Source organism: Corvus moneduloides, chromosome W (genome assembly GCF_009650955.1).
Source record: "Corvus moneduloides isolate bCorMon1 chromosome W, bCorMon1.pri, whole genome shotgun sequence".
Lineage (NCBI taxonomy): Eukaryota > Metazoa > Chordata > Aves > Passeriformes > Corvidae > Corvus > Corvus moneduloides.
In genome coordinates, this window is record NC_045510.1 from 15,305,073 (window position 1) to 15,449,251 (window position 144,179).

Below are 144,179 nucleotides of genomic sequence, written 5' to 3' on the forward strand. Positions count from 1 at the left end.
TGTGAAAGGTGTGAATGATAGATGGGGGTAAACGGGTGTCCCAAAATCACTGCCTTTTGCCCAACAGCTCCAAGCATAATTCCCTCACTACAGGGACCAAATGATTCTAAGAATCCTGCACACTACCCTGGACAACCTGTTTTGGTAGACCTTCCTACTGTAGGAGAAGTACCACTAGTGCTAAAAATCCCTCTGAATAAATATGCATGGGTAGCTTCTGATGCCCTAGGGAGAGAGCATTGGATACATACACGCTGGATAATTCCATCATTCTAATTTTCTGCCTCTTGGTGGCAGACTGTTGTGTTTACTTTTCACAGAAGAACTCCAAGGGACATGAAGACCACATAAACCATGATAAGACTAGTAATATTTTTCTGCATCCTCCCACAACACCATGGCCAAAAACCAGCTGAGTGGCCATGGTCTGAAGCTACCATTAGGTACACTGGTGCTCTAGGATCCTATCCCAGAGATCATCGCCCAAATCTAGACTGTAGTACTGCATGACTCTGAGGTATACCGTCCAAGGAATGGGGATGGGACTTGAAGGATTGGACTAGAATCCTAAATGGAACGATTGCTGAAAAAATTAAGGTAGGATGCAGAAAAGTAGAAGGATCTCTTTACAAGAAAGCTTCCACCATTGCAATCGCCGGAAATTTTCTAAAACCAGATAGGAAAAGCGATCTTCACCCCAACATTACAGCCAAACTCTGCCCTACAACAGAGTGGATATGCGACAAACAAACTCCCTTCGTCCTGTGTTGTCATCAGAAGAACGTCGGTAACTACACCTTAGACCCCAGTACCAACAATGTTGAAATCAAAAAGCTTTGTGAAAACGAACTAACTGACTGCTGGTATAACTTTACTTTAACCAAACCACCCTATGTAACATGCAATTGGCAAAATAACCCAGCAGATCAGCCAAGTCTGAAAGGTTTAACTTATAGATTCAAAATAAACACCATAGCAAAGCCCATACTGAGTGCAGTAGTCACATACCATGGTATAAGCAACCCCTTGTGTTAGATGACAAGAATAATGTTTTCCCTCCCTTTATGGTAGCACGAGGTGATGATGTTACAATACGATGTAGATTAATTGCTGAATTTCTTACCGAACCTATACACAGTTATAGCACTGGACCTCACAGCCGTGTTTTATTTTGTGAAATTCAAAATCAAGATTGTTGGCTAAACTTAACTGCTGTACAATTTTCCCATAAAGTCATGTGTGGTAAAAACAATACAGAATACTGGGGGGAACTCGAAGTCGATGTTGTAATACCTACCACCCAACCACCGGTTATGCTAAGCCCAAGAATTTTTGAAATTGGACCATATATAATCAGGAGAACAGGCCAACAACAAATATTGTTCAATCCGGCATGGTCCCTTAAACAAGTCAAGTTGCTGATGCAAAACAATGTCTCAGAAATTCAGCCAGCTTGTTCACCTTTTTTGCAAACTTCCTTCGAGGGGTGGACAACCTGGCTGCGAAAGCAGAACCCTTCTAACAAACGAACGCAAAGAGACATAACCGGTGTTATGGGAACAGGATTGGGAATCTTAAATAGTATTGATTCAGAAGTACTAATGAATAAATTGGCTGCCACAACTACAGATTTGACTAAAATACAACAATCACTGCAGTCGTCCCTATTAGCCTTGGGAATCCATCAGTGGTTGTTATCAAACATATTACCAAATTGGGAAAAGGTAAATGTGAATGACCACAAATTGATAATTGACGCACTCAGTGCTACACAAAACAATATTTCTTTGGCTCTCAGCTGCATCCAGGCTCAATTGTGGATGCAGTCAGTTGCTGCCTCAATTATAAGAGAAGGCAAAGAAGGCACTTTTCCTACTGAAATTCGGAAAATAATCTGGGACAGTGCCACTGATTTTGAAAGAGAATTCCAATCCTGGTGGAACTTAGTGAATTTTACCTACAATCCCATCACAAACACAGCCACAGCCTTTGTACTAACCATATGTAATGCTTCAGTGCATTCAATATTCCCTATCATTGCATTAGGGCTGAACCATGATGGAGCTATTCTCTATCCTTTCGAGCATAGAGAATGGGCCCATCAAATTGGTAAGAAGTGGCAAACTGTTAATTTGGAAACTTGTATTGTCCGAGAACAACAAGGGTTCATCTGTGAAAGTAATGCAATTAGAGCTCAAGACATTTGTTTAGATACAGAACAAAATATCTGTCATTTTGAAATTCATCCTAAGAAGATTCCTGAAACAGTGCTTGTGTATATAGGCAATGGATGTGCATGCTTAAGAACTGCTTGTGATAAGGTATTTATAGAAAATTTAGTAGTAGATACTAAAAATCATTAAAATTTTTGTGTTTGTAACTTTACTAAAATCATAGGATGTGATTTTTCTTATTTAGCCCCAGTTACTTCTTATCACCTTTTACAGTCCAATTACACACTGATCCACCAATTATTGCCTACCCCCATTGGGATGAACCTTACTTTGGTAAAGCAATTGTTGCTTCACCAAGATTTAATTGAAATTTTGGAAAAGATCAAGAAAGACAGAAAACCTTGGTAACCGTTCATCACAATGTGAAAGAAATACATCGTGTTCTAGAAAGAGTAAAGAAAGATGCTGAACACAGGTGGTGGGATACTCTTTTTCGGTGGTCACCTACTGCAACAGGTGTCCTGAACAAATTGTGTCATCCCATCATTGTTCTCTTGATTTTAGTTTTGATTGGTTTTGTTTTATCAGCAATCTTATACATCATGAATTGGAGAATAATGAAACGGTTAACACAATTGACATCTATGATAGATATACACAATTTGGTCAATATCCCATCCACTGTGGACACCCCTAAGGTTATTGACACAAGACGAACTACACGAGTATTAAAATAAGACGTGGTAAGAAATTAGATGTGAATTTTGATTAAAATTACTTATTCCTTCTTTTTTCTTCTTTTTTCTTTTCTTTTCTTTCCCTTTTCTTCTTTTTTCTTTTCTTTTCTTTCTCTTTTCTTCTTTTCTCTGTTTTCCGAGATATGCTACCAACACCGTCGAGTCCTGAAGACTTTGCAACAACACTACAAAATCGTGCTGATAGAGCTCTCCTGACGACAATCGTGAGTCACGGGATGGTGCAAAAGACGGTCCGAAGATCCCTCATCTGCCTCACGATCATCGCCAAGGACAGAAACTGAGCACAGGAGTCCCAGCCTGTCTGAGATGGGATGTCTGCCAAGTGTTGCCTGCAGGTGTGCCCGCTGGGAACTGGTACGCATTCCTGAGGAAATTAGTGCAGGTCACAGTGGACTGCACCGTTCTTGCTGCCAAGGCAGGAAGGACTGCGCTGAAGCAAAAAGGAATGACCTGTCCTGTACACCTGTCCTGTACACCTGTCCTGTACCCGTGTCCCAAAGCAACGGGCCTCATAACAATGGTTGTAGATTCCCCCACCTCTTGGCCAGTTGCCCCTCGCTTTTGAAAAAGACTATAAAGGGACTTTCTAAATTAACCAAGATCTCCCCATGGAAAGAAGGCGAATCTATTGGCAGAAGACCACGAGGACTTTGTCTCATCCGTTGGCAGCTATTCCCCCCCCCCCCCCCTTCTTCCTCTCTACCCTTTTACTTTGTTTTCTTTCTCTCTCTCTCTCTTTCTCTTCTATCACATTACCGTGTTGTGGGCACTTAATAAAGGTGCACTGTTCTGATTAAGACTGAAATCCCTTGTGTCCTTTTGCACTCTGAGATCAATAAATGAACCATCACAACCCTCGCTTGTATTAGCGGATCTTGACAACCACCAAGAAGAACAGCTGGAGAGGATCATCAGGACGCCGGTGGGATCCACGGAGCGGTGATATTTTCTTTATTCTGTCTCTATCACTCTCTTTCTGTCCCCCCCACCTCTTTTCTATTTCTCTCTCTTCCTTTTTCTCTCTCTTTCTCTCTCTCACATTTACTATCAAATAAAATCCATACTATTGACTTTGGCATATGGTCTTGTTTGCACCTTAATTCAGGCAGAGGCATTTCTAACAACTTTAAAAACTGGACCATAACAAGCCCCTCTCTACATCAGAGATGCACGTGGGCTCTGCACAATGTCTCACAAGAAATCCAGTGTTAATACAAGAAGAAGGCCACTTGTGGTACGAGGAGGAATACTCTTGTTCCTCCTGAAGACTTGCCATCAACAAAAAGGTTTAGTGCCCTTCAAGCTGAGAATGATCTGGGCAAAGCTTCAAGTGAAGCAATTGAGTTGCTAGACCCTGTGCCAGACAAGATCACCTGGCGGAAGCGGCAAGTGATTGTTGTGTTTGACTCCCTGCTGCAGGGGACAGAGGCACCCATATACTGACCTGACCAGTTGTCCTGAGAGGGTTGTTTTCTTCAAGGGGCTCAAATCAGAGATGTGGCAGAAAAACTGCCATGGCTTGTCAACATATCCAACTATTACCCCCTGCTGGTCTCTCACATGGGCACTAATGATACCAAGGGTAACTTGACAACCATCAAATACAATTTAAGAGCTCTGGGGACAGCAGTCATGGGTCTGGGAGCCCAGGTAGTCTTCTCCTTGATGCCGCCAGTTAGCAAAAATAGCAAGAGGAGAACTACATGGATTTAACAAGTAAATGACTGGCTACATCACTAGTGTTGGCAACAGGAGATTGGTTTCAATAGCCAGAGATCTGCCGGGATGAACCACGCTTCTCACAGAGATATGATGGAACTCCGTTTATTCTATTGTCAGTCCCATAGTTATACCCTAATTCTCCAAGCATGCATAAGCAAGCTCCATACTATTGGATTACAGCTACTGTTCACGTGGCCTTTAATAGCAAGTGATTGGTTACAGATTAATATGCACGCGACTAACTAACATAAGTCTTTCTCTTTCTATGGTCAGCATCCCCCTCCGCAACATCCTGTTGGCTTGCCACATCAGCATTGCTCCTCTTTTTTCCCTAGTTAAGGACAGTTCACTAATATAGCTTGGATTGTGCACGTATACATGTCCCTGTTCACTCAGCCATTTCTCTACAATTCCCCCTTTTTCTTCTTGCACAAGCCAAGCCCGATGAACAACTTTCTCTAAAGCGTTCCGTATGCACCCAAAACCACAACAAATTATTATTGCCACAATTACTAGTGTAGCTAGCAGACGTAATCCTTCTTGAACCAGGTTTCCTAACCACCCTGTCAGACCAAGCGAGGACAGCCACTCAGAGAAGCTGTCTGTATGGATCTGTATCTTTTGAAAAGCATCCTGCAGTTCTGAGAGCTGTCAATGGATACTCTGGGAATGGTCTGATAGGTTCATACAACACATACCTTCAAACTCTTCGCAACCATGGCCGTGAACTAGCAATAAAAAATCAATCGTGGCTCGATTTTGTAGTACAGCATGCCTAATGCTATCTACATCAGTTAAAAGCTCATTTAATATATGGGAAGTCCTATTAAATTCCTTTTCTGACCAGCAGGCCAACTTTTTCAGATTGTTATAGCCATGAGCTGCAGCACCCCCTGGGTTAAAAATAGCCAATGGTATAGTCGCACTCAAACTCATAATGTTTACCTTATCATTACAATCTTTATCAAATGTGGAAACACTATGCTGGTATGTATTCCGCATCAGCATTGCTCTTCTCTTTTTTCCCTAGTCAAGGACAGTTCACTAATATAGCTTGGATTGTGCACGTATACATGTCCCTGTTCACTCAGCCATTTCTCTACAGGTTTCTATAACCATGGGATGCTGTTTGCTGATCAGCAGCTGATTGGGAGAGATGGGATCCACCTCACAAAATGGGGCACGTGTCTTTGCAAATAAAATGGCCAACCTGGTAAGGAAAGCATTTAACTAGGAAAGGTGGGGGAAGGGGAGAGTTATAGTGACCATCCATGCAGCAAAATAAGGCTTAAGTGGGGATACTTTGAGCAAGCACAAGCAGCCAAAGAAGCATCTACAAAGCAGGACTATGGGACATCCCCTTGCACCTCCACTGGGATATTGACACACTCAAATACCTCTATAAAGTGCCTGTGAGGCAATATGGGGAACTAACAGGAGGAACTAGAGACCTGTGTGCAGTCCCAGGGCTTTGATCTCATTGCGATTATGGAGACATGGTGGGATAGCCTGCATGACTGGGATGTCATCATGCAGGGCTTGTTATGATCCACTGGAATCATGTTAGGATCCCACTCCTGAAATAATATTAGGGTCCTGTTATTAAAAGATGCCTCTGACCAAAGTAAGGTGCAAACAAGACCCTATGCCAAAATCAATAGTACAGATTTTAACAGTAAATGTGTGTGAGAGAGAGGTAGAAATAGGAAGGGGAGAGGGAGAAAGATTATAGTCACGTCACCACCACATGGGTTCCTGCAGTATCCTGCTGGCCCTTCTAGGTCTTCTAGGTGGTGGGGGTCCCTGGAGTGTTCTTCTGTTGTGGGAACCGACAGCTGGTCTGAAGGCCTCACAACATTTCCCCTTGATACAATCAGTTTGTACCCATGAGAATTGCAGAAGCAAGAAGATAAACAACAGAAAGCAGTTGTAACAGCTGCAAAAGGTAGGATATTGGCCAATGTTTAGCAAAAAATGTGTGTACACTATAGACAAACAATAGTATTGTACAGTCGCAAAATAATAGCCAATGAACATGTAGCTAAGAAAGTGTATAAAAGAAGTTGAGTAAATAATAAATGTGCTTTTTGCCATTGCTCGGGGCAGAGAGTGTATGTGTGTCGTGACCGTCTCAACAGCAACATTCTGGAGGTGCCATTTATATACAGTCCAAGTCCCGGGTATCCAGAGGCATACATGCTGTTCCCACAACTTGGGGTGGCATGTGTGTAAGCAGTAGCTTCCTTTCCCACAGTTTGCCATGATGGGAACTTTTGTCTGAATACGTTACCCAGATCTGCCTCACCAGGCCTGGCATCTTTCTGTTGTTGTATCTGAACTTTTCACACAGTCTGCAGAGTGGAATCTTGTCCAGTGTGCTAATTCCAAACCTTTCACCTCCATGTAGGCCTAAAATTAATGCCTTCCTGTTTGCCATCTGTGCTTACTGTGGTAGCTTATCTTGTGGGAACTTCTTCATTTGTCAGTGTTTGAGACAATTTATTGTATTCTCTGACAGGGCTACACGCTGTTTAGGAGAGACAGACCAGGAAGGCATGCTGGTGGAGCTGCCCTCTATGTGAGGCAACACTTGGAATGTATCTGTCTTGGGGTGACCTTATGATGTGTATCCCATATCGCTGCCTATGCCCAGAAATTAATTATTGGCCTTTCTATGCCTCTGAACTGAGCCTGAGAGGGGGAAGAAAAAACTGAGCAAAACTTTCTCAAAGCAGTTTGAAACTTGTTCAAGGTCACATAAAGATAGCAGGTTTTTTTTTCCCAGCTGGGGCAGGGGGGAGCGAGGAAGCACCCGGCTTGCAGCTTTTCCAGTCAGCTTTTGGCCAGTTTTTTCCAGTTTCTTGTTCTCCGGAGAGAGGCTGAGAGTTGAACTTTTCCTTCTCTGGAATTTCAGATTTTCTCCCTTTTCTACTGGACTGCTTGATTGCTGTAACATCAGAGCACATCGGGAGGACTTTCCACCGGGCACAGAGGGCCTGGCCCTGGGCCAAGCCCCAGCTCCGAGGAGACCAAAGGGAGGACTCGAACACTTTCCCAGGTTTTTCCTCTACAGCGAAAGATTTTACCATTTAACAGTATTTTCCTTTCCCGTGTGTTTGTTAAATAAATAGTTTTATCTTCTTCACTTTCCTTCGAGGAAAATTAATTTTTTTCCCAAACCTGGTGGGGGGGAGGGGTGGTTGTGCCTTCTCTCAGAGGATATATATTTCTAAATTTGGCCAAACCGGAACAGTATCGATCTCTGTCTTGGGGTAGATGACAAGCAATTCGAGAGCTTATGGTTTAGGATAAAAGGGCAGACTAGTAAGTGTGGCACTGTTGTGGGTGTTTGCTACAGGCCGCCTGAGAGGAGGAAGTGAATGAGGCCTTCTACAGGCAGCTAGAAGCAACCTTACAGTACAGGCCCTGGTTCTTGTGGGGGACTTTAACTACCCGGACATCTGCTGGAGAAGAAACACAGTGAAGCACAAACAGTCCAGGAGGTTCCTGGAACGCATTGATGACAACTTCACGTTACAGGTTCTGGAGAATCCCACAAGGAATGGTGTGCTGCTTGACCTCATACTAACAGGGCAGGCCTTGTTGGAGATGCGAAGGTTGGGGGCAGCCTTGGCTGCAGTGACCATGAGCTTGTGGAGTTCGGTATCTTGCATGGAAGAAGCAGGGCAGTTGTGGCAGTGCAGATGGCTCCAGCCACTCTGTTTCCTGAGAAGAACTCAGACAACTAGCTGTGGTGGCCAGCAACCCAAGTTTAGCATCTAACTTTACAGTCATGGTGAGAACCCATGATTCCCTGGTTCTGCCTTTTGCATGTTTTCCCCTGATTGGTTAATATTTTGTCCTCCCTGTTTTATGAAGCTATGTATATTCATTTCCCTTCTTTAATATGTATTAGTTCTAGAAAGTTCTTTGTTCCTCGACTCCCCATTGGATCCTTCCCTAAGTCCCTCCTAAGTGTTGTTCCCATTGGTTCCCTCCCTGTCAACCCCACCTGCTTGTCTCTATCCCATTGGCTGAGATCCCTTTCCCCACCTATCTTGTACCCAGTATAAGATCCCTGAACCCTCCCACCAATTTGCCTCTTCGTCCCTGTCTTTTCACCGGAATAAATCTGTGTGGAAGACATACGGACAGTCCCCTCTCTTTTCTTCTTTGCCTTCGCCTGAGTGCCTGCATAACAGCGACAGAAAGATACAGCCCCTTTTGGGTGAGGAGCTCTACCCCTTTTTCATTGTGTGTTGGGCACTGAGTGCCGCCTTCCAGAGGGGTTTCAGCATTGACCTCCGGGCTTGTTTGTTTTGGCACGCGAGGGGTAAATCCCCTTCTGCCAGCTCCCAGTGGCTGCAAAACCCCTCCAGGCAGTAAGTAATATTACAACCCTGGACTTCAGGACAGCTACCTTTAGTCTCTTCAGGAATCTTCTTGGAAGAATTCTGTGGGAACAGGTCCTGCAGGGAAGAGGGGTCCAAGAGAGCTGGTTGATATTCAAGGATCACTTCCTCCAGGCTCAAGAACAATTCATCCCAATGAGCAAGAAATTGGGCAAAGGGGGCAAGAGACCTGTGTGGATGAACAAGGAACTCCTGTGTTCCAGTTTGGCCAAATTTAGAAATATATCCTCTGAGAGAAGGCACAACCACCCCTCTCCCCCCCCACCAGGTTCGGGAAAAAATACATTTTCCTCGAAGGAAAGTGAAGGAGATAAAACTATTTATTTACCAAACACACGGGAAAAGGAAAATAAGGCTAAATAATAAAATGTTTCGCTGTGGAGGAAAAACCTGGGAAAGTGTTAGAGTCCTCCCTTTGGTCTCCTCGGAGCTGGGGCTTGGGCCAGGGCCAGGCCCTCTGTGCCCGATGGAAAGTCCTCCCGATGTGCTCTGATGTTACAGCAATCAAGCAGTCCAGTAGAAAAGGGAGAAAATCTGAAATTCCAGAGAAGGAAAAATTCAACTCTCAGCCTCTCTCCAGAGAACAAGAAACTGAAACAACTGGCCAAAAGCTGACTGGAAAGCAGCAAGCCGGGTGCTTCCTCGCTCCCCTGCCGCAGCTGGGGAAAAAAAACTCTGCTATCTTTGTGTGACCTTGAACAAGCTGCAAACTGCTTTGAAAAAGTTTTGCTCAGTTTTTTTCCTTCCCCCTCTCAGGCTCAGTTTAGAGGCATAGAAAGACACAGAAATTAATTTCTGGGCATAGGCAGCGATATGGGATACACATCATAAGGTCACCCCAAGACATCCTGTCATTACTGAAATGTAAGTAGGAAACACACAGGAGATGGAAGCAGGGTAAGGCTACTTGGAGTAAATATAGAGAGGTTGTCAGAGTAAGTAGAAATGAGACAAGGAAGGCCAAGGCCCATCTGCAATTAAATCTAGCCAAGGATGTCAAGGACAATAAGAAGGGCTTCTCCAATAACAAAATAATCAATAAATCAATAACAAAAGGAAAGCAAAAGATAATGTGGGCCCATTACTAAATCCAGAGGGGAACCTTGGTGACAAAAGACACAGAAGGCAGAGTTACTGAATGCCGTCCTTGCATCAGTCTTCACTGATAAGACCAGCCCTCAGAGATCTCTGGCCCAGGAGACCAGGGTAACGGAATCTTACAAGGAAGATTTTCCCTTGGTCAAGGAGGATTGGGTCAGAGAACACCTAAACCAACTTGACATCCACAAGATCATGGGCCCTGATGGGGTGCATCCATGAGTACTGAGAGAGCTGGCAGACACCATAGCCAGGCTGTTCATGATCATCTTTGAAAGGTCATGGTGATCAGGAGAGGTGCCTGAGGACTGGAAGGAAGCAAATGTTACCCCGGTCATCAAAAAGGGCAAGAAGGAGGACCCAGGGAGCTACCGGCCAGTCAACCTCACCTCAATCCCTGGAAAGGTGATGGAGCCCTCATTCTGGAGGCCATCTCTATCCATGTGGAAGACAAGAAGATGATTCAGAGTAGTCATCATGGATTCACTAGAGGGAAATCATGCTTGACCAGATGATTGCTTTCTATGATGAAACAACTACCTGGATGGATGAGGGGAGAGCAGCAGATATTGTCTACCTGAACTTCAGCAAGGCTTTTGAAACTCTCTCACAGCATCCTCATAGGCAAACTCAGGAAGTGTGGACTGGATGAGTGAACAGTGAGGTACATTGAGAACTGACTGAATGACAGATCCCAGAGGATCGTAATCAGTGACACAGAGTCTAGTTGGAAGCCTGTCACTAGTGGTGTCCCCCAAGGCTCAATACTGGGCCCAGTATTGTTTAACTTGTTCATCAATTACTTGGATGAAGGGGTAGGTGACTCTTCAGCAAGTTTGCTGATGATACAAAGCTGGGAGGAGTAACCAATACCCCAGAGAGCTGTGCAGTCATTCAGAAAGACCTTGACAGGTTGGAGAGATGGGCAGAGAAGAACTGTCTGAAATTCAACAAGGGCAAATGCAGGGTCCTGCACCTGGGGAGGAATAACCCCAGGCACCAGTACAAGCTGGGGGCTGACCTGCTGGAAAGCAACTCTGAGGAGACAGCCCTGGGGGTCCTGGTGGACAAGTTGTCCATGAGACAGCAGTGTGTCCTTGTGGCCAAGAAGGCCAATGGGATCCTGGGGTGCATTAGGAAGACCACTGCCAGCAGGTTGAGGGAGGTGATCATGCCCCTCTACTGGTGAGGTGCTTCTGGAGTGCTGTGTCCAGTTCTGGGCTCCTCAGTACAAGAGAGACATGGAGCTCCTGAAGTGGGTCCAGCAGAGGGTGACAAAGATGATTAGGGGACTGGAGCATGTCTCTTATGAGGACAAGATGAGGGAGTTGGGCCTGTTCAGCCTTGAGAAGAGACAACTAAGATGGGACTAAGTATCTGAAGGGAGAATGTCAGTGGATTGAGTCAGGCTCTTCTTAGAGGTGCCAAGGAATAGGACAAGAGGCAATGGGCAGAAATTGATGCACAGGAAGTTCCACCTGAAAATGAGGAAGAACTTCTTTCCTGTGCAGGTGACTGTGCACTGGAACAGATTGCCCATAGAGGGTGTGGAGTCTCCCTCACTAGAGAGACTCAAGAACCATCTGGACTCAATTCTGTGCCATGTGCTGTAGGATGACCCTGCTTGAGCAGGGAGGTTGGACCAGATGACCCACTGTGATCCCTTGCAACCTTAACCATTCTGTGATTCTGTGATTCTCTCTCCAGTGCCCAGCCTGTGCCCCATCTCTTATCACCCCATCCCTGTATGGCTTAGCACTGCAGCCTGTGTCTGCATTTCTAAAGTCTGCTGTTGTCATACTAGGCCTGCTTTTTTCTGCCCTACATCACTGTATCAGTCTTAAACATCTCATTCAACATAGTGTCACCACTTGCTACTGCTAGCTATATAAAAGTGTTTGTACCATGCAAGGAAAAAGAAAAGTACAACTTCCCTGTCCTCAGTGCCAGCCCAGTTCCCAGAAATTCACCAGCTCTGGGCCTGGACAACAGCATGGTGCATTTACAACACCCCCCTATCCTTCGCAGGAGTGCCCCTCCCCCCAAGCCCAAACTCTGCCTTCCAGTCCAACCCTCTGGGCCCTGGGAATGGCTGAGCCTGGTGGCCAGGCAAGAGGTCTGCACCCTGTGATGATGTCTTGGGGTGACTTTATGATGTGTATCCCCAATCGCTGCTCTATGCCCAGAAATTAACTTTGTGCCTTTCTGTGCCTTTAAACTGAGCCTGAGAGGGGGTGTGCTGGTTTGGACAAATTTGGAAATATATCCTCTGAGAGAAGGCAGGTTACAACCATCCCTCCCCCACCAGGTTCGGGAAAAGAAAAAGAATTTTTTTCCTCAGAGGAAAGTGAAAGAGATAAAAACTATTTATTTAACAAACACACCGGAAGAGGATAATAATGCTAAATAATAAAACCTCTCGCTGTAGAGAGAAAACCTGGGAAAATTTCAGAGTCCTTCTGTAGGTAGCCTCTCTCCTCCTCCTCAAAGCTGGGACAGGGTGGGCCCTCCTCCAGGGCCTCCACCTCAGTGGAAAAAGTCCCGATGTGTTCTGATGTTGAAACAGTCCAAAAAAGAAGGGAAAAAACGAAGTCCCAGGAAAACAAAAGTTCAACTCTCCATCTCCCTCTGGAGAAAAAAGGCCGAAAGCTGGCTGGAAAGCAAGTCATTCTTCCTCCCGCTCCTCTCTCTCACCGCAGCTAAACACAGAGGAGTCTGTGTATCTGCATCCTTGAAAACAAACTGTAAACTGCTTTGAAAGTTTTGCTGGGTTTTTTTTTTCTCTCCCCCCTCTCAGGCTCAGTTCAAAGGCACAGAAAAGGCAAAAAATTAATTTCTGGGCATAAAGGAGCAATAGGGGATAGAACATCATAAAGTCACCCCAAGACATTCCACCCCTTATCCCATATCTTCGACTCAATGCCCAAACTAATATATTCTAACTCTACATACACACATTAATACACACATAAATATATATACACAGCTATGTACAAACAGTGACAGTGACACTCAGCACACAGTGTGTTGGGGTTTCAGTTTAGTCTTAGTTTTTTTTCTGTTAAAGGAATTTTTTCCCATATGCATGTTGCTAGGGGACAAATAGCTGTACTTAAGAAAGACAAAAAGGGGGGTGGGGCGGGCCTGGCTACTCCTTTGTCTACACCTGGGTGTGGGGTCAGTTCGCTCTGAGCGTCCGGAGAGAGAAGCTGCAGAGAAAGGAGCTGCTGCTTTTTTCTTTTTGGCCGTTCTTTCTTCCTGCTGGAAACAACGCCGGGACCCCAAAAGCCGCTTTCCCTGCCCTGCTGGAGACCGGGCTGTGGCTGCCCTGCCCCGCTGCTACTTCGAGCTTTCGCTACGCTGTAGCCCTGCTCGCCCTGCCTGCCTGGGCCTCCGTGGGGTTCTCCCATCTGGATACATCTCGCCTGCCACCCGGGATTTGCGTTCGTCCCTGCCGCTCCAGCCTGCCGCTCTAGCCTGCTGTTCCAGCCTGCCGTTCCAGCCTGCTGTTCCTGAGAGCCCAGGATCGGCTGCCCAGGGGTTTGTGAAGCCTTTGTTCCATCCCTTCCCGGGATCCCAGGGCACCGGTGCCGCGTGTTTCCCGAGCTCGCTCCGGAGCGCCCCCTGCAGCCGCGGGGGAACCATCGCACCTGCCCTGCTCACCGGGAGCCGCCAGCGCCCCTGCCGGCTGCGAGCGGAACTGCACCCGAGGGGAAAGAGCCTGACAGCCAAGAAGGCTGGGACTGGGTTTGTGATTGCTGTTACTGCCATAGTTGTTGTTGTTTTGTTTGACTGGTTATATACATATATATATATATATATATAGTAAAGAACTGTTATTCCTATTTCCCACATCTTCGCCTAAAGGCCCTTGATTTCAAAATATAATAACTTAGAGGGAAAAGGGGTTATATCTGCCACTTCAAGGGGGGGCTTCTGCCTTCCTTAGCAGACACCTGTCTTTCAAAACCGAGACAGATCTTGGCGCCCAATGTGAGGCCTGAGGGCATTAAGAGATAGAGATGAAAAAGGAATAACAGTTCCTGGATAACTTTATTTTGTGTGCTGGATATTGGAACCTTGTTAGGCAGCACTATGTGGTCTAGTTTACCCTGGTTCGGGTGGCATGTGGCCGTGGCTATATTCTTCCCCTTTGCAGCTCCTTACTTGAATATGGGTCCTCTGACTGAGGCTACCATTGCTGTTATCCAGCTTGCGTTATGGGTCGAGAAGGTGAGGAATTCATGGGTTTTTAACTTCCTCCGGAATGTGGGCACATGGATAAACGGCTACCACACACTGAGCACATGTTTTTGGGGTTATGTTAACAATGGTACCTTCTGTGAGGAAATGACACCAGGGGAAGTTTTCCCCCAACCCCTCAACCAGTTCTTTGGGCCCACCCCATCAATTTTCGAAGGGTTTAAATTCCCTCTGAATACTAACCATCTGCTGCTGATAGGCCTACTCTATTTAGCACTCAAGGATAAGTTGAGATTGGCTTGGATATCTACCCGGACACCAGCCCCAGAGACTAGAGATCCTGCCCCAGAACCTGACATGGCCCCAGAGAGTAGAGTTCCTACCCCAGAGCCTGATCCTGCCCCAGAACCTGACACGGCCCCAGAGAGTAGAGTTCCTACCCCAGAGCCTGATCCTGCCCCAGAACCTGACACGGCCCCAGACACTAGAGATCCTACCCCAGAACCTGACACGGCCCCAGACACTAGAGATCCTACCCCAGAGCCAGAGCCTGCCGCAGCCCCAGACACTAGAGATCCCGCCCCACAGACTGATACCGCCCAACAGTCCACCTCAGAAATGGACTACCCAAACTGGGTGGGGGTACTGGCAAAAGGGATGCAGGAGATGTGCCAGGAGATGGGCCAGGTGCGCCAGGGGATATGCCAGGAGATGGGCCAGGTGCGCCAGGAGATATGCCAATTGCTAAAGGAATACACCTCCTCAGCTAGTGAAAAACCCTCTCCCTGCCCCAAAGAGGGTGAGTCTGATGGTGCAGCAGTGGAACCCATGGATGTTACAACCGTCCAGGCTTCAGCTGAACCACAAGGACAACCACAGCCAGCAGCAGTCGCCCCTGTGCAAAGGAGGAAGTGTAAGACCAAATCAGTACGACCAGTTAATGATGATGGGCAACCAGGGCCCTCACAACCAGCAGGAGAGCCAGAGCCAGAAATCATCACTGAGTCCCTGTCGCACGACAGTCTCCGTGGTATGCGAAATGACATTGTGCGAAGGGGGCGTGAGCCTTATACCACCTGGCTGCTTCGGGTTTGGGACCTTATGGGCACAAGTGTGCAACTGGATAGTGGTGAGGCAAGGTATCTGGGATCGTTGACCCAGGACCCAGGTGTGGACCAGATATTTGTGAGGGAGCCAGGACCTCTCTCTCTCTGGGAGCGGCTCTTAACGAGTGTGAGAGAAAGGTTCATTCACAAAGAAAGAATGCAGGAGTATCATCATAGAATGCAGTGGAAGACGCTCGAGCAAGGGATCCAACAGCTAAGAGAGGTGGCAGTATTAGAGGTACTCTTTGGGAAGGATGGACAGCATGATAATGACCCCGATAAGGTCAGGTGCACAGGACAGATGATGTGGAACCTGGCAAGGCTAGGGCCATCACAATACACCACCTTCATTGCAACGATTGATGCTGACAATACCCGAGAAACAGTGGGCTCTGTTGCCAACAAGCTCAGGCATTACGACAGCATGATCAATGGCCCGCTGAAAGCTCATGTCTCTGCTGTGGTCCAGGACCTCAAAGAGGAGATGAAGGAGATGAGGAAGGAAATGAGGGAGGAGATGAGGGAGGAGATGAGGGAGGAGATGAGGAGGGTCAGTGTGGCACCAGTGCGAGTCACAGGCCCCCAAGTCAGAGCCCGTCGTCCCCCTGCTAGAGAGAGAGGGTACACCCCACGAGCTGAGCTGTGGTTTTTCCTGTGTGAGCATGGGGAAGACATGAGAAGGTGGGATGGGAAACCCACCTCTGCCCTGGCAGCGCGGGTGCGTGAACTCAAGGAGGGAGGCACTAACCGAGGGGGTTCCGCTAAGGTGAAAGTAGCCTCAGCCTCCCGTGACCGAGCTGCCAGGTATTACAGAAGGGAGGATGATATGTCGGATCCCCTTGAAGGTACCTCGAGCATGTATGCCCAGGGAAAGAATGATAACCAGGGCTAGAGGGGCCCTGCCTCTAGCCAGGAAGAGGCACGGGAGAACCGGGTTTTCTGGACGGTGTGGATCTGATGGCCTGGCACATCAGAGCCACAAAAATATGATGCATTGGTTGATACTGGGGCACAGTGTACTTTAATGCCATCGGGACATGTGGGGGCAGAACCTGTATCCATCGCTGGGGTGACCGGGGGATCACAGCAGTTGACCCTTTTGGAAGCTGAGGTGAGCCTGACTGGGAAGGAGTGGCAAAAGCATCCGATTGTGACCGGCCCAGAGGCCCCGTGTATTCTGGGGATAGACTTCCTCCGGAATGGCTATTACAAAGACCCAAAAGGACTCAGGTGGGCATTTGGGATTGCTGCTGTGGAGGCAGAGGGCATTAGGCAATTGAACACCCTGCCTGGACTATCTGAGAATCCTTCTGCAGTTGGGCTCCTGAAAGTGGAAGAGCAACGAGTGCCAATTGCCACCTCGACAGTGCACCGCCGGCAGTATCGGACAAATCGAGATGCTGTGATCCCCATCCATAAGATGATCCGCGAGCTGGAGAGTCAAGGGGTGGTCAGCAAGACCCACTCACCCTTCAACAGCCCCATCTGGCCTGTGCGCTAGTCTGACGGGGAATGGAGATTGACTGTGGACTACCGTGCCCTGAATGAAGTGACTCCACCGTTGAGCGCTGCCGTGCCAGACATGTTGGAGCTCCAGTACGAGCTGGAGTCCAAAGCAGCGAAGTGGTACGCCACTATTGACATTGCCAATGCATTCTTCTCCATTCCTCTGGCAGTGGAGTGCAGGCCTCAGTTTGCCTTCACCTGGAGGGGCGTGCAGTACACCTGGAACCGACTGCCCCAGGGGCGGAAGCACAGTCCCACCATCTGCCATGGACTTATCCAGACTGCACTAGAAAAGGGTGAGGCTCCAGAACATCTGCAGTACATTGATGACATCATTGTGTGGGGGAACACTGCAACCGAAGTGTTTGAGAAAGGAGAGAGAATCATCCAAATTCTCCTGGAAGCTGGATTCGCCATCAAGAAGAGCAAGGTCAAGGGACCTGCCCGAGACATCCAGTTCCTGGGAGTAAAGTGGCAAGATGGACGACGTCAGATTCTGATTGAGGTCATCAATAAGATCACAGCAATGTCTCCGCCGACCAACAAGAAGGAAACACAAGCTTTCCTAGGTGCTATAGGTTTCTGGAGGATGCACATTCCCGAGTACAGCCAGATCGTGAGTCCTCTCTACCTGGTTACCTGCAAGAAGAATGATTTCCACTGGGGCCCTGAACAGCAGCAAGCCTTCGCCCAGATCAAACAGGAAATTGCTCACGCCGTAGCCCTTGGCCCAGTCAAGACAGGACCAGAGGTGAAGAACGTGCTCTACTCTGCAGCCGGGAACAATGGTCTGTCCTGGAGCCTTTGGCAGAAGGTGCCTGGTGAGACTCGGGGCCGACCACTGAGATTCTGGAGCCGAAGCTACAGAGGATCTAAAGCCAACTACACTCCCATAGAGAAGGAAATCCTGGCAGCTTATGAAGGAGTCCAGGCTGCCTCAGAAGTAATCGGCACAGAGGCACAACTCCTCCTGGCACCCCGACTACCGGTGCTGGGGTGGATGTTCAAGGGAAAGGTTCCCTCCACACATCACGCCACCGACGCTACTTGGAGCAAATGGATTGCCCTCATCACGCAGCGCGCCCGAATTGGAAACCCAAGTCGCCCTGGGATCTTGGAAATAATTACGAACTGGCCGGAAGGTGAGACTTTTGGGTTATCTTCTGAAGAAGAAGAGGAGCAGGTGACACGTGCTGAAGAAGCCCCACCATATAACGAGCTACCAGAGAGTGAAAGACAATACGCCCTCTTCACTGATGGTTCCTGCCGAATTGTAGGTGCTAGGCAGAAATGGAAAGCCGCTGTATGGAGCCCCACATGACAAGTTGCACAGGCTACTGAAGGAGAAGGTGGATCGAGCCAATTTGCTGAGCTCAAAGCTGTCCAATTAGCTCTGGACATAGCTGAAAGAGAGAAGTGGCCAAAGCTCTACCTCTACACTGATTCATAGATGGTAGCCAATGCTCTGTGGGGTTGGCTGGAAAGGTGGAATAAGGCAAACTGGCAGCGCAGAGGAAAACCAATCTGGGCTGCTGAAGAGTGGAAAGACATTGCCACTCGAGTAAAGAAGCTATCCGTGAAGGTCCGTCATGTAAATGCTCACATCCCCAAGAGCCGGGCTAATGAAGAACATCGTAACAACAAACAGGTAGATCAGGCTGCGAAAATAGAGGTGTCCCAGATAGACTTGGAATGGCAACATAAAGGAGAACTGTTCCTAGCTCGATGGGTCCATGATGCCTCAGGTCATCAGTGCAGAGATGCCACCTATAAGTGGGCACGAGACCGAGGGGTGGATCTAACCATGGACAGTATCTCCCAGGTTATCCATGATTGTGAGACATGCGCTGCGATCAAGCAGGCCAAGCGGATGAAGCCTCTGTGGTATGGTGGGCGGTGGTCCAAATACAAGTATGGGGAGGCCTGGCAGGTTGATTACATCACACTGCCTCAAACCTGCCAAGGCAAGCGCTATGTGCTCACAATGGTAGAAGCCACCACTGGATGGCTGGAGACCTATCCTGTGCCTCATGCTACTGCCCGGAACACCATCCTGGGCCTGGAAAAGCAAGTCCTTTGGAGGCATGGCACCCCTGAGAGAATCGAGTCTGACAATGGGACTCATTTCAAGAACAGCCTTATAAACACCTGAGCTAGAGAACATGGCATAGAGTGGGTGTACCACATCCCTTACCATGCACCAGCAGCTGGGAAGGTTGAGCGGTGTAATGGACTGCTTAAAACCACCTTGAAGGCACTGGGTGAGGGGACTTTCAAAAACTGGGAGGTGCATTTAGCAAGAGCCACCTGGTTAGTTAACACCCGAGGCTCCACTAGCCGAGCAGGCCCTGCCCAATCTGAACCCCTACAAACAACAGATGGAGATAAGGTTCCAGTGGTGCACATGAGAGGTATGCTTGGAAAAACTGTTTGGGTAAAGTCTGCCTTGAGCAAAGACAAACCCATCCGTGGGGTTGTTTTTGCTCAGGGACCAGGTTGCACCTGGTGGGTGATGCAAAAGGATGGAGAGACCCGATGCTTACCTCAAGGGGACCTTGTTTTAGGGTGAACTACCCATGGCTCTGTACTTGTATCAGTATCAACATGTATATTTGTATATAATCTGGGTGATGCATAGATTTATATGGTTAAAAAAAAAAAAAGTTAAGTTTCATGTAACATGTTAGTATGGGAAAAAATTCGGGGTGGATAATGTTGGGGTTTCAGTTTAGTCTTAGTTTTTTTTCTGTTAAAGGAATTTTTTCCCATATGCACGTTGCTAGGGGACAAATAGCTGTACTTAAGAAAGACAAAAAGGGGGGTGGGGCGGGCCTGGCTACTCCTTTGTCTACACCTGGGTGTGGGGTCAGTTCGCTCTGAGCGTCCGGAGAGAGAAGCTGCAGAGAAAGGAGCTGCTGCTTTTTTCTTTTTGGCCGTTCTTTCTTCCTGCTGGAAACAACGCCGGGACCCCAAAAGCCGCTTTCCCTGCCCTGCTGGAGACCGGGCTGTGGCTGCCCTGCCCCGCTGCTACTTCGAGCTTTCGCTACGCTGTAGCCCTGCTCGCCCTGCCTGCCTGGGCCTCCGTGGGGTTCTCCCATCTGGATACATCTCGCCTGCCACCCGGGATTTGCGTTCGTCCCTGCCGCTCCAGCCTGCCGCTCTAGCCTGCTGTTCCAGCCTGCCGTTCCAGCCTGCTGTTCCTGAGAGCCCAGGATCGGCTGCCCAGGGGTTTGTGAAGCCTTTGTTCCATCCCTTCCCGGGATCCCAGGGCACCGGTGCCGCGTGTTTCCCGAGCTCGCTCCGGAGCGCCCCCTGCAGCCGTGGGGGAACCATCGCACCTGCCCTGCTCACCGGGAGCCGCCAGCGCCCCTGCCGGCTGCGAGCGGAACTGCACCCGAGGGGAAAGAGCCTGACAGCCGAGAAGGCTGGGACTGGGTTTGTGATTGCTGTTACTGCCATAGTTGTTGTTGTTTTGTTTGACTGGTTATATACATATATATATATATATATAGTAAAGAACTGTTATTCCTATTTCCCACATCTTCGCCTAAAGGCCCTTGATTTCAAAATATAATAACTTAGAGAGAAAAGGGGTTATATCTGCCACTTCAAGGGGGGGCTTCTGCCTTCCTTAGCAGACACCTGTCTTTCAAAACCGAGACACAGTGGTATACAGTCATTGCACATTACAGATGGTTTTCACACAACAATCAGATCTCCCTGCGGTACACAACGTGTTGTTCCATCTCTCTGCATTACCCACCATGTGCAACCAGGTCCCTGAGCAAAAACAACCCCAGGGGTGGGTTTGTCTGTACTCGAGGCAGAATTAATCCAAACAGTCTTTCCTAACAGTCCTCTGACATGCACTACTGGGACCTTATCTCCATCTCCTGTATGCAGGGATTCAGATTGGGCTGGACCAGCTCTATTGGTGGAACCTCGGGTGTTAACTAAGCAGGTGGCCTTTGCTAGATGCTCTTCCCAATTTTTAAAAGTTCCCCCACCCAGTGCCTTCAAAGTGGTTTTCAACAATCCATTGCACCATTCCACTTTGCCTGCAGCTGGTGCATGGTAAGGGATGTGGTACACCCACTCAATGCCATGTTCCCTAGCCCAGGTGTTAATAAGGTGATTCTTAAAATGAGTCCCATTGTCAGATTCAATTCTCTCAGGGGTACCATGCCTCCAAAGGACTTGCTTTTCCAGACCCAAGATGGTGTTATGGGCAGTAGCATGAGGCACAGAGTAGGTCTCCAGCCATCCAGTGGTGGCTTCTACCATTGTGAGCACATAGCGCTTGCCTTGGTGTATTTGAGGCAGTGTGATGTAATCAATCTGCCAGGCCTCCCCATACTTGTATTTGGACCACCGCCCACCATACCACAGGGGCTTCACCCGCTTTGCCTGCTTGATCGCAGCGCATGTCTCACAGTCATGGATCACCTGGGAGATACTGTCCATGGTTAGATCCACCCCTCGGTCTCGTGCCCACCTATAGGTGGCATCTCTGCCTTGATGGCCTGAGGCATCATGGGCCCTTCGAGCTAGGAACAACTCTCCCTTGTGTTTCCAATCCAAGTCTATCTGTGACACTTCTATCTTTGCAGCCTGATCTACCTGCTTGTTGTTTGGGTGTTCCTCATTAGCCCTACTCTTGGGGACATGAGCATTTACATGGCGGACTTTCACAACCAGCTTTCTTACTCGGGCAGCGATGTCTTTCCACTCTTCAGCAGCCCAGATTGGTTTTCCCCTACGCTGCCAATTAGCCTTTTCCCACTTCTCCAGCACTCCCCATAGAGCATTGGCTATCATCCATGAATCAGTGTAGTGGTATAGCTTTGGCCACTTCTGTCTTTCAGCAATGTCCAGGGCTAGCTGAACAGCTTTGAGTTCAGCGAGTTGGCTTGATCCACCTTCTCCTTCAGTAGCTTCTACAACCCGTCGTGTGGGACTCCATACGGCTGCTTTCCACTTTTGTTTCATCCCTACGATGTGACAAGAACTGTCGGTGAAAAGAACGTAGCGTGTGTCTTCTGATGGCAGTTGGTTGTATGGTGGAGCTTCTTCCGCACGTGTCACTTGTTCTTGTTCTTCTTCATCACTGAGACCAAAGTTTTCACCTCCAGGCCAATTTGTAATTTTTTCCAAAATCCTAGAGCAATTCAGTTTTCCGATACGGGCTCGCTGTGTGATGAGAGCAATCCATTTGCTCCATGTGACTTTGGTGACGTGGTGGGTAGAGGAGGAGAGACACCACATCTACTCTGAGATTTTCCCAGGTTTCTCTCCACAGCAAGAGGTTTTTTTATTTAGCATTATTATCCTTTTCCTGTGTATTTGTTAGATAAATAGTTTTTATCTCTTTCACTTTCCTCCGAGGAAAATTTCTTTTTTCCCAAACTTGGTGGGGGAGGGCTGGTTGTAACCTGCCTTCTATCAGAGGATATTTTTCCTCCAAATTTGTCCAAACTGGCACAAATAATTAGTGGTACCCAAACGTGTGACTCAAAGGAAAGTGAAAAAACCCGTACACATTACATTTGGGTTTGAATTTACTTATTCTGTGTTGGGGTAAAGTAGTCACCACGCTGCTTGAGTTCATAATGTCTCTCTGGCTTGATGTACTCATGTCTTTCTGGTCCCTAGGCCCGTTTGAGGTATTAGTGCCTTTCTGGTCCCTAGGCCTATTTGCCTATCCACAACTTGCTCCAATCTTGTCCCTGATATGTAAATTTTGCCAAGCAGGGGCACGAATCCAGATTTCTATTTTGCTGTGCTCGGTGATAATGATTTATAAGAAGTTAACAGAGGTACAAGCAGTTGTACAAAGTGTATGATATGTGGTTTCTCCGTCCTAACCCCAATCCTAGTTTCAGTAGCCTGTTTTTGGAGTTTATTAGTAACAGCACCCAGTTAGTTAGAAGAGGAGGAGATGGGGTTTCCCAGCCTTTCATGTCCCTCCCCTTTAAATTTGATAGGTTATCTTTTGAGAATGTTCAGTTTCCCCTGGATGTTAAAGAGACCACCTTCCTGGTATTTTATCTGGTAAGCTTCCTCTATGTGGTTTGCAGCTTGTCTAGAATGAGAGCTCAGATTTCCAGGGTGACTGCTGAGACACCTGACCCAGAGGTGGAAAATCCTGAGTGGTGTGGGGAATGGGAGTATATGGGCCAAACCCTGAAGAAATTCTCTGACCCAATAGCTTGGAATTTCCCCCCTGAACAAATTCAGAACCCAGCTGAGGTGGGGAAATATCTGAAAGAGAAATGCAATGACAAGTCTAATGAGAAAGAGTTCATTGCAATATGCTGGGCTTTGGCATATGCCTATTGCACACTGCTAAGTACTGTAGGGCAGTAGTTAAAGGTAGAGGGGCAGGAAGATAAAGCAGCAGACACCCCAGTCACTCAAGCTGCAGCCAAACAAGATGGAGAGTCTAAGCCATTGACAGTGGCACCTGTCACAAGGAAAAAGCACACAACCAAAACTGATCGCCCAGTGAAAGATGATGATGGTGCAGGGGAAAGAACCTAAAAGCCATCAACTGATTCAGGCACAGAAACCATTACTGAGTCCATGTCCATAAAGGACCTTCATAGCCTAAGAAAGGATACACCTGACAGTCTGATGAATCCATAATAAGTTGGATGATCTGTATTTGGGATGCTGCAGGTGATGATATGATGCTGGACGGTGCTGAAGCGAGGCATTTGGGATCCCTGTCACATTATCCGGATATCAACCAAGCAATAACAAGGAGGGCTGACTCTGCCAGTCTCTAGAAACGGGTATTGACAGGCGTGAATGAAAGATATATGTGCACAGACGATTTCTATATGCATCAAACCCAGTGAAGACCATAGAACAAGGGATCCAACGCTTGAGAGAACTAGTGGTGTTAGAGATTGTCTACACGAATGACCCAGGATTGAGGAGTCAAGACAGGGTCAGAGTTGACCCAGTGATGTGGCGAAAACTCATACGACTTGGACCACAAGAATATGCTTCTGCTTTAGCAATAATGAAACCGGATGACGGTGGGAATGAGACCGTGCGGGATATGGCAGTGAAGCTCCGAGCATATGCAGATGCCGTGCATGGCCCAACACATGCAAGAATCACAGCTTTGGAAACACGTATGCAGAAAGTGGAAGATAAGATCGAGAACAATCACTAGGAACTCAAGAAGGAGATTAAACAGGACCTTCTCCAAATCTCGGTGGTATAGATCAGAGATTCTGCTACCAAACGTGGGTGTTCCCAGAGAGAGAGAGAAGCTACATCCCACGAAGTGAGCTATGGTATTTCCTGTAAGATAGTGGGGAAAAGATGAGGAGGTGGGAGAGACAACCCAATTCGGCTCGGGCAGCACGAGTGCGTGAATTGAAGGAGCGCAAGTCTGAGAAAGTTCCACCAAAAAAGAAGTAGCTCCAGTTGCCCATAGCTGAACCGCCAGAAATGATGGAAGAGAAGATGATGTGTCCGATCCCCTTGAAAGAACCTCTAAGATGTATGCCCAGTGAAAGAAGGATAACCAGGCATAGAGGGGCCCTGCTTCTAGCCAGGGAGAGGCCAGGGAAAAACGTGTTTTTTGGACTGTGTGGATTCGTTGGCCTGGTACATCAGAACCACAAAAATATGATGCCTTGGTTGACACCGGTGCACAGTGCACAATAATCCCATCGCAACATGTGGAGGTAGAATCTGTTTCTATTGCTGGTGTAACAGGTGGATCACAAGATTTGACCCTGGTGGAAGCTGAGGTGAGCCTGAGCGGAAATGAGTGGAAGAAACATCTCATTGTGACTGGTCCAGAGGCCCCGTGCCTTTTGGGCATAGATTTCCTCCGAAGCAGGTATTTCAGAGACCCAAAGGGACTCAGGTGGGCTTTTGGAATAGCTGCTGTGGAGACAGAGGGCATTAAGCAATTGAACACTTTGCCTGGACCATCAGAGAACCCATCTGCAGTAGGCCTTCTGAAGGTGGAAGAACAAAGAGTACCAATTGCCACCTCGACAGTGCATCGCCGACAGTACTGGACAACTCGAGATGCTGTGATTCCCATCCACAAGATCATACGTGAGTTGGAGAGCCAAGGGATGGTCAGCAAGACCCACTCAGCCTTCAATAGTCCCATTTGGCCTGTGCACAAATCTGAAGGAGAATGGAGATTGACTGTGGACTATCCTGCCTTGAATGTAGTGACTCCACCATTGAGTGCTGCTGTGCCGGACATGTTGGAGCTCCGGTATGAGCTGGAGTCCAAAGCAGCGAAGTGGTACGCCACTATTGACATTGCTAATGCATTTTTCTCCATTCCTTTGGCAGCAGAGTGCAGGCCTCAGTTTGCCTTCACCTGGAGGGGTGTGCGGCACACCTGGAACCGACTGCCCCAGGGGTGGAAGCACAGTTCCACCATCGGCCATGGACTGATCCAGACTGCACTAGAAAAGGGTGAGGCTCCAGAACATTTGCAGTACATTGATGACATCATCGTGTGGGGGAACACCACAACGGAAGTGTTTGAGAAAGGAGAGAAAATAATCGAGATTCTCCTGGAATCTGGTTTCACCATCAAGAAGAGCAAAGTCAAGGGACCTGCTCTAGAGATCCAGTTCCTCTGAGTGAAATGGCAAGATGGACAGTGTCAGATTCTGATTGAGGTCATCAATAAGATCACAGCAATGTCTCCACCAACCAACAAGAAGGAAACACAAGCTTTCCTAGGTGCCATAGGCTTTTGGAGGATGCATATTCCTGAGTACAGCCAGATTGTGAGTCCTCTCTACCTGGTTACCCGCAAGAAGAACAATTTCCACTGGGGCCCTGAAGAGCAACAAGCCTTTGCCCAAATCAAGCAGGAAATCGCTCATGCGGTAGCCCTTGGCCCAGTCAGGACAGGACCAGAAGTGAAGAACGTGCTCTACTCTGCAGCCAAGAGCCATGGCCTGTCCTGGAGCCTTTGGCAGAAGGTGCCTGGTGAGACTCGAGGCTGACCACTGCCATTCTGGAGTCAAAGCTACAGAGGGTCCAAAGCCAACTACACTCCCACAGAGAAGGAAATCTTGGCAGCCTATGAAGGAATCCAAGCTGCCTCAGAGGTAATCGGCACTGAAGAACAACTCCTCCTGGCACCCTGACTACCGGTGCCGGGGTGGATGTTCAAAGCAAAGGTTCCCTCTACCCACCATGCCACCAATGCCACATGGAGCAAATGGATTGCTCTCATCACACAGTGCGCCCGTATTGGAAAACTGAATCGCCCTGGGATCTTGGAAATAATTACAAATTGGCCTGGAGGTGAAAACTTTGGTCTCAGGGACGAGGAAGAACAAGAACAAGTGACACGTGCTGAAGAAGCTCCACCGTACAACCAACTACCATCAGAAGACACACGCTACTTTCTTTTCACCGACGGTTCTTGCCGCATCGTAGGGATGAAACAAAAGTGGAAAGCAGCCGTATGGAGCCCCACACGACGGGTTGCAGAAGCTACTGAAGGAGAAGGTGGATCAAGCCAACTTGCTGAATTCAAAGCTGTTCAACTAGCCCTGGACATTGCTGAAAGACAGAAGTGGCCAAAGCTATACCACTACACTGATTCATGGATGATAGCCAATGCTCTGTGGGGATGTCTGGAAAAGTGGGAAAAGGCTAATTGGCAGCGTAGGGGAAAACCAATCTGGGTTGCTGAAGAGTAGAAAGACATCGCTGCCCGAGTAAGAAAGCTGGTTGTGAAAGTCCGCCATGTAGATGCTCATGTCTCCAAGAGTAGGGCTAATGAGGAACACCCAAACAACAAGCAGGTAGATCAGGCTGCAAAGATAGAAGTGTCACAGATAGACTTGGATTGGAAACACAAGGGAGAGTTGTTCCTAGCTCGAAGGGCCCATGATGCCTCAGGCCATCAAGGCAGAGATGCCACCTATAAGTGGGCACGAGACCGAGGGGTGGATCTAACCATGGACAGTATCTCCCAGGTTATCCATGACTGTGAGACATGTGCTGCAATCAAGCAGGCCAAGTGGGTGAAGCCCCTGTGGTACGGTGGGCGATGGTCCAAATACAAGTATGGGGAGGCCTGGCAGATTGATTACATCACACTGCCTCAAATACACCAAGGCAAGCGCTATGTGCTCACAATGGTGGAAGCCACCACAGGATGGCTGGAGACCTACCCTGTGCCTCATGCTATCGCCCATAACACCATCTTGGGTCCGGAAAAGCAAGTCCTTTGGAGGCATGGTATCCCTGAGAGAATTGAATCTGACAATGGGACTCATTTTGATGCCGTGAAGATTTTTGCCTTTTCTTTTATACCCGTTATACCTTTTTACAGCTTCTGTATTCCTAGTGCTTTTTGCCTACATTCTTGGACTTGTTTGTTAAGCTAAGAGACTAAACATTTTAGAAGCTTCGTAGCTAGGGATCAGTGTGCCCTAGACCCCAAGGTCTTCTCCAGAACATATTCTGTAAACCAAGATAGAACCATCCAGGGGAAGGTTCCTTGGGGAGGGGGGCTCACTTGAACCTCTCATTGGGGAATCTTTGATAGCTATGCTAATTCGTAAAGCCTATAATGTTATACCCAATGTTGGGGGATACACGGGAGGAGAGAGACACAGAGACACAGGGAAAGACTCCGTGGGGTACATCTCGATGCATATGACCTGGACGTGTACACCTAAGGATCCTTAAGAATAAATACCAAGGTAAAATCCCTTTTCCCCTTCTAACCGTGTATGCCTCTTGATTTTAAGACCAGGAAAAGGCATCAATTTCAAGAATAGCCTTATCAACACCTGGGCTAGGGAACATGGCACTGAGTGGGTTTACCATATCCCTTACCATGCACCAGCTGCAGGCAAAGTGGAATGGTGCAATGGATTGTTGAAAACCACTTTGAAGGCACTGGGTGGGGGAACTTTTAAAAATTGGGAAGAGCATCTAGCAAAGGCCACCTGCTTAGTTAACACCTGAGGTTCCACCAATAGAGCTGGTCCAGCCCAATCTGAATCCCTGCATACAGGAGATGGAGATAAGGTCCCAGTAGTGCATGTCAGAGGACTGTTAGGAAAGACTGTTTGGATTAATTCTGCCTCGAGTACAGACAAACCCACCCCTGGGGTTGTTTTTGCTCAGGGACCTGGTTGCACATGGTGGGTAATGCAGAGAGATGGAACAACACGTTGTGTACCGCAGGGAGATCTGATTGTTGGGTGAAAACCATCTGTAATGTGCAATGACTGTATACCACTGCTTGTTGAGTCTCACTGTCACTGTTTGTACATAGCTGTATATATGTGTATATATGTATGTATTAATGTGTGTTTAGAGTTCGAATATATTAGTTTGGGCATTGAGCCGAAGATATGGGATAAGGGGTGGAATGTCTTGTGGTGCGTTTCTGATGTGTATCCCCTATTGCTGCTCTATGCTCAGAAATTAACTTTGTGCCTTTCTGTGCCTTTAAACTGAGCCTGAGAGGGGGGAGAGGAAAAAAAACAACTGAGGAAACTTTTCAAAGCAGTTTTTCAAGGACACGTATACACACTCCTCTGCTTCTAACAGCAGCAAGAGCGGAGGACGCACCCTGCTTGCTTTTCAGCCAGCTTTCAGCTCCTTTTCTCCGGAGGGAGATGGAAAGTTGAACTTTGTTTTCCTGGGACTTTGGTTTTTCCCTTCTTCCCTTCTGGACTGTTTCAACATCAGAACACATCGGGAGAATTTTCCACTGAGGCCCTGGAGGAGGGCCCACACCAACCCAGCTCCAAGGAGGAGGAGAGGGACCACATCGACAGAAAGACTCTGAATTTTTCCCAGGTTTCTCTCCACAGCGAGAGGTTTTATTATTTAGCATTATTATCCTTTTCCCGTGTGTTTGTTAAATAAATAGTTTTTATCTCTTTCACTTTCCTTGGAGGAAAATTTATTTTTTCCCGAACCTGGTGGGGGAGGGGTGGTTGTAGCCTGCCTTCTCTCAGAGGATGTATTTCTAAATTTGGCCAAACCAGAACAAATTTAGTGGCGCCCAATATGGGGCTCGAAGGAAAGTGAAAGAGAGAAAAATTATTTATTTAACAAACACACAGGGAAAGGATAACAAGGCAAGAGCCACCTGGGTCAGGGCCATCCCATCCGCCGCCAGCTTTAACACTGGCCTCGCCGCAGAGTGGGGAATGCGAGTGGCAGCACCCATCTTTAGCTCTGAAGCTTGCGATACGCCATACCAGGGAACACGGCTGGAACTGCCCATGTCTATTTCTGCTTTCACTTCTGTGTTTGGAGAAATCGGGGGGTGACGGCCAGTTGCCTCCTTTCCCGCCTCTGGGGTGGTCAGGGGACAGTGGCAAGCCCGCCTCTCCCCTGCCCCCGTGCCCGCCTCTGGAGAAATCAGGGGGCGGTGGCTAGTCGGCCCCTTCTCTGCCTCTGGGGTGGTCAGGGGGCGGTGGCAAGGTCGCCTCCGCTCTACTGCTGTGCCCACCCTCCACTCCAGGCAAGGAAGAGGGGAGGGGGGAGGGTCCATGCCAAGCCGATTCTGGCTTGGAGTTGGCTGCACACCGCAGCTCTTGGCCAGCTGTATCTGGCTTTGGAACAACCGCTCGCTTGTCCCTCTGCTGGGACTGCGGCGGCGGTGGCAGCGGCGGTGGCAGCGGCGTAGCTCTTCCACCTCCTACCTCCACCCCTACCTGTGCGGGCTGCCTTGGTGGCTGAACAGGCTGGGGAGACCCCCTCCCCACCCCCGTCGCGCAAGGCTGGGGCTACTATATCTCTATATCTGCGTCTGTCATATCGATTTCTCTGGTTGTGTTAGCTTGCGGCAGCCCTGTTTTCTTGTTTTTCCTTGTTTTCAAAGTCATTTCTAAACTGCTTTTTAAAATCACATATGCTTCTTCTCTGTTCAGATACATAGGAAAAAGCTCTGCATATCTTAATTCATCAAATTTGCATAATGATCTAAGTTTTACCATCAGGTCACTAATGAGATCATTCTCCAAGCTACCGAAGCAAGGTCAACTTCCCTGACTTAACTTTAAAGTCGGCCAAACTTGTGTAGACAACCTGATCAATTCTCGGGTGTCCAGAGTAGTTCTCCGCCCCATCAGCCATCTCTAGTGTTTTATTATCAACTCTAAAGGACTGTTATGGGGAATTTTTACGTTTTCATCTGAAAAAACACCACCTATGTTTATTCACAAACAGGAAAACTCTGCCAGAGGAAAGCTTTTAATTCCGGAATTCAGCCTGCAATCCGGCCTCGGAATTCTGACTTCCCAGGCAATTTATGTAGCTTACTACACAAATTACAGCACTTTAAAATACTAAAGAGCAACTAATTTTAGCAAACAGTAAATGCGCGCGCAAAAATCTTGTCTCGGCAGGATTCGATTTTGCAGCCTTCGGACTTCCAAACTAACTAACCAACCTCTCAAGCCTCTGAGCCACTCCCGCGGCTGTGTGGGATGTAGCATCTGGGCTGTTGTGGATTCAACGGAGGGCGTCCCCTCCTCTCCACAATTCTGTAGGGGAAGGGTTTAAGTGCTCTTCTTTTGCAGACTTCTTTTCCCACACTTTCAAACTCCAATCTTTCCACCTCTCTACGAGATCTCCTTCCCTAGTGCTAGCACAATACCGGTCCCTTTTTAACTCACCTCCCTTCCGTGCTTCTGCCTTTCCGTGCTGGGTCCTAAAGCCCTGGTCACAGTCCTGGATTGTCGCTTTGGCCTCTGTAGTTCACCGGCAGAAAGGGGGGCAAAGCGAGATGTTTTTCAACCCAAGGCTGCGAGTTTCAAGGTCCCTAGGGTCCCTTCGTGGTCGCCAGCAAACTGATACCTTTTCCTGGTCTTAAAATCAAGAATCAAACACGGTTAGAAGGGAAAAAGGGATTTTACCTCTGTATTTATTTTAAGGATCTTTAGGTGCACCATGTCCAGGTGGAATGCGCCGAAAAGCACACTGCAATGCACCCTCCTATAGATCGGATATAACATTATAGGTCTTACTAATTAGCATATCTATTACAGATTCTCCAATGAGAGGCTCGAGTGAGCCCTCTTCCTCGAATAACTTTTTCTCTGGATAGTTCTATCTTAGTTTACAAAATGTGTTCTGGAGAGGACCTTGGTGTCTGGGGCTTCTAAGATATTTAGTCTGCTAATTTAACAAATACATTTAAGAATGTAGGCTAAAAAACATTAAGAATACAAAAGCTATAAAAAGGTATATAAAAGGGGTATAAAAGAAAAAGCAAAAAATCATCATGGCATCACAATGACATGATCCCATATGATTTTTCTGTGAAGGTCTTTCTTGCTTTCAGTTCACTGAAAGACCAGTACCCTAGTGAGCTTTCTCTAGAGGCTTATTTTACCTCACCACTCTACACATGGCCCCATCCTTCATTTCCCAAATAATATTCACACCTCATGAAAATCGAGTATGCATTTCCTTAGGCGAGTTTAACCTTAATAAACCAACATCTGAAAACTCTCTCTTCCCTTAGAATTAAAGAAAAAGTCTGACTTAGTCACTGCTGACCAAGGTTAGAACCAAGATTGCTTGGAGCAAGTGGGAGCTACAGAAAATTTATGTCAAACTTTAGCACAGTATGGCCTTGAGAAACCTTTTTTTAACTTGAAAATATTTGGGCAAATTTTCACAGGCAGTGCAGGAGGCATATCTAAGGATGCAAAAGGTAATAAGTCTGCCAAATTTGAAGTCCTTGTTCCAAAGTATAAAATAACTAAAGCTTTCCAGCCAAAGTTATTTAAACAATCTGAGGGAAAAGACTTTTTTATTTTTATGGTCTCCTGAGACATAGCTGAACAACTTTCATTTCAGTTTCCTAGAAGAATTCAGGCTGGAACAAACAACCAGCATGGAAGATGTGAGCTGGAATAGAGAAGGTCTGGCAAAATAAGAAGGTACTGCAAAGATCTTGCAATTCACCAAAAAGATACCCATGCCTCACCAAATAATGTTGATATTTTCAGTATAGGCAATTAATTAACATTTTCTAAAAACATATCAATTTTATACGCAATGAATTCTTCCAGTTTGATTTTTTTTTCAGATTTTGGTGGTGCTTGTCTTGAACGTTTCATCACTACATAATTTTTCTAGTGATCTCTCTATTCTGGGTGTTGGAACACTTCTTAATCAAGTGTACCATGCCATTGGACCCTGAAGAGAGTAGAGAGAATCTAGAAAATATGAACAAGTCATAAATAGAGGCAATTGTCTTCCCTGCTAGTATCAGACAACAAAATGTCTAGGAAACACACGGATCTAATAATTTTAGCAGGTTGTTAGTTTCTAAATCTAAAACTTACAATTTAAATAGAAACTTTATTCACACTCCACTTTCTGGTCATTCTAACTAGATATATTGACCTGATAGGGTTGTTCCACAGTTTTCATTGAATTCAGCACTTTCAACGAAACCAATACCTCAGTGGATCTTTCAATTCAACCTCTGTAACCTCCAGCAAGTATACCAGATACTTAATTACTGTCAATGCAAAAATTGTGATGCATTAAAATAAATTACAGGAATGGAATAAAACAAAGAAATTTAACATTATTCTGTAGAACTAATTTGCCTTCCTCAATATTTATTTATTTAAAAGGATTCTGATAGATGTCCTTTGATGCTTCCAGTCCCACACAATATATATTCACTTTATTGTAGAGTACATTTGGATCTCAGACCACACCATCCAGTAGTTTGTTCATCATGAGTAGTCAATGTAATACTTGTTCCAAATAAAATCAAAACTGTTGTTCTTTGTTCTGGTTCTGGCCAGGTGTGAGAGACTGCAAGGATTGCTGACTCAAAACTTTTTGGGTGCATGTGTGGGGGAAGGGGCAGGTCGGGGCTTACTATGGTGAGGCAATGCCCTGCACCACACACCCCACCCCCCAGGGCCTGTATCCCAGTCCCGCAGTGGCAGCCAATCACTGGCACCGATGCCTTAGGATTTTAGCTTTTATATTTTTCAGATCCTGTACTGCTTTAGTGTGTAACTCTAAAACACTATATAGCCTGTTAGCTACTGTTCTCCCATTCTGGTTAGACATAACAAATCCTCTCTAGGCCTGAGACTCAAGGACACCTCACTGTCCCAGGCCTCGAAATATGTAAACAAAGCCTCTAAAAGGGGGGAACAAACTTGGGGCAATGACTTCATTACCCGAAATTGTAATTGGAGAATTAACCCTGATATGCAAATGGACCAAACTTATAAAAGTATGAAAAACTCGTGACCCGTTGTCCATTTTGGGTGTAGCCTCTCAGAGAAGGCTTTTGACTGCCCAAAGTGTACTCTATTGAAGGCCCTTCAATAAATACCCACTTTTATCCTCTTAATTATGTCTAGCCTCTGTTTTTAGGTAGCCCCATCAAGGCATCAGCACACTGGAGGCAATGCTCCACACCCCACCCCTGGAACCCCAATCTAACCCCAGAGTGGCCAGATGACGAGAAGTCCCACCTGGGGGAAGAGCCCAGGAAAGCCAAAGGACACTTAACCCAGGACATGAGGAGAGCACATGTCTTGACCCTACCTTCTCTTGAAATTTCTATCAACTAAACACTTCTGGAACCCAGGAGTGGTAGCTATATTCATTCTTTTCTATATCTTTTCTCGCTTTCTCTTTCTTCTCCTTCTTCTAATTCCGTCTTCTCAGAGTTTTGAGTAACTTAAAATCAGATGGGCTTGGAGCTTGCTAAGTTGAATGGCCGGAATTAATGTTTGTGAAATGTTTTATGTTGATTGAATGCTGCTCTAAACTTTTGCCAAAGTTCTCAGATTTTCTGAAGTTGCCAGTAAAGTTTTTTGTTGTTTTGACCTCTTGAGAATACCTTGTTGGTATTACTCCTGTGCGTCTAACTCAGAGTACATAAAAAACCTGTAAGCCCTTTTAAGAGACTCATCGAGCCAGTTTTTGGGGCCTTACACCAGGACAGGGTTAATTTTTGCAGTAGTCAGGAGGGTCATGACCAGGACCCAGAGGTTATTCTATACTGCCTCACGCCATATGCAGGGGGCGGGGGGAAGGGGTCCCTGTATCAGAACACCTCCTCACCACAAGAGCTTATCTGTTGTTTGTTAGCTGGTGCAAGGCATCTTGCCCTTCACAAAAGCTTGCTATTTGGTGAAATAACTCACTAAAGACCAGCCGTCTCGTGGTTATTCAGGCGCAGTGGAAGTGACACTTCTAGCTGACAATAAACATCTTGCTGTGGAAGTGAGATGTGGAAAGATAAGCTGGAATTTCTGACTGACAGACACTCCACTTTACAAACTATAAAAGCTACACCATACTTTCACAAAGCAAAAATCTGAACATTCCCTGGAAATGTGTGGAATTTTCTCCCCAAAGTTGGGATGCTGACTTTCGTGGTTACTCTCCTGAGGGTTAAGTAAAAGGAATCTGTGTACACTATCATCAATTCGGTGGTAAGTTACATTGTCTTCTAATCTATACTATTTCTTTGCTAGCTATAATATAGGTACCTTTGTGTCGTGCAGTTTTATGTAATCTACTACTAGTTTTTTGGTTTATACTGTGTAGTGAGTAACTCTGTTTAAGGCCTTTTGTCTGTTACCTTCTCTCTATTCAATAAATAATTCATTTTATAATAGACCTAATCCACCATTCTTAAGAACTTGCGAGCCAGAACGATTTAGGTGTGGGTCACCTAAGTAGAGCTGCTGCCAAAAATCTGAGCCTAAGGCAGGGCTTGTCTAAAGTTCTCACTAGATCCATAACAGTCCCTTCTAGTTGGGTAGTGTGGCGGGAGCAGTGGGGGTGTTGCTGGTTTCCGTGTGATGAGCACTCGTGTGTGAATTGTTCACCTATCTTGTACACTCTGCTATTAGTATTGTTGTTGTTACTCTTTGTTTTCTTATCTCATTGCTGTTTCCAGTATGCTTTTCTTAACCGGTGATCTTTACCTTTTTGTGCCTCCAATTCTCCTCTCCAGCTTGCTGCAAGAGCAGGGGGACAGGGGAGTGAGTGAGCGAGCAGTGTAGTTCGGAGTGTTTCAGTGAGAACACTAAATTGAGGAATACCATTCCTAAACCACAACATGCTTGCATAGTGCAGTGAGGATTAATGGAATTTAGGCTCCCTATGTCAGTTCAGCTCTATAATGAGTGAGGAAAAAAGGAAGATGCTAATATGGATGCAGATTTGAACCTTTCTGAAGTCTGAAACAATTCAGATCCAGGATTCCAGTCAAGGTTTGTTTGTACATCAAGTTTAACGAATTAGCACCCCCACTCTCCCCCCCATGCCAAAAATTCACAAATGAGAAAGTAAAGTGAAGGCCATGACAGTTTATTTGGGAAAACTGTATGTATCTGATAATGTTGCATGTATACATATCACAGCTTAATTTTCCCCTGGACATGTATATGTCATTAATACTAACCTCCTAGAATACTTCAACTGGAACAAGATCAATTTTTGAACAGGTCTTAATACCTCCATGTAGAATTAATTTGATTGTAGTTTGATTTAATTACTGCAAAGACATTTAATAAGACCGTATCTGGCTTAAGCAAATACAAGCCATGGAACTCAGCTCAAACCTAGCTCATCACTATCTCTTGTAATTGAACACCATAATGGAAGCTGGAGTACTGCTGGGAAGAGGTGTTATGGGAAGTGGTGAGTTTTGAATGTAGAACAAAACACCATGAGGACAATAAAGAGCAAGTCAGCCCTATGACTATGGTCCTTATATTGTCAACCTTGTTTGCAGCACTCTTAATCTGGAAATGGAGTCTTTCCTCACTGATTGTCCTTTCTTTTACACATAATGGTTTTTTTCCTCTCCATTATTCTGTATTTTACTTCTTTGGGTACATAATAGCCAAATAAAACATGATCAAAATAGCAATCATCAAGCATGTGGGGATGAATCTTAAAACCAAAACTACATTACTACATTTATTCCTGTAAAACAGAGGTGTGAGGTTAAGCTACAGAAACTCATGATTGAGCAAAAGAACAGTACATTTCTGCTGCATAGGTGAGGAATGGTTTGCACTTGAATGTAACTATTGCTTAACTTCCTTTTCCAAGCTTTCACTTGTTTAATCTAACTCTGATTAATATAATTAAAACAAAAAAAAAAGTAAACATTTAGCTTCCTTGGAATGTTTTGTTATTTTTATTTAGGAGAAAAAAGGTAGGATAAATAAAAACTCTCTTTCATACTGACCTATAAGAAGGAAGCCAATAAGTTATAAACACAGACTTCAGACTTAATTCAAGGGAAATAATCCAGAAAACTCTTTAAAAGACGTTTACATATATATAAATGCACCCTGCCTGTCAAAAATATTTATTCAAAAATTAAGACAACTGTTAATTCTCGATGTTTATAAATATAAAAATGCAACCTGTTTTCCAAATCAGTTCAGCCAAAACTTATTTCAGATCATTTATATTACTGAACATCCCTGAAAATTTGTAATTAGTAAACTAATGAATCACAGTGGAGTCTCAAATCAGACAACTGGAAATAGAGATGCAAGTCTGAAGATAAACTAAATCAGCAATCAACAAGGACCAGATCAGTTCAAAAATAAAAAATGTTCTAGCCATACAGCTTGTATTCATATAATCTTGTTGGGGTTTTAGTTTAGTCCTAGTTTTTTTCCTGTTAAAGGAATTTTTTCCCATATGCATGCTGCTAGGGGACAAATGGCCGTACTTAAGAGAAGACAAAAGACCTGGCTACTCTTTTGTTTTCACCTGGGTGTGGGGTCAGTTCGCTCTCTGCAGGGAGAGGAGCCTGGTTCTTTTCGGCCGTTTTTCTTTCTGGGGAGAAAGATCCCAGGATCCCCGGCCCACCTTCCCTGTCCCGCTGGAGGCCGGGCTGTGGCTGCCCTGCCCCACCGCTGATTGGAGCCTTCGCTACGTTGTAGCCGTGCTCGCCCTGCCTGGACCTCCGGGGGGTTCCCCGCTTGGATACATCGCGTCTGCCACCCGGGATCTGTGCTCATCCCTGCCGCTCCAGCCTGCCATTCCAGCCTGCCACTCCAGCCTGCTGTTTCCCGAGGCTCCAGCCGGACACCGGGGCCAGCCGTCTGGGGTTTGTGAAGGCTTTGTTCCATCCCTTCCCGGGATCCCAGGGCACCAGTGCCGCGTGCTCCCCGAGCTCTCTCCGGAGCGCCCCCTGCAGCCGCGGGGAAACCATCGCACCTGCCCTGCTCACCGGGAGCCGCCAGCGCCCCTGCCGGCTGCAAGTAGAACTGCACCCAAGGGGAAAGGGCCTGACAGCCGAGAAGGCTGGGACTGGGTTTGTGATTGTTTGCTGTTACTGCCATAGTTATTGTTGTTTGTTTGACTGGTTATATATATATATATATAGTAAAGAACTGTTATTCCTATTTCCCACATCTTTGCCTAAAGGCCCTTGATTTCAAAATTATAATAACTCGGAGGAAAAGGGGTTATATCTGCCACTTCAAGGGAGGCTTCTGCCTTCCTTAGCAGACACCTGTCTTTCAAAACCAAGACAGATCTTAATAAATTTCATTTTTATTATGTTAGCTCTTTAAATTTCCACTTTCAGTAATGTTTTATACAAAAATAATTTTAAAAAACCAAAACCAACCTCATTGTAATATTCATTTCTGAAAGGGGATTTAGTGGTGTATTTTTGTATATGTGCTTAACTTCCTAGTGATGTACCACTGGGCTTCCAAATAGATAAATTATGTTTGACGTGTCAGTAATTGCAGCTTTAATAAGCTTCAGTAACTGCAGCTACAGAGAAAGAATAGAAAAAAAAGAAACTTGAAGTGATATATTAAGTGAAACCAGACATAATGGAATGCTGAAACCAGCTAGCCAAGGACACTTGGTGAAACAACCAAGATAAGGCCAGAAGAAGGAACAAACAAGGCCAACCATCAATCTAAAGTGCTAATTTGGGTAGAAGGTAATTCCAGCAGGGGGAGATCACGGCCACTGACTCACAGCCACCAACCCAAGAAACCCACCAACTCAAAAGAAGAAGACTGAGCATACGGACTAATTAGCATAAGAAGTGAGAGAATAATTTAACCAATAGAAAGTAGAATACTAATTAATGAGAAAACTATGTAACTTGTAGCCAATGAACACTGATGCCTTTGTATGCTAAAATGTATAAAAGTGAAAAATTTTGATAGTCATGCTGCTGGCTTTGTGGATTTGCCTTCCAGTGCCCCTTTCTGTACAGAACTGTGAATAAATCAAATACCTCAACTGTGTGTAGATTGGCTTCTTGCACACCAGGTGATAGAACCTGTTTTGGGACAACAGTAGTCCATGTAACAAGTAGTTGCCATTTTCAGGAAAAGTGTGAATACATTTAAATTCTCCTTTTTGAGATAACATTTGACATAAGACAGTACTTGCTGTGCAAACTGGATGGGAGATGATTTTTTTCCAGTCAATAATCAGTTTCATAATAATTTCCTGTTATAGGCATCAATCCTTCATTCATTCAATCATAAAAATGTCACTTATTAGAAAAGGAAAAATAGAGTCTAAAGGCACAGAATCATGTTGCTGCTTTACTAGGAATCTGTAAACAAAGAATCACTTTAATATAAGAAATCCAAATCTAGGAAAGTAAAAAGGCATTTGAAGCTGGCTTTTAGCTAGCCAACTTCTTTAAAGATCCAAAGGGTTTTGAGGTCTACAAAGTATGCACTAAGATATCATATTTCAAAAAGCAATAAGGCAAATAGTATACTCATTATTTTTAAAAAGTTACAATGGTAGTATAGGCATACACAGTATAACTTGGTTACAATGCGTGGTACTGTTTCTACTACATAGCCCTATAACTGTTTCCTTTCTACATAATCAGAGATTAAATGAGGATTCCAGATGAACACAAAACCATCCTTGTACCACAATCTACCACTGGAAACAGTTTTTCAGCAGCAGCAATGTTTGCTCTGCTTGTTGAGTCACATTCATACTGAGGAAAGCCCGCAAATCAAAGTTCAGAGATTAAACACTGTCATACTTGTGAAGAGCCTCCTCTAGCTTTTTTGTCACTTTTTGAAAAAAGAGTATTTGCTGTTGCAAGAAATGCTGCATCTGTGATTTAAAGTCCCTCACACGAATTTTGTGGAAATGATTAATTTCTGCTAGGGTTGCAAAAGAAATAATGTTACAGCGTTCTTGAATGCCCTCAGCTTTTGGGAGTTCCATCTTCCCCTCTTCCACATGTCGCTTACTCTCCTTTACTTTGGTAAGGGCTCCTGTGTAAAGAACAAAACAAAATAGTTGAACTGTGAGGACAATGTAGACTCAACTCCCGTACTTTAACAAGTGATTTAAAAACAACAACACAGATTTATAGAAGGCTCATTCTAAATATATTTATATGTGTGCATATATATATATATATATAAATGAAAAGGAATAAAATTGAAGCTTTTTCAGATCAAAAATCACAGAACAGTGAATCTTGTTAAAAAATACTTTAAGGTGCTAGCTTGCAAAAATTAGTAAAACATGCCTGTTTCACAATCTTAAAAATCTGATGGTATACTTCAGAGAATATCTGATAAATATATGTCATGGGTTGACACTGGCCAGATGCCATGCACCCACGAAAACCACTCACTCACTCCCCTTTGCAGCTGGACAGAGGAGAGAAAATTTAAAGAAGGGTTCATGAGTTGAGATAAGGACCAGGAGAGAGATCATTCACTAAATACCATCATGGGCAAAACAGGCTCCACTTAGAGATATAAGGTGAATTTATTACTAACAAAGTCAGAGCAGGATAATGATAAGTAAAATAAGCCCTTAAAAATACCTTCCCGTCACCCCTCCCCCCTCCCCAGCTCTACTGCCTACCCCAGTAGCACACTGAGGCAGGGAACAGGGGTTACAGTCAGTTCATCACCCGAGGTTTTCTTCCGCTGCTCAGGGAGAGGAGTCCTTCCCCTGCTGCACTGTGGGGTCCCTCCCACGGGAGACAGTTCTCCGTGAACTTCTCCAGCGTGGGTCCAATCTCACGAGCAGCAGCTACCTGCGACCTGCTGCAATGTGAGTCCCTCCCATGGGCAAACATTCCTCCCAAAACTGCTGCAGTGTGGGTCATACTTCCACAGGATGCAATCCTTCAAGGACAGGATGCTCCAGCCTGGGAGCAGGGCCCCTCTCTCCACGGGACTCCCACAAGATCACAGCCTCCTCCAGGCATCCACCTGCTCTGATGTGGGCTCCTCCCCTACGGGCTGCAGGTAGATCTCTGCATTCCTCGTGGACCTCCATGGGCTGCAGGGAGACAGCCTGCTTCACCATGGTCCTCACCACAGCCTGCAGAGGCATCTTGGCTCTGGCGCCTGGAGCATCTCCTCCCCCTCCTTCTTCACTGACCTTGGTGTCTGCAGAGTTGTCTCACATATTTTCACTCTGCTCTTCTCTGGCTGAAAATTAAAACTGCGCCACAACCTTTGTTTTGATTTTCTTCTTAAATATGTTATCACAGAGGCATTACCACCATTTCTAATTGGCCCAGCCCTGGCCAGCGGTATGTCCATCTTCAGAGCCATCAGAGACTGGCTCTGCCAGACATGGTGGAAGCTTCTAGCAGCTTCTCACAGAAGCCATCTCTGTGGCCCCCCTGCTACCAAAAACCAGGCCATGCAAACTGAATACAGTATACCAGCACTGGAAAAACATGAAAGCATTAGAGAACTAATCAGATCAATTTAAGCCTACATAAACACCAGAAAAATAGCCTCATTCAGAAATTGGACTTTGTGAAAAATCACATTTCACAATTTTTGTGAAATATAAAAAGGAGATCTGAATACACAAAATCTTGCTAATACACCATTCTGCTTTTATACTGCAGATATCCCAAAATTAATTATTGATCACTAGATAATCTAAAAGTTTATTTCAAAGTTGTAGAGATCTGGGTAGAGCTAACACAAGTTTGTAAGAGCTAGAAGAAACACAGAGCAAAAGAACTGACAGTCTTCCTTGTCCAAATAGCTAATTAAAGCATATACATCTTCAAAACCAAAATATCACCCAAACTAGACTCACCTAAAGCAGACTCATCTAGTGACAAATAATACCAAGATGAGTCTTAGACATTTATTCATGTTTCAATTTCCCATAAGAGCAACTTCTTTGCCTTAAATATTATATACATATTTTATTAATATAACTGAAACTAGTCAGACCAATAAAACTTTTACCTTCTCACAAAATGTTAGTAATATGGCATTTTTCACAACCTTTATGATCACACTTTACTTGTTCCTTCAACTATTTGTAATGCTTTAACTAATTTTCTCCTTTCATATTACATTTCTTAACATACATGGAGGGTTGACCCTGGCTGAATGCCAGATGCCCACCAAAGCTGCCCTATCATTCCCCTTCTTAGCTGGACAGGGGAGAAAAGCTATAACAAAAGGCTCCTGAGTGGAGATAAAGACAGGGAGAGATCACCCATCAATTACTGTCATGGGCAAAACAGACTTGGGGAAATTATTGAGTTTATTACCAATAAAAATCAGAGCAGGATAACGACCAATAAACCCAAAACTTAAAACACCCCTGCCTCTCCCTGTGAGGGACTGGAATGCTAATGGCTTGAACAATCAGGGTGCAAGATGAGGATGTGCAAACTGCCCAGGTGCAGAGGGCGAGCACACCCGCCACCTCGGGCTACAGCTGGGTGTTGAACAAGATAAGGGAAGAGGCTGATAAGAGGCAAATCCTGCAAGGTAGGATAATGTTTTTTATCATGCCAGTCCTTACACAAGTGGCTCAGCTGTGAACACTCCCCTCTGGGAAGCACCAGGACATTCACATGTAGCCCAAAAGTAATCACCCCTTCTGATGGGCCATAATTGACTCAGCTGTGCTGACCAGAGAGGCAGCTGTGGCATCTTCAGAGGTGTCATAAACCATCAAACTCACAAAGTGTCCCATGATCTACAGCATTGCATCATTCAGTATGAAACTCCCTGCCCCAAGGGAGGTACCTGGGCATTCCCACCTGAACCTGAGCGTATATAACCCATGGAACTTTGGTGTTTTGTGGGTTTCTTTCACCCTTGATGGATCAAGAATGTGATCGTCACTTTGACCAACAGACATTGAAATTGCAACAACCAAGTCTTGTTGCAAGGTCCATGGGTGGTGAGATCTTTCTACTCTTATACTTTCCTTCTCTTTCTTTTCCTTATACGTTTTTGAAGTGATATTTTTATGCTTTTATATTGTTATATTACTATAGATAATAACCACGATGGCTACAGACCTGTTTTCTTTCACTGCTAAAGTGCTCTAAAATAAACCCTACATATATTTATATATATATATATATATATATTTAGAAACAGTGGTCATTCAGTGTCATTTCACTCTAATACACCCCAAGCGACCTATTAACAAGAACCTGGGTTACCCTCACCTTCTGGGGTGGATCATAACCCTCCCTTCTTCCCAGGTTTAATTTTACTCCCAATTTCTCTACCTCCTTCCCCTTCAATCAGTGCAAGGGTACGGGGAAAGGGGTTGCAATCACTTCATCATGCATTGTTTCTGATGCTCCTTTCTTCTCATATTCTTCCCCTGCTCCAGCGTCAGGTCCCTCCAACAAGAGACAGTTGTCCAAAAGCTTCTCCAACACAGGCCCTTCTCCTGGGCTGCAGTTCTTCAAGAACTGCTCCAGCAGGGGGTCCCCCATGTGGTCACAAGTCCTGACTACAAACCCGCTCCAATGTGGGCTCCTCTCCACAGGGTCATAGGTCCAGCCAGGAAACTGCTCCAGCACAGGCTTCCCACAGGGTCACAGCCTCCTTCAGGCATCCACCTACTCCAGCATAGGGTCCTCCATGGGCTGCAGGGGAATCTCTGCTCTGGCACCTGGAGTGCCTCCTCCTCTCCTTCTTCCCTGACCTTGGTGTCTTCAGGGTTGCTTCTCTCACATATTCTCATTCTTCTCTCCAGCTGCAGGTTCTCGCCACAATTTTTCTTTTCCCCCTTCTTAAATATGTTATCCAAGGGATGCTACCACTGTCACTGATTGGCTCGGCCTTGGCCAGTGGCAGGTCTGTCCTGGAGCTGGCTGGCATCAGCCCTGCTGGACATGGGGGAAGCTTCTAGCTTCTTCACAGAAGCCCCCCTGGTAGCTGCCCTGCTGTGGCAGGGCATATCGCCCCTCTCCCCACCACAGGTGTCCAGTGCAGATAGAAGAGATGACCCAGGTGGGCAAGGCCCAGCAGGTATCATCTCCTGGTGCCAAAAGGACTGCAAGCCTAACCAAGAATCAACACCTTGGTATGGAGGACAGATGTGGGAAGAGATAAAAGAGAAAACATAGGAGACCAAAAGGCCTGCTTTACACTATAAAAGTACTGCAGATTATCACAGAGGCAGAAGCCTTCTACCCACACGCCCTGAAAGTGTGAGAATTCTGCCCAGAGCCTAGACGCAAATTCCGTGGTTACTTTCCTGGGAATTGAGGGAAAGGATTTTGATGTGTGCTCCATCAGGAATTGGATGGTAAGAAACATTGGATCCTAAGTTATATTATTTCTTTTCTAGCCATAAAATTAATAGGTACCTTTAACCCTGCGTGTATAATACTAGTTCTCTTTTTTCTTATTCCTGTGTAGTAATAGTCTGTTTTATGTCTGTTAGTTTTATGTCTATTAAATAAATAATTCATTTTATTGATGCCTAGGTTTTAACTTTTATATTTTCCTGATTCTGTACTGCTTAGAGTGTAACTGAGGTTTCTTGTAGCTTGCTAATTTCTCCTCACTTGTGCTAGGTAGACATAACAAAGCCTTTCCGGGCCTGCTCTCCAAGGTCACCCAGACCGTCCTAGGCCCGAAAAGTATAATCCAAAGATCTTCTAAGGGGGGCCAGCGGAGGGGAAATTACATCATTGAACTGAAGCTTTAATTGGAGAATTAACCCTGATATGCAAATGAACCAAACCTATAAAGGTGTGAAGAACTCGTGACCTGTCGTCCATCTTGGGGTCCATTTTAGGCAATAGCCTGTGGCTCCCAGGGTGTACCGTTGAAGGCCTTTCAAATAAATACCTATTTTATTCTTTTACTCCTGTCCAGCCTCTGTGTCTAGGAGGCCTCTTAAGGCATCACTATAATAGACTTAATCAGCCATTATTAAAAAACTTATGAATGAGAGTGGGTTTTGGGGGGCTGGCCACCTCAATAAAGCTACTGCCTGCTGCCGGAGGCCTGGGCAAAAGGCAGGGACTTATTTAAACCCACATCATCCATTTATAACACCTGCCTGCCCCACTACCAAAACCTGTCCACGCAAACCCAATACACCATACAAATGACTACAGTTCACAGACAGAACTCCCTATACATTGCCTTCAAGAAATGTTTTCCTATGGTCTTGACAGTGACACTAGCCAGCAAGCTAACAGAGAAAGTTCTCTGCCTATCTTTCAGGACAATCTCCATGCTATCTGCTGCAGAAGCAGGTTTGTCTTCTTGTCAGCCAGAATCCACACATGTAGTAAACACCATTAAACAGTAAAAATGCAGTTTATCAGCAGTGATGTTATCTTCCTTTCCTTTGCATGTCCATTTAACAAGCCATTTCTTATAAGTCTTCCCCCAGTGCACTGACACATCAATTCAGATTTGGAACATGAGATTGTGCACAGCAGTGTCTGAGTTTGCTCTATGGGCAGTGATTTGGGAGGGAATGGGCAGCACGGCTGCTGCTCTGTGTCTTTTGTTTCCACTTCTCTTGTTCCCCTGCCTGCTGTGGGTCATCGCCTGCCCATCTCCAGCCCCTCACCAGGCAGTCAGGTAGAATGGAAGGTCAAGGTATGCTCTTACTACAGTATGCTAGTTTGGGCTGGTGTAGAGTTAACTTTCTTCCCAGTGGCTGGTATGGGGCTGGGTTTTGGATTTGTGCTGAACACAGGGTTGATAATATAGAGACGTTTTTGTTATTGCTGAACAGGGCTTGCATGGTGAAATAAAGAACTTAGATCCAATAGAAAAGTTCTGTTAGATAGAACATTCCTTTATTGCAGCTATGGGCAGGCTGGGGACATATTGGGAGTTTATTGCCTATAAACATATCCAATGAAACAACAATTTCCAGGGGTTTAAATACACGGTATCATTCAAGACCTCCCCACAGCCCCCTCCCATAGTCTGCCTATCTTCGTGCATCATAGATGCCATCTCAAATGTTGTCTTGCTGCTCTTTTGTGGAGCAAGACTGCCATCTAGTGTCCTTTTCTTGATATCATTTCGGGGAAGGGGAGCAGCAGCTCTTCATCAGCTATCGTCTTCATCACTTTAGATGAACTTTCAGGTTGGCAACTTCCAGCACATGCGCATTCCACTTCTGCTGAGTCCCAGTTTTCTTATTCTTTTAATTACCACTAAGACAGTGCATTTCTCTTTAGTTAAAAGATAACCCAAATCTCCTCTTAGCTGAACAATACTTTATTGAATTTGCTCCTCTAGCTAAACAATTCTCTATTGATTTTCTGGGGTGTATAGGTCTATGGAGTAATTTCCTGCAGGTGCAGTAAGGCTACTCCTTAATTTTCCCAGGGTTTCTATCTTGTTCTACTGAAACACAGATTTAAACTGAAAACTGCTAAGATAATGAAGTCCAAAAAAACATAAATTCCTTAGTTAACTAAAACACAGCTCCTTGCAAAATTCATAGGACCACAAGACTGCTAGCTAAATAAGATATAACTCCTTTTCAATGGGAATTTGTGAAGAGACACAGCCTGGACAGGGGACCCAAACTGACCAAAGGGATATTCCAGGCTACATCATGTTCAGTATATAAAACTGAATGAAAAAGGAGGAAGAGGGGGATATTCAGAGTTGCAGTGCTTGTCTACCCATCATCTCTCCTGCACATGGCTGAACACCTGCCTGCCCATAGGAAGCAGGGAATGAATTCCTTGCTTTGTTTTTGCTTGTGTGTGCACCTTTTGCTTTCCCTATAAACTGTCGTTATCTCAACCCACGAGTTTTCTAGCTTTTACCCCTCCAGTTCTCTCCCTGATCCCACTGGTGGGGGAGTGAGCAAGCAGCTGTGTGGGGCTTGGCTGCTGGCTGGGGTTAAACCACCAGGAAGTTAAAATATCACATGATTTGGCAGACTTAGGGGAAAAGAGCTTTTTGAATTTTTGAAATGGGGGTTGTGCCTTGCATTATAAATAAAATCTGTCATTTCTAAAATTCAGAGAAGCATGTGTGATTTTTCTCTGTACAACTTCTAACAACTTGTTAACTTGGCTGGGGGGTGTTTTGAATAGCAGATACGCAGCAAATATTTTCTCGGTTCTCCGTATTTCTCTACTCTTAAAATAATATTTTTCTCTTTAATTTGCATTCAGACTGCAGTCTTCGTGGCATCTCCTGTCTGCAGCCCTAGTACAAACTCTCAGTTGCGAGCATAAGACATTCCCCTTTGGTATGACGCACTTACAGAAAGACAATAGAGAAGATTTTCATTTTCTTTTTTAAACTGTGGCAGGGAAATTATTAACAAGGTTAAGTGTACACTGAAGACTGCATGGCCAAGGATGCTGGTATTTGAGTGGCAGAGGCCATACTCTGAAGCTGGTGTGCCAAAGAGCTGCCGGGAGGTCAAGAGCAGTGACTCTCCCCAGGGGCTGTGAGGTGGTGTCAGGGGCTGGCTTCACACCTTCCTGGTCCCCATGGCCCACCAGCATGAAGGCTAAAAGCTTGGCATCAGCTGCTACAGCTGATTGACCTCACCATCTCCAGCCTGACCCAAAAAAACAACAAAGAAAAATCTTTTTCACATGCAGTGGTTCCAACAGCAGGATCATGCCAGATGATTGGTATTTTCTCCTTCAAGGAGTGAGGAATCTCTGAGGTAGGGCACAATTTGAAAAATACTTAATCCCCTCTTCTGCAAAAAGAACACTTCTTTCAACAAACAAAACCAAGCTTAGCAAAAATTTTCTCTGTGTTCTGTTGGCATAGCAGAAATCCGTGCAAGGCTGTGGAAAACTTAAATTTGGGACTTACTGGAAGCCAGATAGAGCTGGTTAAATAAACATGACAACTCTTCAGTTGTCATGTGGGAAAAAGCTTTAGATGTTCTTTCTAGAATGACCAAACTGGAAATTATCATGAAAGCATAACTAAGTTCTGGAGCATGTATATCCTCCAAATTATTTTACATCAATTAAAACCACTCATTACCATTATATATTCATAACCTTCATTGTAGTGGGTTGACCTTGTCTGGGTGCCAGGTGCCCACCAAGCCACTCTATCACTCCCCAGTGGGACAGGGAAGAGAAAATAAGATGGAAAACAACTAGTCGGTTGAGATAAGGCAGTTTACCAAAGCAAAAAAAGAAAAGCAAAATTTTGCATGCGCATAAGCAAAGGGAAAAGTTAATCTCTACATCCCATCAGTGAGTGACGTTCAGACACTTCCCGAGAAGCAGGGCTTCAGCATGTGTAGTGCTTGCTCCGGAAGGCAAAGGTAGAATAACAAATGCCCCCCCCCCCCCCCCCCCCCCCCCCCCCCCCCCCCCCATTCCTCCTCTCTCCCTTAGCTTTTGTATCTGAGCTGACGTCATATGGTATGGAATATCCCTTTGGTTAATTTGGGTCAGCTGGCCTGGTTGTATTCCCTCCCAGGGTCTTGCCCACTCCCAGCCCCTTGATGGGGGGGAAGGAATGTTAGAGGGACAGCGCTGCTCAGCAGTAGCCAAAACACTGGTATGTTATCAACACCTTTCCAGCTCCCAATGCAAAGCACAGCACTGTGAGGGCTGCTAAGGAAAAATGAACTCTATCTCAGTCAGACCCAATACAATCTCCATCCCTTATTCTATACCATTTGCATCATACTCAGATCCCACATAATTTATATATCTTCCAACTGTTCCATTGTATTTATTTCTCATTACTGGAATCCTTTCTTACCAACACACTCAAACTACATCCTTAAACCATCTCTATACCAAACATGCATTTTCATTAACTACTATCCCCCGTCCTTTCAAAGACAGATATTATTTTCCCATTTCCTGGGCTTCCTCCATCCCTCCAGATCCATGACTTGGGCTCCATGCCATCACGATGAGTGGTCAGGACAGGACATGCAGCACACTTGATCACTGGGTGTTGGGGTGGCTCAGCCTGCTCTCAGGCTGAAACCATCAAATGTCAGTCAAACCAGGGCCACCCACTGGGTGGATTTCCCCACCCAGGACAGTGGATCAGAAGGCGGACCAGAAGAGATCTAGGTTACCTCCCCCTGGGTGGCTCCCAATCCTAAATTACCTCCCCCTGTTCCAGAAAGTTCTCCCTTTTGTAGTTATTAATTGGTTCCCTGTTATGACTCCTGCCTCCCTGTTTTCCCCATTTGTTCTGAAAAATTGTATCCTCCCCTCTGCTTGTACCCCATTGGTTGTTTTCTCTCTCCCTGCCGTGCTCCACCCCTCCATGAAGGGGCGAGCCTGCTTTTCCTCGAGGCTTCTCTGGTCCCTGGTCCCTCCTGCAAATAAACCTGTTGTAACCCACACCAGAAGCCTCTCCCGCCTTCTTTGCCTCCGGGCTAACGCGAGCCTAATCCATCGGCTGCCCGACGTGCTTCCTCTGAGGAGGAGCCAGCGCACGCACCCATCCCACGCCGATTCCACTGAGCTGTCCAGCGAGGACGTTGTGGAGGCTAACGCTGCGTCCCCTCTGCCCGAGGGCACGCCGAGGCTTGTGGTTACAAGTCCCCAGTTGCGTTAACTGGGCACCTACAACAGCCCGGCTCAGATTGTCATTGCATTCTCCTTGTTCCTTGTAAAATTCATTATAATTTCATGCCATTCCTGCTATTTTACCTCCTACAACATACAACTTACACCACAGATTATTCTTCCCCCAAGGTTAAATCTCCTTGAGGCACACACAGGGTCTCCCCATCCTCCTGCATTACCCATCAAGTACACCCTGGTCCTTGGGCAAAGACAAACCCACAAGTGGGTTTGCCTTTTCCCATAGGAGGAAAAATCCACTCCGACTTCCCCAGCCACTTCCCCATGTGTAGTGCAGGGACTTTATCTCCTCCCACAGTGTGTAGGGGTTTTGTTTGGGCAGGACCAGGGTGGTTAGCAAATCCCCTAGTATTAACCAGCTAAGTGGCTTCTGCTAAATTTGCATCCCAATCCTTCTATGTCCCATTACCTAACGCCATAGTCTTCGGTAGTCCATTATACCTCTCAATCTTTACAGAGCCATGTGGGCGATAAGGGATGTGATATATCCACTCAATGCCATGTTTCTTTGCCCACGAATTTCTAAGGTTATTTCTAAAATGAGTCCCATTGTCTGATTCAATTCTCTCTGGGGTACCATGTCACCACAAAATGTGTCTCTCAAGGCCTAAGATAGTGTTTCAAGCAGTGGCATGGTTTACTGGGTATGTTTCCAGACAGCCTGTTGTTGCCTCTACCATGGTATGTAGCTCTTGCCTTGTGTTTGTGGCAGTGGTCCAATGTAGTCATTTTGCCAGGCCTCACCTTATTGGAAACCCAGCCATCGCCCTCTATTCCAAAGACATTTCACTCGCATGGCTCGCTTGATGGCAGCACATGTTTCACGTTTGTGAATAACCTGTGTGATAGCCTCCATGGTAAGGTCCACCCCTCAATCACAGGCCCATTTGTATGTTGCATCCCTTCCTAGATGCCTGATGTTTCATGGGCGCATTGGGCTATAAGTAGCTCACCCTTTCGCTCCCAGTCAAAGTCTACCTGAGCTATTCCAATCTTGGCAGCCTTACCTACCCGTTCCTTGTTCTTCAGTGGCAAAACTTTTGGGCGTGTGAGCATCTACATGACCTACCTTCAGAGTCATGTTTTCTACCTGTGCAGTGATGCACCTGCCACAATGCAGCAGCCCAGATGGGTTTACCCCTGCACTGCCAATTGTTGCTCTTCCATTGCTGCAGCCACTCTGCTATGGCATTAGTCACCATCCAGGAGTCAGTATAGAGACAGTACAGGCCACTTTTCTCGTTCAGCAATCTCTAGGGCTAGTTGGATGGCTTTTGCTTCTGCAAATTTGCTTGACTCGCCTTCTCCTTCAGCAGCCTCAACAACTCGTCATGTGGGACTCCACACAGCAGCTTTCCACCTCCAATGGTTTCCTATCATATAGCAGGATCCATCAGTAAATAGAGCATAGCCTCTTTCATTTTCTGGTAACTAGTTATATGGTGGTGCTTCTTTGGCACAAGTCACCTTCTCAGGCAATGCTTCAAAATCTCTGCCTTCTGGACAGTCTAAAATCTCTTCTAGGATTCCTGGGAGATTAGGTTTTCCCATTCGGGCTCATTGTGTAATCAATGCTACCCACTTACTCCATGAAGCGCTGGTTGAGTGATGTGTTGAGGGGATGTTTCCTTTGAACATCCAGTGTAGTTTGGGCAATCGCAGTGCCAAGAGGAGACATGTTTCTGTCCCAAAAACTTCTTAGATGGCTCAAACCCCCTCATAGGCTGCTAATAGCTCTTTTTCAGTTGTAGAGTATCAGGCTTCTGATCCTCCAAAAACCTAATAGTCAATGTCAGGTTTCTCCTGATGTCCTTTGACAGAGGCTCCAGGTGAGACCCTGCTCCCTAGCTGTAGTGTAGAGTATATTTTCCACAGCTGGCCTTGTCTGAACAGGCCCAAGAGCTACTGCATGATCTATTTCCTGTTTGAGCTGCTCAAAGGCCTGTCGTTGCTCAAGGCCCCATTCAAAATGGTTCTTCTTCCAGGTTACTTGATAGAGGGGGGCTCACACGCTGACTATAACCTGAAATATGCATTCTCCAGAACCCCACAAGGGCTAGGTAAGCTTGTGTTTCCTTCTTGCTAGCTGGTGGAGCCATAGTTGCAATTTTTTTAACCACCTCCATAGGCACATGATGGCAGCCATCCTGCCATTTTATTCCCAAGAACTGGATCTCCTGTGCAAGTCCCTTTACCTTAATTTTTTTTATGACAAGACCAGTGTCATGGGTTTGCATAGCTCCGGAAGTGATTTTCTTGCAAAGAGGTGCTTACCGCTTCCTCTATGACCTGACAGAACCTATCAACTGGCTAGTTGGAATATTGACAATTTTTTAAGCCACTTAAAAATTTTGACACACCTCTGTGGTCCACATTTAAGAATGGACAAACCCCAGGAGAGCTCTCTCTTGCTTCTGGCCTTGGGACAGGTAACTGGCCTGGGCCCGTATGGGGCCCAGCAGGCCCGGGCCAGGCCCTGCTCAGCCCAGGACGGGCCAGGACACAGCCATCCTGGAGCCGTGTGGCCCTGTTCCATCCACGGCCCCTCCACAGCTCTGTTACGTGCAGATGGCGCAGCCTGGCTCTACACTCCCCCCCCCCCGCCCCGTGCAGCAGAAGATTCAGCTGAAGCTGCCCACTGCCTGGCAAAGATCATGTGACCAACAGCAATAAGCGAATTCCAGTTGCAAGGCCTGGGTGAGATTAACCCTTTTAGTGCTGTAAGTTTCCTCCAGAACAGATGAAGCCTGCAGACATTAAGTAAAGAAAGAAGAGCTGAAACCCTGAGGGAGGAGAAAGAGGAGATGCTTAGAAGCTGAAATTCTGTTGTAAAGCTGTGGTGGTGATAGACTATGATATATCAGAGTACCCGTTGTAATTTCATGAAAGCATGGGGGGTTGGAGCGTTCAAACTGTACTTGTGAGCAAAAGTACCTGTGCTGAAATAAGCAAATGCTGAAGCAGCTGTAATTTGATGAGAAGTTTGAACAGGGAGACATGGAAGTGATGAGGACTCTTGCTCCAATTGGAAGGAGAAGACCTCTGTTCCTAGAGATACTCCCAGAGATAGTCCTTGAGATGAAGATGAGGACCCTTTTGCTCCCAGGGAAGGGGGAGGTCCTCTATTTCTAGAGATGAAGATGCTCCTAGAGATGGGTGAAGAGAACTTTTCTTTTTGAACAGCTCAACCTTAAAATGGTACCCCAGTAGCTCAAGATTGGACCCTTGAAAGCAGTTGTGGGAAAAGCTGTAAGTTGGGGGAAGGGACTCTGTAGAGGGATTCCTTGTGGAACAGGGGCATATGATACCCCAGGACAGTCTGGGCAGTCTGGGCACCCCAGGGTTGCTGCAGGAGAACCCCTGAAGGGGCCTCAGCCTGCAGACAGGCTTGCAAGACACCTGACAGCAGGCAGCCTTGAACAGCCTTGGGAAAAGCTACACGCTGGTCAGCTCCCCCTCTGCTTAGAGGCTGTCCCATGGGAATAGGGTGTTAAGCTTTGTAAAGTAGATATAAGTGAGTGTAAGTAAACAATAAAGCAAGCACGATGTTCAAATCATATCAGTGTTCATATCGTGACTTCGGCCGGCTCCCCTGCGCTCGGAACCCCCCCTGCTAAACCTGGTGCTTGGAGCAGGGACCCGAGTGATTTTTGCGCTTAATGCAGGTTCGCTTAAATGCGGTAAGACTCCGAATCATCGTATTATCGGTGCTGGAGCCTGTGGGAGCTGGATGCGGGACCCAAAGCGGAGTGATGCTGGAGACCGAAGCTCGCGCAGCCGAGCGAGCACCCGCAGGTAAGAAGCTATGGAGTATGAGGCAGGGACTCACCTCCTAGCCAGTATTCTCTCTAAGAGAGGTGAGACTATAAAGGATCGTGATCTTAATGCCCTCGTTATGTGGGCCCGGGAACATGGATTATTGAGATACACTTCGCTTTTGTTTTCTACCGAAGCATGGTGGGAATTTGGGAATGAATTATGGCTGTCCACAATTGAGGGTGGAAAAGAAGGTAAGGAAGCTAAAGCCTGGGATCCCAGGGAAGGATGGAACAAAGGCTTCACAAACCCCCGGACAGCTGGCCCCGGTGTCCGGCTGGACCTTCAGGAACAGCAGGCTGGAACGGCAGGCTGGAGCGGCAGGGATGAGCACAAATCCCGGAGGACAGACGAGATGTATCCAAACGGAGAACCCCCCGGAGGTCTAGACAGGCAGAGCGAGCACGGCTACAACACAGCGAAGGCTCGAAGCAGCAGCGGGGCGAGGCGGCCACAGTCTGGCCTCCAGCGGGGCAGGGAAGGTGGGCCGGGGGTCCTGGGATCTTTCTCCGCAGAAAAGAAAGAACGGCGGAACAGAACCAGCAGCTTCTCTCTCTGAACGCAGAGAGCGAACTGCCCCCACACCCAGGTGAAACAAAAAGAGCAGCCAGGTCCTTTTGTCTTCCTTAAGCACAGCCATTTGTCCCCTAGCAACATGCACATGGGAAAAAATTCCTTTAACAGGAAAAAAACTAGGACTAAACTAAAACCCCAACAGCGGAGTCCAGGGTTGCATGATTCTTCGGGCTGGCCGCAGGCAGACCGATTAAGGGAACAGCAGCATCCATGCATTACCTGCAGGAGTTGTTGGACGCCGCGGGGAAGGAAGTTACCCCTCCGAAGTCTGAGGGAGAAATGGCTGCAAAGGCAGAAGTGCCAGCGCCCGACTAAGGGGGTGGGGCGCAGGTGAGCAGAGGAGAAACGAGCGGCCCTAGCTCCCGGCCGAAAGTGGTGGCGAGCCCCCCCCTCTGCCAGACAGCGGATCAATGTCTGACGGCGAAGCAGCCTCTGCTGCTTCGTCGCCCGCAGAGACAGCGCCAGCCAGGGGTCAGCCCCAAGAGGAGGAGAGCCACAGAGAGATGATGCAAGAAGTAATCAAAAAGCTTGCTGAATTGTCTACACGGCAGGACGCGCTGGAGTCTAAGGCTTGCGAAATTACACCTTCAGCACCATGGCGTCACGTGGCCCCACCGGTCAAGATAGCCACCAGAACTCCTACGTTCCCGTCGGGAGGATCAGGCACAGTGCCTACAGCCCCCTCCCTTCCCGTGATGGGAGGCGCAGCCATCGCCTCCATCAGCCCCGACGGGGAGGACTGATCCATTGCGAAGGAGATGGAATAGAGTTATCCGTGATGCAATCATTGAGGGTGACTGGGATGCTGTGGATGTCCTTGCCTGTCCTGTACAGATACAAGGGGACACTGCAAAGTGGGAACCCCATGATTGGAAGCTCTTGCAGCAAGCCAAGCAAACGGTCACCACGCGTGGCTTGCGGTCTGAAGCTACACGAAGCATCCTGCAGTTTATCTTTACAGCAGATGTCCTGTGTCCTAATGATTGCATCAGCATCGCACAATTGTTGTTAACCCCTTCACAGTTCCTGCTCTGTGAGCGAACATGGAAGCGGCTAGCACAAGAAGAAGCTAGCAAACACCAAGGTGATACACAAGACCCACTGTATGCCATCCAAGCCGACATGCTAACTGGGAGAGGGGCTTATGGAGCAACGGTGACTCAGCTGACCATGCCCACAGTCATTCATCAGTTGTCACAGACTCTTGCCCACAAAGCCTTGTTGTCAGTACCTGAAAAGAAGAAGTCTCCCCATATGCAGCAGTCCGACAGGGGCTGTCAGACCCATATGGTCAGTTCATCGACCGTTTGTCAGCAGCCTTAAAGGATGCAACTGAGCTCTCTGAAGAGCTCCAAGAGCAAATGTTCCGGACCCTTGCCTTTGAAAATGCTAATAGGCAAACTAAGACAATTCTTGCCACGCTGCCCCAGGGAGCAGGAGTAGACGAGATGCTCATGCCTGCTACCCGTGTGGAGCAGTCATCTCAAACAGCTGCTTTTACCACAACGCTGCAGAATGTCCTGCAAAAACAGGGTCAAGTCATCACCGCAGCACTGACCAGAGGGGTGCAAAGAAAAAAGGGGGCGAAGGCCACTGGCCCGCCTCCTGGTCCCCAGATGGGCAGAGTAGCCTGTTTCCGATGCGGTGAAGAGGGGCACCTGAGGCTCACTTGCCAGAAACCGGTGTGGTGCCACAACTGCAATTGTGGCAACCATGCCACCATGGTATGCCGCCATGCGGGAAATGGCCAGCCCAGCGCGGTGGGGTCTCACGCCAGGACACAAATGAGCGTCCCAAAGAGCCACAAGTCGAGTGCAACCCCAGTGGTTTCCTTCACCAGAACCAGCCAGCCACCCAAGGGAGCCTCGGAGTGGACGTGGCAACCTCAATAGAAGTCATGCTGACGGACCACCAGGTCACCCTGATCCCGACCACAGCCAAGGGCCCCCTGTCACCAGACGGCTCTCGTCTGGGTGGCCTACTCGTGGGGCGGTCATCAACCAGCCGTCAGGGAGTAGTGGTGCTCCCTGGAGTCATCGATGCCGACTACACTGGTGAAATTAAGATCATGACCTACACGCTGCAACCACCCATTACTATCCCACAGGGCAGCTGCATTGCCCAAATCATCCCCATCCCCCTAATGACCAACAGGGGAACCAGCAACAGCAGTGTCCGCGGAGACCACGGTTTTGGGTCCTCTGGGTTCGACGTGTTTTGCACATTGAACTTGGCCCAGAGACCTCAGCGGCAAGTGATCCTGCGAAGGGGGGCAGAAGCCACCAAAATACAGCCGCTTTTCGACACAGGTGCTGACGTTACCATAATCAACCAAGCGGTATGGCCACCTGGTTGGGGACTGGAAAAACCAGCAGCCATGCTGGTAGGGGTAGGAGGAACGCAAATCCCCCAAGTTAGTGCAACCCCAATTACCCTAGAATTTGAGGACAATCAAACCATTGTGTGTCACCCCTATGTTATGAAGCTGCCTCAGACCCTGCAAGGCCTGATTGGATGTGACATCCTTGCGCAGCTAGGCCTTGTGCTCACCACAGACCAGCATTTATGCTGATGGCCCCTGCCGATCAGCCGCCCATAAGGGCTCTCACCTGGCTAACAGATGACCCTGTCTGGGTCGAGCAGTGGCCGGTAACAGACGAAAGGCTGAAGATAGTAGAACAACTTGTTGCAGAACAGCTAGCGGCAGGACACATAAAGCCTTCGGTCAGCCCATGGAACACCCCCATCTTTGTGATCCCAAGGAAGTCAGGAAAACAGCGCCTCCTTCATGACCTTCGCCAAGTGAATGCACGCATGCAAGCTACGGGGGCCCTGCAACCTGGGCTACCGGCTCCTACAATGATCCCAGCGGGATGGCAAATCACTGTAATTGACTTAAAAGACTGCTTTTCCACAATCCCACTGCATCCAAAGGACACAGAATGTTTTGCCTTTACAGTGCCCACAAAGAATCGCAGTGAGCCTGCTAAGTGCTACGAGTGGGTTGTCCTACCCCAGGGAATGAAAAATTCCCCCATGCTGTGTCAGCTATATGTTGACTGGGCGCTACATCCGATTCGACGACGCTACGCAGAAGCACTCATCTACCATTACATGGATGACATCCTGATAGCTACTGCTAACAAGTTCCCCGATAAAGAGATGCAATGGGTCAGAGAACACCTGCGTGAGACCGGATTAGAGATCGCCCCCCAGAAGATCCAGCGGACTGCACCATGGAAGTACCTGGGCTGGCTCATATCAGACTCGCAGATTAGGCCCCAAAAGATCGAGCTAAACACAGAAATCTCCACGCTCCATGATGCTCAATGGCTGCTAGGAGATCTGCAATGGGTCCGCGGAGTCGCGGAAACCACGAACACCGACCTTGCCCCCTTCCTGCCATGGCTGCACGGGACGAATGCTGCCGAGCCTCGAGAATGCTCCCCAGACCAAGCAGCAGCTCTCGCCAAGGTCGCAGATAAGCTGCGGCACATATGGGTATCGCGCAGAGAAGAAGGAGTCCCACTCGCCGTCCTCATCACCCTGATCGGTGCAGCTGGTTCACATGCCATCATGCATCAATGGCAAAAGAAAAAGGGGGAGGACATCCGGATTCTCGAATAGATCTTCCTGCCGACTCAGCCAAGCTTCAGACTGCAGTCCAGGGTAGAGATGGTGGCGCTTTTAATCTGAAAGGGTCGTGACTGAGTGGTGGAGTTGGATGGCAGAGAAGCAGAGGACATCAGTATACCAGTCCGAACAGGGGACTTGGAGTGGATGCTATATCATGCGGAGGCACTGCAAGAAGCTCTGCTCCGATTCACCGGCGTGGTCCATAACAAGCGCCCACAAGGAAGGCTGGCGCAGTTGCTGGGGCGCTATGAGTGGCTGGACTGTCCGCTGAATGTAGATCAGCCACTACTAGGGCGCACAGTGTTCACGGATGCGGGGAGGAAGACGAAGCGGGCCGCCTGTGCTTGGAAAGAGAACGACCACTGGAAGACTCATATCATAGCGGGAGAACTGGCCGACAGCTTGCAAACACTTGAACTGCCGGCCGTGATATGGGCCTTACAACAGTGGTTGAAGGAACCGGTGAATGTAGTCAGTGATTCCCTATATGTCGTTGGAGTAGCCCAATGGATCCATGATGCAGAAATCCGGCGTATCAACAACAAACATCTGGGCAGACTGCTCATTACATTGCGGCACACCCTGCAACAACAGACACACCCATACTGTATCCTGCATGTTCGGAGCCACCAGTGGAACATCGGGCTGGGAGAGGGCAATGCCCGTGCAGATGAGGCGGTGACCTGTGCCCTCATAGTGCATCTCCCGCCTGCGAGCACTTTTGAGCAAGCCAGATGTAGCCATAATTTGTTCCATCAAAATGCAAAATCCCTGCAGAGACAGTTTAAGATCCCGCTGATAGAAGCGAAAGGCATAGTGCAAGCTTGTCCCTGCTGTAGCCATCATAGCCCGGGGTTGGGTGTGGGAGTTAACCCCAAGGGTTTGAAAGCCCTCGAGCTCTGGCAAATGGACATCACTCACGTCCCTGAGTTCGGCCGACAGTACTATGTCCATGTAACAATTGACACCTTTTCACACTTCCTGTGGGCTACCGCTCAGACAGGAGAGAAGGCATTGCATGTGGAGTGGCATCTGCTCTCCTGCTTCGCAGTAATGGGGGGTACCCAAAAAGATTAAAACGGACAATGGGCCAGCATACACCAGCGGTCGCCTAGCCAGATTTATGCAGCAGTGGGGGCTAGAACATATCACAGGGATTCCACACTCTCCCACCGGTCAGGCAGTGGTAGAGAGAGCCCATCGTACACTAAAGGAATATCTGGGCCCACAGAAAGGGGGAGAGATGGAACCAAGTAAGTGGCTAAGCAAAGTGCTGTTTACATTGAACTTCCTCTCTCTGGCTGGGGATAGGGAGGAGCCTCCAGTGGCAATCCATCATCAGACAGTTGGTAGGGGAATCGAGCAGGCCCTTCCAGGAATGTTTTGTACCATAACCCTTGAACAGGGTTGTGGGAAGGTCCCAGCCCAGTGCTATTTAATGGCAGAGGATATATGTGTGTTTCCTCCCCAGAGGGACCACTGTGGGTGCCCAGCAAGTGCTGTCGTGCTACGCATACAGGACCCCGAAGCGAGAAGGTGCAATCAGCATCGGCTCCTGAGGAAAGTGACACCGCTACTACAACAGCTGGAACTGCGGGAACTCCGTCCCAAGAAGCCTTGGGAGAGGCTGCAGACGTGGCTGAGTGAGGGGGCTGAGAACTTGCCAGATCCACCACTCTCCGTAGCAGGAGAAATAGTGAGACCCCGTGTTGAATGTAACAGCTGCCCTGGGTGGTTGCTAGTGACTTGTGGTGGGTGTCGGGGAACCCTCTGTGAAGGCGGAACCAAGAAGGGGAGTTGCATAGATTCTTGTTTATAGCACCAGACACAGAGTGGGGAATTGTTTTGACTGTCTTAAGACAAGGGCATTGGCGAACATCTTCGATCAGCTGTCTGCCCATTTAGATCGAGTGAAGAGTGTGGCAGTGTTAGGGTGAGAGTGTAGCACACAGGTTCATGTCACGCGGCAGCATGTGGTAGCCCCTGAGCGCTGGGAAGCGACAAAGTAGCGCTGGACCCGTAAACATTCTGAGAGGTTTGCTTCTTGTAAGCATCCTAACTGGGTCCCACACAATGTTAACAGCAATCCAAAAGAGACAAAACATGTGGGTCACCCTGGCTGAATTAACGGGGCAAGAATCCGTGTGTCTGAGCCTAGCCACGCCAGGGGACCCATTTCGCACCTGTTTAATCGGGGTCCCATATTTTAACCTGCAAGACTTCCAAGAGATGTTAGACAATAGCTCCCTGATAGGGAATGCCACAAACAATGGCAATTGTTCAGGGCTGATTGGACTCAAGCCTGCGCAGCAGCGTGCCTGTTGGCAAGGTGCATTCTTGAAAAGCATCAATGTCACCATGGGAACACCAGAAGAGTTAGATCTACTGGGTTCCACAAACTAAACTGGAGATGGTTACATGACATTCGAGCCTCCCACTATCAGTCAATTAAATGTTAGTAAGCACCTTTGGGCCACTGTTGACCCTCTTGCAGACTGGTTTCTGAGAAACCACGCGTCCGAAGCAATGTACCACCGAATCAACCTCACAGGTCAAGCCCTGAAACGTCTCCCCAGTGGTACATTCTTAATATGCGGGGACCACGCGTGGAATGGGATTCCTGCCAGCCCACATGGGGGACCATGCTACTTAGGGAAACTCTCCCTGTTCCATCCAAGCCTGCATCACCTCTTAAATATCACCCACCACACTAAAACCAGGGTGCGGCATTCAATCCATGAGCTCAAATGTAAAAGAAATGAAGAGCCCGTCTTTTGGAGTCGTGGTATAATTTGGCTAGCATCTATGTTTTTACCTGGTGCTTTAGCAGCCAGGGCTCACGCAATTTTACATAAACTTGTTTGCTGGGTGAGGGATGAGCTAAACGTAACCTCGCAGATGCTTGACGAGCTAAGCGCAGATGTTACTAGTGTTAGGCATGCAGTATTACAAAATCGGGCTGCCATTGATTTTCTACTATTTGCTCACGGCCACGGCTGTGAAGAGTTCCAGGGTATGTGCTGTATGAATCTTTCTGACCACACTGTCTCAATTCACAAGCACCTCTCCGACCTCCAGAGGGGCCTACACCACCTTCGGGAGACAGACGACCCTATTGGAGATTGGCTTAAGGGTCTGGGTATCACTGGATGGCTGCATACCTTGGTAGTAGAAGGCTGCCGATTGCTATTTGTAATTAGATTGAGTTTAATAGTATTTGGGTGTATTTTTTCTTGCCTTAAAGCGAGGCTGTGAAAGATCATCGACCAGACCTGGGTTGCCCAAAAAGAAAACGGGGGATGTGTAGAGGGATTCCTTGTGGAACAGGGGCATATGATACCCCAGGACAGTCTGGGCAGTCTGGGCACCCCAGGGTTGCTGCAGGAGAACCCCTGAAGGGGCCTCAGCCTGCAGACAGGCTTGCAAGACACCTGACAGCAGGCAGCCTTGAACAGCCTTGGGAAAAGCTACACGCTGGTCAGCTCCCCCTCTGCTTAGAGGCTGTCCCGTGGGAATAGGGTGTTAAGCTTTGTAAAGTAGATATAAGTGGGTGGAAGTAAACAATAAAGCAAGCACGATGCTCAAATCATATCGGTGTTCGTGTCGTGACTTCGGCCGGCTCCCTTGCGCTCGGAACATCCCCCCCCCGCTAAAGGACTCTCACATGCGAGCAGAGAACTAACCCGGGCGGCTGTCTCGTGATACTGAAGCCATGAGAGAACTTCTTGTGGAGATGTGTCCACAGCATGAGCAAGGAGAGACTCGTCTCCCTAAGTGAACTGAAAAAGGTTATCATAGAAGTGGTAAACTGACTGAAAATCTCAAGGGTTGTCTTTTTACAGTTGGTGGGAGAAGGGAGAAAGGTGGGGGGAGGAGAAGTGTTCTGAAGGTGTGGTATGATTTTTTTTTCCTTCTTTTAGGTCTGTTAAACTTCTTTATATTCTTTTAAGTTTTGTGCCTGCTTTACTTTTCTCCTAATTCTTACCTCACAGAAGGTAAATAAGTAAGTAATGAGTATTTTGGACCAAACCACTACAACCAGCTTTCAGAAGAATTTAGATTATTTTCTTTCCTTTCTCAAAAAACTTCTTCTGCTGTATTGCCCCACACAATAATATAATCAATATATTTTAGGTGTTCTGGAGCTGCACCCTGTTCCAGTGCAGTCTGGATCAGTCCATGGCAAATAATGGGGCTGTGTTTCCACCCCTGGGGCACTCAGTTCCAGGTATACTGGAGACTCTCCAAGTGAAAGCTAATTGTGGCCTGCACTCTGCCTCCAGAGGGACTGAGCAAAATGCATTAGCAATATCAATTGTGGCACCATTTGGCTGCCTTTGACTCCAGTTCATATTGAAGTTCCAACATGGCTGCAGAGTATTCACTGTCTGACCTTTGCAATGCCAGACCAGAAGTCCCCTCACCAGGGTTAATGGAAGTGATTCAGTTCTTTTATGTCTGGGAGAGCACTGATTGCTTTCTTGTATCTCTGTGGCAACTATACTGACAGTCTTCTTGGGTGGCCCCTTCTTAACTGCTCTCTTCCGTCTCAGTTCATGGACATGGGCTTCCAGCTTAAATGTGGGTTCACCATCCCACTTCCTCATGTCCTCCCCCTGGTCACGCAGAAAGAACCAGAGTTTGCCACATGGCCTGTGCTTGGGGCTTCCCTTCCTTCTGACCAGGGTAGGAGAGGAACCATCTCTTGGGCTACCCCTAAAAGCAGGGGTGCTGGCTAGTAGGGATGAGGAAGTACCCAGACTTGCTTCTACGTTTCAGAGCCAGGAGGATGCAATCTCTACAGCTGGTGAATACATTTGTGGGTAATACAATGATACCAAGCTGCTGGAATATGATGCAGGGGCACTTTGAACCACCTTCCTCCACATGACCATTGTGCAAGGGGCATCCTCTGGATCTTTGGAGACACTGTCATTCTTTAGATCACTATAGACGATTTCCAGCACTGCTAATTCTTTCAAGTACTGGATGCCTTCATCTGCAGTGGTCCACTTTCCTGGGGAGTTCACGGGGTCTTCCTTAAATGGATATCTGTCTCAGTTTGAGACAAGTTTAGGAGGAAAATGCTCTGGAATGAATGCGTCCTCTAAAGAAGACAGTTTCAGCACTCCCTCTCCCACCGATCAGAAAGGAATTTCTTGGATGAAAGTGAAAAAAACTGTTTATTTAACAAGTAGAGTGCCCGCAGGGAATGGGGAAAAAATTAATAACTGTCAAAATATTAAACTTCCTCGCTGCGGATAAAGCTGGCGGATTCAGAGTTCTGTCTGTAGCTGGCTTGGCTTTCTCCTGAGGTCTGGGCTGGGATGTGGTGTCCTGCGGCCTCTCCCCTCCAGTCCGCAGTGTCCGGCTACCGATGGTGCAGTTCTCAGATCACAGCTAAGCCAAACAGTTCCAGGAGAAAAAGCCACAGAAGTTACCAGAGGATTTCTGTATGCAGTCCTGGGAAAACTTCTTGCCTGTAAGAGACGGTCCGAAGATCCCTCATCTGCCTCAGGATCATCGCCAAGGACAGAGACTGAACACAGGAGTCCTGGCCTGGCTGAGGTGGGAAGTCTGCCAAGTGTTGCCTGCAGGTGTGCCCACTGGGAACTGGTACGCATTCCCTAGGAAAATTAGTGCAGGTCACAATGGACTGTGCCGTTCTTGTTGCCAAAGCGGGAAGGACTGCGCTGAAGCGAAAAGGAACGACCTGTCCTGTACACCTCTCCGGTACACCTGTCTCGTACGTCTGTCCTATACCTGTTTCCCAAAGCAACAGGCCCCATAACAATGGCTGTAGATCTCCCCCACCTCTTGGCCAGTTGCCCCTCACTTCTGAAAAGGACTATAAAGGGACTTTCTGAAATAACTGAGATCGTGATCTCCCCACGGAAAGAAGACGAATCTATTGGCAGAAGACCACGAGGACTTAGTTTCATCCATTGGTAGCTATTCCCCCCCCTTTCTTCCTCTCTACCCTTTTACTTTGTTTTCTTTATCTCTCTCTCTCTCTCTCTCTCCTCTATCGCATTACCGTGTTGTGGGCACTTAATAAAGGTGCACTGTTTTGATTAAAACTGAAATCCCTTGTGTCCTTTTGCACTCTGAGATCAATAAATGAACCATCACAACCCTCACTTGTATTAGTGGATCGTGACATTGCCCCAGCTCACAAGCTAGCTAAAAGCAGGAATGTACTCTCTCCCCCCTCTCTCCCTGCTGCAAGGCTGAGCACACGGGGGAGGTGAGCAAACACTACACCGAGAAATTCTCCCTGCTCTCTCCCCCTCTCCCGGACCCAGCTTAAAGCTACAGGACCCATTTCTGGGCATAAAGCAGATGATAGGGGAATACAGTATTATCATAAAATCACCCCAAGACAATATCTTGCCCTCACGCTTGAGAGAAGCTATCTCCAGAGGCTGCAAACTGCTCCTTCTTTTCCAATTCATTTTCAGTTTCCTGATCTCTAGCAAGGGATCCCAGCTGTTTGGCTTCATGACCTTCTAACTGCTGACTGTTGGCCCCATTATCCCAGCATCGAAGCAGCCAGGCAGAAATCCACTCATCTGGCTGGCGGCTGTAATCTTTTCACAAGTCTCGAAGTTCTGATGAGGTCAGGGACTGAGTAACTTTAGTTTCCTGTTTGATTTACCTAACTCCTTTTGATTTCTTTGTTGAAGGACCTGCTTCTTGATCTAACCCCTCCTCTCCCCCCTCCTCTCCTACTTCTCCTTCTTCTTCCTCCCTTACTAATTGATGGTATGGGCCTGTAACTCTCCTTGTCCATTTTTTTGTTTTCATTACTGTGGCAATTACTGTAGTTGCTGTGGTTTGAGTCCCTGTCTCAGGCATAGCGTCCTCAAAAGCAGTTTGGGTTCCTGCCTCAACTACAGTCCTCTGAGAGTACTGAACCATGGTACCATAGGCACAGGCCAGGCCCCAGTAAAGGGCAAAAAGCTGCTGATTTTCATTGGGGAAGGCAAGGTGCCCTTTTATCAGTTGACGGGTCAGTTTGTCAGGGTTGATTACCTGTTCAGGTGTAAAGTCCCAGGTAATGGGAGGTGATAACTGCCCTAGAAACCTGCCCCAATCCTTCCATGAACCCTGCCACCCAGGAACTGGACACCTCAGGGCAGATTTCAATATCTTCTCACCTAAAGTTTGTTTTCTCTTACACCAGGATGACACCAGATTCCATGAACTCCATTGTGTACCAACAGTATTAGCTAATATTATTAACAGTAATAAACACCTTACATAAGGATGAGCAAAGACCATGGGAGACTGCATTATAAAAGCATTCACATCAGTCTTGGGCAGGGAGAAGGAGGTGTATTCCCTCATTGTCCACAGAGGATAGCTCCCCCAGCATAACAAGGCTGCCAATGTAAGGGCAAAGCACAGAGCCATTGTATGTGTTAACATGTTCCCAAACTCAGAAAAATAAAGAGATAAGCAGTGCAGCTGACAAACTCCGTGTCCCACACAGGAGCTTGCTACTTGATAATTAGTATTTACTATAGCATGCAATATATATATAACTGCCTTTATCTCCCCCCACCTTGGGCACCAAAAAAGGACCATAGCGAGTTGATCTTGGCTGGGTGCTAGGTGTCCACCAAGCTGCTTTATCACTTCCTTTCCCAGTGGGACAGGGGAGCAAATAAGATAGAAAACAACTAGTAGGTTGAAATAAGGCAGTTTACTAAAGCAAAAAAGGAAAAGTGAAAGTTTGCACATGCATAAGCAGAGGGGAAAAATTTAATCTCTACTTCCATCAGCAAATGATGTTCAGACACTTCCCAGGAAGCAGGGCTTCAGCATGCGTAGCAGTTGCTCCAGAAGGCAAACATTATAAAATAACGAATGCTCCCTGTTCCTCTTCCCTCCCTTAGGTTTTATATCTGAGCTATGTCATATGGTTTGGAATATCCCTTTGGTTAATTTGGGTCAGCTGGCCTAGTTGTGTCTCCTCCCAGAATCTTGCCCATTCCCAGCCCCTTGATGGGGAGGGGAAATTTTAGAGGGACAGTGCTGATGCTGTGCCAGCACTGCTCATCAGTAGCCAAAACACACTGATGTGTTATCAGTATCTTTCCAGCTACCAATGCAAAGCACAGCACTGTGAGGGATGCTAAGGGTAAATGAAGTCTCAGTCAGACCCAATACAAACACTAAACCATTAACCACTAAATGCATTATGCATTTTTTGTCATTAAAAAATAAATACAAAATTTTATAATTACTGAAAGGAATTTAAGGGAAAAACTTGCAACCAATAATTCTGCTCTCTTAATGCATATAGATCCTATACTGAAATTTCCTTTAAAACCTAGGCAGACTACAACTGCAAGTCAGCAATGTATGACGAGCTTATACATATGTTTAAGCACAAATTTGCTTGCGTTTTTGAAGTGCCTTAAATGAAGTGTTGGGAAATGGTTAGAGGATCAGGGACATGGATCATTGATAGAATTATGGGATCAATAAAAGAACTGTACAAGCAATAGGCTTGCAAGCAAAGGTTAGTGTGAGAAACTGTCTCCATGAGAAAATCCCTGTGTGAGAAACAGGCCTGAGAAACAAAAAGGGAGTTTTGAAGAGAAGCAGCTGTGCAGATAAGATGTACTGACCAGGAGAGAAGGGAGGGTGAACTCTGAATTCTTTTAATCATAACATAACTAGTAGAAGCTTGCCAATGTAGTCTAATTATGTAGAAGCAGAAATGCGCTTGGATAGGTTTTAAGCCACTTAAGAGTTAACAAGCTGGGATACTATATAAGTGTCTCTGGATTGCTAATAAACGGAGCTTGCTTTTATCAACCATATTGGCTGGACTGCAATTTCTTCCTCCCCCCGCCGGAGTCCACAGACCTTTTCCAACTATGAAGTGTTGAATTATTAGTGAAACAATTAACCTTAAAATAACTTAATAGAAGGAAAAATTTAGCTTATTTTAAGTCTATCAAAAAACCTTGCCAAAGCATACATAAAAAAGCCAATGTGCTTTATTTTAAAAACAATGATAATTTGTTCTAAAATGTAATTGTTAATTTGTTCAGTATGTACTGAAGTTTGCAAGACTTAGTTTAGTGATTTCTAGAAAAAAAAAAGTTGTTTAAACAACTTTGCAAACAGCATTGCTAACAATAACATACCACATTTCATCTCAAATTTTCTCAAAACACTTCTCCATAGCTTAGAGTCCTTGTATTTGAATCTACATGAGCAAAACGTTGAGCAGAGATTCATTGCTGCCAAGGATGCATCAATCCACACAGGTTTCTAATGGTGAAAGGTAGGAGGAGGACTGTGAAGGAAAAGGGGAGAAGAGAGCAGCTCCTTATGTGCACACCTGCTTGAAAACAAGGGTCTTGCTCAGAGATGCCTGAGTGGAGGACAGGACGTGTGGTAACCCCTGATGCCTCCTAGCCCACAACTCCTAAATGGTCTCATTCCAGGCTGTGCACCATGAACATTTTCCCCTATTCCATCCTCACTAATCTATACATCATCCTCAGCACCTCCCAGCTCCTACTGCTGCCCTTGCAGACTGTTGAAGCTGAGCAAGCTCCCTCTGCCCTAAGTAAACCTGCAGAAACATAACCTGGTTTCTGAATTTAAAGATGTGAAGACTGAGCATTGTTTTGGACAATCCAGTGAGCAAGATGTATTTCAAAACAAAAGCAGAACTATGACAGCCCTAGAAAAGGCTAGCACACACTTTAGGAAAAAGAAACAGGAGTCACCTCCTAATGCATATTAGCTGGTATTAGCTGGATACAAATCTGGAATAATGTTTTTTTAGCTCCAGCTCTACAGAGTCTGTAAAGACTTGCCCATACATTTAAAGCTTCTGGTCTGATGAAAAGACCTTCTTTCAGGAGACCGTGTTCCAGTGATCAGGATTAGCTTTCGAACAGTGAAGAGGGCCTGGATCAAAGATGCTGCAAAAAGCTGCGCTACATCTATTTCTGTTCCTAAAGGTGGTGAAAAGCAGATGTGAATGCTGCTTTTCATTGCCCAAAGACTGATGTTAAACAGGCAGCGGTGCTCACTGAATGCTACTAAAGACTAAAGAGAAACTCACAGGTTTCAAGGCTTGTTTTGAAATGAGATTAGACAACACAAGATGATATAACACATTTAACAAGGGTCATTTATAGCAATTGAATCACAGAATCATTAAGGTGGAAAAGACCTGTCTCTTCTGCTGGGTGTAAAGGTCCTGCCTCTTCCTCACCATTCACTGTGCAAAACAATTTAGTCTTTGATTTTCTTTTCTAAACAGGGGCAACTGCTATCAACTTAGGCTGTCCTTCTGGCTCAGCTCTGGTTTGTGTGGATGTCATGGTTTGACACTGGTCAAATTCCAGGCACCCATGAAAGCCGCTTACTCATCCTCCCCTGCTACAGCTGAGCAGAGGAGAGAAAATTTAATGAAGGGTTCATGAGTTGAGATAAGGACTGGGAGAAAACACTCCAAGGGCAAAACAGGCCTGACTTAGAGATATAAAGTGCATTTATTACTAACAAGATCACAGCACAAAAATGAGAAGTAAAATAAGCTCTTAAAAACACCTTTTTCCCCCCCAACCCCTCCCTCCTTCCCACCAACAGTGCAGGGAGACAGGGCGTGGGGGTTTTGGTCAGTTCATCACCCAAGGTTTACTTCTGCTGCTCAGAGAGAGAAGTCCTTCCCCTGTGAGACAGTGGGTTCCCTTCCCACAGGAGACATTTCTCCATGAACTTCTCCAGTGTGGGTCCAATCTTACAAGCAGCAGTCCTCCCAAAGCTGCTGCAGCGTGGGTCACTCTTCCACAGGCTGCAGTCCTTCAAGGACAGGCTGCTCCAGCCTGGAAGCAGGGGCCCCTCTCTCCACCAGGCCTCCCACTGGATCATAGCATCCTCCAGGCATCCACCCGCTCTGGCATGGGAACTTCCCCTATGGGCTGTGGGTGGATCTCTGCATCCCCCGTGGACCTCCATGGGCTGCAGGGGGACAGCCTGCTTCACCATGGTCTGCACCATAGCCTGCAGAGGAATCTTGACTGGCGCCTGAAGCACCTCCTTGTGTCAAGATATCCCCCCCCCCCCCACCACAGATGGTTGGTGCATATGGAAGAGATAACCCAGGCTGGGTCAAAGGCCCAGCAGGGGGGGTCATCTCTGGCACCAAAAGGGCTGAGACCCCCAACTAAGAATCAACATCTTGATCTGGAGAGCAGATGTGGGAAGAGAAATAAGAAAAATAAATATTAATGACAGAAAGACACTCCTCTTTACGACTATAAAAGCCACACAAATTTCTACAGAGACAGAAGTCTCCTACACTCTCCCTGAAACATATAGGGGATTTTCTCCCACGAGGTCAGATATGACTCTGTAGATGTGGGAGATAGAGGAGTAGAAACTCCTGCAATTAAAGGAGGCTTTGATTTACAACCCTAGAAGAGACTAGGTCTGGCTTAATTGACAGAGATTTGTGGACTTTAAGCAAAAGGATTACAAACTTGTGTTCCTATCATTATAAGTAAAATTGTACACTGGGTGTTTTGGTGAAGGGTTTTAAAATATAATAGCGTGATTTTATATAGTTTAAGTTAAGAATGTAGATGGTATAAGAGAGACATCTGTGTGTACGTGACATGAGAAGTTATTGGTCAAGACATAGCTGCATTGCAGTGAGAAGTGCCACAGGTGATAGGTCATAAATCTAAAACAAAGTGTCATTTTAAGTATCTATTGGATTAGAAAGTTATAAATTACGATGTAACCCTAAATCTTGTGACTAGTCGCCATTACTCGGAGGTGTTGTAAAATTTCATGCCTCGACTGATGCGTTTGTTATTTTAAACAATAAATTCGTGTAGTTGCATAGTCCCATCCCTTAAAGTTATTTTCCCCCGACACGTGAAAGCGCAGGAAACGGACATGTAGATACTTTCCCTGGGAATTGAGAGAAAAGATTCTATGTGTACCCCATGATCAATTAGGTGGTAAGTACATTGGATCTTAAGCTTTGCTAGCTGTAATAATAGGTACCTCTATCATGCACTGTATGTTATCTACTAGTAGTTCTTTTTGTTTTATTCCTGTGTAGTAAATAGTCTGTTTAAAGTCTTATGTCTGTTAATTTTGTGTCTATTAAATAAATAATTCATTTTGAAATAGACCTAATCAGCCATTATTAAAGAACTTGCAAACAAGAGTGGGTTTTAGGGTGCTGGCTGCCCCAATAAAACTACTGCCTGCTGCCTGGGCAAAAGGCAGCGACTTATCTAAGCTCCCATCTCCATTCGTAACAATCCTCCCCATCCTTTTTCACTAACCTTGGTGTCTGCATGTTGTTTCTCTCACATGTTCTCACCTCCTCCTCTTCTCTGGCTTCTAGAATTAAAACTGCGCCACCAACCATTGTTTTGATTTCTTCTTAAATATGTCATCACAGAGGCGTTACCACCATTTCTAATCGGCCCAGTCTTGGCCAGTGGCACGTTGTCTCAGTTTAGAGACAAATTTAGGAGAAAGCACGCTGGAATGAGTTGTCTCCTCTAAAAAGGGTTCCAACAATCCCTTTCCACCAAAAGGAAATGAATACTAGAGGATGAAAGTGAAAAAATAATCCAACAGTTTATAAACAAACAGAATGCCCACAAGGCATGGGAAAAAAAAAGTAAATAAAGGCTAAACTGTCAGACCTTACCCCCCCTTCCCCCCACACACACCAGAAGAAAACCCCAAAATGCCAGGGAAAAAATACTGGCTCATGCCACGCAGTAGAAGATGGTGCCAGATTCAGTCTCAGGGAAAAAAAAAACAAACAGGAGCTTCACGCAATAGTTCGGGCAAAGGATGAAAAATCTGGTGACTCTCTGACTGTAGATACAAAAATGATGCTAGCAAGGATTTTCTTGCTATTTTCTAAGTCCGTGAGAGACTTCTCTCTCACAGAAGAGGTAGCAGAGTTATGTAAACACCCAAGCCACCTGCAACCTTGGAAAGTCTTGTTTATGGTATAGTAGAAAAATATTTTGACAATGGATGTTTTAGGATTTTGGCCAATCACCCCAAGGGGTGGCTGATCCTTTGTCCAATTAGACTATGAAGAAAAAAGTCTATAAAAGAGTTTGTAAAATAATTAAATAAATCAATCTTGCTGCACAATTCCTGCCTGCTGGATCTTCTCTCCTCTTCCTCCCTATGGCTGCGAGACACGGTGATATACCCTAGGGCCCAGGCCAGCGGTAATATTTGGTGCTGCTCGATGTGATCTGCACTCTCTGACGTGTCCTGCTGTTGCGAGCCAAGCCGAATTTCTCTAGAGGTACGCTGTTCCCCTTCCCCCCCTCTGGGATCGGGAAGTCCGACAGGACTGAGAAATGGCGAACAGCGGCTCACAAACCGACGCTGTGGTACTGGTCTGGGAAGGTGTGTTTAGTATAATGCACACCTCCATTCCTGAAAACTCAGTCCAGGAATTATTAGACTGGCCTACCTTAAAAGGGATTTCCATGGACAGAGATAGTGCCCTGGACTTTGCCTTATGGCAGGAACTTGGCTGTGCTGTCCGACACAAGCTCCCGTCTGGGGAGCCAGCAGCGTTAGAATTATATCAAACCTGGTGTTCGTTATTTTTTCTGCTGACAGACCTTGACTGTAGCAGCAGAGCTGGCTCGCCTATTTCGGTGATGAGTGATGGAGGAATGTCCGGGAGGGACTACGCTGACTGGGCTTCCGGGGCAAATGATGGTGGATTTGGAAAAACCCCCCCGGCTCCACAGGCAGAGCCTGCGCCACCTCACCCTGCACAATCGCAGGACTCCGCATCCCCCAGGGACCCCACGCCGGCAGAGGCGGGGGGGTCGGGGCAGCGGGAGGGCGCACAGCCTGCCTTACTGCTCAGCTCAGCGGCAGCCACGGCTTATCCAGGGCCGCAAATTAGCGGCTTAGCGAATTGGACCCCCAGAGCGGCTTCTAGCCCGGTTGCGTATGCACCTGGATCTAACTTCTTTGCTGGCGTAGCGCCGGGCGTGAGTGCACCGAGACTGCTTGGGTGTGGTCCACTGCCCTCCTTGGCGCTGGACTGTTCTGCGCAGTCGCAGAACCGAGCCATCGACCTTTTAATACAGCATCTGCCTTTGCTGACAGAGTTACCGAACATATCCCGAAGGTTGGAGGACCTGTTCAGCTTGCTAGAGCGGCTACTGCTGATGCCAGAGACACCCTGCCGTGCGGGGCACGCCGAGCCCGCGCCACCAGCACCGCCCGCGCCACCTGCGGGAGCTGCGGCTCCAAGCCAGGAAGCGGCGCAGCCGGCAGCGAACCCGGAAGTAGCGTTGCCGCGGGAAAACCCGGAAGCGGGGGCAGCGGTGCCAAACACGGCCGGGGAGAGAGAAACAGCAGCTGTTTCGGCAGCGACCACGCCGAACGGGGCCGTGGAGCAAGGGCCAGCGACTGCGCCGAACGCATCCGCAGAGCAAGAGATGGGCGCGGCGCCGAGTGCGGCTGTAGCCCCAGAGATGGCTGTAGCAGCTCCAGTACCGGTTCGGACAGAACCGGCCGAGACGGCATCCCGTAAAGAAGCTGCTGTTCAAACTGCAGCGCAGCCAGCTGCAGTCTGTACTGTCTGCTCTGGGTCTAGCGAACTTAGCCAAAGTGCCCCTCTCCGTCCATTCCTGTTCGCTCCTAGCACCTCAGAGTTGCCTTTGCCTGATGATTCATCGTCAGGCAGTGAGGCAGATGAGGTTCTGGTCCCAGGTCATCAGGCGGCTGTAGCCGCGCGGCGAAGGAAAAGGCTGCGCCGGTCTCACCCCTGGACCTTTCAGGACTGCACGGTAACAGTGCGTCCGACCCACTACAGTCACTTCTTAGAGTCAGTTAAGATGCGAGCATTGGAGGAGGGTGACTGGAGGTTATTGGAAACACTTGGAATGCCAAATAGATCTGAGGATTCTGGGGGTAACCGGGGAGCTGTTAAACTTCATCCACAGGCTGTGACAGAAGTTCAGGATGGTAGTGCTTCCCCAAAAGGGGAGATCCAAGCTTTCCCAGTGTATAAGGCTCTCCCAAATTCAGGCGAGCACGACAAACATGAGGAAATTGCTTGGAAAGTTGCCCAGGACCTGCAATCCAAGGTGGCACAATATGGGCTAGGTTCTGCTGAGGTTATGCAGATAATAAGGGTGATAAATACAGATTTGCTTTCTCCATTTGATATCAGACACTTAGGTCAAATTCTTTTTCAACCTGTACAATTTACAGTTTTTGAGAAAACCTGGAGAAAGCTGGCCGGCAAGGCTGCATTAGCGAATATGCAGCTTCCTGCTGCCGATCCCAGATGGACAGCAGGAATGGATGCTCTTATGGGGACTGGTCCCTTCTCTGATCCCAGCCTACAGGGTAACTTGTCCTCTAGCGTCCTGCAGCAAGCTCAACAGGTCGGCATGGCTGCCCTGTTGAAAACCATAGAGTTGTCTGCGCCTAGAAAGCGATATACTGAAATAGTTCAAGGGAAATCAGAGTCATTCCTCTCTTTTGTAGAGAAAGTCGCTGCTTCTCTCGAGAAGCAGGTTGAGGATGATGGGTTAAGACAGTTGTTTTTAAGGCAGTTAGTGAGAGATAACGCAAATGAAGAGTGCAGAAAAATCATAGATGCCTTACCAGGGGATCCTGAGATAACAGACATGGTCGAAGCCTGTGCTAAGGTGGGATCTGGGAACCAGAGAAGGTCTGCTTTGGCTGCGTTCCTGCAGCCTGTTCACGCATCTTCTGGTCGTGAACCAAAGCAACCAAAACAGGCGAAAAAACAGAAGCGGCCGAAGCCAAACAAAAAAGAGAACACACCGATTCCCCAGTGCAAGAGGTGTGGCAGGCCAGGGCATTGCTCGGACTATTGTAGATCCCTGACTCATGCCGATGGTTGGCCGTTGCCGGGAAACTTCCGCCGGGGTGCAAGGAGGGGGACTTGCTCTCCAATGCAGTCTCTCCCCCAGAGAGTGGCACAGGTACAGGCACAGGCCTACCCAGCCACCCTGGAGACGGCACCCAGGGATCAGACGGCACCCAGGGATCAGACGGTTTTGACATCCACACAACAGTCGCAGTCGTCTTAGACTCTAGCGGTATTTATAAAGTTCCCTTGGATGCATATGGACCCTTAGCCCAGGGATCCAGTGCGATGCTGGTGGGAAAACCTGACGTTGCCCATCAAGGAATCTTAGTGCACTCAGGAGTTATTGATGCTGACTTTAAAGGTCACATTTGTGCTATGGTCTCCACGCAAAAACCCCCTGTCACTATTCCTGAAAAGACCTGCCTTGGTAAATTAGTGCCTTTTAAGTCTTGTGTCCCCAGGATAGAACAACAAACTCACAAAGATAACGGCAGTGGATCTACGGGACTTCCGCAGGCCTTCTGGACTGCAGACATCTCTGACCAAAGGCCACAGATGACATGTACCCTGATCCTGCCGAACGCCCGTCCGCCCCGGATTCAGCTTCGAGGTTTGATTGATACGGGTGCTGATGTAACTATCATCTCCTTCTCTGCGTGGCCTCCCTCATGGCCTTTAGCCCCGGTGGGATTGGCCATCACAGGATTAGGAGGAACCACACAGAGCTATTTAAGCAAACGGCCTGTGGTGGTGAAGAACTCAGAGGGGCACCCAGCTATGATTAGGCCTTATGTTGCTACCACTTCCCTTAACCTTTGGGGACAGGATGTGTTGGCAGCTTGGGGCGTATGGATTGGGACAAATTTTTAGCAGGGGTCACTGTGCGTAAGGGCGCACAGCATCCTACACTGCCTTTGCGGTGGTTGATTAACACACCAATCCGAGTCAGACTCTGCTGAGGTAGTTGAATTAAGGGCTGTTATCATGGCTTTTCAATGATTCTCACAGGAACCTTTTAATTTGGTTACTGAAGCCGACTAGCAGAAGCTTTGTATACAAATCACCTTACAGTACCACAAAATTCAAATAATCCTGTTATTCTGAATCATTTTCTCTCATTGCAGTCTGCAGGCAAGACACAACTGCCCCGGGCAAAAGTCTGGATGCGGCATTTACTCACTAACCAGTGGGAAGGCCCACATGAGCTTATCGTTTGGGGTCGTGGGTATGCTTGCGTTTCCACAGATACTGGGGTAGGGTGGCTACCTTCAAAATGCATTCACCCTGACCTGCGGCACCAGAGGCAGAACAGGAAACCTCCAAATGATGACCAGAACGCCAACCATCCAAATGGCGACCAGAATGTAGATCATCAGCCTAATGACTCTTCGGATGATGACCAAGATGTCGACCATCAGGCAGATGGTCCTTCTACAAGCAGAGACTGGGATGGTCCTTCCACAAGCAGAGACTGAACTTTAAATTTCTTGTTATGGAGTCAGATAGTTAAAGCCTTAAGGACATATTTAGAATTAATAACTGATGTAGATTTCTATTTAGGATTAATAGTAGAGTTGTTATTTTATCAAACAAAAAGGGGGAATTGTAGATACAAAAATGCTGCTAGCAAGAATTTTCTTGCTATTTTCTAAGTCCGTGAGAGACTTTTCTCTCTCACAGAAGAGGTAGCAGGGAATGTAAACACCCAAGCCACCTGCAACCTTGAAAAGTCTTGTTTATGGTATAGTAGAAAAATATTTTGACAATGGATGTTTTAGGAGTTTGGCCAATTACCCCAAGGGGTGGCTGGTCCTTTGTCCAATTAGACTATGAAGAAAAAAGTCTATAAAAGAGTTTGTAAAATAATTAAATAAATCAATCTTGCTGCACAATTCCTGCCTGCTGGATCTTCTCTCCTCCTCCTCCCTATGGCTGCGGGACACAGTGATATACCCTAGGGCCCAGGCCTGCGGTAATAATCTGGCATCGACATCCTTTCCACCAACAGATGAAGCAACTGGGCTTGGTGTGCTTTCTCTCCCCAGCTCAGCTTTCCCAAGGCTTGGGGCCAAAAACGGAGCAGCCCCTCTCCCAGTGATCCTGAGCGACCCCTCTCCCGCAGGTTCCGTTTTCTCTGGTCTCGGGCTAAACAAACTGTCCAGTTCACCTCTAAAAGTTGCCAAAGGATTGCTGCTGCAGCTTCTCCAAGGCCAAGGAAGATAAAAAACTTCTTGCCTGGCCTAACAAAAACCAAGCAAAAAAACCCAGACTGCACCACACTCCCAGATGCCCAGGGAGTGAGGCTTTGAAAAAGCCTGCCAACGGGCCCAAGGCTCCCTCCTCCCCGGACCCACCTTAAAGATACAGCAACCATTTTTGGGCATAAAGCAAAGGATCAGGGAATAGACTATCATCATAAATCACCCCAAGACACACGTCCATCCTCAGAGCTATCAGGGATTGGCTCTGCCGGACATGGTGGAAGCTTCTAGCAATTGCTCACAGAAGCCACTTCTGTGGCCCCCCTGCTACCAAAAAACCAAGCCATGCAAAACCAACACAGTGGACACAGTGCCTGTTGATTTGTTTCCTTTCTCCTCCTCCTGAAGGTGCTGTACCATCCCAAGCAGTGTCTGGTAGGCAGTGACCAGGGCCCAGCATGTTGCAGTAACTTGTTCATCTCTGGAGCTGTCAGAGCATTTTCCTTTCACATATCCTATTATTTTAACAGGGTCTTGTAGTTGTTCAGGGGTGAACTTCCAGATCATTGGAGGAAGGAAGTTTTCCAAATACTGGCCCATCTCCTTCCACATCCCATACCACTCAGGATTATCCATTCCCAGGGCAAGGCTCCAGATAACTTCCCCAGAAGCCTCTGTCCTGACTCTAAGCATGATGTAGACAGCACAAGCCATACAGAGGAAACAGCAGAACTAGCAACAAAATTATGTTGTCCTTAACATCTAAAGGAAACTCAACATTCACAAAAACCATTGTAGCAGGCCTGAATGGGGGAGAATGAGGCAAAGGGCTGGAAAAAACACTTATCTCCTCTTCCCCCCCATAGGCTGGGTGCAATTATTAATGAGGCCCCTGATGTAGCAGCCCAGACCAGGACAGGGGAACAAAACTGAATATACATTCCAAATGAAACTCATTGTCTCTGATGTTATCATGTCATAAACACAGTATATCAACAAAGCAATTTTGATTCGTCCCCCTGATCTTAAAAAGAGCATCATGATGGGCAAACAGTTCCCCATATGCGGAAATATATGCAGGGTTAGGTACAACATCCACATGAATACACTGAGCAACATGATGATCAGGGAGTTTCTCTACCCCAATATACAAATGCTTAGAACAAAATTGTAATTCTGACTTCTCTCATGCCCTACATTGGGCACCAAAATATGTGTTGGTTTAAAAGTAAACCAGCGGGAAAAATGAACCTCACTCAACTACCTCAAGGAAGATTAGAGGTTGGACTTACAATTTACTGAAGAGATTTCAGTAGATACAATGATACAGAGAAAACTGGTTTTAACCCACAAACCTGGCACCCTGTTGGTCAGTGATGGTTGCTGTCCTGTTGAAGTTCTGGTACTCCTCCAGATCTATCAAGTGGTGGCCCCCCAAGTCCCCAAGGCCAAAGATTATATATGCTCAGGTTCAGGTGGGGCATGCTCAGTACCTCCCCCAGGGTGGGGAGTTTCACAATGGATGAAGTAATCCTGTGAGTCATGGGATATTTTGGGAGTCTTTGATAGTCTTAAGTCATTGCAGATGCCTATTCTGCTAGTGCCATTGAGTCTTGTACTAGTTTGAAAACAAACCAGTGGGAGGCACCAAGTCAGAATAACAATTTAATAGGGAAATTAAAAAAAATAAATAAAGGCAGAAAACACTGTTTCAAACTGACAGAGTCAGGATACAACCTGACACCCTGTTAGTCAGGGTGGCAGTAGCAGTCCGACAAAATGGTGGCTGCAGTCCTCCTGAAGTGGTGGATGTGGTTCTGTTGAAGTGGTGATCCTGTAGAAGGGTCTGCTCCTCCTCAGAAGGTCCAGTGGTGGCGATGTAGCTCCTGTCCTCTGGGAATCCAGTGGAAAGGTTGTCTCTGGTGTTCAGAATCTCAGATTATATCCAGGATGGAATGCTTGGTTCCTCCCTCTGGGTGGAGCATCTCACAATGGGGTAATGAGTCATGAGGCAAAGTGTTGATTAGGCTCATTAACAGAAGATAGTCTGGAGGGAGTTATCTCTGAGTCATGTGGCATGGCATTGATGGGCCATTAACAGAAAGATAGTCTGGGGGGAGGAGGCAAGGAAACACTGCCCCACCTGATTTCAACGGCTCATGAGGATGGTAACAGAATACACTGCAACCCAGGACATTATCCACCCCTTATTCTATTACCATCTACATCACCCGAAATCAATACCTTCCTTAAACTCTACACACACAGACACACATATATATACAATGAAACCCTAAATACAGTTCTCACTTAAGATTAGGTCTCCTTGTGGTACACAAGGGGTTTCCCCATCTTTCTGCATTACCCACCAAGTGCAACCAGGTCCTTGAGCAAAGACAATCCCACGGATGGGTTTGCCATTGCCTGAGGTGGGATTAATCCAAACAGTCTTTCCTAAAATACCTCTCGTGTACCACAGGGACTCTATCTCCATCCGCTGTGTGCAAGGGTTCAGACTGGGTGGGACCAGCTCGATTGATGGACCCTCGGGTATTGACCATCCAGGTGGCCTTTGCTAAGTTCACTTCCAAATTTTTGAAGCTCCCCCCCAGCAAGTGCCTTCAGGGTGGTTTTAAGTAGTCCATTGCATCATTCAACTTTTCCAGCAGCTGGTGCATGATAAGGAATATGATATATCCATTCAATACCGTGTTCTCTGGCCCAGGTGTTGATGAGGCTGTTCTTTAAAATGAGTCCTGTTGTCTGACTCGATCCTCTCAGGGGTGCCATGTCTCCACAGGACTTGCTTTTCGAGGCCCAAGATGGTGTTCTGGGCTGTAGCATGAGGCACAGGGTAGGTCTCCAGCCATCCAGTGGTTGCTTCAACCATGGTCAACACGTAGCACTTGCTATGGCAGGTTTGGGGTAGGGTGATGTAGTCAACTTGCCAGGCTTCCCCATGCCTGTACTTTGACCATCGTCCACCATACCACAGAGGCTTCATCCGCTTGGCCTGTTTGATTGCAGCACAGGTCTCACAACTGTGGATGACCTGTGAGATGCTATCCATAGTAAGGTCCTCCCCTCAGTCACGGGCCCATCGGTATGTTGCATCTCTCCCCTGATGACCAGAGGCATCATGGGCCCAACGAGCTAGGAATAATTCTCCCTTGTGCTGCCAGTCCAGATCTAGCTGAGATACTTTCACCTTGGCAGCTCGGTCCACCTGCTCATTGTTGCAACGCTCTTCATTAGCCTGACTCTTGGGTACGTGCACATCCACGTGTCGAACCTTCACGGTCAGCCTCTCGGGCGGCGATATCCTGCCAAATCTCAGCGGCCCAGATGGGTTTCCCTCTGCGCTGCCAGTTGGCCTTTCTCCAGCTATCCAGCCATCCCCACAGAGCATTAGCTACCATCCACGAGTCGGTGTAGCGATAGAGCCTCGGCCACTTCTCTTGTTCAGCAATATCCAAAGCCAGCTGGACGGCTTTAAGCTCTGCAACCTGACTCGATCCACCATGGCCCTGGGTAGCTTGCGCAACTCATCATGTGGGACTCCATACTGTAGCTTTCCATTTCTGGCTTGCACCTACAATTCGACAGGAACCATCAGTGAAGAGGGCATATCGTCTTTCAGTCTCCGGTAGCTCGTTATATGGTGGGGCTTCTTCGGCACGTGTTGCTGGCTTTTCCTCTTCCTCAGAAGATAATCCAAAAGTCTCACCTTCAGGCCAGTTTGTGATTATTTTCAGAATCCCAGGGCAATTCGAGTTTCCAATATGGGCACGCTGCATGATGAGAGCAATCCATTTGTTCCATGTGGTGTCGGTGGCGTGATGCGTGGAAGGAACCGTTCCCTTGAACATCCACCCCAGCACTGGTAGTCAGGGTGCCAGAAGGAGTTGTGCCTCTGTGCCGATTTCTTGTGAGGCAGCTTGGACTGCTTCATAGGCTGCCAAGATTTCCTTCTCTGTGGGAGTGTAGTTGGCTTCAGACCCTCTGTAGCTTCAGCTCCAGAATCCCGGTGGTCGACCCCGAGTCTCACCAGGCACCTTCTGCCAAAGCCCCCAGGACAGACCATTGTTCCCGGCTGCAGAGTAGAGCACATTCTTCACCTCTGGTCCTGTCCTGACTGGACCAAGGGCTACCGCATGAGCGATTTCCTGCTTGATCTGGGCAAAGGCTTGCTGCTCTTCAGGGCCCCAGTGGAAATCATTCTTCTTGCAGGTAACCTGGTAGAGAGGGCTAACGATCTGGCTGTACTCGGGCATGTGCATTCTCCAGAAACCTATGGTGCCTAGGAAAGCTTGTGTTTCCTTCTTGTTGGTCAGTGGAGACATTGCTGTGATCTTATTGATGACCTCAATGGGAATCTGATGCCGTCCATCTTGCCACTTTACTCCCAGGAACGGGATCTCTAGAGCAGGTCCCTTGACTTTGCTCTTCTTGATGGCAAATCTGGCTTCCAGGAGAATCTGGATGATTTTCTCTCCTTTCTCAAATACTTCCATTGCCATGTTCCCCCACACAATGATGTCATCAATGTACTGCAGATGTTCTGGAGCCTCACCCTTTTCCAGTGCAGTCTGGATCAGTCCATGGCAGATGGTGGGACTGTGCTTCCACCCCTGGGGCAGTCGGTTGCAGGTGTACAGTATGTCCCTCTGGGTGAAGGCAAACTGAGGCCTGCACTCTGCTGCCAGAGAGATGGAGAAGGAGGCATTGGCAATATTGATGGTTGCGTACCACTTGGCTGCCTTGGACTCCAGCTCGTACTGGAGATCCAGCATGTCCGGCACAGCAGCACTCAATGGTGGCGTGACCTCATTCAGGCCACAGTAATCCACCGTCAGTCTCCATTCTCCACTGGACTTAGGCACTGGCCATATAGGGCTGTTGAAGGTTGAACGGGCCTTGCTCACCACCCCTTGACTCTCCAGCTCACGAATCATCTCATGGACAGGAACCACAGAGTCTCTGTCGGTGCGGTATTGCTGACGGTGCACTGTTGCTCTGGCAATAGGCACCTGTTGTTCTTCAGCTCTCAGCAGTCCCACAGCAGAGGGGTCATCTGAGAGACCAGGAAAGGTACTCAATTGTCTGATGCCTTCGGCCTCTACAGCAGCTATCCCAAAAGCCCAATGATGTCCTTTTGAGTCTTTGAAATATCCATTTCTGAGATAGTCTATGCCAAGTATGCATGGGGCCTCTGGACCAGTCACAGTGGGGTGTTTCTGCCACTCATTCCCAGTTAGACTCACTTCAGCTTCCAGTACAGTCAGCTGCTGGGATCCTCCTGTCACCCCAGCAATAGAAATGGGTTCTGCTCCCACATACCTTGATGGCATCAGAGTCCATTGAGTGCCGGTGTCAACTAAAGGTATGTATTTTTGTGGGTCAGATGTGCCAGGCCATCGGATCCACACAGTCCAAAAGACCCGATTGTCCCTTTCCTCTACCTGGCTAGAGGAAGGGCCCCTCTATTTTTGGTCATAGTACACGTTCCTCCCCTCTGGTGAATATGCTCCTGAGGTCCATTCAAGAGAATCAGTCATATTATCGCTCTTATAATATCTGGAGTTCTGTGCATGAGAGACCAGAGCAGCCTTGACTCTAGATGAGCTTCTTGTGGTAGTTGTCCTTCTTTTTAGTTCACGTACCCGGGCTGCTAAGGAGGAGGTGGGTTTTCCATCCAACTTACTCATGTCTTTTCCATGTTCCTGAAGAAAAAAACAGGTTACCTCGTGGAGTGTATCCTCTCTCCCTGGGTGGGGGACACCTGCTCCTAATGGCAGAGACTCTTGTTGGTTCTGGCAAGATGTGGTAAATCTCTTCCTTGAGTTCCTTTGTCAGTTTCTGATGGCCTTCTTCAATCAAGCTCTGGACTTGCTCAGCCAGCCTTGTTTCCACAGATGAGACATGGGTGCAAAACAGGGCAGTGACAGTGTCCTCGTAAATCCTCAGTTTGTTGACCAAGACGACCACCCTGTCCTTGCCTTCCCTCCATTGCAGCGTTGCCAGGTAACCGGAGTATATCTCTGGTCTAAGACATGCGAATCTCAACCACATCTGTGATGTGCACTGGACACCATCCGGGCTCTTAGGAAATCTCTCGTCTTCTGAGGAAATGATCTCCAGCACAGCCAATTCCCTCAGGCATCGGATACCTTGTTCCATTGTGCTCCATTTTCCTTGGTGCACCTGGAGGTCTTCTTTACAAAGGTACCTGTCCCTTACACTTGTAAGCAGTCGCCGCCAGAGGCTGAGAGTTTCTTGGGTTCTCCCGATCCCCTGGTCAATGACCACATCCCGGGACAGAGATCTCAGTTGCCTGGCCTCATTTCCGTCCAGAATGGTGTCATTGGCTGCAGCGTCCCAGATGGGGAGCAGCCAGGTCAGGATAGACTCGTTTGTCTGGCGGGTGAATTCCCTCCTCAGGTCATGCAGCTCACCCAGGGATAGCGACCGAGTGATGATCTCCCACTCTGTCTCTTCTGCTGGGTGCAAAGGTCCTGCTGCATCCTCGTCAGTCACTATGGGGACTGATTTGCTTTTTGATTTCTTCTTCTGAACGGGGGCAACTACCAGTTTAGGCTGTTCCGGTTAGGTGATGGTTTGTGTGTAGACGCTGACAGTGCTTTTGGTTTCTTTCCCCTCTGTGTCAGTCTGTGTAGACATGGATGCTGTTGCTTTGCTTTTGGTTCCTTTCTTTTTTGTGACAGTCTGTATAGACATGGTGTTTGTTGCTTTGCTCTTTCTTTCCTCCTTAAGCGGACGCTGCACCACACCAAGTAGTTTTCTGTTTCTCAGCATGGTGTACACAATGCAGGCCATAGAGAAAAAAGAGAATAGAACTGACAAGAAGATTATACCATCCTTAACATCCAGAGGGAACTCAATATTTTGAAAAACTGCTGTGCCTGCCCAAGGCTGGAAGAAACCACTCTCTACTCTTCCCACCAGGGGCTGGGTGCGATTGTTGAAGAGGTCCCAGATGTAGCAGCCCTGACTAGGACAGCCAAACAAAATTGAGTATATATTCCGAATGGTATTCATTGCCTCGCAGGTTATTATGCTATAGGCATAATAAACCAATAAAGCAATTCTCATACCATTCTCTGGTTTCAACAGGAGCAATACAACAGGAAGGTAGTTCTCTATGTGAGGGAAACTATAGAGAGCATGATACAGTACCCATTATAGACAAGCTGAGCACCATGGTGGATAGGTTTCTATTAATACAAAATTGTAATTCTGACTTTCTCTCAGGTCAAGCCCCACACTGGGCACCAAAATATGCACTAATTTGAAAACAAGCCGGTTGGAGGCACCAAGTCAGAATAACAATTTAATAGGGAAATAAAAAAAAATAAATAAAGGCAGAAAACACTGTTTCAAACTGACAGAGTCAGGATACAACCTGACACCCTGTTATTCAGGGTGGCAGTAGCAGTCTGATAAAATGGTGGCTGCAGTCCTCCTGAAGAGGGGGATGTGGTTCTGTCAAAGCAGTGGTTCTATAGAAGGGTCTGCCCTTCCTCAGAAGGTCCAGTGGTGGCGATGTAGCTCCTATCCTCTGGGAATCCAGTGGAAAGGATGTCTGTGGTGTTCAGAATCTCAGATTATATCCAGGATGGAATGCTTGGTTCCTCCCTCTGGGTGGAGCATCTCACAATGGGATGATGAGTCATGAGGCAAGGCATTGATGGGCCCATTAAGCAGAAGATAGTCTGGAGGGAGTTATCTCTGAGTCATGTGGCATGGCATTGATGGCCCATTAACAGAAAGATAGTCCAGAGGGAGAAGGCAAGGAAACACTGCCCCCTTTGGTTTCATATTTTAGACATGCAAAAGTGTCCGTTTCCTTCAGGTTACTGGGAGGTAATATTGGGTGATTTAGCAGCAAGCAGACAACACTACATCATTGCTGTAATAGAAATGGGGAAGCTGAGAGGGCAAGAAATACAAGACTCATCCTAGAGCAGTCCAACCTTTTCCATAAAAAACCTTAAACAGATGAAATGTAAATACCCAACTGTTTTTCCTGTTATGAGGGTCATCTGGCTAGGTTTACATGCTTAGCTCTCAGACGATATATTTCTAAATTTGGCCAAACCAGAACAAATTTGACCTCTGATGCCTAAAGATTTTTGCCTTTTATACATTTTTCATATATTTTTAGCTTTGTAGACTGTTAATACACGGTTATATAGCTCCTAGTATTTTTCCTACCCTTTCTCTTAGATTTTAGAATAATAAGCTAACCATTTTAACATTCCTGAAATTCTGTTTAGTCTTATTCTCAAGAAAAGAACCTCTAACAAGCACATTTTTTTTTGCAACCAGAATCTGAGAAGACATAGTGAGAAAAAGGGCAATGAAGCCCCTGGAACAATTCCAAGGGGCAGACCCAAGGGTTGGTTACTGGGGTAATTGGTTTACTATTGGATGTATCAGCTAGATACACTAATTAATTAACCTTACAGAAATTGTAGTAATTCTTTATCACACATGAGCATACCCATGTTTTGTGCACCTGAAAGCTTTCATTAAAGATCTGCTTTTTATCTTACCATTTTAACACTGTAGCAAGGTTTCATTCTTTTGTTCTTAGACAACACCCTCTGGTGTTGGGGTCCCTCCCCTGCCATGTAGCCCTGGGAGAGGGGCCCTGAGGGGACAGACACGGGGTTTCCCTGCCCCTGCTCAGCCTCGTTCCCCATTGGTTGATTTGTGTTCCCCTGCGCGGGCAGAAGGACCCTTGGTCAGGACTGTAACAGCTCCTCGGCAGAGCCCTGGCCATGCGGCTGGGGAAATAAACATCTCTCTGAAACATCTACCAAGAATCTGCCTGTCCTATATATTTCCTTTCCACGGGACTCCTGGTTTGATATATGTATGTTGCAGTATCCCCACTGCAACAAATGGTGGTAAATTGTGAGCAGAACAATCCCCGATCCCTAAGTGACTGATTTGTGTGAGTAAACCCTGGAAACTTTGGATTCCTCTTCTTGGTTTTGCTTTGCTATTCCATATCTAAACTATGGAGGAACCGTGGGAAGACTCTTGGCTCTCAGAGCCGCATATGGACATTTATCTTAAACTTAAAATGATTCTTGAACAACGATTTGTAAATTTTAGCTTGATTCAAGCTCAAAAAGAACTGAAACACTTCCTGGCATGGTTGTTTAAGAACTTTTTCTATGTTTCTTGGGATTTAATTCTTACCAAGGGCTTTTGGAAAACCGTTTGGACACAGTTAATATTGGAGTCAAAATATATGCCGATGGAAGAATATTTTCGTGAATATTATTTAATTTCCGAGACTGTTGAGCAATGTCAGCTGTGTCTTGGCGAAGGGAAGCCTGGCGCAGGGACCGTGCGGCCCAGGCCATGTGCACCGAGTGCTCTGCGAGCAGCAGCGAGGCAGTTCCCGCGTGCGGGCGGAGCCACGCGAGCCACAGTGTCGGCAGCAGAGAGAGGCGCGGCGGGACCCGGCGGTGCCCACCCGGCCCCGCGCAGCGCGTGGTGGAGCGAGCCCCGTGAACGCCCGGCCGAGAGAGGCGGCGCGCGGGCAGCGGCTGGCGGCGGTAGAACGGAGCCGCGCCCAGCCGAAACGTGCGCTGGAGCAGGGCGCGGGGGGGGTCGTCGCTCGGGGGCCCGGCCGAGACGTGGGTACAGCGCCTGGCATCGGCAGCGAAGCTGCGACCAGAGGAGGCGACGCACGGAGAACTGAGCGGCGTGGCCCGGCCCGGCCCGCGCAGCCCCGAACGCGACCCCGGGAAGAGCGCGCAGGCACCAGCAGCCCCAACAATTCCAACACGGGAGCGACCGAAAGAGAGAGCAAAGACGCAGCGAGACAGAAAACAGCAGCCACTCGGAAAAAGGAAAAGATCATAGTAATTAAGATCTCAGGGATAGTAAAATGGTATAATGTTAAGCAAAATTATGGTTTTATAACAAGGTGTGACAACCAGCAAGACATATTTGTGCATAGAACTGCTATTAAAAAAGAATAACCCTGAAAAATGCATCCCAAGCTTGGGAGATGGAGAGGTAGTGGAATTCAAAATTATACAAGGTAGAAAAGGGTTACAAGCATCGCAGGTCACTGGGCCTGATGGTGTTCCTGTAAAAGGCAGTATATATGCTAAAAATCGTAGTCATGTTAGACAATATCTCCATTGTAAGTCCCCCCTACAGTCCCCCTTTCCTAATCCCACCTTTCCCTTTTACCCTATGTCCTATTACCCCCAGTGTATTCCCAATCCCTTTTTTCATCCATGGTTTCCCTCACAAAACCATGCTTTTGCCAATTGTTTCCCCAAAAATCCCTTTCCAATGCCGAGTGGGGGATGAAAAGGGGGAGGGAAGAAATTAAACCCTCTCCTGCCTCAGTTTCCCCACAAAGCATGCTTGGAGAGTTCTGTCTCCCTTCTGTCAGCCCTAAGATGTTCCACAGAATCTGTTTGGACATTTAAAGACTCAGGAGGGTGGTTTGTTTTGTTTTGAAACTGTTCTTGTTATGTTTATCCAGTTGTTTTCATTCTCCTTTTATTAAAATAAAACGGGTAAGGTGTTGGGGTCTCCTCTCCCCTGCCATGGAACCCTGGGAGAGGGGCCCTGAGGGGACAGACACGGGGTTTCCCTGCCCCTGCTCAGCCTCGTTCCCCATTGGTTGGTTTGTGTTCCCCTGCGCGGGCAGAAGGACCCTTGGTCAGGACTGTAACAGTTCCTCGGCAGAGCTCCGGCCATGCGGCTGGAGAAATAAACATCTCTCTGAAACAGCTATCAAGAATCTGTCTGTCCACGGGACAGACATATATTTCCTTTCCACGGGACTCCTGGTTTGGTATATGCATGTTGCAGTATCCCCACTGCAACACCCTGGAAACTATATGTATCTGAGGGATGGAGGGGGAAAAAAGTGGATAAAGGAAAAATAGGGACAGAAAATACATGCCTGCACAACAAATTTTAGAGGCAAGAAAGAAAGCAAGAGAAAATAACTGGTTTTAAATTGTGATATAAAATTTAAGGTGTGCATTTTGACCAGTCTGATATACTTATGAACATACATACCCCCACTCAAAAAACCCCTAAAATCATTATAAAAATCCAGGTTTCAGTGCTGTTTGGGGTTTTTCAATGCTTGAAATTTTGATGTATTCCCAGATGGAATGGTTTTTTTGCCTATAATTTTGTGAGATATTCTAAAAATACTCCCAGTACATTGTTCAAATATTCTTTAGACATTTTTAGAATTAAGTTTGCTTTAGGTAAATAAGACCATTTGCCTTATTTTACTTTAACAAATTGTGATCAAGGAGCAAAAGAGTAATTCAAATATTTTTGAAAAGAATTTTTTTAAATCTTGGAATGCAGAGGAAATGGAATTGCTGCTTGCATCTTAAAAAACATTTAGGCCACTTTCTCAAATCTGTTTAAATTTTCCCCAAGTCAAGTCTGTTTTGCCCATGACAGTAATCTGAGTGATCTTTCATGTCATTATCGTCACCCATGAGCCTTTCGTTATATTTTTTCTTCCTTGTCTAGTTGAGGAGGCAAGTGACAGAGAAGCCTCCAGCCAGGGTCAACCCATCATAGTAGACCTTAAAAACACAGAAAAAAAGGCATTATCCATTACAAATGAAGATGAGAGGCTGCTTTTCTTCTCAAAATTAAAGTCACTAAAACTAGCATTTCTTGAAAGATACACCAGTTCAGCAAAAGAAATTACAGAAGTGCAACTTGTTTTTCAAGCCTGTGGAGGATCAGGAGCAAGCATGTTTTGTCTCAACCATTCTGTTACGACAATGTACTAGTTTGAAAACAAACCACTGGGAGATCACAAGTCAGAATTATAATTTAATAGGAGAATTAAAATAAATGCAATAGTACAAGAACACTGACAGAGTCAGGATACAACCTGACACCCTGTTGGTCAGGGTAGTGGTAGCAGTCCAGATGAAGTGGTCCTGTTGAAGCAGTGATCCTGTAGAAGGGTCTGGTCTTCACCTGAAGGTCCAGTGGTAGCTCCTGTCCTCTGGGAATCCAGGGAGTAAGGACTGCTTGTGCTGTTCCAAATCCCAGATTATATCCAGGTGGCAATGCTTGGCTCCTCCCCCCTGGGCGGAGCATCTCACAATGGAACGATGTAATTCTATGAGTCATGCCGTGGGTGCTTGATAGCCCATTAAACAGAGATAGTTCCTGGAGGGAGTTATCAGGGATGAATCATGGCAGGAGATAACGAACACTGCCCCACCTGCTTTAACAGCTTGTGAAGATGACAATAGAATATATACTATTGGTTACATCTTACATTGTAACCTAGGACAGACAAGAAAGATGTGATTGGAAGAGAGGGTCCCGCAGAGGTGTTGTAGCACTGTTCTGAGCCAACTTCCTGCTCTGCCTTGCGACTCGTGCCCATATCAACTCTCCCTTTCCCCCCAACTCACTTCCTGAAGGAGGGCTCAAAGGGCTAGCTGTGCATACATGAACAAAACAGCGTGAAAAGTCTAGTTTACATAAGAAGTGCGCACCAGATTAACTATAAAAGGAAGCTGATCGCTTTCCCTCTTTTCTTCTCCCTCTCTTTCACTTTCTTTGCCTCACAACCCCAGCTCCAGACCATCCACGCAGCAGGACCACTGGGGGATCTAAGGATTGGTGATCTTTCTTTTCTCTCTCTTTTCTGCCTTTGTTTCTCTTCTCCTTTGCTTTGCCTGGGCAAAGCACAGCTACCATATTCTACCCTGTACTCTGTACTAAAGTTTGTTGTGGGAATGGGGAGCTTGTGTTAGTGTGTTGTGGCTTGTGAGCCAGCACCTTTGAGAAGTTTGTTGCGGGAGTTGAGAGCTTATTGAAGTGTAGTGTAAATTAAGGGCTTGTTAGCCAATACCTTTTGAGAAGTGTATTGTAAAATGTAAGGGCTTGTTATCCAACACCTTTTGAGTCTAAGCAGTGGGCTAGTTGCCAGAGCGAAGATAATTGTAGAATAAAGCATAGGAGTTTCCTGACCCTTGGTCTGGTGTCTCTGTTCAGCCTGATGAGAACTTACAACGAACATCAAGCCCCCTACCAGTGGGTCATGACAAAGCCTACTAAAATAGAAGTTGGTCCTCAACTGGCATATGGGAGTTCAAATCTTTCCTCTGTCTCTTCCAGAGCAGGAAGTTCAACATTTTCTTTTATCACAGGACATTCCTTAAACACTTGGTGTACAAGATGAAGGTGAGGAATCTTTTAAAATCTCTTATTGAACTTATTGTCCTTTTATAAAATACTTACAATATTAATAAGATTATAAACAGCTTGAAAATATTCATACAGTCCAGTGGTTCACATATTTTACACAAGTAACCAAAATGACCACCTCTTTTGGCACACTTCAGATCATGTATGATATCCTCAACATGGGAGGCAGAAAGACCTGGACCCCAAAACAATAAAAGATCATAATTGTTAACACATTTTCCTGCTGATACACAGACAAAGCAATAGTGAGGCTTACATGGCTTTGGTTCATAATTCTAAGAGAAAAGTTAAAACCTGAATGGAGGGAAATTTTTGTCTCTGGCTCAGAGATGCTCTGGCCTTCTTTTTGCAGAAGAAGAGTTGCAGAAATGATTGAAAAACCTCAGACATGCAGACTTCTCAGTCCATACCACAAAACACACTTCCAAATCATATTAAGCAGCTGCTCAACTATCTGCAGAAGAGCAAACCTATAACAGGACAAGGGAGTCATATTCTACCCACAGATATGGGTATATTTTGAGCATAGAAGCCTTTATTTTTTGGTCCTTCTCAGGTCTAGGACAATATAGAAATGGAGTCTAGAAAATGCTTCAAGTTTTGCCCCAAGTGGACAATATATTTGCACTATGTAGAAGAAAAATGGAAAAGAACTCCTGTCTTGGGGGGACCTTATGATGTGTATCCCGTATCGCTGCCTATGCCCAGAAATTAATTCCTGTGCCTTTCTATGCCTCTAAACTGAGCCTGAGAGGGGGAAGGAAAAAACTGAGCAAAACTTTTTCAAAGCAGTTTGCAGCTTGTTCAAGGTCACACACAGATAGCAATTGGTTTTCCCAGCTGCGGCAGGGGAGGGAGGAAGCACCCGACTTGCTGCACCCAGAACAGTTTTTTTGGCCAGTGGTTCAGCTGCTTTGTTCTCCAGAGAGACACTGAGAGTTTAAGTTTTCCTTGCCTGGAAGTTCAGATTTTCTCCCTTTTCTACTGGACTGCTTGATTGCTTTAACATCAGAACACATCGGGAGGACTTTCCAGTGGGCACAGAGGGCCTGGCTCTGGCCCAAGCCCCAGCTCCGAGGAGACCAAAGGGAGGACTCTAACACTTTCCCAGGTTTTTCCTCCACAGTGAGAGATTTTTATCATTTAGCATGATTTTCCTTTTCCCGTGTGTTTGTTAAATAAATAGTTTTATCTTCTTCACTTTCCTTCGAGGAAAATTTATTTTTTCCCGAACCTGGTGGGGAAGGGGTGGTTGTAGCCTGCCTTCTCTCAGAGGATATGTTTCTAAATTTGGCCAAACCGGTACAAATTTAGTGGCGCCCAAGGTGGGGCTCAAAGGAAAGTGAAAAACCTGAGCTAATTACATTTTGGTTTGAATTTAATTATTCTGTGCAGGCGTAAAATAGTCATCATGTTGGTTGAGTTCATAATGTTTCTCTGGCTTGATATATTCATGTATTTCTGGTCCGTAGGCTTGTTTAAGGTACTAGCCTTTCTGGTCCCTAGGCTTATTTGCCTATCCACAACTTGGTCCGATCTTATCCTTGATAAGGAGTTTTTGCAGAGCAGGGACACGAATTCGGATTTCTATTTTGCTGTGCTCGGTGATAATGATTTATAAGAAGTTGACAGAGGTACAGGAAGCTGTTCGAGGTGTGTATGATAAATGGTTTCTCCTTCCTAACCCCAGTCCTAGCTTCGGTAGCCTGTTTTGGGAATTTATTAGTAATTGCATCCAGATTGTTAGAAGAGGAGGAGTCGGGGTTTCACTTCCCTTTAAATTTGATAGGTTATCTTTTGAGAGTGTTCAGTTTCCCCTGGATGTTAAAGAGACCACCCTCCTGGTATTTAATCTGGTAAGATACCTCTATGTGGTTCGCAGCTTGTCTAGAATGAGAGCTCAGATTTCCCGGGCGACTGCCGAGACACCTGACCCAGAGGTGGAACATCCTGAGTGGTGTGGGGAATGGGAGGATATAGGCCAAATCCTGAAGAAATTCTCTGACCCAATGGTTTGCAATTTTCCCCCTGAACAAGTTCAGAAACCAGCTGAGGTGGCAAAATATCTGAAAGAGAAATACAATGACAATTCCAATGAGAACAAGTGCCTTGCAATATGTTGGGCTTTGGCATATGCCTATCGCACACTGCAGCAGGTAAAGGTAGAGGGGCAGGAGGATAAATCAGCAAAGCCTGCAGACACCCCAGTCACTCAGGCTGCAGCCACACCAGATAGCAAGCCCAAACCAGATGGAGAGTCTAAGCCACTGACAGTGGCTCCTGTCATGAGGAAAAAACACACAACCAAAACTGATCGCCCAGTGAAAGATGAGGATAATGCAGGGGAAGGAACCTCAACAGATGCAGGGGAAAAAACCTCAAAACCACCAACTGACTCAGGCACAGAAACCATTACTGAGTCCACGTCCATAAAGGACCTTCACAGCCTAAGAAAGGATTACACCCGATGGTCTGATGAATCCAGAATAAGTTGGATGGTCCGTAATTGGGATGCGGCAGGTGATGATGTGATGCTGGACGGTGCTGAAGCGAGGCATTTGGGATCCCTGTCACATGATCCAGTGATCGACCAAGCAATGAAAAGGGCGGCTGACTCTACCAGTGTCTGGAGACGGGTTTTGACAGGCGTGGTTGAAAGATATATGTGCGGAGATGATCTCCACATGCAGCAAACCCCGTGGAAGACCATAGAACAAGGGATCCAGCGCCGGAGAGAACTAGGGGTGGTAGAGGTTGTCTTCGCAAATGACCCAGGATTGAGGAGTCCAGACCGGGCCAGAGTTATTCCATATATGTGGCGAAAACTCATACAGCTTGGGCCACCAGAATACGCTTCTGCTTTAGCAATAATGAAACCGGACTATGGTGCGAATGAGACTGTGAAGGATATGGCAGTGAAGCTCCGAGCATATGCAGACTGTGCCTGGCCCAACAAATGCAAGAATCGCAGCTGTGGAAAAACGTATGCAGAAAATGGAAGATGAAATGAAGAAGAATTACCATGAGATTAAAGAGTGCCTTCTCCGCGGACGTTCCCCAGAGAGAAGGCACATCCCACGAAGTGAGCTGTGGGATTTCCTGTGTGACAATGGGGAAGACATGAGGAGGTGGGAAGGACAACCCACTTCTGCTCTGGCAGCACGAGTGCGTGAATTGAAGGAGTGCAAGTCTCAGAAAGGAAGTTCTACCAAAAAGGAAGTAGCTCCAGTTGCCTGTAGCCAAACTGCCGGAAACGATGGAAAAGACGATGGCATGTCCAATTCCCATGAAGGAACCTCTAAGATACAGGCCCAGGGAAAGAAGGATAACCAGGCATAGAGGGGCCCTGCATCTAGCCATGTAGAGGTCAGGGAAAACCGTGTTTTTTGGACTATGTGGATTCGTTGGCCTGGTACATCCGAACCACAAAAATATGATGCCTTGGTTGACACTGGTGCACAGTGTACAATAATTCCATCGCAGCATGTGGGGGTAGAATCTGTTTCTATTTCTGGTGTAATAGGTGGATCACAAAATTTGACCTTGGTGAAAGCTGAGGTGAGCCTGACCAGAAATGAGTGGAAGAAACATCTCATTGTGACTGTCCCAGAGGCCCCGTGCATTTTGGGCATAGACTTCCTCCGAAGCAGGTATTTCAGAGACCCAAAGGGACTCAGGTGGGCTTTTGGAATAGCTGCTGTGGAGACAGAGGGCATTAAGCAATTGAACGCTTTGCCTGGGCTATCAGAGAACCCATCTGCAGTTGGCCTTCTGAAGGTGGAAGAACAAAGAGTACCAATTGCTACCTTGACAGTGCATCGCCGGCAGTACTGGACAACTCGAGATGATGTGATTCCCATCCACAAGATGATCCGTGAGCTGGAGAGCCAAAGGGTGGTCAGCAAGACCCGCTCACCCTTCAATAGTCCCATTTGGCCTGTGCGCAAATCTGAAGGAGAATGGAGATTGACTGTGGACTATCGTGCCTTGAATGAAGTGACTCCACCATTGAGTGCAGCTGTGCCGGACATGTTGGAGCTCCAGTACGAGCTGGAGTCCAAAGCAGCCAAGTGGTACGCCACTATTGACATTGCTAATGCATTTTTCTCCATTCCTCTGGCAGCAGAGTGCAGGCTTCAGTTTGCTTTCACCTGGAGGGGGGTGCAGTACACCTGGAACTGACTACCCCAGGGGTGGAAGCACAGTCCTACCATCTGCCATGGACTGATCCAGACTGCACTAGAAAAGGGTGAGGCTCCAGAACATTTGCAGTACATTGATGACATCATTGTGTGGGGGAACACTGCAACAGAAGTGTTTGAGAAAGGAGAGAAAGTTCTCCGGATTCTCCTGGAAGCTGGTTTCTCCATCAAGAAGAGCAAAGTCGAGGGACCTGCTCTAGAGATCCAGTTCCTCTGAGTGAAATGGCAAGATGGACGGCGTCAGATTCCCACTGAGGTCATCAATAAGATGACAGCAATGTCTCCACCAACCAACAAGAAGGAAACACAAGCTTTCCTAGGTGCCATAGGCTTTTGGAGGATGCATATTCCTGAGTACAGCCAGATTGTGAGTCCTCTTTACCAGGTTACCCGCAAGAAGAACGATTTCCATTGGGGCCCCGAACTGCAAAAAGCTTTTGCCCAGATCAAGCAGGAAATCGCTCATGCTGTAGCCCTTGGCCCAGTTAGGACAGGACTCGAAGTGAAGAATGTCCTCTACTCTGCAGCCAAGAGCCATGGTCTGTCCTGGAGCCTTTGGCAGAAGGTGCCTGGTGAGACTCGAGGTCAACCACTGGGATTTTGGAGCCGAAGCTACAGAGGGTCTGAAGCCAACTACACCCCAACAGAGAAGGAAATCTTGGCAGCCCATGAAGGAATCCAAGCTGCCTCAGAGGTAATTGGAACTGAGGCACAACTCCTGGCACCCCGACTACCGGTGCTGGGGTGGATGTTCAAAGCAAAGGTTCCCTCTACCCACCACGCCACCAATGCCACATGGAGCAAATGGATTGCTCTCATCACACAGCACGCATTTATCGGAAAACTGAATCGCCCTGGGATTTTGGAAATAATTACGAACTGGCCTGAAGGTGAAAACTTTGGTCTCGCTGATGAAGAAGAACAAGTGACACATGCTGAAGATGCTCCACTGTACAACCAACTGCCATCAGAAGACACATGCTATGCTCCTTTCACCGACGGTTCTTGTCACATCGTAGGGATGAAATGAAAGTGGAAAGCAGCCGTATGGTGTCCCACACGACGGGTTGCAGAAGCTACTGAAGGAGAAGGTGGATCAAGCCAACTCGCTGAACTCAAAGCTGTTCAACTAGCCCTGGACATTGCTGAAAGGGAGAAGTGGCCAAAGCTCTACCTCTACACTGATTCATGGATGGTAGCCAATGCTCTGTGGGGAGGGCTAGAAAAGTGGGAAAAGGCTAATTGGCAGCGTAGGGGAAAACCAATCTGGGCTGCTGAAGAGTGGAAAAACATTGCTGCCCGAGTAATAAAGCTGGTTGTGAAAGTCCGCCATGTAGATGCCCATGTCCCCAAGAGTAGGGCTAATGAGGAACACCAAACAACAAGCAGGTAGATCAGGCTGCAAAGATAGAAGTGTCACAGGTAGACTTGGACTGGAAACACAAGAGAGAGTTGTTCCTAACTCGATGGGCCCATGATGCCTCAGGTCATCAGTGCAGAGATGCCACCTATAAGTGGGCACGAGACCGAGGGGTGGATCTAACCATGGACAGTATCTCCCAGGTGATCCATGACTGTGAGACATGCGCTGCGATCAAGCAGGCCAAGCCGGTGAAGCCCCTGTGGTATGGAGGGTGATGGTCCAAATACAAGTATGGGGAGGCCTGGCAGATTGATTACATCACACTGCCTCAAACCCGCCAAGGCAAGCGCTATGTGCTCAGAATGGTAGAAGCCACCACAGGATGGCTGGAGACCTACCCTGTGCCTCACGCTACTGCCCGGAACACCATCCTGGGCCTTGAAAAGCAAGTCCTTTGGAGGCATGGCACCCCTGAGAGAATTTAGTCTGACAATGGGACTCATTTTAAGAATAGCCTTATTAATACCTGGGCTAGAGAATGTGGCATTGAATGGGTGTACCACATCCCTTATCATGCACCAGCTGCAGGCAAAGTGGAACTGTGCCATGGATTGTTGAAAAACACCCTGAAGGCACTAGGTGGGGGAACTTTCAAAAGTTGGGAACAGAATCTAGCAACGGCCACCTGCTTAGTTAACACCCGAGGTTCCACCAATAGAGCTGGTCCAGCCCAGTCTGAATCCCTGCATACAGTAGATGGAGATAAGGTCCCAGTAGTGCATGTCAGAGGTCTGTTAGGAAAGACTGTGTGGATCAATTCTGCCTCGAGTACAGACAAACCCATCCGTGGGGTTGTCTTTGCTCAGGGACTTGGATGCACATGGTGGGTAATGCAGAAAGATGGCACAACACGTTGTGTACCACAGGGAGATCTGATTGTTGTGTGAAAACCACCTGTAGTGTGAAATGCTTGTATACCCCTGCTTGCTGATTGTCACTGTCACTGTTCATATATAGCTCACTGTTCATATATAGTGTATATATATATATATATATGTATTAATGTGGGTGTAGAATTAGAATATCTTAGTTTAGGCATTGAGCCAACAATATGGGATAAGGGGTGGAATGTCTTGGGGTGACCTTATGATGTGTATCCCATATTGCTGCCTATGCCCAGAAATTAATTCCTGTGCCTTTCTATGCCTCTAAACTGAGCCTGAGAGGGGGAAGGAAAAAACTGAGCAAAACTTTTTCAAAGCAGTTTGCAGCTTGTTCAAGGTCACACACAGATAGCAATTGGTTTTCCCAGCTGTGGCAGGGGAGGGAGGAAGCACCCGACTTGCTGCACCCAGAACAGTTTTTTTGGCCAGTGGTTCAACTGCTTTGTTCTCCAGAGAGACACTGAGAGTTTAAGTTTTCCTTGCCTGGAAGTTCAGATTTTCTCCCTTTTCTACTGGACTGCTTGATTGCTTTAACATCAGAACACATCAGGAGGACTTTCCAGTGGGCACAGAGGGCCTGGCCCTGGCCCAAGCCCCAGCTCCGCGGAGACCAAAGGGAGGACTCTAACACTTTCCCAGGTTTTTCCTCCACAGTGAGAGATTTTATCATTTAGCATTATTTTCCTTTTCCCGTGTGTTTGTTAAATAAATAGTTTTATCTCCTTCACTTTCCTTCGAGGAAAATTTATTTTTTCCCGAACCTGGTGGGGAAGGGGTGGTTGTGCCTTCTCTCAGAGGATATATTTCTAAATTTGGCCAAACCGGTACAACTCCTAATTTCAGAGTTCATCTTTTTAAAGTCATGGCCATGTAAGCAATATGTGAAACAGCTTGATGTTTCTACCACTTCTAAGGACACACACAAAGAAGTTGCACGCTAGAAAAGAAAACACTGAAAGATTTTTGCTTGGTCTATACAGACAATAATTCTCAAATACTGACAACTATCACAGTTAATAAATCTAAAAGAAAACTCTTATGTTGCAAGAACACCGAACAGTTCATATTTTCATCTGATCTGAAAAGTTTTACCTTGTTACAAGTAACTCTTAAAAGTAATAAAATGGCAATATACTGGGGGAAAAAAAACATCTTCCTCTCAGTTTTCTTCCAGTTTGCCTATTTTGTAAAGGGAACGACAACAACAAACATTTAACCTGGCTCTAACCCTATTCCTATGATTAACATGGACACTCAAGAGACCAATATCTCAAACGCATGTGTCGTGGTTAGACACTGGCCAAACGCCAGGCACCCACAACAGCTGCTCACTCGCCCTCCCCTGCCACAGCTGGGCAGAGGAGAGAAAAATTTAAACAAAGGGTTCATGAGTTGAGATAAGGACTGGGAGAAAACACTCTAAGGGCAAAACAGGATCGACTTAGAGATATAAAGTGCATTTTTTACTAACAGAATCACAGCACGAAAATGAGAAGTAAAATAAGCTCTTAAAAACACCTTTTTCCCCCCAACAGTGCATGGAGACAGAGGCTGGAGGTTCTGGTCAGTTCGTCACCTATGGTTTTCTTCTGCTGCTCAGGGAGAAGAGTCCTTCCCCTGTAAGACTGTGGGGTCCATTCCCACGAGAGACAGTTCTCTGTGAACTTCTCCAGCGTGGGTCCAATCTCACGAGCAGCAGTCCTCCCAAAACTGCTGCAACGTGAGTCCCTCCCATGGGCAAACAGTCCTCCCAAAACTGCTGTGGCATGGGTCACTCTTCCAGGGGGTGCAGTCCTCCAAGGACAGGCTGCTCCAGCCTGGAAGCAGGGGCTCCCTTTCTCTACCAGGTCCCCCACTGGATCACAGCATCCTCCAGGCATCCACCTGCTCCAGCATGGGAATCTCCCCCACGGGCTGCGGGTGGATCTCTGCATCCCCCATGGACCTCTATGTGCTGCAGGGGGACAGCCTGCTTCACCATGGTCATCACCACGGCCTGCAGAGGAATCTTGGCTCTGGCACCTGGAGCACCTCCTCCCCCTCCTTCTTCACTGACCTTGGTGTCTCCATGTTGTTTCCCTCACATGTTCTCACCTCCTCCTCTTCTCTAGCTGGAATTAAAACTGTGCCCTCACTTTGTTTTGATTTTCTTCTTAAATATGTTATCACAGAAGCGTTACCAACATCTCTAATTGGCCCAGCCTTAGCCAGCAGCACATCCATCTTCAGAGCCATCAGGGACTGGCTCTGCCGGACATGGTGGAAGCTTCTAGCAGCTTCTCACAGAAGCCACCTCTATAGCCCCCCTGCTACCAAAAACCAGGCCATGCAAACCGAATATAGCATGCCATTTTCTAAAGGCAAATATGTACCAGGGATAATATTGTGTTAAAGGCAGTGTTAGACGAGAGGTGCTGGAGCATCAACACCTGCACACAGACTGACTGTACATTTCTCCAACCAGTTCCAAGACAGTGCTCTGGCATAAAATCAGCTCTACATACATCATGCTCATGCACTGCTCTAGTGGAAGGTCAGTTAGATGAGCTTTCTCTGGTTCAGCATGGTAAACCTAACTAATAAGTGCAGATTTAAACAGAACTATAAAGGAAACAGAGATATGCAAGTTGAAGGAAATATGGGTTGAGTCAAACACATAACTTATTCCCAATCCTCAGAGTAAAGTGTCCAAGAATATTACATTGAAGAACTCTATATAGTCTTAAATCTTGAGAATATAGTATTTAAATAGTATATATAATCTGCTCTTATTCCACCTAATTAAAAATCTTTCCATCTGTTTTTTTTCCAGAAGCTTACAAATAATCCTATTCTTATTTAACAACTCACTTCAAAATTCTCTACTCTCAAACACGAGGCATTACCAAGGTCATCCTTCTCTCCAAATTTAAAATATTTTAAAGTTGTTATCAGAACACAATGACACAGCAGCTAACAGAACAAGTCCCTTTTCTATTCAAAACAATATTAAGTTTCCACTCATAATTATCAAGATTTGACAGAAGAATGGAAATCTAACTTTGATACATGTAATTTTAATGAAAAGCTTACTTTTTTAAAGTAACAATTTGTGCACTTTATATGAACTCTGTCTCCTCAGTTTTTCCCAGCAATAATGTACACCTCCTGGAAGCCTGCCTTTTTGATCTATTGAAAAACTCTTCCAACCTTTTTACCATCAAACTCAATGTACTGTTCCAGATGCAAAAATCTTGGAAATGAAACATAAGGGTAGAAAAGATTGATTCATCATGGGTGACAATTCAAGCTCTGCCTCTTGTGGAGTACAATACGGCCTATTAATCTCCAAAATAATTTTCAGTAAAGAAGCTTGCACATTTTATCGAATAACTGTTACACATACCCATTTCTGTACTGAATATGTGATGTTTTCTTGGTCTCTTTTACAGCTCTAATCCCCACACACCCCTGATCATATATAACAGCAAGAAGAACGAATGATGGGCTAGTATTTTCATAATGATGAATATATGATTAGTATTAACTTCCCAGCTGGGAAATCATCTACACATATATAATGCTATAAGCTTATATTTATCTGAACAAGTGTCACTAGTTACATAGCAGATGAGTTTTTCAAATTTGGAGTTTCTTTTTCTCCAATGGATCACAAAGCATCATACAAACAGTAACCTGAACCTCAGAAGCATGTTTCAACTAGAAAGATGATAAAAGGATAAGAAGTGAGCAACGTCTTTTTGTGATAATAAGGGCAAAGGATAAACAACTCCAACTAAGAACATCATGGCAGACCATCATTCTTACAAAGGTAGCAAGAGAGTTTAATGTATGGCTGAACTGACAAACCCCAGCAGCTTTAAACATCTCATCTGAATGACTGACACTGAAAAATGCACACACCACCATGTGCACCTCAAACAAAGTAGTCAGAGTATCTCCATATTCAGTTTACTTCATATTTATTATCTACTAGATCAGAGATTTAAGATAACTAACATACATCAAAGAGTAATAGATGTTTTCATACCACTTTATTTTCAGGCTTTGTAAACAAGCCCATTAATCTTTAATGTATCAGCAGTATAGGCAGATGTGGTTTCTTTCAGAGATATACAGCCAAACACAGTAACCTCTGACCAATGAAATTCCCAACAACGTATAGACCTTTGGCACAGAATGTAAACTGCCAATGATGTGTTATTTTGTATTTTTAGCAACAGCTTACCTGAGTAAACACTAAAAGATTTAACTCAAGGCCAGCAAGTCAGATGAAGAACAAATTTAGCCCTTTGTCTCTATATCCATGAGCATACCACTGAAACATAAAACTTCATCATTTCAGAAAACATGTAAGGGTGTTACCTTTCTGGACGTGGATGATATCTGGAAAGTTGGCCAAATGCCCCTGATACAGTGCTAACAAATCCATCACGGCATCTAGGTCCTGCCGGGGCTGATCTGCAAAGAGGTCCCCGATGGCATCATAGGCTTCTGCAGTGAAGGCTATGGCTTGGTTGAGGCCAGCTGAAAAGGCCTGCTGGTCCAGCTCAAATGCCTGACTAAGACACTTAAAGGAGTGTCCCACCTTCTGGTATTCCTTCTTGAAACCAGTGACTTGTTTGCGAGAAAATTCATTGGCTGTGTGATTAAGCTGCAGGGCACTTTCATCCATCTTCTTCGTGAAGGCTTTGAAGCCATCCACCTGACTTTCTACCTCATGCAAGTCCAGGCCAGCCCCAGAGCCAGTAGGGACACTGATGGTCAGGAAAAAGTTGGCACCCACCATCTCGTCCTTCTCAGCCTTGCGCTTGCCTTGTTTCCAGGTCTTTTCATCTGTGCTGGGACAGGTGAGGAAGTGCTGGAAGGCATCGCATTGAGCCAGCACCGGGTGGCTGCACATGTGGTCCATCCACCAGGCCAGGCCTTTGCGACGTTTGGAGATGAAGTCCTCCTCAAAGCGGCCAGTGGCCTGCTTCTCTGGCAAGTGGGGCACAGAGATGACAGGGAATTTCTCAGCCAGGCGCCCATAGAGCCAGTCAAAGTGCTTGTAGCGGCGGTGCACCTGCTGCCCAGTGTGGCTGGACACCAGCTTGTAGGCGATGTAACTCTTCATGCCCTTGAATTTAGTCTGTTTGGTGGGGTCCTCGATGGAGCACTGGAAGGGGTAGGGGTTCTCCTGCCACTCAGGGCCCTGGGGGCCCAGCACCACACACAGCTTGTCCCCGTCCTTCACAAAGCCTGATACCTCGCCCAGCACGAAGGCCTCCCCACCGGACTTGACGAAAGTTGAGAAGCGGTTGAGGTTGCGGCTTACCGTGGCCGAACTCTTGGTGCTGCTGCTGGGTGGGTGCAGGTGGCCTGCCAGATGGCCACTGCGGAAGCTCAGGGACATCTCAGACTGCATGGACAGGCGGTAGTGGCCAGAGGCCCGTCTGCCCGCCGCCTCGTAGACGGGGTAAGAGCTGCTCAGGGAGCCTGGCTCATCGGCCACCGTGGAGCTTTCGTCCCAGTCATCGTCCCAGTCGTCATCGCTGCCCTGGCTGGGCTGGTAGGACCTGCCGTAGGGCGGCGGCAGGAAGGGGTACTCGGCGGCGGCAGGGGGCAGCGAGAAGGGCTCGGGCGCCGCCACCGGCGGGGCCTCTAGTGTCGCCGGCTTGAAGGCGGCGGGGGGCGGCAGCGGCTCGAAACCGCCGGCAGGCAGGTTGGCGTAGCGGGCGGGCGGTGGCGTCTCGGCGGCGCGAATCACCTGCACGTAGGAAGCCGGGAAGAGACCACGGTCGCCGTGGCTGTTGATTCCCTCCAGCCAACCCTCGATGTCCTGCTCGCTGCAGAGGCTCAGCACCTCGTGCTCCCGCAGCGAGATTTCCCCCGGGTTCTCCGATCTGAAGTCGTACAGCGCCCGGGCCCGCAGCGCCATGACCCCACCGCCCAACCGCCCGCCGGGGGCTCCCCGCCGCCGCCCCTCACCTCACCACGCCGGCGGGGCTGTGCAGGAGAGCGCCGCGGCTGGCCTCTGCGTCTGGCCGGCGGGGACGCTGAGGCGGCTAGCTCCCTGAGCTCCGTTGCGCTGCAGCGCGGCCGGCTCCAAGTCCCGGCTTCACCTCGGCGGGCGAGACAAGGCGCAGGGGCCGAGCCGGCGGATGTCCCACGTCGCCAGTTTCGCTAATCCAGAGCCGAGAGGCAGGGCAGAGGAGCCGAGAGCAGAGCGGCCGCCCCCATCGATGGGCACGGTCCGGCCCGCCCCTTCCCCGCCCGGACCCTGACATCCGACCGGCCGCGGGGTGAGCGCCAAACCCCAGTCGTGCCCCTGCCCACCCTCCCCTCCGCGGCCTCTGCCCTCACCCGAGAAAGGCACCCCATTCTCATGGCCAGAAAAATAACACGGTTATAATCTTCCGTGTTTTGAGTGGATTTTACCAAGTTTTGCAGGTTGTAATATTGCAAGTTCAGCCTCTTTAAATCTGTTGATTATATTTTCATAAGTCTACAAGATTTCCATGACTTGAATACCTGATGATTACTTCCAACCCTCCTCAAAGATGTTTCAGCACTTGTCCAGGTTTGGCAAAGAAGCCTGTGGGTCTTCTCAGATGCTTTGTTTTCTTTTCAGGGTTTCCATGCTGTGATAAGAATTTATGCTGTCCCTTCCTGAACTTTTCTTCAGTAAGTGTATTACAGAATCACAGAATGAACTAGATTGGAAAAGACCTTTGAGATCATCAAGTCGAACCTAACCTAACACCTCCTCATCAACTAAACCATGGCACTGAGTGCCACGTCCAGTCTTTTTTTAAACATGTCCAGGGACGGTGACTCCACCACCTCCCTGGGCAGATGATTCCATTGCCCAATCACTCTTTCAATGAAGAATTTTTTTCTGATGTCTAACCTAAACTTCCCCTGGTGCAGATTAAGACTGTGTCCTCTCATTCTGTCAGTGGTTGCCTGGGAGAAGAGACCAACCCTCACATTTCAGGTAGTTGTAGAGAGTGATAAGGTCTCCCTTGAGCCTCCTTTTTTCAATGCTAAACAACCCCAGCTCCCTCAGCCGTTCTTCATAGGGCTTGTGTTCGAAGCCCTTAACCAGCCTTGTTGCCCTCCTCTGGACATGTTCCAGCATCGCAACATCCTTCCTAAATTGAGGAGCCCAGAACTGGACACAGTACTCAAGGTGTGGCCTCACCAGTGCCGAGTACAGGGGAAGAATGACTTCCCTGGTCCTGCTGGCCACACTATTCCTGATACAGGCCAGGATACCATTGGCCTTCTTGGCCACCTGGGCACACTGCTGGCTCATGTTCAGCCTGCTGTCAACCAGTACCCCCAGGTCCCTTTCTTCCTGGCCACTGTCCAGCCACTCTGTCCCCAGCCTGTAGCGCTGCAGGAGGTTGTTGTGGCCAAAGTGGAGGACTCAGCACTTGAACTTATTAAACTTCATGTTGTTGGATGCGGCCAATCTATCCAGCCTGTCCAGGTCCCTTTCCAGAGCCCTTCTACCCTCCATCAGATTGACACATGCTGCCAGCTTGGTGTCATCTGCAAATTTACTGATGGTGGACTCAATCCCCTCATCCAGATCATCAATAAAGATATTTAACAGGACTGGCCCCAGCACTGATCCCTGGGGGACACAACTAGTGACTGGCCGCCAACAGGATGCAGCACTGTTCATCATCATTCTCTGGGCCCGGCCATCCAGCCAGTTCTTAACCCAGCAAAGAGTACTCCTGTCCAAGCTGTCGGCTGTCAGCTTTTACAGGAGTATGCTGTGGCAGACAGTGTCAAAGACCTTGCTGAAGCCCAGGTAGACAACACCACAGCCTTTCCTGCATCCACCAGGAGGGTGTTCCGGTTTGGCCAAATTTAGAAATACATCCTCTGAGAGAAGGCAGGCTACAACCACCCCTCCCCGACCAGGTTTGGGAAAAAATAAATTTTCCTCAGAGGAAAGTGAAAGAGATAAAAACTATTTATTTAACAAACACACAGGAAAAAAAAAGATACTAATGTTAAATAATAAAGCCTACTGCTCTGCTGAGAGACACCTGGGGGAAAATTCAGAGTCCTTCCACAGTTCTCTCTCTCCCTCCTTGGAGCTGGGATGGGGTGGCGGGCCAAACTCGAGGGCCAAGGCCTCGGTGGAAAATTCTCCCAATGTATTCTGATGTTGAAACAGTCCAGCAGAGAGAAAAGGGAAAAAAACCAAAGTCCCAGAAAAACAAAAGTTCAATTCTCCGGAGGAAAAGGAGCTGAGAAAAAAACTGCCAAAAGCTGGCTGGAAAGAAAAGCAAGCCGGGTGCTTCCCTTCCCTCTCACTCTCCTGCCACAGCTAAAAAAAAAGTCTCTATCTCTGTGTGTCCTTGGAACATGAAAACAAACTGCTTTGAAAAAGTTTTGCTCAGTTTTTCCTCTCCCCTCTCAGGCTCAATTCAAAGGCATATAAAGGCCAAAAAATTCATTTCTGGGCATGGGGCTGCGATAGGGGATACACGTCACAAACTCACCTCAAGGCATTTCACCCCTTATCCCATATTGTTGGCTCAATGCCCAAACTAATATATTCTAACTCTACACACACATTAATACATACTCATATATATATATACAGCTATGTACAAACAGTGACAGTGACACTCAGCAAGCAGTGGTATACAGGCATTCCACATTACAGATGGTTTTCACCCAACAATCAGATCTCCCTGTGGTACACAATGTGTTGTTCCAACTTCCTGCATTACCCACCATGTGCAACCAGGTCCCTGAGCAAAAACAACCCCACGGATGGGTTTGTCTGTACTCGAGGCAGAATTAACCCAAACAGGCTTTCCTAACAGTCCTCTGACATGCACTACTGGGACCTTATCTCCATCTGTCGTATGCAGGGATTCAGACTGGGCTGGACCAGCTCTATTGGTGGAACCTCGGGTGTTAACTAAGCAGGTGGCCGTTGCTAGATGCTGCTCCCAATTTTAGAAAGTTCCCCTACCTAGTGCCTTCAGGGTGGTTTTCAACAATCCATTGCACCGTTCCACTTTGCCTGCAGCTGGTGCATGGTAAGGGATGTGGTACACCCACTCAATGCCACATTCTCTAGCCCAGGTATTAATAAGGCTATTCTTAAAATGAGTCCCATTGTCAGATTCAATTCTCTCAGGGGTACCATGCCTCCAAAGGACTTGCTTTTCAAGGCCCAGAATGGTGTTCCGGGCTGTAGCGTGAGGCACAGGGTAGGTCTCCAGCCATCCTGTGGTGGCTTCTACCATTCTGAGCACATAGCGCTTGCCTTGGCGGGTTTGAGGCAGTGTGATGTAATCAATCTGCCAGGCCTCCCCATACTTGTATTTGGACCATCGCCCTCCATACCACAGGGGCTTCACCCGCTTGGCCTGCTTGATCGCAGCGCATGTCTCACAGTCATGGATCACCTGGGAGATACTGTCCATGGTTAGATCCACCCCTCGATCTTAGGCCCACTTATAGGTGGCATCTCTGCCCTGATGGCCTGAGGCATCATGGGCCCATCGAGCTAGGAACAACTCTCCCTTGTGTTTCCAGTCCAAGTCTATCTGTGACACTCCTATCTTTGCAGCCTGATCTACCTGCTTGTTGTTTTGGTGTTCTTCATTAGCCCTACTCTTGGGAATATGAGCATTTACATGGTGGACTTTCACAGTTAGCTTTCTTACTCGGGCAGCTATTACAGCTGGTGATGGGGTCAGTAGCTCTGACCCAGGAAGAGGTGACTGGTCCGGGGAGATGGTCCCGAAAGGAATCGCCTTCCCGAGGCCTGGTGTCTTCCCTCAGCTGCTGGCCAGGAGGGCCAGTGCAGAGACTGTCAGCTCTTTAGTGATTATCAGCTCGTGATTCCAGCTCAGCTCTGCAGGGCAGCCTCCAGGACAGACCAGACCAGAGAGAGAGACGAGAGGCTTGTGTGGCTGGTTCCGCATGGAAGGTAGCTTTATTGTCAGTCCGTACTCCAGCGAAGGGGAAAGCCAGGGACGAGAACTCCCTCTCACAGGGGCAGAGGCCTTAGCTTTTATAGGGATACAGGTGATGGCTGAAGGCCAATGGGTTACAAGGGATCTGCATAGGGTCTCTTAAAGGATTGTGGGTCTCTCTTTTCTCACCGTGACCAAAGAAGTGGTTGCCTTTCCAGGGAGTCCTGCTGGGCGATTATGAAATCTCTTATCTCAGCAGACATCTCTCCAGGGCAGGGGCTGGGCATACCCCACAGGCAGCGATGTCTTTCCACTCTTCAGCAGCCCAGATTGGTTTTCCCCTACGCTGCCAATTAGCCTTTTCCCACTTTTCCAGCCATCCCCACAGAGCACTGGCTACCATCTATGAATCAGTGTGGAGGTATAGCTTTGGTCACTTCTCTCTTTCAGCAATGTCCAGGGCCAGGTGAACAGCTTTGAGTTCAGCGAGTTGGCTTGATCCACCTTCTCCTTCAGTAGCTTCTGCAACCCATCGTGTGGGACTCCATACGGCTGCTTTCCACTTTCGTTTCATCCCTACGATTCGACAAGAACCATCGGTGAAAAGAGCGTAGCGTGTGTCTTCTGATGGCAGTTGGTTGTACGGTGGAGCTTCTTCAGCACGTGTCACTTGTTCTTGTTCATCTTCTTCAGTGAGACAAAAGTTCTCACCGACGAGCCAATTTGTGATTATTTCCAAAATCCCAGGGCGATTCAGTTTTCCGAAATAGGCATGCTGTGTGATGGGAGCAATCCATTTGCTCCATGTGGCATTGATGGCGTGGTGGGTAGAGGGAATGTTTGCTTTGAACATCCAACCCAGCACCAGTAATCGGGGCGCCAGGAGGAGTCGTGCCTCAGTTCCAATTACCTCTGAGGCGGCTTGGATTCCTTCATAGGCTGCCAAGATTTCCTTCTCTGTTGGGGTGTAGTTGGCTTCAGACCCTCTGTCGCTTCGGCTCCAAAATCCCAGTGGTCGACCTCGAGCCTCACCAGGCACCTTCTGCCAAAGGCTCCAGGACAGACCATGGCTCCTGGCTGCAGAGTAGAGCACATTCTTCACTTCAGGTCCTGTCCTGACTGGGTCAAGGGCCACAGTGTGAGCGATTTCCTGCTTGATCTGGGAAAAGGCTTGTTGCTGTTCAGGGCTCCAATGGAAATCGTTCTTTGTTGCTGCCTGTTCTGAGCTTCCCCTCCCCCTCCCAAAGACACTTGCCTCTGCCATGTGCTCCAAGCTCCTTTGTTCTAAGCGTGGACAAAACCAAATGTAAGTCAAACTCTTTAGCAGTGTCTGATTGGCCGGTCACCCTGGGTCCGTCCCCAGTCCTCTCCTTTTCCCTTCTCAGAATAAAAGAGATGATCGAGAAAGGTCCCGCCCTCTCTTGGCTCAGCTACCTTCCTGTGAACATCTCTTGTTGTCTGTTTCATTTGAAAGGTTCAAACTGCGGGAAATTGAGCGAGCAGGGAGTTATATTTCTCCCTCTTTGCTTCTGCTGATGGTATTTGCTTTGCAGCTGATACAGGTACTGATTTTAGAGCTACTAAAGTGCTAGACTGTCCGTGCTACCTCTCTAGGCTGCTCGAGGCTTTCTAAGGCATTAAACCACTAGCCTAGCCAGTAAAAAGCTGAAAGATACCTTCCACATTTGGCACTGTACCGGTTTGGCCAAATTTAGAAATATATCCTCTGAGAGAAGGCACAACCACCCCTCCCCCACCAGGTTGGGGAAAAAAAATTTTCCTCGAAGGAAAGTGAAGAAGATAAAACTATTTATTTAACAAACACCTGGGAAAGGAAAATAAGGTTAAATGGTAAAATCTTTCACTGTGGAGGAAAAACCTGGGAAAGCATTAGAGTCCTCCCTTTGGTCTCCTCGGAGCTGGGGCTTGGCCCAGAGCCAGGCCCTCTGTGCCCGGTGGAAAGTCCTCCCTATGTGCTCTGAGGTTGAAAGCAGTCCAGTAGGAAAGGGAGAAAATCCGGAATTCCAGAGAAGGAAAAGCAAAGTCCAACTCTCAGTCCCTCTCCGGAGAACAAAAAACTGAAAAAAAACTGGCCAAAAGCTGACTGGAAAACAGCAAGCCGGGTGCTTCCTCGCTCCCCTGCCGCAGCTGGGGGGAAAAAAACCCCTGCTATCTTTATATGACCTTGAACGAGCTGCAAACTGCTTTGAGAAAGTTTTGCTCAGTTTATTTTTCTTCCCCCTCTCCAGCTCACTTTAGAGGCATAGAAAGGCACAAAAATTAATTTCTGGGCATAGGCAGAGATATGGGATACACATCATAACGTCACTCCAAGACATTCCACCCCTTATCCCATATTGTTGGCTCAATGCCCAAACTAATATATTTTAATTCTACACACACATTAATACATATATATATATATATATATATATACACAGCTATATATGGACAGTGACAGTGACACTCAGCAAGCAGTGGTACACAGGCATTCCACATTACGGTGGTTCTCACCCAACAATCAGATCTCCCTGCGGTACACAATGCGTTGTTCCATCTTTCTGCGTTACCCACCATGTGCAACCAGGTCCCTGAGCAAAAACAACCCCATGGATGGGTTTGTCTGTACTCGAGGCAGAATTGATCCACACAGTCTTTCCTATCAGACCTCTGACATGCACTACTGGGACCTTATCTCCATCTGTCGTATGCAGGGATTCAGACTGGGCTGGACCAGCTCTATTGGTGGAACCTCGGGTGTTAACTAACCAGGTGGCCTTCGCTACATTCTGTTACCAATTTTTGAAAGTTCCTCCACCTAGTGCCTTCAAAGTGGTTTTCAACAATCCATTGCACCGTTCCACTTTGCCTGCAGCTGGTGCATGGTAAGGGATGTGGTACACCCACTCAATGCCATGTTCTCTAGCCCAGGTATTAATAAGGCTATTCTTAAAATGAGTCCCATTGTCAGACTAAATTCTCTCAGGGGTGCCATGCCTCCAAAGGACTTGCTTTTCAAGGCCCAGGATGGTGTTCCGGGCTGTAGCGTGAGGCACAGGGTAGGTCTCCAGCCATCCTGTGGTGGCTTCTACCATTCTGAGCACATAGCGCTTGCCTTGGCGGGTTTGAGGCAGTGTGATGTAATCAATCTGCCAGGCCTCCCCATACTTGTATTTGGACCACCACCCACCATACAACAGGGGCTTCACCCGCTTGGCCTGCTTGATCGCAGCGCATGTCTCACAGTCATGGATCACCTGGGAGATACTGTCCATGGTTAGATCCACCCCTCGATCTTAGGCCCACTTATAGGTGGCATCTCTGCCCTGATGGCCTGAGGCATCATGGGCCCATCGAGCTAGGAACAACTCCCCCTTGTGTTTCCAGTCCAAGTCTACCTGTGACACTTCTATCTTTGCAGCCTGATCTACCTGCTCGTTTTGGTGTTCCTCATTAGCCCTACTCTTGGGGACATGGGCATCTACATGGCGGACTTTCACAGTTAGCTTTCTTACTCGGGCAGCGATGTTTTTCCACTCTTCAGCAGCCCAGATTGGTTTTCCCCTACGCTGCCAATTAGCCTTTTCCCACTTTTCCAGCCCTCCCCACAGAGCATTGGCTACCATCCATGAATCAGTGTAGAGGAAGAGCTTTGGCCACTTCTCTCTTTCAGCAATATCCAGGGCTAGTTGAACAGCTTTGAGTTCAGCAAGTTGGCTTGATCCACCTTCTCCTTCAGTGGCTTCTGCAACCCATCGTGTGGGACTCCATACAGCTGCTTTCCACTTTCGTTTCATCCCTATGATGTGACAAGAACCGTCGGTGAAAAGAGCGTAGCGTGTGTCGTCTGATGGCAGTTGGTTGTACGGTGGAGCTTCTTCAGCACGTATCACTTGTTCTTCTTCATCAGTGAGACCAAAGTTTTCACCTTCAGGCCAGTTGGTAATTATTTCCAAAATCCCAGGGCGATTCAGTTTTCCGATATGGGCGCGCTGTGTGATGAGAGCAATCCATTTGCTCCATGTGGCATTGGTGGCGTGGTGGGTAGAGGGAACCTCTGCTTTGAACATCCACCCCAGCACCGGTAGTCGGGGTGCCAGGAGGAGTTGTGCCTCAGTTCCAATTACCTCTGAGGCAGCTTGGATTCCTTCATGGGCTGCCAAGATTTCCTTCTCTGTTGGGGTGTAGTTGGCTTCAGACCCTCTGTAGCTTCGGCTCCAAAACCCCAGTGGTCGACCTCGAGTCTCACCAGACACCTTCTGCCAAAGGCTCCAGGACAGGCCATGGCTCTTGGCTGCAGAGTAGAGCACGTTCTTCACTTCAGGTCCTGTCCTAACTGGGCCAAGGGCTACGGCGTGAGTGATTTCCTGCTTGATTTGGGCAAAAGCTTGTTCCAGTTCGGGGCCCCAATGGAAATCGTTCTTCTTGCGGGTAACCAGGTAAAGAGGACTCACAATCTGGCTGTACTCAGGAATATGCATCCTCCAAAAGCCTATGGCACCTAGGAAAGCTTGTGTTTCCTTCTTGTTGGTTGGTGGAGACATTGCTGTGATCTTATTGATGACCTCAGTGGGAATCTGACGCCGTCCATCTTGCCATTTCACTCCCAGAAACTGGATCTCTTGAGCAGGTCCCTTGACTTTGCTCTTCTTGATGGCGAAACCAGCTACCAGGAGAATCCGGATAACTTTCTCTCCTTTCTCAAACACTTCTGTTGCAGTGTTCCCCCACACAATGATGTCATCAATGTACTGCAAATGTTCTGGAGCCTCACCCTTTTCTAGTGCAGTCTGGATCAGTCCATGGCAGATGGTGGGACTGTGCTTCCACCCCTGGGGCAGTCGGTTCCAGGTGTATTGCACACCCCTCCAGGTGAAAGCAAATTGAGGCCTGCACTCTGCTGCCAGAGGAATGGAGAAAAATGCATTAGCAATGTCAATAGTGGCGTACCACTTCGCTGCTTTGGACTCCAACTCGTACTGGAGGTCCAGCATGTCCGGCACAGCAGCGCTCTATGGTGGAGTCACTTCATTCAAGGCACGATAGTCCACAGTCAATCTCCATTCTCCTTCCGATTTGAGCACAGGCCAAATCGGACTATTGAAGGGTGAGTGGGTCTTGCTGATCACCCCTTGGCTCTCTAGCTCACGGATCATCTTGTGGATGGGAATCACAGCATCTCGAGTTGTCCGGTACTGCTGGCGATGCACTGTCGAGGTAGCAATTGGTACCCTTTGTTCTTCTACCTTCAGAAGGCCGACTGCAGATGGGTTCTCTGATATCCCAGGCAAAGTGTTCAATTGCTTAATACCCTCTGTCTCCACAGCAGCTATTCCAAAAGCCCACCTGAGTCCCTTTGGGCCTCTAAAATACCCGTTCCGGAGGAAGTCTGTGCCCAAAATGCACGGGGCCTCTGGGCCAGTCACAATGAGATGTTTCTTCCACTCATTTCCAGTCAGGCTCACCTCAGCTTCCACCAAGGTCAAATTTTGTGCTCCACCTATTACACCAGAAATAGAAACAGATTCTACCCCCACATGCTGTGATGGAATTATTGTACACTGTGCACCAGTGTCAACCAAGGCATCATATTTTTGTGGTTCTGATGTACCAGGCCAACGAATCCACACAGTCCAAAAAACACGGTTTTCCCTGACCTCCACCTGGCTAGATGCAGGGCCCCTCTATGCCTGGTTATCCTTCTTTCCCTGGGCCTGTATCTTAGAGGGTCCTTCATGGGAATTGGACATGCCATCGTCTTTTCCATCATTTCTGGCAGTTTGGCTACAGGCCCCTGGAGCTACTTCCTTTTTGGTAGATCCTCCTTTCTGAGACTTGCGCTCCTTCAATTCACGCACTCGTGCTGCCAGAGCAGAAGTAGGTTGTCTACCCCACTTCCTCATGTTTTCCCCACTGTCACACAGGAAATCCCACAGCTCACTTCGTGGGGTGTACCTTCTCTCTGGGGAACGTCCACGGAGAAGGCACTCTTTAATCTCCTGGTGATTCTTTTTCATTTCATCTTCCATTTTCGGCATACGTGTTTCCACAGCTGCGATTCTTGCATTTGTTGGGCCAGGCACAGAGTCTGCATATGCTCGGAGCTTCACTGCCATATCCTGCACGGTCTCATTTGCACCGTAGTCTGGTTTCATTATTGCTAAAGCAGAAGCGTATTCTGGTGGCCCAAGCTGTATGAGTTTTCGCCACATGTATGGAATAACTCTGGCCCGGTCTGGACTCCTCAATCCTGGGTCATTTGTGAAGACAACCTCTACCAGCCCTAGTTCTCTCAGGCGTTGGATCCCTTGTTCTATGGTCTTCCATGGGGTTTGCTGCATGTAGAGATCATCTCCGCACATATATCTTTCAATCACGCCTGTCAAAACCCGTCTCCAGACACTGGTAGAGTCAGCCGCCCTTTTCATTGCTTGGTCGATCACTGGATCACGTGACAGGGATCCCAAATGCCTCGCTTCAGCACCGTCCAGCATCACATCATCACCTGCCGCATCCCAAATATGGACCATCCAACTTATTATGGATTCATCGGACCGTCGGGTGTAATCCTTTCTTAGGCTGTGAAGGTCCTTTATGGACATGGACTCAGTAATGGTTTCTGTGCCTGAGTCAGTTGGTGGTTTTGAGGTTCCTTCCCCGGCATCTTTTGAGGTCCCTTCCCCTGCATCATCATCATCTTTCACTGGGCGATCAGTTTTGGTTGTGTGCTTTTTCCTCGTGACAGGAGCCACTGTCAGTGGCTTAGACTCTCCATCTGGTTTGGGCTCGCTGTCTGGTTTATCTGCAGCCTGAGTGACTGGGGTATCTGCAGGCTTTGCTGATTGATCTTCCTGCCTCTCTACCCTTACCTGCTGCAGTGTGCGATAGGCATATGCCAAGGCCCAACATATTGCAAGGAGCTTGTTCTCATTAGAATTGTCATTGTATTTCTCTTTCAGATATTTTGCCACCTCAGCTGGTTTCTGAACTTGTTCAGGGGAAAAATTGCAAACCATTGGGTCAGAGAATTTCTTCAGGATTTGGCCTATATCCTCCCATTCCCCACACCACTCAGGATGTTCCACCTCTGGGTCAGGTGTCTCGGCAGTCGCCCGGGAAATCTGAGCTCTTATTCTAGACAAGCTGCGAACCACATAGAGGAAGCTTACCAGATAAAATACCAGGAAGTTGGTCTCTTTAACATCCAGGGGATACTGAACATTCTCAAAAGATAACCTATCAAATTTAAAGGGAAGGGAAACCCCGACTCCTCCTCCTCTAACAATCTGGGTGCGGTTACTAATAAATTCCCAAAACAGGCTACTGAAGCTAGGACGGGGGTTAGGAGGGAGAAACCACTTATCATACACACTTCGAGCAGCTGCCTGTACCTCTGTCAACTTCTTATAAATCATTATCACCGAGCACAGCAAAATAGAAATTCGAATTCGTGTCCCTGCTCTGCAAAAATTCCTTATCAAGGATAAGATAGGACCAAGTTGTGGATAGGCAAATAAGCCTAGGGACCAGAAAGGCACTAGTACCTTAAACAAGCCTATGGACCAGAAATATATGAATACATCAAGCCAGAGAGATGTTATGAACTCAACCAACATGATGACTACTTTACCTCAGCACAGAATAAGTAAATTCAAATAAGTAAATTCAAACCAAAATGTAATTAGCACAGGTTTTTCACTTTCCTTCGAGCCCCACAGTTGGGCACCACTAAATTTGTACTGGTTTGGCCAAATTTAGAAATATATCCTCTGAGAGAAGGCACAACCACCCCTCCCCCACCAGGTTGGGGAAAAAAAAATTTTCCTCGAAGGAAGGTGAAGAAGATAAAACTATTTATTTAACAAACACCTGGGAAAGGAAAATAAGGTTAAATGGTAAAATCTTTCACTGTGGAGGAAAAACCTGGGAAAGCATTAGAGTCCTCCCTTTGGTCTCCTCGGAGCTGGGGCTTGGCCCAGGGCCAGGCCCTCTGTGCCCGGTGGAAAGTCCTCCCGATGTGCTCTGAGGTTGAAAGCAGTCCAGTAGGAAAGGGAGAAAATCCGGAATTCCAGAGAAGGAAAAGCAAAGTCCAACTCTCAGTCTCTCTCCGGAGAACAAGAAACTGAAAAAAAATATGGCCAAAAGCTGACTGGAAAACAGCAAGCCGGGTGCTTCCTCGCTCCCCTGCCGCAGCTGGGGGGGAAAAAACCCCTGCTATCTTTATATGACCTTGAACGAGCTGCAAACTGCTTTGAGAAAGTTTTGCTCAGTTTATTTTTCTTCCCCCTCTCCGGCTCAGTTTAGAGGCATAGAAAGGCACAAAAATTAATTTCTGGGCATAGGCAGCGATATGGGATACACATCATAACATCACTCCAAGACAGGCACCCAATGTGCTATCTCTGAACCCTGGTTCTGAGAGACTTTTAGGGTGTCCCGGCAGCTGTGTCTGCTGGAGTTAGCTCTGCACGTCCTGCTGTGCCACCTCTGTGTAGCGAGCTGTTACTTTTTGCTTAACAGCGAGCCCAGAGCCTCAGCCTGTACCCTCCCCCACACCACATGGCAAGGGAACGGCTGGTAAGCAGAAGACCCTTCTCGCGTGTTTTTTTTCTCCGGACCTGCTTTCCTGTGGTAAATCCAGAATTCTGGTGAGTATTTCCCTGCTGGTTTAGGGGCTCCTGTCTTAAGCTGGTGCCGGTGCAAACTTTCTCTTTTTTTCCTCCTTTTTGGCGAGTTGGGGCTGAGGATTTGTGGTATTGCTTTCATAATGGGATCTGAAGTTTCTGCACACCATAGAGAAATATACCACCAAGTTCAAAGCTACCTTTCTTGTACTGGGCATAAATACCCTAAAAATCTAGTTCAATCTTTTGTACAATGGCTTTTTCAGTACTTTCCTAATCTGACGTCCGAGGACATAAGATCTACTGAATTTTGGGATAAGGTGGGGAGAAAACTCTCCTCTCTTAGGCATGCAGGAGACGAAACAGTTTCAAAATTCTTTCCTCTCCTGTTACTAAGTTACACTTTGCCGGAGAAAAAAGCAGTACATGAAAAGCCTCTGCAAAAACACCCTGTTAATTCCCTTATACCCTCTTCCAACCCCTGTGTCCCGGAGCCCTCTTCCCCTACGCTGGAAAACACAGCTAGAGCAGACTGCTTTTTAGCACAGGAGAGCTATCGTCCTCCTGGCTCACCCGTGTTTCCTCAGCACCCTGCCTTGGACGGGAATCCGGAGCCCATCCCAGGACCTTTCCAACCCCTCTTCTCCACTCCTTTGTCACCAGTTTCTAGCTCTCATGTTTCAAGCGCGCGTAAAAACCCCTTCTCCCCTGATGTCTTTGTTCCCAGGGACAGCCATTGCCATGTGCTCGCAGCCCGGGAAAAACCCCCTCCCCCCAACCCCTTTTCTCCAAGTTCGTTTGTCTCCAATAATGGCAGACACAATGTTTCTTCATCCCCAAAGTACCCCTCCCACAATCCCTTTCTCCCCCACCCCACAAATCCCTTCTTGTCCCCACCCCCTCCCACTGCCGCGTCACAACCTGACCCCGCCCCTAACCGCGCCCCCACAGCGTCGTGTTTCACCCCTCCCTCTGTTCCCACCCATGACTCAAGTACCGCCCCTGCCTCCCACAACCCCGCCCCCAACCCCTCCCCTCCTCCTGCCGTGTCCCTGCCTCCACTCCCCGCCCCTGCCCCTTCACTCCCTGCCCCTGCCCCCCCACTCCCCGCCCCTATTTCCATTGTCCCGCCCCAAGCTCCCACAATCCTGTGACTACCTCTCTAAATCATGGAACCCATGGCTACCAGGAAGTAACTCCAACTGCCTCTACTACATTCTCTCATATTAGCAATGGAGCTTACCCTGACTGGAAATCCCTTTCTTATTCTGATATTAAGGATTTGTGCAAGGCAGTTAAGGAGTTTGGAATGCAGAGTAATTATTTTAAGAGCCTTTTAAGTGCTACTTTTGCAACTCACTTACTTGTACCTCATGATTTAATTACATTGATGCAAACTCTTCTCACACCTGGTGATTTTATGATGTGGAAAAAGCAATGGAAAATAATTTTGTCTGATTTATTGAAAATTTTGTGGCAAACTCCAGATAATTACCTGGACTTTGACAACATTTATATCACATTAGACCTTTTATCTGGTGACAACAATATGGCAAATCCTCAAAAACAAGCAATGCTTATCCCTCATCCAGTTCTTACTGAAATCACACGTGCTGTTGAAAAGGCCTTAACATTACTACCATCTCAAACTCCTAATTCTCATTTTACCACCATCAAGCAATTGCCAAATGAAAATATTATTCACTTTTATAACCGTTTGTGTGAAGCTGTCTCTTCCCAGGTCCCTAATCCTGACCTCCAACAAGCGCTCCTACTCAAACTTCTCCAAGTTAATACGAATGATGCTTGCAAACAAGTCATCCTCACTCTCCCTCTGCATCCTGCTCCTACTGTTGAATCCATCCTCGAAGTCTGTACAAAGAAGGTGCAGCTGAACACAGCTGTTCCCTTTTTGGAAAAAGTGGGGATGGTTGGGAAAGTTGTGGAGAATGCTATGGGTACAGGGGAAACTCAATCGCGTGGTAACCTTATATGCTATCGTTGTCAGAAAATGGGACATGTAGCTCGCAATTGCAGAACGATTATGACTGCTGATAAAAACTCTTCAAAGACTGTTTCCCCAGGTCAACAGCAGGGAAACTAACGACTCAATGTGTCCTAACAGTTCTGCGTTCAGACAAAAATAGAGCTGCAGACAAAGCAACTTGGACTTCTGGACTCAGGTTTAAGGTAACCTGTGATGAAACACACCATTTCAACAACAACAAACAGACTGTAATACCCATCTCATTCCAGAATGTGGACCACATGCCAGATTTACATACCTTCTTGTTATTGGGGACACTCGGGAAACACCTGCTGGGATAGAGGTTACACCCACACTCATGAAAGTGGATCAGAACGGGTGTTCTAACCTAATTGTACAATGTATATATCCACCGTACTTTATGCCAAAGGGTCAAGTCATTGCACAGGCCATTCCACTGCCCAAATACCGGCCCACAGATGGTCATATCCCAGCCATCTCTTGGACTGAGGTTTTGGGAAACAACAAACCTGTAATAGAATGTATGCTCTATCATAAATCACATAAAATCAGTATTATGGGAATGATAGACACAGGTGCTGATGTGTCTGTCATTCCATTTGATAAGTGGCCTGCACAATGGGAATTGCAATCTCAGGGCATCATACAAGGGATTGGAGGTACCCAAATTGCAAAGCAATCCAAACACACCATCCAAATTGAAGGTCCTGAAGGACAAATAGCGACACTTCGTCCGTATGTCCTAGACACCAAATTCACCCTGTGGGGAAGGGATGCCATGTCTCAGTGGGGAACAAAAATTGATATCACCCCTAGACATCAAAATTTTCCCTTGCGGCCACTGGAGCAGAGTGCCATCCACATAAATTAACTTGGAAAACAGATGAACCCGTATGGGTTAACCAGTGGTTGCTAAAAAAAGAAAACTTAGAGGCACTCAATACATTAGTAGCTGAACAATTGGCTAAAGGGAACCTCATACCAACTAACAGCCCCTGGAATACACCTGTGTTTGTAATACAAAAACCGGGAAAGAACAAATATAGGCTCCTCCAAGATCTTAGAGAAATCAATAAAGTTATTGAAGACATGGGACCCCTTCAACCAGGTATGCCATCACCTTCAATGCTCCCACAACATTGGCATTTAGCTGTTCTTGATATTAAAGATTGCTTCTTTCATATTCCACTCCACCCTGCAGATGCCCCTCAATTCGCATTTTCTGTACCCTCTATTAATCGTGAAACTCCCATGGAACGTTATCATTGGCTTGTGCTTCCCCAAGGTATGAAAAATTCCCCAACCCTCTGCCAAGAGTATATTGCTAAAATTCTATCTCCCATCCATGCCAAAGCAGAGAAAGCCATCATCCTACATTACATGGATGATGTGCTGGTGTGTGCTCCCAATAATCAGTATCTCGAGCAGACACTTAACATGGTGATTGAGGCCCTAGAGGCCAAGGGCTTTGAATTACAACCTGAAAAAATGCAGAGAACAAGCCCTTGGAAATACCTCGGACTCAAAATCACAGAAACCTCTATCACCCCAACACCCGTTACGATTAATAATAACCCAAAAACATTAGAGGAAGTGCAACAGATCTGTGGGACACTGAAGTATTTAAGGTCCTGGTTAGGACTCACCACAGAGGATGTAGCTCCTATTGCAAACCTAGTAAAAGGGGAAGGCGGTCCAGCATCCCCTAGATCCCTGACAGAAGAGGCAAGGCAGTCTCTCAAAAAGGTGCAAGAGCTCATTTCCACCAGACAAGCACACAGGTATCAGCCCTCCCTACCCTTTAGGCTTGTCATTCTAGGGAAGGTACCACGCTTTCACGGCCTCATATTTCAGTGGGACAAAGAGCAGAAGGACCACCTCATCATAATTGAATGGGTATTCCTTCCACTCCAACCTCCTAAAACCATCACACAGCCACAAGAACTAATGGCAAAAATTATCATGAAGGGTAGAGCAAGGCTCCGCACCCTGGCAGGATGTGACTTTGCATGCATCTACTTACCTGTAACAATGGACGCATTAGATCACTTACTCCAAAATAATATAAATTTACAATTTGCATTAGATAGTTACTCAGGCCAAATCTCCAATCATTACCCAAAACATGACATGTTTAATCTGCCATTCTCTTTCATCCCTCCAGAGGTTCAAAGTAGAAAACCCCTCGATGCGATTACCATTTTTACCGATGATTCAGGAAAAAGTTTAAGTCCATGGTCACATGGAAAAATCCAAAGACGCAAAAGTGGGAATCTGACATCAAAGTAATCCAAGGATCACCACAAGTAGCTGAACTAGCAGCTGTCGTTAGAGCATTTGAGAGGTTCAAAGAACCCTTTAATTTGGTCACAGACTCAGCATATGTAGCTTGAGTAACTGTTAGAGCTGAGCATGCTCTCCTAAAAGAAATCTGAAACAAAAAAATTTATGATTTACTCTCAAAGCTAATTTATCTGGTTTCCCACAGAGAGCATCCCTATTTTGTCATGCATGTAGGTTACATACAAACCTGCCAGGATTTATTGCAGAGGGTAATTGTAGAGCTGATGCTCTGGCTATGCCAGCAGACATTGTTCTATCAGCCGACTTACCAAAGCTCCCCCAAGTTTTTGAACAAGCAAAATTGAGCCATGCCATGTACCATCAAAATATTCCTGCTCTTATCCGCATGTTCCATCTGTCGCAGACGCAAGCAAAAGCAATAGTGGCAACGTGTCCCAACTGCCAGAATCTACAGCTTCCATCACTGGGCATGGGGATCAATCCCAGAGGCATTAATAGTGGTGAAGTGTGGCAAATGGACGTCACACATTTCCCTGAATTTGGGAGATTAAAATACGTTCATGTTTCTATTGATCCCTTCTCTGGTGCTATGTATGCCTCTGCACATGCAGGTGAAAAGGCTAAGGATGTTGAAAAACATCTTGTCCAAGCTTTTGCTGTGCTTGGTATACCTGAGGAGATAAAAACTGATAATGGGCCTGCCTACACCTCTCAGGAGTTTAAAAACTTTTGTCAGCAATGGGGATTTCGACATGTTACAGGTATTCCTCACTCCCCAACTGGACAAGGCATTGTTGAACGTGCCCATCAAACCCTCAAGCAAATGCTGCTACAACAATCAGGGACCACCAAACTCAACTCACCTGTCCTCAGACTCAGCAAAGCACTGTTTACTATAAACTTCCTGAATGGCACCTTTGAGGATCCAAACCCTCCCATCTATCATTTCCAGAACACCGGGAGACAGAAACTGAAGGACAATCCAGAAGTCCTGATCCGGGACCCAGAGACTCAAAAAATCCAAGGACCATACAAATTTGTAACTTGGGGACGTGGGTATGCCAGTGTATCTACCCCTCAAGGACTGAGGTGGATCCCAGGGAAATGGGTAAAACCTTATGTCACTTCCTCAAAAGTTAAGGAGGTTAAAACTGCCTCCTAGAGGAGATGCCATAAAAAGGATCCTGATTTTGCACTCTCATGCAAACCCCCTACTGCAGATTTTGATGTTAATCCCTTAAGTTAAGTTGCACTGTTTTGCACTCAGGTTTTGCACTGTATTTTGTAAATCTTTGTCCTGATACTCCATACCATAGATGTCCTGACTAAACCCCTGAGTTTTGACTGGGGAACTAGTTTAAAGGCATCCTAGGTACTGTCGAGTTGTAGGGATGATAGATTCCAATTATATTTTGCCCTGTTGTTTTGTTATTGTTCTATGCACTTTTAAGTTACTAAGAGTTACAACCGAGGTTTAAAGAAAAAAAAATAGGGAATGGTTGCTGGCTCTTCTGAGCTTCCCCTCCCCCTCCCAAAGACACTTGTCTCTGCCATGTGCTCCAAGCTCCTTTGTTCCAAGCGCGGGCAAAACCAAATGTAAGTCAAACTCTTTAGCAGTGTCTGATTGGCCGGTCACCCCGGGTCCGCCCCCAGTCCTCCCCTTTCCCCTTCTCCTAATAAAAGAGATGGTCGAGGGAGGCCCCGCCCTCTCTTGGCTCAGCTACCTTCCTGTGAACATCTCTTGTTGTCTGTCTCATTTGAAAGCTTCTAACTGCAGGAAATTGAGCGAGCAGGGAGCTATATTTCTCCCTCTTTGCTTCTGCTGATGGTATTTGCTTTGCAGCTGATACAGGTACCGATTTTAGAGCTACTAAAGTTCTAGATCGCCCATGATACCTCTCTAGGCTGCTCGAGGCTTTCTAAGGCATTAAACTGTGGAGATGCAGCTAGAAAGCAGAAGTGAGAGCACTGCTAAACTCATGTCAGAAGTAGACGCGCTAACGCTGCTAGGCCGCAAACCGTGGCAGGCAGTAAGGCCTATAATGAAACAGTCAGCATAAAAGGCATGCTTGGTATGTACCTGTGATAGTTAGTGCTAGCTTCTAGTTTTGCAATGTTATTAAGAAACATAGATATGGTTGTTATAATGATTGCTGCTTATATAACTGCTTATATAACTGAAAGGTATAAAAACTCAACCCTGTATCAATAAAATCGGCTTATTGCATCCAAGCAATCTGCCCCGTCTCTTTTATTGACGACTGTCTCGTGACCGTATCGCGACCACTGGTGCCTCCGTGTGAGGACTGGGCTACTCTTACGGGACAGTCAGCGACGCCCTGCAGAACTTCAGTAACTTTGCCGAAGGTTAAGCCGCAGGGGAGCGGGAGCCTTTGGAACTTTGGTTTAAGCCGCAGGGAGAAGCGGGAGCCACGCCAGCCGGCAATTGATCATCTGAAAAAGAGGTGAGTCGCTGCAGGGAACTATGGGCCAGGGTCAGGGGATGACCACCCCAGAAAGAGACGTGCTTGCGCTTATGTCTACGCTGCTTGACAAGCAAGGCAAATCTTTGCCTGCGCACGATTTAATAACTATACTTCGATGGACTGCTTCTAAATTAGAAGGAGTAACTCAGTCCATGATTTTTACGGCAGATTTATGGGATAAAGTAGGAGTGGAACTTTGGAATGCTGCGGCTAACGGTGATAAAAATGCTGCACAAATGATTTCCTCCTGGAAAATAATTTTTGAAGCTTTAAAAGCTCATGAAAAATCTCTTGCTAAAGATAATGGGGATGCCCTTTGCTCCCCCTCTGCAGAAGCGGAGCCTCAGAACTCTTTACAATCTGAAGAGACTGTGCCTCATTCACCAAAAGCTTCAGCCCCCCTTGCAACAAAACCAGCGGTGGGTGCTTTTATAGTTCCTGAGGAGAAGGGCTCCTCGCGGCCTGTAAAAGCATTTGCCGCTGGCTACAGTCCAGCTGACAGCAGTGAAGATGAAGGAGAGGATCCCTTTGATCCCTGATCTATCGATCCTGAAAAAGAGCCAGATTTGTTTCCCCCCGACCCTCACGAAACCTGAGTTCGCTTGAAACAACAAGCATTAAAAGAAGGGGACTTAGACTTTGCAGACAAAATTGTGGCACCGGTCTTGTATATGGGATCGAGAAAACGGAATGCCCATTGGGAACAGATATCTTTCTCAGAGATCAAAGAGCTTCGGCGGGCAGCCACAGAGCACGGCATCAGTTCACCGTATTTTGTGACTTTGCTAGATTCTGTGCTTGCAGCTCATATTATGACACCATATGATTTAAAAACTGGCACGGCTGCTGCTATCTCCTGCTCAAAACACTTTATGGGAAAAGGAGTGGGAAAAAGGTCTACAAGATCTGCTTCTAACTTATGTGGGTCATGCTAATCAGACCCTGGCGGCCCTCACAATTAGACAGCTTATGGGAACAGGACCATATATCGACCCTAATGTCCAAGCCCGAGAAATTCCTCAGGAAGCTCTTGAAGGGGTCCGAAACGCGGCTCGCCAAGCTTTCCTGAAGGTCCCTGATGCAAAGACGCCTCAGAAATCATTTACGACCGTTGTCCAGGGGCCCCAAGAATCCTATATGCAGTTTATCGACCGACTTAAGCAGGCGCTCGAACGCCAAATTGATAACGCAGCAGCTCGTGAAATTTTGCTGTTGAAGCTTGCTGTTGAAAATGCCAACGCAGACTGTAAACAACTCCTTCAGTCTCTGCCTAACCAGAATCCGACTCTGGTCGAAATGATTGAGGCATGCAATCGTGTTGGCACCCTGGAACACCAATATTCAGCCATGGCTGCAGCCCTTGCAGCCATGAGAGGGCCCCCTGCAACTTCAGGAGTCTGTTTCAGCTGCGGCAAACCCGGTCATTTGAAAAGAGACTGTCCTGCTCCAAAAAGAGATAAACCTGGGGTGACGATGGTTAGTAAAATGTGTACCCGGTGCCACAGGGGCCCACATTCCCCTAACCAGTGTCGCTCTAAGTATGATTCCGAAGGTCGCCTGCTCCAAGGATGCCAGGGAAACTGGAACCAGGGTGTGGGACGGCGGTGCCACGCTCTGACACGGATGCCTCAGCCGCCCCTGCAGATGCCTGCCCTGCAGATGCCTGCTCTTCAGATGCCAGCCTCGCAGATGTACAGCAGCAGCGTCCCTCAAGTCTTCGCCCAGCAACCGCAGAGAGTGCCGGATTGGACCTACACACCTCAACCACAGTAACGTTAAACAATTCTTCTATTCATTTGCTTCCTACAGGAATTTTTGGACTGCTAGGACCACAAAAGAGTGCCCTACTCTTAGGAAAGTCCTCTAACAGCCTTCCAGGACTTTCTGTTCTCCCTGTAGTTATAGACTTAAATTTTAAAGATGAACTTAAGATCATAGTTTGGACCTCTAATCCTCCATGTTTTATCCCACAGGGTACCTGTGTTGCTAAATTAATTCCTCTCCCACATGATTCACCATCCATTGTAGAAAAATATAATACCAAGGTGGGAGAACCTGGTTTTGTAATGACCCCACAAATACTATGGGCACAAACAATTTCTGATAAGCGTCCTACCTGTCAGTGCACCCTGTCATTGCAGGGACAGCGAATAACACTCACCGGTATTTTAGATACTGGAGCTGATGTTACTGTCATTTCTCAAGATAAGTGGCCCACTAACTGGGCCCTTATGGAGGTGCCTATGGCCCTCACCGGAATAGGAGGAAGTAGTTGCAGTTACCAAAGTCGCCATTTGATTCAAGTGACAGGACCAGAAAAGCACACAGCCTCTGTAAGGCCATTTGTTCTACCTGTGCCCATAGTGTTATGGGGACGGGACGTACTCTCACAATGGGGGTTCAGAATTCAATCGGATTTTTAATAGGGACCATTGAGGCACGCAACGCCCTGAAATTAACCTGGAAAACAGAGACATCCATTTGGGTGGATCAATGGTCCCTACCATTGCCTAAACTGCGTGCACTCATTGAATTAGTCCAGGAACAGCTTCAAAAGGGACACATAGTCCCCTCTACCAGTCCTTGGAATTCACCTGTGTTTGTTATTAAAAAACAATCTGGCAAGTGGCGTTTGCTCCATGACCCCCGCAAAATTAATGCTGTTATGGAGGACATGGGAGCCCTTCAGCCTGGTCTCCCATCTCCTACCATGATCCTCCGTAATTGGCACTTGACAGTCATTGACTTAAAAGACTGCTTTTTTGACATTCCCTTGCATCCTGATGATGCACCGAAATTTGCCTTTTCTGTCCCAAGCACCAATATGCAGGCACCCTTGCAAAGGTATCACTGGGTTGTCCTGCCCCAAGGCATGAAAACTAGCCCCACTATTTGCCAGTGGTTTGTTGCAAAGATCCTCAGTCCCATTCGCTTAGATATGCCTGATACTCTTTTGTATCACTATATGGATGACATTTTAATTGCTGCAGAAAAACAAGAAGTCATGGAGAAAGCCTTAGCCCTTGTCAGTAAGGCTGTAACTCAAGCAGGACTTTGTGTTGCTCCTGAAAAAATTCAGCGTCAACCCCCTTGGAAATACCTGGGCTGGCGAATTAGGACCCAGAGTATTTCTCCTCAGCCTTTACAAATTCAAACTAACATTTCTACTTTGCATGATGCTCAGAAACTTTTGGGGACAATTAATTGGGTTCATCCCCTGTTAGGAATCTCAAATGCAGACTTGAGCCCTCTGTTCGCTCTGTTAAAAGGAGAGCCTGATTTACTATCACCTCGGCAGCTTACACTGGAAGCTCGCCAGGCATTGCAAAAGGTAGCTGATGCTATCTCAAATCGGCAAGCGGCTCGTTGGGCTCCAGAGTTGCCCTTTTCCTTAATCATTCTAAATCCAGCTAAACAACCCCATGCTTTAATTTTTCAGTGGGACCCTAACTTGCCAGACCCTTTATTAATTATTGAATGGATTTTTCTGCCACACCACATGTCTAAAACTGTCAGTACCCAACATGAAATGTTTGCTTTGCTCATTGTAAAAGCTAGACAGAGACTTGTTACACTTGCAGGTGTGAATTTCTGTTTGATTTGTTTGCCTGTTACTGCTGTTTATTTACAATGGCTTTATCAACAGTCTGAAGTGTTTCAGATGGCTCTTACCGACTTTTCTGGACAGCTTTCCACACACCCCCGAAACACAAACTCGTGGCAGCATGATTCAATCTTCTAACACGACCCAAAAGAAGCAAAATTCCCTTGCAAGCATTAACTGTTTTTACAGATGGTCTGGTCGCAGCCACAAATCTGTGATGTTGTGGTGGAATTCGAATCTCAACCGATGGGACTCAGATGTCACCACTGTTTCAGGATGTCCTCAAACTGCTGAATTAGCGGCCGTTGTACGAGCCTATATTCCTTTTAACCTAATAACTGATTCTGCTTATGTTGCAGGACTTGTGGAAAGAGCTGAAGCTGCTGTGTTGAAAGATGTACCTAATGCAGATTTGTTTTATTGGTTACAACAGCTTGTTTTAGATAACAGACAAGAATCATATTTTGTAATGCATGTTAGATCTCACACTACCTTACCTGGTTTCATTGCAGAAGGGAACCACCAAGCGGATTTACTTACGCTACCTGCGCAAGTAGTGCCTGATCGCTTTTCCCAAGCAAAGATCAGCCACTCATTTTTTCATCAAAATGCTGCTGCACTTGCGAGAACTTTTGCTTTGTCTTCTCGCCAAGCCTCTAACATTGTGGCTGTCTGCCCAGACTGCCAAAGACACTCCTTTCCTTCTTTAGCTGGAGGTGTTAACCCTAGAGGACTCCAGAGCCTCGAAATTTGGCAAACAGATGTTACTCATTTTCCTGAATTTGGCAGACTTAAATATATACACTCTTCTATAGACACCTTTTCAGGTGCCCTGTTTGCATCCTGTCATACGGGAGAATCGGCAAAAGATGTTTGCCGTCATTTCGCAAGTGCCTTTTCAGTCTTGGGAATTCCTTCGCAGATTAAAACTGATAATGGTCCAGCGTATATCTCACAAAGAGTTGCAAATTTTCTTGCCCTTTGGGGAGTTATACACAAAATGGGGATTCCTCATTCCTCCACAGGCCAAGCTATTATTGAGCGAGCCCACAGTTCACTCAAACGTCTTTTATTACAACAGAAAGGGGGAATGGGGAATGCTACCCCAGCTGAACGCTTGCAGAAAGCATTGTATGTGTTTAACTTTTTAAATTGTTCCCTGATGGATCCCAACCCTCCAATTGCAAGGCACTTTGGCAGTAACCGACAGTTAGAAGTCAAACAGAAGGCCCCGGTCCTTGTTAAAGACCCAGAAACAGGTAAGATCCTGGGACCTTATCCCCTCATCACATGGGGAAGGGGTTTTGCCTGTGTTTCTCCAGAGAATGGCCTGAGGTGGATCCCAGCCAAGAGCGTGAGGCCCTTCAGAGAATCCTTAAAAGCTTCTCCTGAGGACTTTGAAGATCTCGATCACCCTGGCACACTATCAGCAGAGATCCCGGCCATCCCAGCCTCTGCCTCGAGTTACGCCTCTTTTTGATTTCCCCGATCATCAGCTCGGCCAGCTTCTACTTAATTCCAGAGGACTTATTGACTTTATGCCTTTTTTTGATTTCCAGGGACGACCCACTCCAACAGAAGTACAAAATATAATTGTAGGTCAAGTCTCTCTCCGTGAACAGTACTGGGAATGGTTTAAAGAGAAACTTGGACTTGAGAGCAACCCTATTCCTTGTTTTATTTCTAAAAATTACTCTCATCAAGTGTGGGTTTTGTGTCAGTGTCGAAAGTGTCAAAAGTGGTGGTATTGCATATCGCATCGCCGCTGTAGCAATTGTCCACACTGTGATCCTTTATGCCAATCTTATAGTAACTGTCTTGTTTTAAAATTTGTGTGTGGATATGGTTATGGCTGGCCTCCACAATGGTATCTTTGGGAGACAGACATGCCTTCTCAGACTAGTTCTTTTAGCAGGGCTCCTTTTCGACGATGGCCGCAATGCCACCCCTCCCAGAACGTAATGTTTGGCTCATGCTTGCTGAATCTTTAAATGAGTCTACGCTGTGCCTATCCATGACCTCCCCTGGTGACCCTTTCCAAACCTGTTTGGTGGCTATGCCCTTAGTGAAAAGTGAATGGGATACCTTATTCAATTTGACAGTTCGAAGGGAGTGTACTGCCATGGGCCGAATTGAGCCAACCTGGTGGTGCCAAGAAAGTTGGCGAAAAAGGGCTGGTGAATCAGCCGGATGGTATTTTTCTAACAACGGGGGTTTAGGAGTAAATAAGGTCCTTAATTTTCCCCCTCTCCCTATGCAGCCCCAAGAATTGGATATTTTTGGGTCCACGCAGTCCTTTGCATGTTTTTATTTAAACTATACTAACCACCCCAGCAGAAAATTTGGCTTGGATGTTTCAGGAACAGGAATTTACACCAATGCTTCTGCCTGGTGTAATCATACATTGCCCCAACCAGTCACTCCTGGAAGTGATGCTATTGGACTGCTAGACAATATATTTTTGATATGTGGAAACAGAGCATGGAAAGGAATACCAGGCAAAGCTATAGGAGGTCCTTGTACTTTCGGGCGACTAACTATGTTTCACTCTTTTCAGGGAAACTTACCATCTTTGCATAAACGGGTGCGAGCAAAACGCAGCACACATACATATAGCCAAGATTGTGATGATAATGTTCAATCTTGGAACCTAGGAGCCCGAGTGTTTGCATCTATCATTCCATCTATCGGAACGGCTCATGCTCTGAAAACTTTGAATAACCTTGGCTGCTGGCTTGCAAAACAAACTAATGCTACTAGCTCTGCTTTAACAGGCTTATTAACAGACGTAGACAGCGTAAGACATGCTACACTGCAGAATAGAGCTGCAATTGACTTTTTGCTTTTAGCACATGGACACGGCTGTGATGAATTTGAAGGCTTATGCTGCATGAATTTGTCTGACCACTCCCTGTCTATTCATGCTAACATACAAGCCCTTCGGGATAGTGTTAACAAATTGAGAGTTGTAAATGGTAACGACTGGCTTGGAAGCATACTTGGAGGATGGGGACTCGCTGGCTGGCTCAAGCATTTAGCTAAAGCAGGAATTTATATTTTAGCCATGCTGTTGCTTATAATAATTTGTCTGCCATGTGTTTTGCAATGTGTTCAGAGACTGATCGATAAGTCAACAAAGAAAATTTTACTCGTGGATAAGAAAGGGGGAGATGTGGAGATACAGCTAGAAAGCAGAAGTGAGAGCACTGCTAAACTCATGTCAGAAGTAGACGCGCTAACGCTGCTAGGCCGCAAACCGTGGCAGGCAGTAAGGCCTATAATGAAACAGTCAGCATAAAAGGCATGCTTGGTATGTACCTGTGATAGTTAGTGCTAGCTTCTAGTTTTGCAATGTTATTAAGAAACATAGATATGGTTGTTATAGTGATTGCTGCTTATATAACTGCTTATATAACTGAAAGGTATAAAAATTCAACCCTGTATCAATAAAATCGGCTTATTGCATCCAAGCAATCTGCCCTGTCTCTTTCATCGCTGACTGTCTCGCGACCGTATCGCGACATTAAACCACTAGCTTAGCTGGTAAAAAGCTGAAAAGATACCTTCCACACCCTAAACCATTGCTGGGGAGGGATTTGTTAGAGAAATTGGAAGCCAAAATTAAATTTAGAAGAGGGGAGGGCGTTCGAGTTATCATTCCAGAAACTAAGTTTGTCGAAGTTGCTGCACTTTTTATAAAGGACAGATGTGGCAAAATCCCCATTGAAGTCAAAAATGCTGTCAATCCAATTGTGTGGGCCAGTGATGTTCCAGGAAGATCCAAACAGGCAGAACCAGTGAACATTGCACTCAAACCAGGACCCACATCGGTAAGGCAAAAACAATATCCTTTAAAATTAGAGAGTCGCAAAGGACTGGCACCTATAATTGAAAAATTCCTCCATCATGGGTTATTAGTGCAACGTGTGTCCAGGTATAACATGCCAATCCTTTCAGTAAAGAAAGCTGATGGTAAAAGTTACCAGTTAGTCCAAGATTTGAGGGCAATTAACAAAATTACAGAGGACATACATGCAGTGGTAGTAAACCCTTATACACTTTTGACCACACTGACAGATGAATTAGGGTGGTTTACTGCTGTGGACCTGAAAGATGCCTTTTTCTGCATTCCTGTGCATAAAAACAGCCAGGAGCTTTTTGCTTTTGTGTGGGAAAACCCTGAAACAAGAAGGAAAAGTCAGCTTACTTGGACAGTCTTACCCCAGGGTTTCAAGAATAGCCCAACAAGATTTAGAAACCAGCTAGCAAAAGAATTAGAAGATTGCAGGAGACAAGAGACAGGAGGGGTTATCCTTCAGTGTGTTGATTACATCTTGATTTCAGCTAAGACCAGAGATGACTGCATCCAATTCCCTCTAATCTTGCTAAACTTTTTGGGACAGAGTGGGTATAGAGTTTCCAAAGACAAGGCGCAGATCACCAAGGAAGCAGTAGTTTACTTGGGATTTGAGATTTTCCGTGGACACCGACAGCTCATCAAGGAATGGAAAGAAGCCATCTGCCGACTTCCAGAGCCACACACCGTGAGAGAGATGCAGGCTTTTCTGGGAATGGTAGGTTGGTGTCATTTGTGGATAGCAAATTATGGGTTGTTGGTGAAACCCTTATATGGAGCAATAAAAGCAGCTGAGAATGGCATTATAATTTGGACTGAAAGCACAAGGGCTGCATTTAAACAGCTGAAACACTCTCTAATATCAGCTCCAGCATTGGGCTTACCAGACTTGACTAAGCCTTTTGAACTTTTTACACATGAGAGACTGAATGTGGCACTGGGCGTATTAGCACAGCGCCTCGGAAGCCAACAGAGGGCTGTGGCCTACTTTTCCAAACAGCTAGACAATGTTAGCCAAGGGTGGCCTGGGTACTTGAAGGCCGTGGCGGCTACTGTCATCCTGATTCAAGAGGTCCGGAAACTCACCCTTGGACAACACATTGTAGTGCATGTGCCACATGCAGTAGCAGCAGTACTGGAACAGAAAGGAGGACATTGGCTGTCCAGCAACCGAATGCTTAGATATCAGTCACTGCTGTTAGAACAGGATGACGTTACCCTGAAAACAACTTCTGTTGTTAACCCTGCCATGTTTCTGTCCTCTACCTTAACCGACGATGTGCCTGAGCATGACTGCAGACAATCGAGGAGGTCTATTCCAGCAGACCAGACCTGAAGGACGTGCCCCTAGAAAATCCAGACTGGGAGCTGTTTACAGTGGGAAGCAGCTTCATGAGAAATGGTAAACGAATGACAGGTTATGCAGCAACAACCCAGGACAAGTTAATTGAGGCAAAGGCCCTGCTGGCAGATGTGTCGTTGCAGAAAGCTGAACTGATTGCACTGACAAGGGCCCTAGATCTGAGCAAAGGAAAGAAGGTAAATATATGGACTGACTCTAAATATGCATTTAGTGTTGTTCATGCCCATGGAGCCATCTGGAAGGGGAGAGGACTGTGTAACGCTCAAGGTAACCAGATCAAACACGCTGAACAAATCCTTGCCCTCTTAGAGAGCATCAAAAGACCCACAGAAGTAGCTATCATGCATTGTAGGGGTCACCAGAAAGGGAAAACCACTCCAGAATTGGGAAATTGCTTTGCTGATGAAACAGCAAGAAGGGCTGCAGAAAAAGGTGTTCTTGCAGTAATTCCACAAAAAAAGAATTACATCGTGTTATCCAGACCCATAGGACTGGACACTCCTGCACATCCCTTCCAGCCTGGAGACTGGGTCTATGTTAAGTGATGGGACAGTGACCCTCTACAGGCCAAGTGGAGAGGACCATTCCAGATTTTGCTGACCACCTGTGGGAGACAGAGGAGTAGAAACTCCTGCAATTAAAGGAGGCTTTGATTTACAACCCTGGAAGAGACTAGGTCTGGCTTAATTGACAGAGATTTATAGACTTTAAGCAAAAGGATTACAAACTTGTTTTCCTCTAGTTATAAGTAAAATTGTACACTGGGTGTTTTGGTGAAGGGTTTTAAAATATAATAGTGTGGTTTTATGTAGTTTAAGTTAAGAATGTAGATGGTATAATAGAGACATCTGTGTGTATGTGACATGAGAAGTTATTGGTCAAGACATAGCTGCATTGCAGTGAGAAGTGCCACAGGTGATAGGTCATAAATCCAAAACAAAGTGTCGTTTTAAGTATCTATTGGATTAGAAAGTTATAAATTACAATGTAACCCTAAATCTTGTGACTAGTCGCCATTACTCGGAGGTGTTGTAAAATCTCATGCCTGGACTGATGCGTTTGTTATTTTAAACAATAAATTCGTGTAATTGCATAGTCCCATCCCTTAATGTTATTTTCCTCCGACATGTGAAAGCGCGAGAAACAGGCAACCACCCTCACCGCAGTCAAAGTTGCTGACAAAGGACCCTGGATTCACTACTCCAGAGTTAAGAAGGCTTCTGCTCCTGAAATAACTGAGAAAACAGAGACTGATACAAATGAAGATTATGTAGTTTAAATGATTTTTTCCTGTGCTTATTATTTACGCAGTTGGTAACCCTGATTCAGGTTTGGAACCAAATTTTGCATATGATTCTAGTCCAGAGTATATCCAAAGACATTCATTTGGATACAAAACTAATAATTGACATGTGAACTGAAGTAGAAAGATCAACAAAATTTGTTTACAATTTGAGAATCAACTTAGATCTTACATTGGATAACATTCAAAGCTGATTGTATCTTCCACGCCCTGGTTTCATGGTTACCAAACTGACCCTAGATCACAGATTGTTTATAATTATTGTAATCATAATTCTTGTTTATAGATATATACTGCTGTTAGACATATATTATTAGTGGATATTAGAATATTTAAAATAGAGTCTAGACAAGGTAGAGGCCTTGTCAAGCCTCTAAAGGGGGGAAATGATGCCTAGGTTTTAACTTTTATATATTCCTGATTCTGTACTGCTTAGAGTGTAACTCAGGTTTCTTGTAGCTTGCTAATTTCTGTTCACTTGTGCTAGGTAGACATAACAAAGCCTCTCCGGGCCTGCTCTCCAAGGTCACCCAGACCATCCTAGGCCCAAAAAGTATAATCCAAAGAGCTTCTAAGGGGGGCCAGCGGAGGGGAAATTACATCATTGAACTGAAGCTTTAATTGGAGAATTAACCCTGATATGCAGATGAACCAAACCTATAAAGGTGCGAAAAACTTGTGACCTGTCATCCATCTTGGGGTCCATTTTTGGCAATAGCCTGTGGCTCCCAGGGTGTACCTTTGAAGGCCTTTCAAATAAATACCTATTTTATTCTTTTACTCCTGTCCAGTCTCTGTTTCTGGGAGGCCTCTTAAGGCATCAGTTCGAGGGAATCAACGCAAACTGCAAGGCGTCGTCTGGGTGTAGGGGAATTTGGAAAAAACAATCCTTTATATCAATGACAGCCAGATTCCAATTTTTGGGGAGCATCGATGGGGAAGGCATCCCTGGTTAAAGGGGTCCCATGTCCTCTATCACATCATTTCTTTTCCGCAGGTCATGGAGGAGGCGCCACCTGTCTTTTCCCGGTTTCTTGATGACAAACACTGGGGAATTCCAGGGGCTGTTGGTTGGCACGATGTTCCCTTTTGCCAACTGCTCTTCCACTAATGTGTTTAGCACCTTTAATTTCTCTCTATTTAGCAGCCACTTATCCACCCACACTGGTGAATCAGTTTTCCAATTTAGTACCTGAGTGGGGCATTCCACAGTGGCCACAATTAAAAATCCTGGGGCTTTCGGGGAATTTTGACCCAAGCCCCCCATTGGGACATAAGATCCCTTCCCCATCGGGTGAAGCCAGTGTCTAACACAAACAGGTGTACTGAGGCCAATTGCCCATCTGGTCCCTCAATTTGAATGACGCTCTTACTTTGTTTAGCCAATATGGGCCCTCCTATCACAGTGACAAAGCCCTTAACAGGCTGCAGCTCCCATTGTGACGGCCATTCGGTGCTGGGAATGACCATCATGTCTGCCTCTGTGTCCACCATCTCCATGATACTGATGTTATCTTCACCCTGATGGAGTTTGCACTCCATCAGGGGCTTTCCTCTTCCTACCACCTCTGTCCAGTAAACGGTAGCTGTTTTCCCATCTCTGGGCAGGGCACAAGGCATTGGAACGGCCTAGGCAATGGCACTGCCCTGTGGTAGGAAGAACGGGCGGTGGACACACTGCACCAGCAAATTGAAGCCTCCCTCTGGATCAGTCTTAGCAATCTCAGGAGAGACTTCAATTTCTGGAGGTGTTCTTTTAGTGTCCCCTAAAATAAGAATGTAAGTGCCCATGTCCAGGTTGGTATTTTTGTGTTGGAGGGTTACCGCAACTACTTGCCAGCTGGTGGTATCAAAGTGCTGCGAGTGGTTGCTGGTCACCTCCAAGCTTTGTCCAGGAGTCCAAATGTCCGGTGTAGGATCAGCCTCATTCGTGTCCACACACGGGGCTGTTCCAAGCTGCCTCTTCAGTTTCCCAGCTGCAATGGTCCTGGGGAAACAATCTCCATACATTTGTTATTAACTGGGGCTGGTGCCCTACAGTCCCTGGCCCAATGGCCTTTCCTCCCACAGTGGCGACAAATGAGTTCTCTTTTAGGTCTTGTGTCCCCTGCCGCCACCACAGTCTCCTCAGCCGCCCCTATAACTCCCGCTTTTTTTTGTTTTTACCTCAGGCTCTAAAATTGCAAGCTTTGTACAGGCCTCGACCATCAAGTCCAACGTGGGAGGTGGAGGGAAGCCCAAGAATAATCTTCTTGCAGATGTCATTTGCATTCTTTTGGGCTATCTCTGTTAGTAGTTCTTTCTGTGTTTCCTGGTTGGTCACTTGCTTCCCAATAGCTTGCTGGAGCCTCTCCACAAAATCTATAAAAGGTTCTTGGGGAAATTGCTTAATAGTTGTGTAATTAATTTTTGGGGCTTTGGAAGGCATTAACAAAAGTGCTCTCTCTGTAGCTCCTTTAATCTGGGTAAGGACAAGCCCTGGTAATAGTCGGGCCTGGTCTTGGGGTTTAGCCACTTCTCCTTCGCCGCATAAATGATTTATAGTTAAATTTGAATTCTCTAAATCAATCGAATTGTCTTCACTTTGCAGGAGCACAGAAAGGAGGTCCCCTAAAAGCCTCTTCCATGCTCTCTCCCACAAGATGTATTCAGCGGGGAGGAGAAGGCATGACAAGATGTTTTTAATATCATGGGGAACCAACACATTTGAGGAGAAAGTGGCTTGTAACAAGCTTTTAAAATATGAGCTTTCTCTTCTGAATTCTTTTTGTGCTTTGCAAAGTTCTTTTATATGTTGATACGAGAAGGGTTCCCAGTGTGGGTTCCTTCCTGTCTGGCTGTAAAGCACTGGAGCAGCAAAGGGATAGGCCTCCTGTTCTGGGTTCCAGTTCCCTGGGTTGTCACATCCGGCTTGGGAGGCGTGGGAACCAGAAGTGAGACCATGGGAACCGGAAGTGGGGAGAGGGTGGGATGGAGCCAGCAGAGAGAGGGGAGGAGACTGGGGCAGAATCCCGATAGGAGGGGATGGGAATGACACTGTGGGCAGAGCCCGACACAGGGAGGGCATGGCCTGATGGATGGGAGGGGCCTGATGCTGGGGGGGCATGGCCCAATGGATGGGAGGGGCCCGATGCCAGGAAGTCAGGTGGGGGGGCAGGAAGGGGTTGTAGGGGCATGGCCAAAAGGGATTATGGGAAGAAGAAGGGGGGGTGGAGGACCAAGCCATGTGGTCTCCTCCATTTTGTGAAACTAAGGACTTTGAACCACCATTTTGGAAAACATGGAATTTTACAACTGGGGAGAAGGGAGTGGGAAAAGGGATTAGGGAAGGGTCCGGGACGACATGGCCAGTGTCATCTCAAGGAGGGAGCTGAGGAAACCAAGGAGGGCCAGGAAGCTGGTGGCAGCCCTGTGCCTTGTGGCAGTCTGCACCTCCCGATTTACCCAGCATTGGGGAAAAGGGGTTAGGAACAGGGGGTGAGGGAGGAGGGAGAGGGTCAGGAACATTTTTAACTGAGGTTACCTCCTTGAGCTTCTCCTTTTCTCTCCCCTCTCTTTTTACCAAATCATAAATCAAAACCAACAAAGGATAAAATTTAATCACTGAGGTGTTTCTATTATTCCTTAGCAAAGTTAATTTTTGCCCCACAGAGTACCAAAACGAAAGCATTTTTACATCTTCAGGAGACACCTGGGGAAAGTAAAGGAAAAGCCACATAATAAAATTCTTTAAGAGCCCCTTGGAACATTTCATCCCTCCTGCCTTCAGGGATTCCCGAACCTGGAGATAAACCTCCCTCTGGTGTGTGGATAACTTTACACCCATTTTACCAGCACACTAAAATTCACCCCCAACCACGGCAAAAGGAAAAAATCAAAGAAAACTGCCCAGGGACCAGAAATAGAACCAGCAATCCTTAACCTGGAGCCCCAACCCCGGGGGATGCAGACTTACCAAAAAACCACCTAGACTGGAGTCCACTAGCTGATCCCAGGAACAGAAAGCACATGGATGAGGTCCTCTGCCTAGGACCGATCCTCCCAGCCAGAACTGAGGAGGGTTGCTGGTCCTCCCCAGGAGCACCACTGAATAAAACTAAGTGTGCTCCACACGGGGGTCATGGTTGCCCAAAAAGACTAACTCCTGAAAATCCAAAATCACCTAGGACGTCTCTCAGGAGCCCTCAGCATGGAGGGTCCATGTTTAGGCCCCAGGTTATTACCGCAGGACTGAGCCCTAGGGTATATCACCGTGTCCCGCAGCCATAGGGAGGAGGAGGAGGAAAGATCCAGCAGGCAGGAATTGTGCAGCAAGATTGATTTATTCAATTATTTTACAAACTCTTTTATAGACTTTTCTCTTCATAGTCTAATTGGACAAAGGATCAGCCACCCCTTGGGGGTGATTGGCTAAAATCCTAAAACATCCATTGTCAAAATATTTTTCTACTATACTATAAACAAGACTTTTCAAGGTTGCAGGTGATTTGGTTGTTTACATAACTCTGCTACCTCTTCTGTGAGAGAGAAAAGTCGCTCACGGACTTAGAAAATTAACAAGAAAATCCTTGCTAGCAGCATTTTTTTATCTACAATTCCCCCTTTTTGTTTGATAAGATAACAACTCTACTATTAATCCTAAATAGAAATCTACATCAGTTATTAATTCTAAATATGTCCTTAAGGCTTTAACTATCTGACTCCATAACAAGAAATTTAAAGTTCAGTCTCTGCTTGTGGAAGGACCATCCCAGTCTCTGCTTGTAGAAGGACCATCTGCCTGATGGTTGACATCCTGGTCATCATCAGAAGAGTCATTAGGCTGACGATCTACATTCTGGTCGCCATTTGGATGGTTGGCGTTCTGGTCATCATTTGAAGGTTTCCTGTTCTGCCTCTGGTGCCGCAGGTCAGGGTGAATGCATTTTGCAGGTAGCCACCCTACCCCAGTATCTGTGGAAACGCAAGCATACCCACGACCCCAAACGATAAGCTCATGTGGGCCTTCCCACTGGTTAGTGAGTAAATGCCGCACCCAGACTTTTGCCCTGGGCAGTTGTGTCTTGCCTGCAGACTGCAATGAGAGAAAATGATTCAGAATAACAGGATTATTTGCATTTTGTGGTACTGTAAGGTGATTAATTGCATACAAAGCTTTTGCTAGTCGGCTTCAGTAACCAAATTAAAAGGTTCCTGTGAGAATCATTGAAAAGCCATGATAACAGCTATTAATTCAACTAACTGAGCAGAGTCTGACTCGGATTGGTGTGTTAATCAACCACCGCAAAGGCAGTGTAGGATACTGTGCGCCCTTACGCACAGTGACCCCTGCTAAAAATTTGTCCCAATCCGTACGCCCCAAGCTGCCAACATGTCCCGTCCCCAAAGGTTAAGGGAAGTGGTAGCAACATAAGGCCTAATTGTAGATGGGTGCCCCTCTGAATCCTTCACCACCAAAGGCCGTTTGTTTACATAGCTCTGTGTGGTTCCTCCTACTCCTGCGATGGCCGATCCCACAGGGGATAAAGGCCATGAGGGAGGCCACGCAGAGAAGGAGATGATAGTTACATCAGCACCCGTATCAATCAAACCTCGAAGCTGAATCCGGGGCGGACGGGCGTTCGGCAGGATGAGGGTACATGTCATCTGTGGCCTTTGGTCAGAGATGTCTGCAGTCCAGAAGGCCTGCGGAAGTCCCGTAGATCCACAGCCGTTATCTTTGTGAGTTTCTTGTTCTATCCTGGGGACACAAGACTTAAAAGGCACTAATTTAGCAAGGCAGGTCTTTTCAGGAATAGTTACAGGGGGTTTTTGTGTGGAGACCATAGCGCAAATCTGACCTTTAAAGTCAGCATCAATAACTCCTGAGTGCACTAAGATTCCCGACAAAGGCCGACCATCAGCATGAGTCAGGGATCTACAATAGTCCGAGCAATGCCCTGGCCTGCCACACCTCTTGCACTGAGGGATCGGTGTGTTCTCTTTTTGGTTTGGCTTAGGCCGCTTCCGTTTTTTTACCTGTTTTGGTTGCTTTGGTTCACGACCAGAAGATGCGTGAACAGGCTGCAGGAACGCAGCCAAAGCAGACCTTTTCTGGTTCCCAGATCCCACCTTAGCGCAGGCTTTGACCATGTCTGTTACCTCAGGATCCCCTGGCAAGGCATCTATGATTTTTCTGCACTCTTCTTTTGTGTTATCTCTCACTAACTGCCTTAACAACATCTGTCTTAACCTGTCATCCTCAACCTGCTTGTCGAGAGAAGCAGCGACTTTCTCTACAAAAGAGAGGAATGACTCTGATTTCCCTTGAACTATTTCAGTATATCGCTTTCTAGGAGCAGACAACTCTATGGTTTTCAACAGGGCAGCCATGCCGACCTGTTGAGCTTGCTGCAGGATGCTAGAGGACAAGTTACCCTGTAGACTGGGATCAGAGAAGGGACCAGTCCCCATCAAAGCATCCATTCCTGCTGTCCATCTAGGATCGGCAGCAGGGAGCTGCATATTCCCTAATGCAGCCTTGTTGGCCAGCTTTCTGCAGGTTTTCTCAAAAACTGTAAATTGTACAGGTTGAAATAGAATTTGACCTAAGTGTCTGATATCAAATGGAGAAAGCAAATCTGTATTTATCACCCTTATTATCTGCATAACCTCAGCAGAACCTAGCCCATGTTGTGCCACCTTGGATTGCAGGTCCTGGGCCACCTTCCAAGCAATCACCTCATGCTTGTCATGCTCCCCTGAGTTTGGGAGAGCCTTATACACTGGGAAAGCTTGGATCTCCCCTTTTGGGGAGTCACTACCATCCTGAACTTCTGTCACAGCCTGTGGATGGAGTGTAACAGCTTCCCAATTACCCCCAGAATCCTCAAATCTATTTGGCATTCCAAGTGTTTCCAATAACCTCCAGTCACCCTCCTCCAAAGCTTGCATTTTAACTGACTCTACGAAGCGACTGTAGTGGGTCGGACGTACTGTTACCGTGCAGTCCTGAAAGGTCCAGGGGTGAGACCGGCGCAGCCTTTTCCTTTGCCGCGCAGCTACAGCCGCCTGACGACCTGGGGCCAGAACCTCATCTGCCTCACTTCCTGACGAGGAATCATCAGGCAAAGGCAACTCAGAAACGCTGGGAGCAAACAGAGGTGGACGGAGAGGGGCACTTTGGCTAGGTTGGCATGCGGCAGAACAGACAGCACAGACTACAGATGGCTGCACTGCAGTTTGAACAGCAGCCTCTTTTCGGGATGCCGTCTCGGCCGGTTCTGACGGAACTGGTACTGGAGCTGCTGCAGCCGTCTCCGGGGCTACAGCCGCGCCCGGCACTGCACTCATCTCTTGCTCCATGGCAGCGTTCGGCGCCATTGCTGGCCCCTGCGCTGCAGCCACGCTCGGCGCTGCGCTCATCTCTTGTACCATGCCAGCGCCCAGCACCGCTGCCAAAACTGCTGCTGTTTCTCGCTCCCCGGCCGCGTTCGGCGCCGCTGCTTCCGGGTTTTCCCACGGCAGCGCTACTTCCGGGTTCGCTGCCGGCCGCGCCATTTCCTGGTTTGGAGCCGCGTCTCTCGCAGGCGGCGTGGGTGGTGCTGGCGGTGCCAGACCAGCACACCCGGCGTGGCAGGGTGCCTCTGGCATCTGCAGCTGCTGCTTTTGCAAGCTGAGCAGTTCCTCCAGCTTCCGTGATATGTTCGGTAACTCTGTCAGCAAAGGCAGATACTGTATTAAAAGGTCGATGGCTCGGTTCTGCGACTACGCAGAATAGTCCAGCACCAAGGAGGGCAGCGGACCACACCCAGTCAGTCTCTGTGCAGTCATGCCTGGTGCTACGCCAGCTAAGAAAGGACATCTGGGCAGCTTTTGCTCTGCTGGTGCATATGCAAATGGGCTAGGAGTCGCCACAGTCCAATTCGCTAAGCCGCTAATTCGCAGCCCTGGATAAGCCGTGGCTGCCACCAAGCCGAGCTACAAAGCATACTGCGCGCCCTCCTGTTGCCCCAACACCCCCGCCTCTGCCGGCGCGGGGTCCCTGGGGGCCACAGAGTCCTGCAACTGTGCAGGGTGAGGCGGCGCAGGCTCTGCCTGCGGAGCCGAGGGTGTTTTTCCGGATTCACCATCACTTGCCCCTGAAGCCCGGTCAGCGGGGTCCCCCTCGGACATTCCTCCGCCACTCATTACTGAAACAGGTGAGTCAGCTCTGCTGCCACAGTCAAGGTCTGTCAGCAGCATGAATAATGAACGCCAGGTTTGGTATAATTCTAACACTGCTGGGTCCCCAAACGGGAGTTCGTGCCAGACAGCACAGCCAAGTTCCTGCCATAAGGCAAAGTCCAGGGCAGTATCTCTGTCCATGGAAATCCCTTTTAAGTTAGCCCAATCTAATAATTCCCGAACTGAGTTTTCAGGAATGGAGGTGTGCATTATACTAAACACACCTTTCCAGACCAGTACCACAGCGTCGGTTTGTGAGCCGCTGTTCGCCATTTTCTCAGTCCCGTCGGACCTCCCGGTCCCAGAGGGGGGGAAGGGGAACAGCATAACTCTAGAGAAATTTGGCTTGGCTCGCAGCAGCAGGACACTTTGCAGCTTTCAGATGATGTCAGGCAGCACCAAATATTACCGCAGGCCTAGGCCCTAGGGTATATCACCGTGTCCCACAGCCATAGGGAGGAGGAGGAGAGAAGATCCAGCAGGCAGGAATTGTGCAGCAAGATTGATTTATTTAATTATTTTACAAACTCTTTTATAGACTTTTTCTTCATAGTCTAATTGGACAAGGATCAGCAACCCCTTGGGTGGATTGGCTAAAATCCTAAAACATCCATTGTCAAAATATTTTTCTACTGTACCATAAACAAGACTTTTCAAGGTTGCAGGTGGTTTGGTTTTTTACATAATTCTGCTACCTCTTCTGTGAGAGAGAAAAGTCGCTCACGGACTTAGAAAATAGCAAGAAAATCCTTGCTAGCAGCATTTTTGTATCCACATTATCCTTCCGCCTCAGTTTTATGCGGATCCTCAGTAAAGCTATAGGCAAGGCCTGAACCCCTGTCATGGATGTCTCTTGACAAATTTTTCTAATTCGTGCTTTAAGGGTCCCATTCATGCGTTCAACTTTACCGCTTGCTTGGGGTCTGTAAGGTGTGTGCAGACCCCAAGCAATTTCCAAATTCCGGCTAACCTCTTGAATCACATTTGCAACAAAATCTGGTCCCCTGTCCGAGGACAAACCCAAAGGAACCCCAAACCTTGGTATTATATGATTAAGCAAAACTTTCACCACCTCCTTGGCTGTGTTAGTGCGACAGGGGTAAGCTTCAGGCCATCCACTGAAGGCGTCAACCAATACCAGTATGTACCTGCATCCTTCTTTGCGTGGTAACTCAGCAAAGTCTATTTGCCGGTAATCTCCAGGAAGATCCCCTGCCTTTTTTACTCATAACACAACCCTTTTCCTCGTATCAGGATTGGTTTTGCAGCAGATTTCACACCTGCTCACTACTGATTGCACAATATCTGCCATTCCCTTTCCTATTACTACCTTTTTCAGATGTTTCAGAAGATTTTCAACTCCGAAATGTGTGCTTTCATGTTCTCTTCGAGCTAGCTCTCGAAGAATTAAAGGTGGGACTACAACCTGATTTTCAGGTGTAACAGCCCATCCATTTTCTGTAATCGCAGCCTTAAGCAACTTAATTAACTTGTGGTCTGCCTGATCATATTTTGGGGTGAACCCTGACAAATCAATCTTTTTTTGTGGAATTACTGCAAGAATACCTCTTTCTGCAGCCCTTCTTGTTGTTTCATCAGCAAAGCGATTTCCCAATTCTGGAGTGGTTTTCCCTTTCTGGTGACCCCTACAATGCATGATAGCTACTTCTGTGGGTCTTTTGATGCTCTCTAAGAGGGCAAGGATTTGTTCAGCGTGTTTGATCTGGTTACCTTGAGCGTTACACAGTCCTCTCCCCTTCCAGATGGCTCCATGGGCATGAACAACACTAAATGCATATTTAGAGTCAGTCCATATATTTACCTTCTTTCCTTTGCTCAGATCTAGGGCCCTTGTCAGTGCAATCAGTTCAGCTTTCTGGATGACACATCTGCTGGCAGGGCCTTCGCCTCGATCACCTTGTCCTGGGTTTTTACTGCATAACCTGTCATTCGTTTACCATTTCTCATGAAGCTGCTCCCATCTGTAAACAGCTCCCAGTCTGGATTTTCTAGGGGCACGTTCTTCAGGTCTGGTCTGCTGGAATAGACCTCCTCGATTGTCTGCAGTCATGCTCAGGCACATCGTCGGTTAAGGTAGAGGACAGAAACATGGCAGGGTTAACAACAGAAGTTGTTTTCAGGGTAACGTCATCCTGTTCTAACAGCAGTGACTGATATCTAAGCATTCGGTTGCTGGACAGCCAATGTCCTCCTTTCTGTTCCAGTACTGCTGCTACTGCATGTGGCACATGCACTACAATGTGTTGTCCAAGGGTGAGTTTCCGGACCTCTTGAATCAGGATGACAGTAGCCGCCACGGCCTTCAAGTACCCAGGCCACCCTTGGCTAACATTGTCTAGCTGTTTGGAAAAGTAGGCCACAGCCCTCTGTTGGCTTCCGAGGCGCTGTGCTAATACGCCCAGTGCCACATTAAGTCCTTCATGTGTAAAAAGTTCAAAAGGCTTAGTCAAGTCTGGTAAGCCCAGTGCTGGAGCTGACATTAGAGAGTGTTTCAGCTGTTCAAATGCAGCCCTTGTGCTTTCAGTCCAAATTATAATACCATTTTCAGCTGCTTTTATTGCTCCATATAAGGGTTTCACCAACAACCCATAATTTGCTATCCACAAATGACACCAACCTACCATTCCCAGAAAAGCCTGCATCTCTCTCATGGTGTGTGGCTCTGGAAGTCGGCAGATGGCTTCTTTCCATTCCTTGATGAGCTGTCGGTGTCCACGGAAAATCTCAAATCCCAAGTAAACTACTGCTTCCTTGGTGATCTGCGCCTTGTCTTTGGAAACTCTGTACCCATTCTGTCCCAAAAAGTTTAACAAGCTTAGAGGGAATTGGATGCAATCATCTCTGGTCTTAGCTGAAATCAAGATGTAATCAACACACTGAAGGATAACCCCTCCTTGTGGGATATGCCCAGCCACTGCCCTGGAGGGATGTCTGCTGAGATAAAAGATTTTGCAATCGCCCAGCAGGACTCCCTGGAAAGGACTTTTGGGTCATGGCGAGGAAAAGTAGACCCACAATCCTTTGGGGGGCCCTATGCAGATCATTCTGTAACCCATTGGTCTATCCCAGACCCTCTGTAATCCATTGGTCCCCTTGCTGATCCCCTGTATCCCTATAAAAGAAGACCAGTTCGCCTCTGTAGGGAGAGAGCTCGTCCCTGGCCTTCCCTTCGCCGGAGGGGACCCATAATAAAGCTACCTTCGTGCGGAACCAGCCATACGGGTCTTCTTGTCTCTCTCTCCAGTCTGGTTTGGCCTAGAGGCTGCCCTGCAGAGCTGAGCTGGAATCACGAGCTGATATCACTAAAGAGCTGACAGCTTCTGCAAGGGCTCCTCTGCCAGCAGCTGAGAGGAAGACACCGGACCTCGGGCAGGCGATTCCTTTCGGGACCATCTCTCCGGACCGGTCACCTCTTCCTGGGTCACAGCCTTGGACCCCACCACCAGCTGTAATAACTGGCGCCCGAACAGCCTTGGACCCCGGAGCCCCGGACCTGGCCTGAGCTGCGTCTCGATCGCCAAGACAGAACCAGCCGTTTGCGTGCTGCTCCTCTGAAGATAAACCTACGTTTTAGCAGGCCTTTCGGACGGGGACACTTCGTGTCCCTCATCTCCCACCTAGGACAAACTCCCTGAGGATCGAACTGCCAGACCATCCCCCCAGCAGACCTTTCCAGGAGCCAGCCCCACCAGAAAACGGGATTTGTAAGTTTAAACTTGGGGCTCTGCTCTCCTCTTGCGCGTATTTTAAGTTACTTTGTTTTTTTTTTCTCTTTTTCTGCTGAGGGAGGAACTAAGATGGGACATAGGCAAGCTAAACCCAGCCTTTCCCAATCTGAGAGAGACCTATACCCCTTTCTTCTAACCCTTCTCTTAAAATCTGACTTTAAATTCCGTAAAGGTGTTCTTTCTAAGAAAAATCTCAAATCTTTCAGTAATTGGATATCTCTAAATTTCCCTGAGGCTACCACAGATTCTGTTCTTTCTGATTCGTTCTGGGACAGTGTGGGGAACAAACTGTATTCCTCTCAAGCCTCGGGAAACCTCTCTGTTTCCAAATTCATTCCTTTATTTCATTTACTGGTTAAAATGTTTCGTGCTAAAACCCCCCCTCAGCCAAAACCCTTCTCTGCCCTTCCCCCCTCCAACCCCCCCTCTCCGCCTCCGGCAATGGCCAGCCAGAGCGCGGACCCAGCCAGCTGCCCCGGCCCTGGCCTGGCAGGGGCGCCGGCCCCCCCACTTCCCTTCCCCGATCCCCTGTTCCCGACGGTCCTCCCCAGTCCGGCCCCCCCTGCTCGCCCCCTCGGTTCCGCTGCCACCCCCCAGGCAGCGCACACGGGACCCATCCCAGACCCATCCCCCCTCCCCGGGATAGATGACTCTGAGCCCCCCCCAGCCCCGTCTCCCTGTGCCCCTGGTATCCCGCAACCCTCCCCGCACGACACCACCCTTCCCCCTCTCGCACCGGCCCGCGGTGCCTCCGACCCCCCCCACCCCACCGCGTCCCACGCCCCCGCGTCCCAGTCTCCTGCCGCGTCCCTGCTCCACGCGGTCCTGCCTCCCCCACACCCCAACGCGGCGGCCCCGTCCCAGCAAGCAGCCCCGCCGCCGCTGCCCCCCCCCCCCCCCCCCCGCACCCACGGAGCAAGCATGGTACAGCACGGGACCGGTCCCGCAGAGCTCCGTGCACACATTGTGGGGCACGGAACAAGCGTCATGTCCCCCGCCAGCGTCTGCCCCTCCCGCCGCTGGCGGAACGCAGCTATCCGCAGCACCGCCTCAGAACGGAATCTCCCTCCCCCCTTCCCCCACCGCAAATGGCCCTGCCACCCTGGCAGGCGCCGGCACACCCGCTCTCCCCCCCCCCAGCTGCATCTTGCGCAATCCCTGCTGATGTTCCCCCTCTCCCTGCACCCCCCCCCTCCCCCTACTACGGGTTCTTGCGCAATCCCCATTCCCCCCGCTGCTGCGCTAGAGCCTACAGCCCCCCCCACCCTCCTTTCGCCCACCCCGACTCCACATGGAATTGCAAAACCGGAACTACCTGTAACCCGCCCCAAACGACCTGCTGCTGTACAACCTCTCCACCCACATGCTGCCATAACAGGACCCCTTCCCACCCCTCAAAGCACCCCCGACCTCCCGCCATTCCCGCCCTGGGTAAAGCAGACCCGGCATTTCAAAAACGCTTCGCTACGCCCCCTGTATCCCAGCCCCGCCCTGCCACAGCCTATCCCTCCTGTTCAGATGACAGTAGCAGCAGCTCTGACTCTGAATCTGAAGACTGATGGGCACAGACACGCAGGGAAGCGAACCGAGAGAGGGATTGGGAGTTGGCTCAGAAAATTTCAGCTTTTCCAGTCATTATAGGGAGAGGGAGGAGGGGTGGTCCATCTACAAAAACATGGGAACCTATCCCATACAGAGAAATCAAAGAGCTTAGCAAGGCAGCAGAAGACCATGGGAGAGGGTCACATTTCTTTAGAAACTTATTGGAAGCCACTTTCTCTGCCTATACATTAGTACCACATGATATTAAAAACATTATTAACTGCATCCTTTCCCCTGCCGAATATATATTATGGGAAAGGCATTGGAAGAGACATTTAAAAACACTGTCTGACACTTATGCTAAAGATGCAAATCAGACAGATTGGACAATAGAACAACTGGCTGGAGAAGGTGACCTCCAAAAACCCTTAGATCAAGCTACAACCTTACCTGAAGTAGCATTA

The 144,179-nt window shown here is 47.3% G+C and overlaps 1 protein-coding gene across 1 annotated transcript; it reads right to left on the bottom strand.

Moving 5' to 3' along the window:
• Nucleotides 1-39,011: 39,011 nt before the first annotated feature.
• Nucleotides 39,012-100,650, bottom strand: LOC116437447 (sorting nexin-18-like). Its single transcript, XM_032095093.1, has 2 exons — nucleotides 99,096-100,650; nucleotides 39,012-39,265 (listed from the first exon to the last, which is right to left on the bottom strand). Exons 1-2 carry the CDS (start codon nucleotides 100,648-100,650, stop codon nucleotides 39,012-39,014), a joined length of 1,809 nt encoding a protein of 602 aa, XP_031950984.1.
• Nucleotides 100,651-144,179: the final 43,529 nt, after the last annotated feature.

What these genes read in the sequence shown, in the direction of transcription:
- LOC116437447 (XM_032095093.1), bottom strand. Translation starts at nt 100,650, where the DNA reads ATGGCGCTGCGGGCCCGGGCGCTGTACGACTTCAGATCGGAGAACCCG. An exon ending in TATCATCCACGTCCAGAAAG is followed by an intron (nt 39,266 to 99,095) that starts GTAACACCCTTA and finishes TTCTTTACACAG; the next exon opens with GAGCCCTTACCAAAGTAAAG.